The 144179-nt window shown below is 39.2% G+C and overlaps 1 protein-coding gene across 2 annotated transcripts; it reads right to left on the bottom strand.

The window, feature by feature from the left end:
* Positions 1-24779: 24779 nt before the first annotated feature.
* On the bottom strand, positions 24780-114073 carry PTCHD4 (patched domain containing 4). 2 transcript variants are annotated; one of them, XM_035560130.1, is made up of 3 exons: positions 113648-114073; positions 87530-88010; positions 24780-26413 (listed from the first exon to the last, which is right to left on the bottom strand). In XM_035560130.1, the coding sequence occupies exons 1-3, from the start codon at positions 114071-114073 to the stop codon at positions 24780-24782; spliced, it is 2541 nt and encodes an 846-aa protein (XP_035416023.1). The 2 variants fall into 2 exon arrangements, with proteins under 2 accessions (XP_035416023.1, XP_035416022.1); XM_035560129.1 differs by having other exon boundaries at positions 113474-114022.
* Between the last annotated feature and the right edge of the window lie 30106 nt (positions 114074-144179).

The raw sequence follows: 144179 nt of genomic DNA on the forward strand, positions 1-144179 counted from the left end.
AGGGGAGATGTACTCCACAGAAATCCCTTCAGAATCACAGAGGATTTACCTCACCTCACCTCACCTCTGCAATGTTGACATCATATGCAGAACTAGACCTCCCAACCTCCCTTCCTCATCAACAGAAAGGAATAGGTGCTTTAAGGACACAATTCATTTTTCCTGCTTTTTTTTTTTTTTTTCCACCTTCATTATGATACAGCAGATTGTGTCCAGAAAATGCCTACTTCTCCCACTTGTCCAAGAGTAGAGTCTAGAAAGGTAGGTGTGCATGCAGATGACCTAATTTGGTCAGAAGTATCCCAGGCTCTCATGGAGCCTTGATTTAAATCTATATTCTTGGGTTGGAAGTCTTAAGAGCTGTTATCTCTTACTTGTCAATTCTGATCAAGGTCAGGCAAAGTTTAGCTGCAGAAGCCAGTGGGATTGTTTAGCTCAAACACACAGAAAAGCCTGATTTTAACTCTTTCCCCTCAGGAAACTGCCACCTTGAAGTTGCATATGGGCTCCTAACAACGTAAATTGCTGAAGGAGGAATTTGTCTTAACTAAGAAAATAGAGCTGGATGTGGGATTCTATCATGAAAATAGAATGAAATTGGAATCTTTTTTTTTTTTTTTTTTTTTTTCTGATTTCTTATCATCAGAAGAATCAACATTGTATGTGCAGGTGGTTTGGCTAAATATATGGATGCATTTCAAGCTCTTCCATATGTTTCAAAATGCTGATTCATAACTAAGAGGACAGAGAGCTCCAAAAGAAAAAGGAAAAGAAAAAGGAAAAGAAAAAGGAAAAGAAAAAAAAGAGACAAGTCTTTCATATTGGAATATATGATGTTAATGAGATTGAGGTTTCAGCTTCAAACATTAACTTGAAGACTTTTGAGTTGGGAATGTAACAACCTGTAATAAATGCAACATAGCCTCCCTTCCTATTTTGATATTCCAAAACAAAAGGGAAATTCAAAATAACATAGATCAGAAAGCATTATCTCCTGTTTGTCCTGAAAATATCAATAACTACTGAATAGATACTAGGAAAGCATAGAGAACATATAAACAAATATAAGAATGATGAAAGTAATGTTATCCTGGAGATTATGTTTGCATATATCCTTGATGTGTTGCTGTTCCATCTATCTACCTCCATATAACAGACTGTGGTAATTTATATTTCAGTCAAGTAATAACAATAACTTTGGAAGCAGTACCAGCTCATTCTTGTCCTCACCTGTAGCAGGTGATAGAAACATGATGAAGTCAAAGGTAACAATTTCCAACAGCTGAAGAAGGCTGTGGAGCAGTCCTCAGGGTAAGTGAATTACAATTTGTGACAAAACGAGTAAAAGGGGCAGCCTACATCAGAAAGGACTGAAGTCTAAAAAACTATCATGTAACTACTCCTCTTTTTGTGGGATTCAGTATGATTTTTGTATACTGTAGTGATGGTCAAGGCATTCAAACATGCATAAATTCTTACTTGCATGCATAAATTCCTACTGTTCAGCAAGCACTAGGCACACTACCCTTATAAGAGTGTAATCTAGATGATTTTACTAAAGCATTGCACATTTTAATGCTCAGTGGTAACTATTGTTGGAAAATGATGGAGCACAGAAACAGAAAACTGAGTTCCTTCTTTACTCTAAGTATTATATTCACTTTGGTTGATGCATGAAATGTCACGCTTTGCAATGTATGTGCAGAGAAAGCAGAGCCTTTTGCTGATTCATACTGTAAATTTTCATCCTTATGGAGGATGAACTCAACTCTGGGTCATGAGCTAGTAGAACCTATCATTTGACTGCAAACAGCTGTTTAAATATATATAGATATACATATAAAATAAATGAATCATTTATTTACACTTTGCAATAAAACATGAGGCTGCTCATCTATTATTTATCCCTGCGGTGGAAAATCAAGAATAGGGATGCAAAATTTCGTTGAAACTTTTCTTGCTAGTGTTGTACATCACTATGTTCTGAAATAAAATCCCTGGTGTCCTTCCTCCCTTAAATTTTGATCCAGAGCAATCAGCAGAACTGCTGCACAGATGGGAAAACACATGGTGCTCCTTGCCCAGGCTTTCAGGCAGAGCAGAAATGGGATCTTGCTCCTTTAACTCTGCAATCATTTTTTTTTTTCATTTTCTGTCTGTTGAGAATAGTCTAATTCCACTTGTCAAAAGAGAAAACCTAGAACAATTATGAAAGTAAGAGGGAGATACAAGGGTTGAATCTGTGTCGTTGTTTTTTGTTTGTTTGTTTTGTTTGCTTGTTTGTTTTCCCAAAATAAATCCATTGTAAATCTGTTAACTTAAATTCATGGCAGATTTCAAAGGCAGCTATTACCAGAACCGTCTCATTATTTCTTCTACCTTACTCTGTGTGTCTTTATCCATCTGCCCTACCTGGGGTTGTAGCTGCCTTCCTCCATTCTTTTTTTTTTTTGTGTGTGTGTTTCAAGAGAACCTAGGCAGGGGAGCCCTACAGGCTCTGCTGCACAGCTAATGGTAACACGGGTTGTAGTTTAACACCAACCAATTCCTGTTTTTTTTTTTTTTTAAATACTGTTTTATCTATGTTTGCTTTTCCTACAAATCAGAATAAAAAGTTGATTTTTACTATTACAGTTGTTATTTACCATTCAGTAATTATTATTATTAATTTTATTCTTAAATCCTGGAAGAGTTGGATTTAGAAATATTTCTTTTTGCTGTTTTTCAAAAGGGATGGAGCATTTTAGTATTTCAATGTCAAAATATTTTGTTTCAATTTGTTGACCTTAAGTTGTTTCAGTTCATGTCCTTGGGAGATTAAACTGTTCCCTTGTCATTGCACAATGCCTTTAGACATTATAATTTGAGCCTCCTGACTGGCTTGATGCTGGGCTACTTCTCCCACGATGTCAATGCAATTCCTCTGGGATCTGGTGCTTTGTGACCCTTTTTTGGGGGGGACTTATAAATACACCATACTGACACCACTTGAGATATGCCATTTGGCTATAGAGCTTGACAAATACACGGTGGAGAAACAAACTTTTGTACAGTAACTCATAAGGTATTGAAAATCATCAGCAAATGGGTTTTCATGCTGAGCTAACGTAGAGGAGACAGATTGCTGAGTTTGATCGGGAAATCCTACCAGTTCTACTTCTTTTTAAGAGCCTCCACCACTGCCTTGAGAAATTCCCAACAGCTCAACCAAGGAGTCTTCCGATGTGTGATGTGACTGGTGCTCACTGTATTTAGTATTTGATTATTCAAACTTTACACAGGGAAGACATCATAGGTTAAGTTGCTAGTGCAAAGCAATGTAAAACATACCTATACCCACCTCACTTATTAAATGAGAAACTTACTGAGCTCTCAGCACCCCTTTACACAAAGCTAGAAATGGCCTTGACTTTGTGCACATCCCCATACAGATACTTACACAGTCCTTTCAGGTCAAGAGACATTTGCACTGGCACTACATAAATAAGCACATCCTTTTACACAGAAAAAAAAAAATTTTCAACAGCTACCATAACAAAGTTGCTAGTTAGAAGAACCTTACTGGAGGGCTAGGCAGACTATTTTTATTTACCACAATGCAAAAGCATTCGTGCAAATACAACACCATGGGCAATGCACAAACACAGAGAGATGTACACAGTGAGAAGTACATGAAAAGCTTTCAGACAGGCATAATCTCTCACAGGACAAAATAATTCACTGTACGCACTTGGCACAACTCCTTACAGCTCCAAGATGCAGCTCATGCAGATTAACAGTTTAACAATGTCCTCTTATTCGGTTGCTATCTACCCTCCTATTCTGTTGTTATCTACTGTATCTTCGTTCATCTCCTCACTACATTCTTCACTGTGTTATCTGGCATTTCATGCTTTATCTCTTTGGCTGCATCAAGGCATTACATTTCTAGGACTGTCAATCCATCAGTTTTCACAGCTACTAAGTTCACATAAAAAAATTCTAGTATGCTTGTATCCAAAGCTTCAGATCTGGCTCTTGACACACACTAGAAATTTTGAATTATTTTTTTCCTATTGCTTTTGGAGAGATTAATGGTACCTGGATATGATATCAACAGGAGCAATGCACAATTATAAGTTTTCTCTCTGCCATCACTAACTACCCTGTGGATGTATTCATTGTGTCATCAAGTTTTGCAGATCACTGTGGATTGCACGGTCCCCTCATATTTCAAAGATTTTAGTTTATGATGCTAATTATGCCAGAGATGCCTGTAGAAATATATTCTTAATGCTAGTTTTGAGTGTAGTGTTTTAGAGAAAGTTTTCTCTTAACTGTCCACTTAATCTAATTAAAAAATAGGCTCTTGTTTTTGTTTGCTTTGCTTAAACTGTTAAATTTCAAGTTGCCCTGAAAAATTTCCTCAGTTGCCTTGTCTTACTCAACTAAAAGGTACTCACTGACTTGATGTTCTTTGTTCTGCTCTTATTTATGTGGTTTTCAGTTTCTCTCATCAAACATTCAGATCCAGTTGCTCCCAAAGTTCCAAGTATAGGTCACAAGCACAAACTGTATGAGGGTCCAGATTGTCTCCACTTAGGATATAATTGTGGTTGTGGTTTGTTTCTGACAAGCAGCGCTGAAATTTTAAGGTGAAAGCTGAAGATTGCACCTGCATGTTGAATGCTGTTAAGTCACCAGAGAGATCTTGGAAACAATTTCTGCTGACCTGAGACTTGTCAGGACAGTGCAGTGCACCTGCAGAGCCAAGGGGAGGTGGGCAATGTGCTACCTGAATATTGAAAAGGCACCAGCTTTTTAACCTACAGGACTTCTCTTCTTTGGCTCAAGTAGGAGGAATTTTCATAAAGAGAACTTTATTCCTTCTCAGCTATACATGTCCCTTGCCCATGCTCCAACTACTTGCAATTTCCACAGGCTTTTCCTGAGCATTTTCCAAAATATTTTTATTCTGAGCACTTAAACGGTGGTATCATCAGGATTAAATTTTTGCCTGGATTTTACTTCAGAGTACAGACTTACTGGCTTTGAGTAGCTGATCATGGAAGTGGGTCAGCTTGGAGAGGTCTGTACGTCAGGTGACCTATTTCAGTGAGCCTCTGCCTGGATCTAAGGAACAGGACTGACCCTTTCCCTCCTGCTAAGTGAAGGTAGAGGGTTGAGACATCAAAGGAATTCTGTCAAAATTTAAAAAAATAAATAAATAAAAAGAAAAAAAAAAGACTCTTCAGGTTGCCTTTATATGCATCAACAGTGGAAACTATACCTTATGTTATTAAAAATGAGTGAATTTTTAAAAGCTTCATGCATTTTTACCTGGCTTTGCATCCCCTTTCCTTCTGCAACACACTCTTCAAAAGCAATGAAACTTGGTCTATTTCAGTTTTATTTCCAGGCAGTTCCATGATTTTTGGGTTCCTCTATTAACACAACGATGACCAGGTTATTCTAACACATCTAAGGATTTTCAAGTCCTTGATTAGATATATCTTCAGGGGTACAAAAATGGTGAAAATACAAGCTCTGAAAGGCCTCTGACTGGCCTTTTGAAGCTCCCTCAGTCTGGGGAACTCCAGTAATGAGGTGATCTCAAAGGTGCTGCACAGCCAGGCTTTTCAAAGCCTTTAGAAAGATAAAAGTACACTTCTACTAGATTTTTAAAAGCTTCTAAGCAGTGAGCCTCAATGGGAGCCAGGCACCATCTTTAGGCATCTCTTCAAAAATCTGCCTCATTTCCTGACTTCTGTAGCTGTTGGCCACCTTGTGCCCTTAGTGCTTTATGGAGGTTGCTTATATTTTTATCAGTGTTTTAGTGTGTTTTCTCTTACATTGGATCTTCCATTTTGGTTCAGCTACATCTATTTTTAGCAAGTCAACACATGAATCACATTTCCAGGAACCAGCTGTCAAAGGAATGCTTGTTAAACTTTATGAGCAGGAGATCCCTCATGCTTCTGTGGTCTTAAGAGGACTATTTCTCTGGGGATTCCTCAGAAGAATTAAAAATAGCAACCTAATTAATTAAGAACATGAGTGCAACATCATGCAGAGGAGATGAGCTATTTATAACAGGGCAGCCAAGATGACATGGAAAAACTGTGCTGCTCAGAGGTTTTTGTTGTAAAATGTTCCAGTGAAGCCCTAAAGAAAGAAGGATTTCTGTTTGAACGTCGGGATGTGAATTAAAGGTCTGAAAAATGAGAAAATAATAATATACAGAAATACCCCAAAATTATATCCTACCATGCTGTTAGCTGTTACCAATCATATTCTCTGTAAACTAAGGCTTTTCCATTATAAGGATGCAACAAAAAAATGAAGTTATCCTCATTTGTATTTCATTCTTGTACAAATTGATTTGGGGAAGAGTTTTGATGTTACAGTGCATTATACATAGGAATAGATATGTTCTAATTTAAAAAGTTGTCTGTCATCTCTGTGGCTGAATGTGGATGGGAAATGTGTGCCATTGTAACTGTTTTTAATGATCACAGTTATAAATTCTAATTTACAGTGATCACCAAAGCATTGCTGATAAAAGAGAAAATAATTTTAATGATAGACTAATTATTTTGCTTGGTGGGTGTACCATAGTACATCCCGGATGTAACTCTGATCTGAGTTGTCTGTAAATATCAATCCTTGAATTCAGCTTCATTCAGAGCTCTCAGAGGCCAAGGGCTTCTTTCTGTTGACCTCAGAGCCAAGGACAATGTTGTATGGCTGAGCCTAACCATTACAAATCATGTCATGTACTTCAGGAGATGCTCTTAGTATTTCCTCTTTCTTACCCCCAGCCTCATTACATAACTGATCACATAGGATATGCCTCAGGGGAAAAGGAAGAAAGAAGACTGAGACAGCAAAATGGACTATGTAGCTCACCTACTGAACCATGGAGTGAAACAACCTATGTATCTCCATCCATCCATCACAATCCAGAATGAGCAGTCTATATGGGAAGGGATAGTTTAACTGTTTTGGAGTATTTGAAGCTCTGTGTAGCAGGGAAAGACAGATAAGAAGGCAGAAGTAGGCACTGGGAATGCAAATATAAAACTAACTAAGAGTACAACCAGACTGGGAGAACAGTTCTGAAAAACACCTATGCAAACATTTCCTGGTTTGAACCCAAGGAGAAGCAGGGGCTTTCTGTGAGCCAGAGAAGGTGCTCCCCCCGCCTGCTTCATGATGCATTCAGGGAGCCAGTGCCTTTCACTTGCCCGGTAGATGAGAGAGGAGGACGTTGAAGAAATACCTGAATTTTTTATCGATTTCTCCTGCCATTAGAAATGACTGCAACCTCCAATATTTGGATAATTGCCAGGAAGAAGAAGAAGAAAATTAAAGCTCTAAAAATAGATCTACTCCTCTCAGTTGCTATTAATTGTTTTGTTGGCTGGTCTCAGACATTATATACGTACAAAGGGAGTGAGATTCCCCCTTCCTTATGCATTCATAGATTTAGTAATACTCCGCAGGTTGTGAACTCTTTCAGAGATATTTTAAGATGTACTCTAGAAAATGATTAGGACTGATAACTTCCAGACATATGGTGGTGCATTTGCAGGCATCTTTGAAATGTAACGGTGCATAATTTTGAATCTCTATTCTGGAAATGGTAGAGTCTGGAGAGGTTTTCTAGAATAGCAGTCCTGTATCATCACAATTGCACGTTACATAGAGTAGTCCTAAGAAAGCAGATCCTTAACAGTACTTTTCAGGTATTTGTTCAAATCTGCTTCTGCTGGTCTCTGCTGACACCACCACCTTTCACATATAAATATTTTTTCCTTAAATATCACGGCTTTGAGCTGACACAAGAAAGCACTTGCTTCCCAAAATCTCATGGCACAGAAAAACTAAACAAGCTAGGCAGAATTTGAGCTGGTCCACACACACTCACACACTTAGGGGGTTATTTTTTGTCAACTATTTAGAACAACCTGTCATCTGCACAGTACAACAGAATAGTGGCAGAGACATATGAGCAATAATTACCCAATCTGCAGATAGAAGAAATATCAGGCTAATGTATATAGTCAGTCAAAAGTGACAAGCTTCAAATTTACAGTGGTAGTTTCTCGACCATTGGCTTTGACATTATTTCCTGGGCAGGCAAACCCCTTTAATGCAAATTTTCAAGACTATCTAAAAATCAGGAAAACCAGGCTGTAGCATCATATGAGTTGAAAAGAAGGCTCTTAAAAAAATGTGATTTTCTCTGAGTGATTTCCTCAGTTTTATCGTCTGTACCCAGAAACATTTACTCTTTTAACAAGAAGCCAAGAAGAAACAGAAGCATGTTTATGATATGCTTTGCTAAATTTCATTTTTAGCTTTGTAGTTTTTCCTCAACCAAGAACAAAGCAAATCCCATTTGCAACTGGTCTTTATTGCTGCCTTAGCAGGAATTAAATATCCAGCTACTTACAGTTCAATAAACTCCCCAAATCCTGTGTGAACAAAATGAACAAAGCCCATAAGCACATGCTTCTCTCCCACAGACGCCAGTGAGATGTGAGCCTGTGCTTGAACGATATAAGTAAAAGTCAGAATATTTATTCTTGTGAAACTATGCATGGTTAGAGATACCAGTGTTAGTTGCAGAGGATCTGTGTAAAGGTACTAAATCAGCTCTGAAAATCGTGGAATCCTTATACAGTGGGATGTTACTCGTGTGGTAACTTGGTCTGATTCCTGCGCAGGAGTAACTAGCTCCAGCACAGTGCCATGCTGACACAGCTCGGCATCTGTGCTCACAAAGCTGCCTTGTCTTCTTGTCATTGCAGCACTGCTCAGTGGGGAAATACTCCCCACAAGACTATGGGTTTGTGCAGATTTTGAATTCAGTAGATATATTTCCTTGCACAGTGTAGAATGAGGCTAAGTAAAGTATGTTTATATGATTAGTTTGTGATGTTTCTTCTAATTTATGCCTTGATTTGGCTCTCTCCAGCTTTTTGGAACCAGCTAAATTGATAAACAGCAAAGCTATTGGCCAAGAAGCAAAGATGAATTTTCAAGGCCTTAACATCAAGTTGTCCTGGTTTGCAGCTTTGGGAGCTCTTAGGGGTTGCTTCAGAGAAGCATCAATGCTGGGAAGCCCCTGAGAGCCACTGCAGGAGTTTTTACAGAGCCAGGGAGAACGATGCTCTAAGCTGTTACACAACACTGACTGTAAGAAGCAACCACTGCATTGTGGTGCGACTGAGCTCCTGTAATTGCTCCTTCAGCCGAAGGGGACTGAGTGTTCCACACAGCATCAGTGATTAAGCTCTTAAAATGCCATGGATTTGGAAATGGAGGAGCAATGCCATGAAGAATATATGGCCTTGTTTCATTCCTCCCAGCCCCTCAGTACCCTGGTATCCCGTTCTCCCAAATCACACAAAACAACAGCATCTGTGGGATGAAAGTAAATGGGTTGTACCATGGATGTTGAACTCAGTATTTTTGAGTTCTTTTGTCAGGAATCTGCTGGATTTCTGATCTCTTCAGCCAAAGAGCAGAAAAGATTGTGGTTCTGAATGCACTTACTTGCATGGTAGAAGCCTAATATCAGCCCAAACTTGCATGATGGATAATACCCTGCATAGAGATGACCTTCTTGTCTACCACTCATAGCTTAAGAAGTGTAATGGGATTCCAATTTAATGTGATAAAATGTCATCACAAACATGAAATTCTAAAGCCATCACTCAATGATTATAATCAGCCCACGGCAGACTGCTTTGAATACTAAAGTGACTATAAAAGGTGAAAATTCTCTTAATTAGCAAAGACGCAGAAAACGTGCAAGGCTGACTCATGGTTAGGAAGGTTCCAATTAAGATGGCCCATCTGAAATGATTAGGAGGGCAGCTCTGATTGTGCAAAGGACATAAAAAATGTTAGTGTGGTATTAAGTTTTGTATTTTTCCATCCCTGGTCCTGCTGTTCTGTGCACATCATCTTCAGGCACATCATCTGTGAACATAATTGTTTCCTGACCTGGCTGCAGAAAAACAAACCTAAATCCAGCATACTCTGATGATACTCCCCAAATATTTTCAGATATTGAGTATGATCTGAACAACAAACTTCTACCTGGATGTCATGCAACCCTGTTCAAGTTGTTCAATTCTATGGCAAGGAAGTCTAGACAAAAAGGATTGGTAAAATTTCTCCCCCTGACTAATAAAAGCAAGAAACCATTTCTCTCCGTATGGTGGCATCTTGTTGACACAACATCTCACACTGGTCCTCTGATCCTTACATCATCATAGCTGAAAAGCTGCTTAGCCTGGACTGATCATTCATCTAACAAATTCAGCTGGCATGTCTCATTGACTTGAGCAAGGGAAGATCACCACAACTCCTTCACATACAGATTGCAGGAGCATTGACCTGTCCTGTCCTGCCAAGCACTGGACAAAGCCAGAGTGCTGTAATGTGTGTGGGAGCCACAGATAAATTCAGTCTTAACAGCACTAATATAGGTACTGCTGATAACTGGGGCAGCAGAGATTTCAGTGCAAGCCAATTGCTCAGGCACTTCCCCCTCTTCTCAGAAGTGTTTGGTTTGCATCCCCTACTCTAAAACTAACTCAGATATGTCTGCATGACCTACAGCTGTATCTCTGTGATGCATCATAGAACAGAGCTCTAAGTAGTTGTATTAATTTAAAGGATAGATGGAGAAACAGATGTAAGCAAAACCACGTAATTCCCAAGCAAAATATAATTTACAGCTAAAAATCTAAAAGTGGTCCTGAATAAGATGGGCAGAGTAAAATATATATATATTTTTTCTTTTTCTCTCCATTCTCTAATGCCCATGCAAACACTCACAATCGGGTGGGATATATAGGACAGTTCATTGCAGATGATAGTTTCTTAAAGAAGCACCACTGATAATGTTTTTGAAACATTTAATTTGCTGTAAGAGACTCTGCTAAGCCCTTAAGATATGACACCTTAAACATATATATGTATATATATACATATATATATGTATTTGCAAGATGCTATGAGAAATTTCATGTGTTTCAAACCACAGCATCATTTCTCATCATGCACTGCCATGAAGATACTACTGATCTTTAACACCATACTCTGGTTTCACCTTAAGGATCTATTCAAATTCAAGGTAAGGATCAATAAAATTCTTGATATTCAATATTTATACACCTCATGGCAGCAGTGTAGAGTCTTTCTATGGAGAAGACAGATCCTTCCTGGGGACCAGCTGCAAATATATCTGTATCTGAGGACAAAATATATGCATGCAACCTAATTTTGCCTAACACAGAGAGGTTACATTGACCAATGCAGACCTGCTGTTGAGGTGGGTGGAAAAGAGCCAACAACTCAGGAAAGATCTAAGGTCTGTCAATCAACATGCCACCAAAATCCACACAGATCTAGTGAAGAGGGGACAAGGGAGTTATTTTCAGTAATAACAATGATGACAATGAACATTTTTTTTTTTTGGCAGAACTAGAACTAAAAATACAACCTGCATAAAAAAGGAGGAATTAATTGAAGATCTCAGTAGCTGGCAACAGTTTAACTTTATTGGCTCCATAATTATGTATTGATTTTTTTCATATTCAAATCCATATATTACCTTTTATTTCTCCCAATCAATTGATCAGCATTTACTGTTCAGTTTTGAAAATTTAAAAATAATAACTACTGTGGGACTATATTATCCCTGAGTATCCTCAGTTAAGTGATTTTATCTACTAGAACTGTAATTGCTACTCTAGAATGACAAGCTACAAACACGAAACCCTGCAGACAGCATGTCAGATCTGCCACTGAAAGGCAGAAGGACAGTTTTGTGTTCATCTGTTTTGTTTTATTCTTAAAACTTCACAGACCAGATCTGGGTTGGAAGAGAGAGAAACCTTCCACAGATAGAGATCTAGAATTGAAATTTGTTTGTGAAAATTACGTTAATCTTTTCACTAATTTCAATAGCAAAAGTAGTTGCAGAAGCCCTCACCACATTATAGCCTTTGGGGTATCTCTCTCCTAGCCAGACATACATTGTCCTTGTTTCTTTGAGGTCAGCAGAGTCCAAGGGCTTGCTGGTTGAAAAGAGTCTCTAAAAGTCTTATTTGCATTATGCTCAGAAAACTTTGCCAAGCTTTTCTGTGTCCTTAGCAATGAAGAGAAGTGGAAAATTTTTGGCCTACCTTTTCTTAGTCATAGCAATCTGAATTTTCTGGACTAGGCATTCCTTAGAAAACAGGGAGAAAAAGAGAAAGTTAATTTTGTGAGGTAACTTATTCTCTTCAGGTCAAATTTGCTCTTTCCTCATGAAAGTGAAACTGGCACAGTATTAACACAAGCAGAAATGGCAGCATATAGTTGAGGCCAACAGAAGTAGTATTGACTTCTCCTGGTCTCATGGAAAGCCAAAGCCTCTGAGGTTACAACAGTAGCCTCTGCTGCATTTATTTATTTATTTGTGAATTTGCAGTCCCAAGTAAGATTGTGTAAATAGATGTAATGAAGAAAAAATCATTTTTGTTTCAACTCCAAATAAATCCAATGAAAAAAGAAGAATGGAGAAAATTGTGTATTTTACATCAAAACAGTTAAATACAAACAGAAAATGGGGGAAAAAAAAAGACAGCAATGCTACTAAATGAGTTGGTTAAACATCTACGATACGACTGTCTTAAGTCAGACACTGAAACGTGAAGACAAAGTCCTCCGTAGGTGAGCAGATTAGCTTCATTTGCAGTTATATCGTGCAGGCTGACTTATATCAGCTGGGATTCTTGGCTGTGAGTGCAGGAATCTTTCTGATACAATAATTAGCTTGATTTCCAGAAGAGGGGAGCTCCTGTGCAGTTGATTTACAAGAGGACATTTGACATGGGGCCAGCACAGATATATTGCTGCTGCTGGGCATTTATTGTGTGGATTGACTGTGTTGATAATTTGCAGTACTTGTAGTCCTGAATTTTTAGGCAGAAACATGACAAATTTCTGAAGTTTGACCAGTGATTTGCAATATGCACTGTAAAATTTTGATGACAAATTATATTTCAATTGAAGTAATTTCATGACTTCTTGCAATTGAACAGCCACAGTGTTACACTATTAGCATGTGTTTCTTGCACTCAGTATTACCCAGGTTTCACAGTGGGGATATTTAGTGGCACCCAGACCAGACAGAGTTACCTTTTTACCTCATGAAATGAAAACTAGCTGCTTTTCTTTCACTGAGGAGAATTTTGCCAGCATCCACTAGCAGAAGCACTTTTCCAGCAGTGCCCTTTTAGTGCATTTTGAGACCACTATCTAGAAAACTCACCTAGGGAAATGGTGATTGATTTAGGAATGGAAGATAAGTGTGTCTGCAGAAAATAGGCTGACAAGAGGGACAGGCCTGCATGCTGGGTCAGGTGCCCTCTCCAATGTGATTGACAAGGTTGTGTCATCTGATCCTGTGCCAACCTGTCCTTCTCATTTGACAGGAGACCAGCTCAGTGGGTAAGGACAGAGCCTTAGTCCAGCAGGTTTCCCATACAGCAGGGTACTGAAAACAAGGACTTCAGTATATGGCCAGAGACTTCAACGGAAAACAAAAAGGTTAACATTTGCACTGGATGGGAAAGGGATTTTTGCATGCGAAATACACATTTTAATGTGTCCTAAGCTCACCATTTGTCATAGAATCACAAAGGCTGGAAAAGACCTCCGAGATCATCTGGCCCAACTGTCCCCCTACCACCAATGTCACCCATAAAACCATGTCCCTAAGCACCACGTCCAACGTTTCCTTGAACACCCCCAGGGACAGTGACTCCACCACCTCCCTGGGCAACCCGTCCCAATGCCTGACTGCTCTTTCTGAAAAGAAATTTCTCCTAACATAAACCTCCCCTGGTGCAACTTGAGGCCATTCCCTCTAGTCCTATCACTAGTTACCTGTGAGAAGAGGCCAACCCCCAGCTCCCCACACCTTCCTTTCAGGCAGCTGCAGAGAGCAATAAGGTCTCCCCTGAGCCTTCTCTTCTCCAGACCAAACAACCCCAGTTCCCTCAGCTGCTCCTCACAGGACTTGTGCTCCAGGCCCTTCACCAGCTTCGTAGCCCTTCTCTGGACACGCTCCAGGGCCTCGATGTCCTTCTTGTACTTGTACTGAGGGGCCCAAAGCTGAACACAGTAAATTTACTCAGGGGCCTGAGATCTGCTGGTGTACCTTCATTATCAAAAGCAAGAGAAGTGACAGCACAGAGGCAGGGGCAAAGGGACAGCACTGAGCACCATGAGCACAGGCTCCCTCAGGCTTCCCAGAGCTGGTCAGAGGAAAACTGAGGAAACAATGTGCCAACACTACTGCTGAGGACAGAGAAGCTGAATACTACCAGGGTTGTGGAAGCAGAGGGGGAAGCTGAGACATAACTTGGTGAGAAAGAAGGTGTTGACATGAGAGGGTGGTGGAGAAGGAAATGGGTCATGTCCTATAGAGGCAATTATCTAGTCAGCCCTTTCTGTGAAACTTAAACATTTGGTTGCATTTAGCATAGCTTCAGGGCAGCTGTAAATTGTTTATCTGCTGATAGCCTGCGAGGGTCCATATGTCAGCTCAGGGCTGCCAACTCCCTCACCCCCTCTCCCCAGTCTCTAAGATGCCCTGCACACCTTGTGAGGTGCCAGTTCCTGGTGCTGCCCAAGGTCTTATCTTCACGTTTGCTCTTAAAATACATAAATAAATAAATAAAATAAAATAAAATATGACAACAACAAAACAAAAAGCCTGTACATTTCCTCTAAAACTAAATGTGAGGGAACAGGTACCTGACAAAATCATCCTGTAGTGTGCATTAATACTGAATATCTTTCCATTAAAGAAAGGGAAAATTCTAACATTAAAGACGAATATATTTTATTGAAGAATCCAATCTTTCAAAGACATAAGTATTTGGTATAGAATTTCAAGCTCAGTAAAAGGCTTTTATACAAATATGGTCATGGTATAATCTTGAAAAATATTAACAGTTTTCAGCAACAAGGGAGCTTTATGAGGGAGGAAAAACAATATTGACTCATGGTGTTTATTTGTAGCATAGTAAAATTGCCCACACCTGAGAAATTTCAGTAATTAAACACCTAATGCTAAATTCATACAACGAAAGGTTAAGCAAATTCTACAACTTAAAAGGGAGATAGAAAAGCTAATCACCACGGGCTTAAAAAAAAAGAACAAACATTATGTTTAATTAGAGTGCAAATGGACATAAATAACATTTAGAAAAAATGCCCTTCATCTGACCCTGCAGTACTTGCTTAATTCAGTCCTTTTTGTATTCTTCTCCCTGCAGTGATTCTCGGCTGCTCACAACTGCATGGTTCGCAATGTTCCAGTCACCCAGCTCCCATCCTGGAGCCATAATGACCCATTTTAGAACCCCTTCCCCAAACAATGCAAAAAATCAAACCTATTGATACCCATCATTGGAAAATTATTTATTGGCATTTTCATTGCAGTTACTATGAGCAGAGATACCTTGGAGTGGCTAATCTGACACCTCTTTAGACATGTGCTCACAGGTATATTTTCTACTCATCCTGGGCTATTCACCAGCTCTGTTAGCTGCCATTGGATGCGTGCAAGGGCCCCCATCCTAGAATAGCTATCTGAGCTAGATGAATTGCAGTACCTATTTCTCTCCTTTGACTACAAGCAGAAGGAGAGCTATTTGATATCTGATTTTTTGTGTGCCTGAGCTAGGACAGATGAATTCTGCTACTTCCTTTTTTGTGTGATTGTGCATTTCCATGATACATTGGCTACAGACATCACAAGGGGAAGAACTAATTTCCTGAAAAAATACTGTTATCTTTCTCATTAGACTCTTAAATACTTATATTGCCTGTATTGCTATTGAGCTCAATATTTTATTTTTAAAAAGCATTTTTTTCTTTTAAGGAACAATTTAGTTACACTGAACCTTTTTACAAATGCTGAAGAAATGCCTGATTTAAGACCCTCTGTCTCCTTTTAATATTAGAATATCTCCTTATCTCAATCCTCACTCAGGCAAAGGCTTATGGGCATATCTTTAAATACATCCTGATGGCTTCACTGAAGCCAGTGGGATTATTCACAATGTTTCTGGCTTGGCAGTTGCATCTGTTTTTGCAGGAATGGGGACTCAGTCTCTCTTCCTGGTGTGCATAGGTGTTCCTCACCAGATGCAGCCCAAGGACATGTATAGCATGCTTCTCTACTTCTGTCCCATGCATGTCATCATTCACATTTAATTTAATTAAAAAATAGCAGATGATGCTATAGTAAGTTTTATACTGGGCACAAAGCCAGTTTTTATTTTTATTGGTAAAGCTGGATTTAATTTCATCAAGCAATTCCTCTCTCATCCATAACAGAAGCACATATAGCACTTCTCCAGAGTATCACTTGAAAGAAATAATGAATGACATTAAAAGTTTAATTTTTTTCTTTTAAAAATGAGCTTTAACATCATAAAATACTGTATTCTCATTCTGAGTCAAATATCTTCTTGTTACTCTTTTTCCAGGAGAAGTGCTCAGCAAGGTTTTGTTCTTGCCTGAGTGTTGTATGACTGTAACAAATCACTAAAATGTCCCTGAGATGTCTCACATCAGGGAAATTGAAACCCTGAAAAATATATGTCCTTGGCACGGTCTTCCTATATGTTGTGAAATTGCTACTGTAATTGCAGGATTTAGTATGTTATGGGAAATAGGCCTTTTCTTTTAAGGCCTCTTTTTCTGTACAACTCATATTTAACTTGAAGCAGAGATAAGTGCATCCTTATTTAGCTCAGTACTTAAACACATGCTTAAATCTAAAGATGTCCCAGTCCATGAGACTTAAGAATTTGATTAAATGAAGTCATTTACTTGAGTGCTTTGCCAGATTAAGATCTTCAGAAGTAAAATACCGATATGAATATAGGCTGCATCAGGGTCTAAAGCTATAACTTTCCAGTAAAGCAAGCATTGACAGGGGATGGATGCTCTCTGGCCCTGAAGGAGGCTGGCATGGTCTGTCAATGTCAATACTATTGAACTGTCCTATATTTTGAAAAATGGATAACTGCAAATAAACAGTCTGGTGGGAGTGGTCCCTGGAACATGCCAGCATCCAGACTGTGCCTGGAAATTGCTGGGGAGGGAAAGTAGTTTTCCAGGCCAAAGCTGTGCCAGGATCTTCCCTAGAGACTTCATAGTTTTGAAGATTAATTCCAGTCCCTGTGTCATACAATTACCTGGAATCACCTCCAAAGGCAATTGCCTTGGTCTTAAGAGGTTGGCCCCTAACTTCTGTACTTCAGTTGGTTGTATCATGGCCAGTATGAGCAAGTTTCATGGTACTGTTCAGTAGCAATTTGTTTTTATACATGTGGATCTTTGAGGTAGTCAGAAGAGAACAAATTCTTCAGGCCTAGCTGCTGTCACTGTTTCTAGCTGTTTTTGTAGCCAGACGATACTTTTCTGAAGCTCTCACAGGAACAGGTGACTTTGTCACACTTTGTTTTTCTACCTAATGATGGAAAGTTGATTTGGCAGCAGAACTAAATCTTGTGACCACCTCTTTTTTATTTTTTTTTAATTATTTTTTTTTTAATGTAGAGACAAAACAAGATCACACATCCCACAAATCCTACATATTTGATATTCAGGTGTACACACTGAGAGTAAGAGCCTATCTCTGAAGAGGTACAAACTAACATTGCTGCTGCCAGATGCTGCAACTCCATTGACATGGAGCTGAAACCAATGGGGCTTCCTCCAAAAGAAAGTCTGCTTCTGACAAACAGGATATTTTTGTAGATCAAGATTCATCTTCACTGCAATGTGTGAAAAAACTCCAGTCCATATCAATGAGATGAAATAAGATCAAAGACATCTAATGCCAGAATTACAGTAGAAACAAAAGAAAAAAATGTTTTGGACCAAGATTTCTCTATTTGTGGAGACTTTTACAATTCACACAACTGACATTCCTATTCCAACTCCCATGTAAAAAAATTCTATCCATGACTGAACCTAAATTCTTTCATGATACATTCTCAAGTGGCTTATTGAAACAAAAATAATGCTCTTTGTCCTTTACAAAGGAACTCAGTGCAACATCCAACATACAGCTGGGAGGTGCCAAAGCCCAGAATGAGAAGCACGCTTACAGTAGAGAGCTGTCACAATACTTTGTCCTGGAATATATCCCTGCTCTGGCAGAAGCCGTGCTAATCTCATCAGGAATTTAGTACATAAACGGGATAGGCTCTGACGTGTGTTTACGAGAACTACCCATCTGATATTGCCAAAGTAGTGGTGTTGCAAGTAATGGTGACACCATTATTAATCTGTATTAGAAATACTGCCCAGAATATCCAGCAGGCTGATGCAGAGAAGATGAAGTTAAGCAGTACAATGTTGAAGTACCATTAATTTTTCTCTAGTTAAGGCTATATCAGCATTTCCACCAGAAATACTTGCTTCCAGTGGCATGTATAATTCAGCCTGGAAAATGTGCTCTGAGCAGAAACTTGGCACAAAATGTTCCTAGCAGGGACAGTATTTTCTTTTCTAGGGCATGAAGAAATATCCATTTATTTTTCTTTCTGAGACAAAAATGCAGAGGAAAACTATGCACTTCTAAGATAAAGGAGTGCTAAAAAAAAAAGTAATGCCTACCGTAAAAAGAACACAAATAATAGAATTTTATGAGATAAAAAGTGCAGAAAAAATTAAGCTTAATTATTTTCTGAGTTTTCTTACAGACAATTTCCTGTCTGATGAAAGTTTTGAGCTATTTGAGTGCTGTTATAAATTAGCTGCTTCTGTACCAGACTCTGCACTTTGATGCATCCAAGCATCTCCCATTTATTTCAACAGGGTTATGGTCTCAGAGTTTAAAAAAGAAAAAAAAAAAGAAAGAAAAAAGAAAATTTTGAAGAGGTTGAGAGCTCACATGGAAGATTAAAGTACAAAATAAGTTGAGCTGCAAAGGAAAGACAGCCTCAGGGAGTGGGAAGGAGAAACTTTACTTTTTCTAATGAGGAAGCAGGAAGAAAACATGAGTAGTGGTGCAGGCACATTGGTATGACAGAGAGGAGACAAAGAATCCAAGGAAAGATGAAGTTTGAAACTGTTTCATCCTTCTTTGTTTTCAGCAAGATTTTGTCTGGGGGTCTGGGCAAGGAGGTCAGATCCCTATGTTTGTGCCGAAAAATAACTACCCACATCAACTTTGTTGATAAGCAACATTGCACACTACTATAGGTAGGATGAACATCTAAATTTCACATTGGATCGTTTGCTTTTAAGCCATGAAGGAGGTTGAAACACATGGGTAAAAGAAAGCCTTGTGGATTAAGATGAAAATCTTCCCCAAAACTTCCTGACTGTTGTGTCAGAAGAAGAAGTGCACCTCTCCAGTGTCGGGCAGGTGGGATTTTTTTAGGGGCTCTGCAGTGAGAAATGGGGATCTCTCAAAGAATACCTCTAAAAAAGCCCTGAAAATGTCGTGGTGGGAGGTGTTTGCCTGTGTGCTGCTGTGAAGACGAATTCCAGATTACTCCCGGGGAAATGCAGGAACTCTGCCAGGCAGGTACCTCCAGGAGACTGGTGCTGCTGAAGAAAGAAGAGAACGAACAATGAGGGCATGGAACGTGCTCTTGCAACATGGTGTGAATCTTCCAGTTCTCATTCACAACTGTATCACGTAAAGAAGCAGCTTTGAATTTTCTTCCCAAGGGGTTGTGAAACCCAAGATGTGATCCCTTCTTTGGTGCAAGTGGAAAACAGGTTATAGAGAGGCCCACTCACTTGGTTTATGATTTTCCTTTATGCAAGTCTATGGTGAAAAGAAACATTTTGGGTGATGGATGAGCTTCTTTCCATATTCAGTCTCCTTCCCAGTTCAAATGTCTTCTTGTTTGAGTAAGATTGTATAGGCCAAGAATCAAAGTTTTGACTGTCTATAATCTGATTACATTATTCTCCACACAACATGCTTCACTTGGTTTCCACTTCACTTTAACCTGGGGATTTCCATCACAGTAACATACTTCTGAGACAGTCTTAACATCATTTTTTATTTAGAGCTTTGTTGCAGGATACACTGCCTCTCTGTGAAGTACCCTTTTCCCTAACATGTCTCTTGTTCACTGACTGCCTAGCTTTGCTTCTTTTTAGTATTTCCTAGGTCTTCAAATGAGAGCTTGAGGTACTCAAAAACCTAGCGTTGCAACGAAAAACAAGTTATTAAAGTCTATAATTACAAAAAAAAATTAATCTAAGAGACTTAGCATTGTGCTTCCTTAAGGACAATAAGCCAAGTTCTTGTCATAGTGAAATATGGAATAACTCCATTGAAATAAATCTTAATTATGCTTGAGTCACTACTCAGTGTGACTTAATTAAGAGCAGAGCAGTGAGAGCCTTTTAGGTAAAAAAATAACGCTGATTATGCAACTACTTTACTTCATATTTCTTCCTTCCCCCCTAGTTCCTTTCTTTCCCACTGAAGAAAATTTTGAAACTAGAGTTGCTCAGCTGAACTCAGATAGATGTTAGCATGTAGCAGGTTACATCCTACACAGGAAGTTTTTGAGTTAAAAGGCTGAGAATGATAGTCCTGAAGGTAATCTCTACATTATACATGCAAGGTGCCATGCATTCATACCTATCTTGACCATAAAAAGTACGTTGATTTATTAGGCAATAAATTCATGAAACTTCAAGTACTGGACTACAGAGGTAAAACCCTAATTCTAACAAAAAAGACAGGAATAGGTTAGTTACAGTTAAAACAGCCAGTATGGCAAAGTGTAATGGAAAAAACTACAGGACACCTCCACTCCAGCCTCCTGAATGCAGCATGCAACAATGGCTATATAGTATAGACAGATACATTATTCAACAAGCATATCAACAATGAAGAGGTTCATTTGTCATGGTTTCACTTCTTGCTGGATAGAAAACATGCAAAGCCATATATATCATGGAAATAAACCTGTTGACTTCAACAGAGTTATCTCAACAGTGAACTTAAACTAACAGTGAGGGAATGAAACCAAACAAAGTAGGAAAATCACACAGAACTCTTGCCAGCTTATGTAGAATATATATATATATATATATATAAACAGACCTTAAAGGAAGATGTACACCATCCCAGGGAACTTATGGAAACTGGTTTAAAAAAAAAGTATAATGAAGATCCAATATGCAGCATAGATGAGAGTGTCAAATTGTTTAGGTGTGTGGGCTATGTCCTATGTTCACACATACATATGTAGCTCCAGCTGAGCTGAACATGTGCCATGAGGCTGCAGAAACGGGTCAAAATTATTGAAAAATACTGAAAGCAAAACAAGCAAAAAATAGGAGAAGACATTAAAAAATATGGACTCCCCATCCCCAAATTGTTCTGGTGTGGCTGAATTATAGAAAAAAAGAATCACTTTTTTAGCTTGAGAAGAAGTTTTCCTTGGTCCACGGAGACTGACATATCTGCAGAAGTAACAGCTGCAATGGTCTTTCCTGGTAGGTCTGGAAAATGGTTGGTAAGTAAAGTAACAAAATGACATCCATGGAAGATCTGATTGTTTTTTTGCTCCATTCCTGCGTTGACATCGAAATAAAAAACTCCTAGTCCCAGAGTACATTCTGTGCATTTTGTGTCTCCTACTGCACATGTATGGTACTGAGAGAGAAACTGGTTTGACATCTCATTATACTCTAGCTCATTTGTGTGAGCCCACCCTCAATATTAACATCTCCTGATTTCTTAGCTTACTATTCTCCCTGGCAATTGTATAAGCTCTGTTTTGCGTAAAGGCCTCATAAGCCAAACATAAATTTTGAGCTGAGTTACACCAGGGAATTATCCCTAAAATAGACTCTTGGAAGGCAATTTTCTAAGGCTTTTTCTTTTTTCTTTCACTTGATGTTTGGATATTTTAGGTGGGGTTAATCTCACCAAACTTAGATGCGTTGGCATTGCTGATATCTGTGTCTGAATTGCTTTGAGCTTCCTTTACCACCAGTAGTCAGAAACAGGCATTTTAAAAGTGTGATTCATTTACTCCTAATGAACAGATGTAAAAAAGATGAGAGGTATCTGTCCCCCTCTTATGTCCATAAAGGAAGCTTAGATATTAATATCTACATTGTCAACATCCACAGTTAGATGAGATGAATCCCTGCTTTGATGGCTTTGGAAAATGTTATTTTCTTCAAAACAATGCATGACAGAGATCCCTGGGATACATCTCTGCAGTACAAGAGAAGACCAATAACTTCCATTGTGACACACAGAGCAGGTGGGAAAAAGGACACCTTCAGAAGTGATACACAGGGGTCATAGGTGTGCTACGATAGTCCAACTTTGTATGGACAGTGGAGGAACATAAGAAAAGGTATAGAAGCCTTGACATTCAGAACCAACTGTTCTGAAAAGGTGGATATTGCACAATGTCTTTGAGATGCAGATCAAAGTCAGTAATACTTCCCAACTAGAGACACATATAAGCCATAACCCAACATTAAAACATCCCCACTCTTAAATCTTACCAAACTATTTAGACCTCAGTTTTGCAGCTGACCCTTGAATATCTTGGGTCAAAACAATAACCTTGATCTAGATACACCTGAAGTTTAGGTCTGGATTCAAACTTTGGAAGCTTTGCCTATCTAGAAAGTTTACCTTTCTCTAAAACTTGTTGCACATAAAATGTCCCTTGAACAATCAAGAGCTTTGACCACTCCTATAACACAGAGGTCATTTTTTGGCAAATGGTAATGGCAAAGTACAGAAAAGAGAGAGAAGAGAAAGACTGCATATCTTGAAAACAGAAGCAGTTAATGAACATTAGAACTGACATTCACATGGCTTTTTGTGCTGCAGGTGAATTTTGTCTGACTCTCCCTAACCATGAAGCAGTAGAAAGAGGTGGGAGATGTCACAGAACAAAGAATCAACTTCTTGCAGAGATTTTTTTAGTGAAACTTATGTACATACTCTCGTCAGCAAACTCTGCATGTCAGAGACTCAGTTAACCAGCCACAAATAAACACGTATACACATTTTGGAAAGCAAACCGCTTCCAGATGTCTTTTAAAGGTACCCACAAGTAATACAAAGTAGATATAAACACTCCATATAGTGATATCTTTACATAGTGTCCTCATGGATACTATATATTCAGGAAGACATTGCTCATGTAGGTGATGCTATACCATATTCCAGAGAGTAGAAAGCAAGCCCTTTTAAAATACTGAAAGGGGAGATGGACATGGCGAGCTCCAGTGCTGAACTGGGCCAAGAGCAAACTGAAATGGCTAAATTGGTTTTCATCCCTTCTCTTGGGCTACTCTGCTGTATAGCAGAGAAAGTCATTCATAGTTCTTTACAGTACAATTTCTAGTGTCACATAGTAACTGTGGATTTTCTGCACTCTTCTGTGAAATTTCAACTGCCAGAGCAAAGCTTTATGTTGCAGACAATCAACACTCAGATATTTAGGAGTAATAATAATAAAGACATTCTGCCCTCCCCTCCCCGTCCCACAGGGGACTGATCTTTTTACAGCTAGGGGTTTCTTCAGCCCCATGCAAACCTGTTTTTTTTTTTTCTTTTTAATGTTGCAAGTATTTGACTGATGTTTTGCTTAAGGAAGGGGAAAATCCCACTTCCTGCAGCATATTGCAGGGACCAGCAAACATATCCCTTCATCTGTTGGACCAAATACATAATAATAATACCATGCGAGTGCTCCAGAGCTGACTCAGCTGTAACACGATCACATTATGTCTGTGATATGCAATCCATCATTACATTTAAAGCGCCTGCTTGATTAATATTCAGTATTTAATGTCAACACTGATAAATTAGGATTCAAAAGTGTTACACTGCAGGAACTGCAAATACTGCTGCAGTGGTAATGGCCTGGGTTAGTTTCATGGGATCTGCGAGTTCAAGGGGAATTTCACAATTCAGAAATGCCAAAATGTAGGTATGGTGATAGCTACCAGCTGTGACCTCTTGGGATAAATGGCATGTGTCAGTTTTAAAGACACTAAATGTTAAATTTCCAAATGGTCAATGGTAATTTCTTCTCTTATATAAACAATACTTCTCTCCCTTGGCAGTACAGCTTTGCCATCTAAATTCACACTAGCTTGAACTGTGGTGTTGTAGATATACATGATATATTGAAATTGGGAAGTACTTTGGCTTAGATTGATTTAAACATCGACTTCCCAAGTGCATAGGTTTTATCTTAAACAACTTGCTCAAGAAAATAAGAAAAAAAATACATGGCATTTTTAAATCTCTTGGTTTTGTTCCCTTTTCTCAATTGCAATGTTTTGTTTGTTTTTTTTTGTGGACAATTTTATCAAAGTATTCTGTCTTTTTTCACTACTGTTTGCTTAGTGGTAACTTTTCTTTTCAACTTTGCTTCAGTCTTAATTATGACAGATCAGGTAATTCCCATTAGAGCTACAGTTTGAGATTCAGGAACGTTTAATGGCCAATAAACTCTTCCCTGGTGGAGAATGAGGATTCAAAGGAAATATTTGTGGTTATTTGTACTTTCATTATTTTTGTTAAAAAAAGTTTGCACCTTGATGTGTCATGAATACCCCTTCTTGATCTTCCTTTGCCTTGTCAGACCTGGCCAGCACAAGCAGCTGAGATCTTTGCTCTATTTTCCCTGCATCTCTGTGCAACGCTTTTTTAAAAAGAGGAAATATTATGATTTCTGAGCCTTTCAGACTGCTGTCACATGATCAGGATTCTCCTGAATTTCTATGCATTCGATCTCTTCTCGTTCCTTTCTTTTGGCTCGTTTCTTTTTCTTGTGGTGCTTTTTGGAAGGTGGGAAAAAGGTTAGGAAGACAGGCAAAATAACAAAACAGTGCAGAAGTGTGCAACTGCCGGCAAGCAGCAAGCATTTGAACAGTGTGAAGGTCAAGTTTGAAGGCACAAAGAGAAGGGGGACCAACCCAATAAGAAAAGAAGAAATGTTCTGCAAAATGGCTGTCCCATGCTCTTGGAGGGAGTTCTTTATACACTGAGTTCGGGTGTGCTCAGTTGCTAGTACAAATGTATAAAGCAGGGGTGCACAGTGATCTATGGCAAAATTCAAAGTGTAGATAAGGCACAGTATAGAAATGCAATCCATGTCTACATTCCATAAGGTCATCAAGCCAAGGACACCCAGCTCTATTGAGGTGACACTGAGAATTAACCAGAAATTTCCCAGAGGGTGGATAACCAGGAAAAAGGTCAGTATTAACACCAGCAGGATGCCAAAACCAGAAATCAGGACAGGCATAGTTACTGATAAACCATAGTGGTCCATGAAAACAAAGGTAGGATTGAACACAATGAACTTGATGCTCTGTATAAGAGAGAGAGGTCTCAGCTTCTCCAACAATTCCACTGCCTCCCTCTGTGTGTTTTCACTAGTCCTGGCCACCAGGTACAAACGAGAAGCAATAATGTTGTTCTCGTCTCCAGCTTTGGAGAAAATGATGTCATTTTTGAAGTGCTGGAATTCTGGCTTTTTTAAAAAGGAGCTCTGGAGGATACTGATAAAGTCACTTTTGTTGGTTGCACTAATGTTACCCACTCGAAGGTACTGGTAATACTGTTCAATCCAGGACACTGTGTTGAACCCCTGGCTCAGTGTTTTTAGGTCTTCTTGCACAGTGCCATTCCAGTACTCCAGAGGTTCATAAATATAGAAGCCTATCACTGGGCTGTAGTTGCTGAAATACTTTTGCTGTATGAGGGCATAGGATACACTTGGAGACTCACTGGCAAGAAGGTTGATAATGTTGGCTCCATCGTTAATCTGTAAGCACCCCATGAAGGAGAAAGAGGCATAGATGAGATACAGTATCACCACAAATGGTTTGACATAGATGTTGGTAATCCACTCATTGTAATGCTCTCGGAGGAAATGCTGGATAAAGTGATGCTGGTACGGGTTGGTCTCATGATGAGAAGTATGCTGATGACCATCGTTCATCATGGTCTGGAACCACACAGGTTTCCGGTCCAGGTATTCTGCTGAAGGGATTTTACAGCAGAAGATGCTGTGATAACGATTCTGCTCCAACTGGCCAGCAAAGACCAAACAGGAGCCGAAGAAGGAGAAGATATAGAAATAGTTTAACAGGATCGAGACACACATGTTCTGGCAAAAGACTTTTACAGCTTCAATGTTGGTGAAAGGGCTTGCACCCATGCCAAAGGCTATGAAATACAAGGAGCTTGTCATTGTATAGGAGACCATGACATCTGAGTAGGCATCTGCTACTCTGTCCTTGAATGGCAGATTCTCTCTGGTTCGACGCCATCCTGAAAGAAGTTCAAATACTCCTTTGGTTCCATGACCTGAAATGAGAAAACAAAGCATATACATGTGCACAGATAAAGGAGGTCGACTTTTTCATCCTCCAGCAGTCAAAAAAAAAAAAAAAAAAGTCAGCTGTTTTTTTTTATGATTTTGTCAGCATTTAAAGAAATGAAAAATTGTGATGTGTCTGTGTAAAGCTAGATACCAGAAATAATATGCAGATATTTAGATGAACAGCCTGATATTGAGACTTTCAATGCTTATCATCCTTGCAATGAAATGGTGAAATATCATTTGAAAGACACCCATTGATTTTAATGAACAATTCCCAAATGAACTGCCTATATAAGAAAAAGGAAAACATTAAATTTAGCTTAAGTTCAGGGTTCTTTCTCAAAATTCCTTGTGGCAACTTACTACATCTCTCAAGGTTTAAGGGATTCATTTTGAAATGCTTACTAATACAAATAACAACATTTTCTTCCAGAAAATAGAAATTAATGGTGTTATTGGAGAAATAAATTGGTTTGACCAAGAGACACCTTGGTTCTTAATGCCTGACGAAGGAAAAAATATACTGCCATCAAGTAACCAGACGAATTTGTATGAGGGTTCTCTACCTTCTAACTAAAACTTGCACTTCTCAGTGATTGTGTGCAAATTTCCACACTATACTAAAGCTGACATGTTGGTGATAATGATGGAGAGTATAGAATTGGCTAGATCCTTGGTTCACACTAATTGTCTGGAAAACTTATGTTGTCTTCATGATTGTCTCCCTCTCTCTCTCCTTCTCTCTCAGCTCCTCCTGGTGAGAAGGAATTCCTTCAGTTCACATAAGTAGACATTCAAGAAAGAGACAGAGGCAAACAGTGCTCCAGAGGTTCTTATTTTGTATTAAATTCTGAGAACTATTTTAGACATATATTTTTTTCTACTAGAAATGGAATCTTAAGGCAGATTTCCTGTCATTTTACTCATCACAGCCGCAGTCCAGAAAATCTACAGCAATTAAACTTTGAGACAGAATGAAAAAGTTGAAGCTAAGCTTACTGGAAAAGGTTTGACTTGTAAAACATATTCATTATATACATATATATATTCACAAAATTTATATGTGGATTAGATATATTTGTTATATATCTAATATATATATCTATATATATAGACATTATATATATATATATTATATTATAAATTATTATATAATATCTATATATTATATATCTATATATAGATATTATATATATTATATATCTATAGGTATACATATCTAATATATATATATTATATCTCATATATATCTAATACATTATATTATAATATATTATATATATTGCATACATATTATAATATATTATATTATAATATAATATATCTATTATATTATATTATATCATATTATATTATATTATACTATTATATTATTACATATATTATATATAATATTATTATATATATTATTATATTATATATTAGATATATTAGATATATATTATTTTCTTATACATTTATATAATGTATATTATATATATATCTCATATGCATAATATATGTATATTATAATTTATATATATATATTATCCTATTTACCAGTAAAGAATTTCACTTTGGGAGGAAAAAATAGGATTAAAAAAACACTGCTAAAAGGGTTTGACTATCAAACAAGTTTTTTGTTCAAAATTAAAAACACATTTTAGTGACAAAGAGGAACGTTCTCTGCACTTTGGATCAAACCCTGGTAAAATTCTGAACGAGATACTTAAACACCTTACTGAGCAGAGAAAGAAGTAGAAGGAGATTGCAGGTATTCCTGTCTCTGTGTGCCTCTGCTCTCTGCAGTAGAACTGCATGCAACAAACCAGGAGCTAATTTTCTTGTAACTAAACCAAAAACGTGACCTGGAGATTTCCAAATAATGAAGTGTGTAATAGTAAACAAAAAGTCTGTTGAGTTTGTTTTTTGATTTAAATTGTTTGGATTCATACAGCTGCTTATGTTGCCCAAAACAGAATCCTGACAGCCATTCTAGACAGGGTAGATTACAATATGAACTGACAAGTTCTTTGAATGTTACCTGTTTTACTGCAAATCAGTATCCCCAGTGAAAGATAAATATACAGTAGTACAGAAATCTTGCAGTTAGCAAAAAGCCTGTGTGGCAATACTGCTGTCTTATGAATCAGTATCTTGGTTCAGAAGGGACCTTGGAGTCCCTGGTAAGTTTAGGGTGAGTCAGTTCAAATTCCCAAAGCACAGCTGTCTTGTACACTGTCACATTTGGACTGTCAAGCAGAAAGAATCATGTCTTTGGGCTGAGAAAAGCTGCAGAATTAAATGACTTGGCTGTGATTTTATATTGTGCTTAAAGCAGAAGTGTAGGTACCCTGTGGTGGGTGGACCAGGCTGGCTGGTCTTCACTTCCAGTGCCCATGGCCTGGCATGGCTTAATATAATGCTATGGGAGCTGTGTGTTATTCTGTTTTGGGGACAGTAGAGCACAGTGATTTTCCTCAAGTCTGTGCTCACCCCATCTAATGACTGATTTTGAAATCCAGACATTTCTGATGAAGGGCCCTGTAATGTACAACATTATGTCTTAAAACTTGTTCATATCCAATATGTCTATAGTATCTCTCTTTCCAGCTTCTTGCCCCTTCTCTTCTAGTTTTAGGAACCCCTCTTTTCTCTCTCTTTCTTTGTTTTCTTCTGTTATGAGGAATGCAGAGGGGTTGAAAAGCAGTACAGGATTTCTACTCCTATTCCTGCTATCCTTCCTCCCACCTCCCTAACCCATTCATCCTCTTCCACTGGGGGCAGAAGGATCACACTGAGCAGAGATGCTTTTTTCTACCTCTGAGTTTGACCTCATACTCCTACTCTCCCCCAAGTGCCCATCTGTGATCTAAGACTAAGGGAAACCATGGTTTATAGAGCTCATATTGTGAACCCTCATTTAGGGCCTAGCTGAGACTCTGACAACATCTTTCTTCTGTTCTCCCTGTAACATGACAGTAGCCACACTGGGTCAAGCCAAAAGTTGCTCTACCTCTATATAGTTGATGTTACAAAGTACAGGGACAGATTTATTTATTTTATTTTTTTAAAGACATTGGAAGCAGCGCAAATATAGAGCAATTTTTCCATTTCAGCTGTGAGAGTCTGGCATTCAACCAAAAGGTCTGCCAAAACCAGAGGCTGTATTTGCAACGTCATGTTTGGAGACATTGAGGGACATTTATTCATCTGTCAAATCAATTTTTAAATTCTCTCAGACTTTTGGCCATCAAAACTTCCTGCTACAAGAAGCTCCATAACTTTATTACTTTCTGAATGAAAAAATACATACATTAGTTTGGTTCAAACTCTGAGCCAGTATAATTTTATGGCTGAACTAAGCAAAATGTAAACTTGTTGTTCCATGAGTAATGGCTTTAATCAAACCTCCTGTCCAAAGGATGTGTCCTTTTTTCCCAGAATCGCCCATGTTAACATTCACAGCATCCTTCCTCCTTCTGACACCTCTCCTTGATCACATGTCCACAGCTATGCATGTGCTCCCTGGCTGGCTGTCCAAGATGCATTTGCTAATTTGCCATATGGATGAAACAAATACAATACAAAATAGTTGAGTTCTGCCTTCTACTCCTTGAGGAGGTACTAATCTGGGACTTTTTCCTCTTTCTAAAATTCAGTTTTTATAAAGCTTCTGTGATTGCAATAGTCTATGAGCTCTCTATCCTTCTTCTGTAGGCCTCAATAAGGGCCTTCCGAAATGGATTTATAATTTGCAGTGTATTGTTATATGTACGGAGGCAATAACTGTGGGTGCCTTCTGTTAGAAATCAGAGCTAAAAATAATTGGTAAAGCCAAATTAAAAAAAAAAAAATTTTGAAAATGTTAAAACAGGTACTATGGATCATTGTAATGTCTTTAAGTTGGAAATTTATTAGAAGTCCTTTCACTGAAACAGTCAGAGCTATGATGAACTGGCACTTTTCAAAGAAGCTTTAGGTAAAGGAATGCTCTACCAGCTCTATCAAAAATTTACAGTAATATTGATTTTTCTCTGCTTGATCCAAGACCTCACTTCTCTACCCACCTGCAAGATTATGTTCACAGTTGCATCTTTACCATGTTTTTGTAAGGATACATACCTCTTTTTTTTTTTTCCTCCCAGTGATAGTGATACATACCTACTTTTATGGTCTTATGTTTTTTGTTTGTGAAACATATGTGTATGAAAAGACTACCCAAGTGTACACACTAGTATGTATGCACTAACTTGTGTTATACTCAAAATTTAAATACTCTAATTAAACTCAAGAGTTTTTTGTTTGTTTGGTTGGTTGGTTGGTTTGGTTTGTTTGTTTATTTTTCTAGTAGAGAAAATAATGTCTTAAGGAAATAAAATATTGATATTTGAACATATTTTAACCTCACCTATTGAGTGTGAAAACTGACACTAATTTTTGTGTGATTATTATTGCACAAATTTAAAACTTACAGATAACTTAAACTTCATCTGTCTCACACAAATACAGGGATTGGAGAATACAGTGCAGTAATTCCCTTGCTGCCAATAGAAGAAATCTTGCCTTGACTGGTTTTCCCACATCATTACTCTGATACCAAGTTTTCCAGTCAGCCTCTGTTCTTCTCCCTAGATAAGCAGGTCTATTGCCCTTTTTCACAATGGATACAAACCCATTTTTTTTCTGAACTGGACAGAAACCAACATTTTCCTGACATTTCTGATGATTCAGACACCACAGTCTGTGAAATTCTATTCCTTCAGCTCCATCACTAATGTCACTGATAAAATTGACAATGGAGTTAAGTTCACTGAGCAGTTCTGGGAAGGTTTGCAAGGTCTTTGGCTTTGGGTCAAAACAGTCAAGTTTCTCTGGTGTTAACATGACATGAACGAAGTACAGCAATTTTTTATTTTCTAGACAAGCAACAGTCTATGACTACTTAAGAAGAGAGAAGACAACAGATAGCATAAATCCGTTATTTGTGAGGTTAAGTGAGCAAATAAGGGAGGCTGTAGAGAAGATAGAAGTGTATAAAGCTTTTGCTGCCTCACTCTTCAAAACAAAATGTTAATTTTGACAAGATATTTACCCTCAGTTTGAAGAGGATAGGGATGGAAACCGAAAGAGTGAAATAACATTGAAGATCACTTGATTCTATTAAATTTATTTAAACTGGAAGAATATGGAGAAATTAATCAATTAGAAGCTGAGCCAAAGCAATCTCTGAGCTATTACCAGTCACCTTAGAGAATGAATGTTAATGGGAGGGTCCAAGAAGAATGGAAAGGGCACACACAGTACCTATATCTTCAAAAAGGAGAAAGAAGAAGACCTGCAGATCCCTAATGTTCAACAGATTAATTCATATCTCAAAGATTAAAAAAATAAATAAAAAAAAATTACAAACCAATTTACCATCAGTGAGATGGTAGGAAAGTGATCAGAAAAATTTAATATAGGTTTATAAAAACCAAATCATTTCGAATGAACCTCATTTCTTGCTTTGAAAAGTAACCATCCTAATGGAAAGGAAACCTGATATCTATCTTAGTAAGTCTTTTAAAATCATTTTCTTGGATTTAGGAAGTTTTAAAATACTATAGTGTTTAGTATCCTAACAAGAAAATTAAGGGGATACTGTCCAGAGGAAGACATAGGAAATATATATTCATCTGGTTGAAAGTATGCACATAAGGAATTGTTTCCAATGATCTATCAATTTTCAGAAGGACATTTCAGAAGGACATTTTGCCCTAGTTTTTTTTTGATATGGACACTTGCAAAATTTTCATGTGAGGCTAAAGTGGGGAGGAATTCAAATCCTCTGCAGAACAAGATTAAAATTTAAACTTGGAGAAGTGGTCAGAAATTTCAGAATGTTAGTGGATGAAATTTAATGTAGATAAACACAAAGCAATAAATTTTGTGAGGAAAACAAATGAAAGAATTACTTAATAAGCTATAAGAAGTAAAGAAGATGTGAAAGGGAAGATTGTTCGAAGGCTATGGAGAACTTCAAAGCGAATAGGGAGTAAGTCAATACTATCCCTTTACAACATGTAATAAGCTTATCCTGGACTGTATTAACAGAAATAGCATACAAGATTTTGAAGACAATAATTTTGTTTACTTTAGTGTGATGGAGGCATAAGCTGGAGCACTTTTTTGAAATGGGGTATCATATTTAAAAAAAAAAAAAAAAAAAAAGAAAAATTGAGGTGAATACCTTGGGGAATAAAACCAATAGACGATAACCTGTTTGTGAAATACAGAAAGCACAAAGAAATACTGAATTAATTGTCCTTTTTTTCCCCTACAGACTAGAACATGGATGGACACTCAATAACATTCATCATGAAAAAGTTATTATAAAGAAGAGAGCAATCAATTATTTGTCATTTCCACTAGGAGCAGGACAAGGAAACATCAGCTTCATTTGCAGGAAAAAATAAATAAATAAAAGGAAGGGAAAAAAAAAAAAACATTTAGGTTAAATATCAGAAAAACAAATCTTTCTTTCTCTAAGGTTTATTAAACACTGGAACACACTATCTAAGAAGGTCATAAAGTGTTCTAAAAAAAAAAAAAATATTAAGAAATGTCAATGCAGGTGCTACGTATATCCCTTCTTAGTACTGTGAGGTGAATCCTGAGGTCTCTTACATCTCTGCTTTGACTTAAGATAATGAAGTGCCTAACTTTGGTTAAGATACTTCAGAGTACCTTAGCATGAAAACCAACCTTCCTTCAGTGTTGTCTTCACATGACTTTTCAGCATTCATGTTGCTTCTGCCACAACCTGTCAACTTCTTGGGGTAGGAATTTCATCTGAATTTATCATTCATCATAATATTCATCAAGACCCCAGTATGAAGCCACTAGAACTGCTGAAAGGAGGTGCTGGATACTGCCAGTTTTTGTAAACTTTCTAGGAAGGAGGGTGAGCATGACTCTGTGTGCTCTTTTGCATCAAGGCATAAGGAAAAGAGCTTGCTTCTATAGGTGATATCCACGTTGCCTATGCTGTATTTCAAACAGAAACTGCAATAGGCACTGTAATGTGACTTTTAATCTGTCATGGTTTTGTCTAGGATATAGTTAATTTTCTTCATGGAGGCTTGTATGATGCTCTGCTTTGGATTTTTGATGAACATAGTGGTGATAAGACACTTATGATTTAGTTGTTGCAGAGCAGTGCTTGCACACAGCCAAGGACCTTTCAGCTCCTCGTGCTGCCCTGCCAGCGGGGAGGCTGGGGGTGCACCAGGAGCTGGAAGGGGACACAGCCAGGACAGCTGGCCCAGGCTGGCCAAAGGGAAGTCCCATACCATGTAGCATCATGCTCAGCAATAAAAGATGGAATAAAGAAGGGGGGGGTGGGGGTGGGGGGGGGGGGTGGATCAGAGTGATGGCATTTGTCTTCCCAAGAAACTGTTATACGTGGCGAGCCCTGCTCTCCTGGAAGTGGCTGAGCACCTGCCTGCCGATGAGAAGTACTGAGTCAATTCCTTATTTTGCTTTGCTTGCACATAGCTTTTGCTTTACCTAGGGAATTGCCTTTATCTCAGCCCATCAGTTCTTGCACTGATTCTCTCTCCCATTCCACCTGGGGAGAGTGAGCGAGCAGCTGTGTGGGGTTTAGCTGCCTGCTGGGACTAAACCATAATATAATCACAAAAAATATCATATGGCATTAAACTACAGGAAAAAATAATAATAAAAAAAAAGCTTTAGAAGCAAGTACCATAGCACAGTTTTACTCAGCATTGTTGCAATAAGATGCTCAATCATTACATTCAATTTTCATTAACAGCCACACCTGTAATCTTGTCATGTGTATAGAGACAGCAAGGACTGATTTCTTTGAAATCATTAAAGTGGACAGGAAATACATTTTAATCTAAAATTATTTGCTGATTGTTGAAAATGAGCTTTCCATTATTTTGTCTAGAAAAAGCAACCTATAACTGCTTAAGGGTGGAATCACTTTTTTTTTTTTTAATTTTATTTCCCCTGGGAGTAGACAACCAGGGCATACAGAGACTTTTTCCTCCCTTAACATTAGAGAGCCCAATTCATCTTCTGTAACAACTGGGCTTGTTTTATCTAATCAATGCCTCATGATAGCAGGGGCCATGGCCATTAGTAGTATATTGGCATGACCTAATCTTTGTCTAATTAAATGTTTTGAGACCACATCATCTATTTGGGTGAAACAGACTGTTAAGCCTGCAGTGTTCAGAAGGTGAGGCCGTGAACTAATGCTCTGTTCTAGCCTTAAACTTTATAAAGCTATGAATTTATCTAGGACTATTTATTTAAAAATATGTCCCTTTTTTAGATAGCTTAGGCTCACATAATCACTTTTTTTTTTCTCATTTCAGCACAGTACAATATATGTAGGATTCATTTATTCTTCTGCCTAATTACTAATATTAGTACCCCTACTTTCATTTTGAAATCTGAGGCATAAAGAAGTTAAGCAAACTGATCACAGAGTGATAATTGTTAATTAGGGTACTCAGTTGAGCAAGGAATGGATATAATTTTATTTGCATCCACATAAAAGGCTACATATAATTTTAACAAAAATCAGACTTTTAACAAAGAACTCAGCTGGTGCCTGGTGAGAAAACACTCATTGCTAATATGGTGAAATATCAGCTTTCTTAAAGCCAAAGTCAAAAGCTGTGATCATATCACCGTCCCAACAAGGCTTATTTCTGCTATGTTATCTATCTGTCAGACATCTTCCACTGTACTAATTTTCAGGTGTAAAGTTTGGCATTTCAAATTTACCTGCAATTTAAGTTTAACTACATGAAATGCTCTTCACAATAGCTGACCCTCACTCTGACATGCAGCTAGATTATTTTTATGTAGTTTAGCCAGATACTGGGACGCTAATTTGCAGATTTTCTTGACCATCCAGACAGGAGCTGATTGTACTTTCCATGGCCAAGGGCCATTCACGTATCAGAAGGGAAGAAAGAATAGAAAGGGTGACTAATCTACTGCTTTAAGGAGAGTCAATAAATCTGTGGCGTCCCTGTGCAGAAGGCAAGAAGAATTTGAAATTTGGTGAGACCTCATGCACCAAGAGGATAGATGAGGAAATGTGTACCTTAATTTAGATCCTCTTACATGAAAGTAAATCCCAGGGCAATGCATCTGGGCAAGAACTTAAAACTTGGCCATGAGGCTGAATAAAGAATTTCGCAGCTTGATTAAGGATAAGAAAAAAGTAGTGTACTTTGTGGAAGTAATCTAAAATATATGTGGATAAAAGCATGGTTTTCTTTTTATTTTTCTACTTATACTCTAAAATAATTGAATTGTAATCGAACACAATTGGATTGCTGGCCATACCTTCTTTATTTAATTTTTGCTTGTGTGCTTCGTTAGTGGCAACTTGGGTAACTAAGGGGGTCTGATCCACTAACTAAGGCAGGTGAGGTACTAAACCTCTCTCACAATGGTTAATGCTTCAGTGGTTAATGTTTCTGTCTCAGTCCAGTACCTCAATGAGAGAAGTGAAGTAGGTTCTCATCCTACCTTTAAGACACTTTGGATGGTTTAGATTTTGTGGATAAAGGATATAACTGTGGAAGCAATGTCCTCCACACACTAACGTTTTCCAAAGATTCCTTGAGCCAAATTGATTATCAGTGCTATTATAGTACCTTCTGGATGTCATTGAGCTTACAACAACAAATAAATAAAGTCCAGCCAAGATCTGCTGATGAGTCTCCTGCAGAAATTTTATTTTCTCTAAACATAAGATTTTCGTCTGGACATGGCTCTTTGTGATATAAAAAAACATCTAAACAGAAAAATTAAATCATTTCTAGGTACATTCTCCTTGTGATGCCACGGCATATGCATTTTTTCTCCCATTTGAGCTAACCAGATTTATGCAGACGTGCTGACAGAGGACTTTATACCCTGCTGTGTCTTTTCATCTTGAAAAGTACACAGAGAAGAATTGTTCTTTTAAATGACACATCCCTATCATAATAAATTGGCTAATTTACAGAGCTGGGTTCAATAACAGGAGTGTTTAAGCAAGTACAGTGAAACCTCAGCTAGCTGAGCCATGCATCTTCAAAAACAAGGACCTCAGGGAAATCTCCAGTGCTACACAAGAGTGTTGGTATTGCTAGATTTTAGCACTTTCAACAGAAACAGAAAATGCATTTGAAGCTAGTAGTAATATAAATGAAGTCAGTTATGCCTAATGAATATTCTGAATTCCTTAAAACATTTCTGCTAGTGAATGGCCACTTTGCAGGCCTGCACACATTAGTAGCTCCCACCTCCCAGTGGTGGTGTATCCCCATTGCATTGTGAACCCCTTCAAAAAAACAGCTGCAATCCATTCATGCATCTTGGGGCATTTCTATTAAACATTAAGACTATGACTCAAGCCATGATGTGTGCTCCATGTGACTGCATTTATTTCATTTCACATGAGCACTTCTAAAAGCCTTTAAAAAAATTCTGGGAATTGCTGATGAGACCAGAACATAAAAAAGTTTGTCTCCTCATGGGTATTTCAGTGGAGCCTGACAAACATCAACCCTGTAAATGTTTGAGGCTAAAAAACAATAAGGAAAGAGGAAATACTTGATTCTGGCTGGTATATATTGGCCTTTCAGAACAACCCAGTATCAGACGATCACTGCTCCCACAAAATATTGTAAACTTCTTCATCACTACCAGAGCTGTAGTAGATGGTATCTGTGAAGTGACCATAGCAGGAGATGGTGACTGCTTTAGCCTAAGATTACATATATGCAGCAACTCTCCAAATGAAAATGCCTCTCTCTTGTGATTGGTTAAAAGATTTAGATTATGAGCCTGATTTTAGACTGCTAAAATTACGTGATATTAATCATATTTTCTGTCTTCATCCTGGTTTCTTAAATCCTTCCATTGGAGAAGGAAGTCTATGCAGAAGCATATGCTGTAGAAGAAAATAACCCAATGATGTACCAGTCATAGCAAGTCTTTTTGTTATTTTGCTTTCTAAGATCTTGAGGAACGCCAATCTGTAAATTACATCAGCACCAATCTTTTGGAAACACAGATGAAAAGTTATGGTTCATTTGTTCTTTTAGTCTTCTTCTATATGCTACTTTCAGCTAATCAGCTCCAAAGTCTTTGCCAGCCCCATCAGTCTACCCTTTCCCATCCACCTCAAAATAAAGAATCCCAGACATAAGCAACCAGCTTATGTCTATCTGAGTGAAAGCACACAGTGATCATTTACTTAGACATCATATCCCTTCTCCACATCCTCTTTTATCAGTTTCTATTTCTCATACTTTAGACTCTCCAAAGCAAACTCTGTTATGGCTGCTTATATAGAGACCAGCATAACAGGACCTTGATCTTGATTTGAATAAGAGTAATTAATTCTTACATGAATTTGGCATCTTAGATTTTAAATCTTATCCAATTTGGGATCTTTCATATTGAAAAGGCCTTTCTAGAGCTTCACCTCAAACAGCACTGTGTAGAAGCTCAGGGCTGAGCACTGGAGAAGAGCCAAAGACCTGCTAGTTCAGACCTAAACACTTTTCTAAATGAACCATGTTGACACCAATTTGCATTCAAGATTTTGCTTTCTACAATTTGTTATAAGGTCACATTTTACATTTTTTCTTGCTTAGAAGCTCCTCTTCTTCTTGAAAGTAAGTGAAATATTTAATAGCAACTCCCCCATCTCATGCATTGAAACAGAGCTGAACATTCAGCTGAGATTTCAACGGATGTGATTAGTCAGCAGACTACAAACCTCATTTACTGAGATTTACGTTTGAGCTTATATATGCTGCTTACAAATTGTATATAAACTTGGAATCCCACTTAGTTCTCTGCTGTGCTTAGCAATGAATTAAAATACTTCTATCTTTTTCTCATCTAAGCCTGTTAATGAACATTGTAAACAAAGATTGCACATATGGAAACTGTCATTTATTGATATGGGTTTAAGTGACATATAGAAGACAACAGAATGTATTTAGATCAAGTAATTAATGAGTTTATTATACATTAATTTATGCTAAAAGAATAGGATGGATTTGTGACACTGAGCAGTTTTGTTTATCAACAGGATTTTTGACTAGCAACAACCAAAAGAAAATCAGATGAATAAGGTACCAGTGATTCTTCAGAAATGAAAGTGCTCTGATCTAGTGTGGCTTCTTGCATACAAAAGAAGCACTAAACTTGAATTATTATAGACACAATGAGTTTAATTACTTGTTAATTACTCACATGGGAGAGTAGTTGTAGATTCTTCAAAGAATCAGGATAGGACCATCCATTTGCTTGAACAGCTGGAAGCTGTCCTGGACAAAGTTTTGCGTGGATTTATCTCCCTTTGAAAAGGATAAGGAGTGTCTGATAGAGAGTGTTTCTCGTACATCCCCACAGCCTAATGTGGCACCATGATTTTAGGCTGGCTGAAGCTCTGTTCCTGTGGCTAGCTTGGTTCATAGTTGTGCTAAAGAGCACAAGTACTGCATCTTGGCTGGAATAGCTCATTTTCAATTGCTATCCCAGGGTCAGGTTCTAGCTGAGAAAAGCAGGGCTAACTTTTATCTCAGTAAGTAGTGCAGGTCAAATACATTCCTTCTCTGATAATTTCTGCCTGGAAATTGCTCCAGCTGGTGACACTGTGGTGCAGCACATAGCATGCCTGCTCTTCACTCAGCCACTTAAGCTTTCCATCTAAACTCCTTATCCTGATGTGAGAACACACCTCTTCTACAATGAAGAGAGAGCTCCAGACTGAAGTGAATGAACCCATCTGCTGCTAGGGTGATATTTTTAACAGTGCTCTGAGGGCAGAATTTGCTGACATTTGTGTACTTCAGAAAAGAGATGGGAGGAAGGCAGAGCAGGAGGCAGTGCTAGTCTTTCCCTTCTGTTTGCTGGGTGTGAAAGAAATACAGTGGACTGACTCAGCAATTCAAAAGAGAGGAATTAAATCTCCCTTTCCCTTCCCCACCAGCCAAGCCCAGGTTCTGCTTTGCACAAGAGTATGGAGGAAGGCTGCTCTGCTGAGCCAGCATTTGGGAAGAAGCCCTCTGCCATATTTCCAGTTTGCCTTTATGAATTTACCTTGGGCGTCATAGGATGCAGATCCAGGATCCGTAGGTTACTTAAATACCAGGTTACATAGGTTACTTAAATACCAGGAATCAAACATCAGTGCCATGGGATGCTGTGATATAGGGATTCTTTCAAATGGGATGCAGGATGGTTATAATGGTCCTCAGCATACCTTTGCATGGGCAAGAGCCCATTCCTGGACCTAAGAGTTCACTCTCTACATTGCTAGACAAAGAATGAAAAGGAAAATGAAGCAGAGCAAAGAAATGACTCATCCAAATGACTGGGTTCCTGCTCCTTGTATGTAGCTCTATTGAAAAAATACAACTGCAACATATAGATGCTATTCTGGCTGCTCCATGACTCTCAGCTAGACACATATCAAAAACGTTTTAAAACCTGTAAAAATTGTGTAACATGGGCCGGTCAGGAGGTTAAGAGGACTTGCATACTTTCGTAGAGGAAAACTGCATTAAAAGGGTCATTAAAGTCATAGACAACAGATCTGGCTCTGGAAGCCAGTGAACCAAGAAGCAAGCGGAGCCTGAGGGAGTGTTTATGCTTGACCTGTTGATACCCTCATTTTTAAGCACTTACTATTGGCTTCTGTCAGATATAGGATGCTGAGCTAGACAGACCTCTCTGCCTGAACCAATCCAAATGCTTTTCTGTCCCTATGTGTATTCTCGGGCTGACCACATTAAAATCTGTATGCATGTGAAGAATAAATTAAAGCTGTGCAACTCTTCCTGCCCTTAATTCTGGTGTCTTATGTCCCCTAAGTTTTCACTTTACTAATTTTAGTCTTAATTTAATGCCATTTAGAAACCTGTCTTTGAACTGATATAAGTAGTTATCACATTCACTGCATAGTCTCGAGCTTTATTTCCCCTCACCATTTGAACGTAGCACTGATTACAAATTGATTCATTTGCCATGGATTGATATAGTGGTGGGTGCATCAATTCCCAAATGCACTACATACATTAATGCATATCATGACCATATGAGGTTGTTAGAGGTATCGCCCCAATTTTATAGCAGGACAATTGATACTAAAAGAAATCTAGTTTTAAAATAACACCAGGATCCATCCATGTGCATAGAGTTGACCAGGCCTTGCTGTTGTCATGTATCACAGAACTTGTATTACAATTTATATGTTTAAATCCTGGTATCAATCAATAAAATGCATATGCTATATTTGGGGGATTAATATCTTGGTAGAAGAAAATACAGAAAAAAAAAAAAACAACACTCAATCTAGCAGGCATCTGTTAAAATATGTTGTTTTCCCAATTTTGAAGATAGAAAATGATTATGCTTTTTGCACAAGCTCTCAATGCCTTCTTCTGGTGCTCTTCAGCCTTTTCAAGAGACAAGACTGCCACTAACAACAATCTCTTTTCTAGCTAGGGTCTGATTCACCCCCAAGTTGCTGCCCAGAGGTCCTGCACAGAGCTGGAATTAAACCCACCAGCTCTATCCCAGTTTTGTGGTGCATGGCCTCATCTCCAAGCTGCTTCTCATAAAACCTGGTGAAATGGTTGTAAATAAAGCACAAGATGAGCTTTCATTTCATGGCAAAGCTCCCACAGACATCTGATATACCCAGTGTTGGCATTAAAAATATGAGAGCACTGGCTTGTGCAGGACTTAAAAAAACCTTTCCCAGTCAGCAGCATTTAGCTGCTCGTTAACGTAGCTGAAACCTGACCTTTAGCAGTCTGTCCCAATGGGGTATAATTAAGCTTTTCACTTAAGTATCATGCTGGCAACACTCAATGTAGTCTTAAAGTGATATATGAAAAGTATTTCTGTTTTTTGGGGGGTCCTTTTTTCTGGGGATACCAACAGTAATGAGCCTGCTGTTTAAGCTGTCCATTTTTTTCTACATTATTATTTTGATATCTATAATTTCAGATGCAAATAATTTTGAATATGAAATCAGTTTGACCATGTACTTTCCTGTTATATCAAGGGGGAACAGAGTGGAAGAAGGATTGGAGAGGGAATACCTTCTCTGACGATTTTTTTTTTTTTTTGGTACATATGTCCTTACAGCAGTCGTTGAAGATTCTACATCCATTCTAATTAATTAAACATTTCTAGGGTTAAATCTCTGTCACCGAAGCCAACTCATTTGGTCTAAGCATCTCCATGGCATTATTCATCTTCAGCTTCCAAAATAAGATAGTCACATTTAAATCCTGCTTTGCACCTGGGAATTATTTGGGAAAGTGCCATGGAGAGAAAAAAATCATGCCAGGGATCTAACTATTTAATACAGAATAGAGAATTACTGTTCTGGTCCTCTTCAATAAAGGCTTTAGTGAAAGAGTGATGCTGGTCTGTCAACTGTGCATGCACAATAAGATAAGGAATTTCCTGGTCTGGTTAAGATATGTAACTTTCGTATTTATACTTATAAACATGGGTGAGGAGTCTTAATCTCTTTGTGGACATGGGAGAAAGCACAGTATGCTAATATAGTTTATTGTTCTTTTGTAGGGATGGCTGAAAGCACTAACTTGAAAAATGGAAAGCACTGGTGGGAAGGAGAGGGACTGCCTCACCTTATAGGATAACTGACACAATAGTACCTCACTAATGTTGGCTTTAGGACCAGACACCAAAATATTCTGTCATTCCTACCTCACTGATTACTGTGTGTATTTGTTAATTTCTTCTGCCATTAAGAAACAGACAAGTTTTGCATGCTAATAGGGATTGAGGGCATGATCTCTGCCTCTTTTCCTTCTCTAAAAAGTCTGACAAAGAGGATATTGCTCCCTGTAAAAGTCCCAATGCTGTGAAAGGAAAATGAAGAAACTGCTAGATCCAGCTCCTTCAATCCTTCTGCTTTTAGTGCTTTTGATTCTTTTTAAACCATTGCAGTGCTAGTCATTACAAGGAGCTTAAGACAGAGATAACCTGAGCCCAGACTGCAGACCACATTAATTGCTTGATGGTTGTAATTGGGAGTTTAATAAAAAAATCTGGAAAGTAGCAGCCTGTCAGAGTACTATAAAAAAAAAAAAAAAAAAAAAAAAAAAGGATTTTGCTTACTAAGCTCAGAAGAAATAAAATTATAATCTATACAAGAAGCAGGGTGCTGACTTCTCAGTGAATCACTGATCTCACGGCATACTTCTCGTTATATTACTTTTATGTCAGCAAAGCTTTGTGAGTAGCACTTCACAACATGTTCTCAGTGCATTGAATTTACTTAGGCAAATAACAATAAATATAAAATGAATGAACTATTTATATAAATCACTGCAATTTAAATGTGGAACAGAATCCAAAATTATGTTTCGTTTTAAAAAGACATTTCAAGAGTGTTTGCCTCCTACAGAAACCTATATATCAGTTGATTTTAGATGATTGCTTCTGAGAATGTTGCCCATTCATCCAAACTATGACACTGCAAATTACTGTTTCCCTCCAGTTTTAAAGAACTAAAAGTGATTTCACATATTGTCATAAGTTATCATTATAAGACTGAGTCAGAAATTTGTACAGTTTTAGTCTATATGTCTTGAGCTGATAAATGATTGCTGTTCTCATTCATAAGGCTCTGACTGCACTGCACAAGCTTAAAAGGTTGCTGAATAGAAACCAGAGCACCAGGGCAAAAGTAAAAAACATTACAGCAAGGAGTATTAAAGTTCATTTTCTTGTAACAACAGCGGAGGTCTGTAAGATGTACCCTGAATCTTCCAAAGTGTATTTTTCAAGAAAAGCAGTAAATTATTAAAACAAACATTTATCCCTAGAAAAAATCCTATGTAATCTGTATCTTTGAACCTCTTTTTAGATATAATGTTATTCTAGGAGATGTAATTTCAGTATTAAATATGCATTTTATATATATATATTAAATGGGAAGGTAAGAACATCATGTAACCATGCTCTCACTATATACAGAGCTCTGCAGGACTAACATCAGAGTCCTGCTACCCCTTGCCATTTTCTCAGGGTTAGCAGTGAATCTTCTAACAGTTCCAGTTTCTGGTGTCCTGTGCAAGAATCCTGGCGCTCAGTTGAGCAAAATGAAGATTTTTACACTCTGCTTTCTTCTTCCGTCTTCTGTTCCCCTTTGCTTGTCTCAGAAGTTTAAAGACAATTTCAATTCTGGTACAAAACGTCCACTGTGTTGAACCCCCCCCCCCCCCCCCCCTTTTTTTTTTTTCCTAGGCAGTTCAACTGATTTGGAAGCACTTCTCATGCCTCTGGAAAAGTTCCAGTGAACCAGAATTATCACCTTTCTAATTAAAGACTCTACTGTCTTAAAAGTTGTCTATGAAATATAAGAGGTCTCTGTCTTTTAATATATCTATTTTCTTTGCTGAACATTGGTTAAGCAGTAAACCAAACCACTTCACCTCAACTGCTATGATTTCAGCCAGTAATGGCTCACAGAACCCATATAAAGAGCTAATTTATAGGATATTGTTCTCAGTAACAGAGACTTACGTTACTGTTCTTTTTTTCCACGCTCTCAATTCTTGCTTTCAAATTTAGCTCCATGAGAGATGTCAAATTGCTATGAATTTCTTAAGAACCAGGAGCTGAGAAGAAACTAAAGATTTATTTCCTCAGCATCTCCTTGCAGGGCAGAGCAGCAAAGGAGCTTTTCTGCTATTTCCTCTAACCCATAATGCCTGCCAACTGGCCAGCAAGCCCAAGCTGCCGTGACAGTTACACATGTATTTCTCTAAATCAACCACGTCTATCCTGGGTGATGCCCCACATCACAGAAAGAGAGAGAGAGGCCTGTGGACCAAAGACAAGTTTTGGACTAGCAAATTTGGAGGCATTCTGAGGATAAACAATTTATAAAGTTCTATTCAACCTGCTGGAGTCAGTACATTGCTAATTTTGATGTTGCAGCCTGTCCTGCCATTCCCAGTGACATGGGAAAACAGATACTGCTGGAAATGACCATGACCTGGAAGAGCTGTGATAAGCATGCAACAGGCACAGGCTGCAGTGGGGTAGGTCACCTTCTGAGCAAGAGGTACTGGGGCTGGCTTGCTCTCCTTCCCCAGAATCCTCATTTCTGCTTCCCTCTTTTCTCTGGGTGTGAGAAAGAGTTGCCTACCCTTGCAGGAAGCATGGGGAGGGGATGAAATTGTCATATATCTGGAAGAATTTATTTATGAAAATTAAGAACGCGGCTGAAGCTGATGGTATGGAGAAAAAGGTGACGGATAAGAGAAAGCTGGGGTTGTTTTAATATGAGGGCATAAGAGACCCAGTAAGACTTTGTGAGTACTGTGGGAAAAGGTAGAGAATATAAAGTACTTGGGGAAGGTGGGGCACAAGGATGCTTAGCAGCATGGCGAGAAGGTGTGGAGCTCACCTGGAAGTATGGGGGTAGGGATAAACATGTTGGGGACATGAAGAGGGATGCAGTTACATGCTAGCTAGTCACAGGGACCACAGACACAAATCTATTGAGAAATAGACCCTACAATCATGGAGGAGTGGGATACATCAGGGCAGATTTCTGGTCCCTCTCCGTTGCTGACTGCTCTGGACTGAGCCACGGTGCAGGAGGGTTAGCCCCTGCTGTCACTTCATGCAGACAGCTGTTGCAGAGGTATGCAATCTGCACTGCTCTCTGTGCTGCTCGCCAGCTGCCTGGCATTGCAGATTGTCTGTTCCTTGCCTCCACATGCAGGGGGCCATGGTCACAACTATTTCTGTCTGTAGTGATACGAAGCTGTTCTGATGTGCCTCATGCTGGGATGTACCAATGCAGCGGTTATCAACTCTCTCTCACCTGAAAACTCCTCCATAGCAGAGCTCATCTTTCCAAGCTAGTGTGTATTTCACCTAACTTTCCTCACGATAGACTTCTGAGTATTTGCAGTCTTACCTTCTTTACTCCTCCAGTCTGTCTCTATAGTTCAATCCACTCAACATGACTACATATATATTGGTAAATAAATGAAGGTAGGGACCATTCCCTAGTCTGGAGGTCAGCAGCAGGCTCTGGTCATAGCTTTAATATATACTTCTCAAACAGAACAGCTAGCTTTAAAGAGTTCCTGACTTCTGATTTGTTGGAGAACTGCTTGGGAAACTGTGAGCACGTCAGAGACTCTGCAACTGTACAGAGAAAGGGGATCCAATGTCCTGCTTGCCTTGTGGCACTGTGATGTTACTGGTATAGATGCATCCTGAAAGTCATCTCAAGGACATTCATTCCACTTAGATACCTTGAGCGGCTCACTTTGACTTGATTTTTCTCTCTTTCCTACGTAACTTTAGGTATTTATATAAGGTGTCCAATCACCCTATGCTCCCTCTGTAGCCAGAGAGAGAACAATCCAGCTTGACGCCCTGGAGATCTACAGATGTCTGCCTCCTTCTACTAACTTATGGGGAGCTCAGAGAGACAGAGCTCCAAATGTAGACAACTCAGTTATGTCGGGTGGGATGAGTCTAGGTCTGTGCAAATAAAGATCGAGATTGTCTCTTAGGAATCTCTTAGGTTTGTTTGGTGAGGTATGAATTTGTATGGAGGCCAAGGAGGAGGCTCGCAAAGCTTGATTTCTACACCATGAGGTGGTCAGGCAGATTGACATATTTTGGCTGTTGTGCTGAGTTTTTTTCTGGGGAGTATTCTGAGACCTTATAAAATATGTGCTGATATGAAATGAAAGCTGTTGTGGTCTTGAGTTATTACTGTATGGAGGTCTGTCATCTCCATACCAACAATAGCTAGAAGAGATGCCCTTGCACAGTAAAGAGAGCAATATCTAATTAGCAGGGAATAAAACCATGGCATCAGCACATCATAGAAATGTTATTGTTGCAAACTGCCAAGAAGCCTGTCATCAAATAATTTTTCTGTAACCCCCTTCTGCAGAAAACTCCTCTTTGCCTTTGGCACTAGCTGTATGATGCTGGCAGATTTTATTACTTCTGGAACAGCAGAATGGGCAGTTTGTGTCCAAGCAAACTTGTCAGCAGCCCAGATGAAGGCAGGATGTGCCCATATAACTCCTCTCTGCTTCCTAGGCTTTCATGAACTGAGTAGAACAGAAAATGAAATGTTTCACCATTCTCACTATTGGCCCCTCTCTCTCTCTCTTTTTTTTCTTTTCTTTTAGCACAGGTGATTGAGAGATCTTTTTCAATTGCTTTTGACAAACAGGTTTGTTTGTTGGGGAATAACTTGCTTTTTCTCCAGTGTCTATTCACAGGGAGAAGGGCTTTCAGTGATGCCTGCCCATTTCCCCTTCAGTGATTCTTGTTACATGGCAGGAAACCCGATTGCAGCTTTGCTGTGGATCACAGCACGTCCTCCATTACCACCCTATTTTGGCCTGAAAAAGTAAAAAAACACACACACACAAAAAAAAAAAAAACGAACAAAACAACAAACAAACAAACGAGAAAAAAAATAAAAAAAAACAAGAAGGAAACAAAACAAAACAAATCACAAAAACCTTAATGTTGGTCAGTTGGCCCTGAGCTTGCCTTAACAAGAAGACAAACTTCTCATGGGATTCACAAGTTTTTGCACAGAGGAAGCAAAAGTTTTAAGTTCTTGGGCTAAAAGGGCGAAGCACATAAACTATAAAATACAGGCATAGAAGTTACTTAAGGCAAGGGTTCTGTTTTGGCTATTGTTCAGGCTTGTTAGCTGGGGAACTTGTAATTTACCCCCATGTACACCATCCCTCAAAGAAGAACCTTGGGGGCATGTTGCAACCTTCACAGGCACAGTTAGACTTGAATTCCTACTTGAAGAGGCAACTATTCCAAGTGAGCTAGCTGCAAACCTTGTTACTGTAGTTATACTTAAAAGTTTTATCACTGCTCTTGGAGTATCCTAACACATCTCAAAAATCCTTCCCATCTGCCTCTTATTTTCTACTAATGAAGAGGAACTACTTTGTACTATAGCCTTGTTTGTAAGTATTCAGCTTCCATAAGAGTGCTAACCAAATTGCTTTAGGCTTATTTGAGAACAGATTTGGAACAAATGAGGAATCCTTATAGGAAAACTTTTCGATCCTCTTTCTTTGAGGTAACCAACCAAACTGTAGTAATTATATTTATTTGTTTTCTATCTTGTACCATAAAAATTGTTTTTAGATTGCTAGAAATATACAGAGTTCAAATGTAAAGTACTAATGTGTTATGTAAAAATCTGTAGTTCTTTCCTCCCCTGTTCTTAGGAGTTGGGTTTACAAGTGAAAGTAGTAAATGGAGTGCACTCTCCTGAAAGATTTTTTTGAACTTTAAATATTATTCTTTCTCTGCAAACATTCATTTTGGTTTACATGACTTTTCTGCCACCCCCAAAATTTCAAAGGCTGGACAAAACTTTGTTACTCCTACACTCCAGGAGGAATTCTCTAGACATACATCTCGGAGTCTTACAAAGAGAGGTTTTCACTGATGCTGACAAGGCTTGTTGTCAATGTAAAAGAGTACCCTGAAAATTTCTTCCTCAGTTTCTGCATTCTGCCTGTTCAGAGTTAAGGGCTTCATGGTGCCTCCTACCCAGGAGGTCATGGTTCCCACTGGGAGATGGAAGATGTTGGGTGATTTCCCTTCTCAAAATCAGTGGCAGAAGGATTTGCATTCTCCTTTCTTCTAGTGTGTTTTTCTTACCAAGGCACACTGTGTAACCACATAGCCTTATAATTATAGAATCATTAGGGTTGGAAAAGACCTCCGAGATCATCTGATCCAACCACTACCCTACTACCAATATCACCCACTAAAACAGGTCCCTAAGCACCAAGTCCAATGTGATGTTGCCGTTACTAGTAACCATCCACAGGCTTTGTACTGTTTGCCAGACCTCAGAATTGGTCAGTATTAATGTCTGAACATTTCTTAACCTGCCTCCAGCTGTTTTTTTGCCTGATTTAGCTGTAACATCAGTTTCTCTGATTGACCAGCAAACTAGGGCTAATTTGATTTAATTTTGTTCATCTTTGCATGGCACGACCACGATTTTATATATAAAACAATACACAGATAACAATAAAAAGCAGTTATTTGTTCCTAAAATAGGTATCTATGACTTCAACATAGTGATGCAGGATAGAGAAACTGATGCTTGGTAAGAGAGAAGAGACTTTGAGAAGATGAAGACATGGAATGTGGAGTGGAGGTGTCCAAGTGGACCTGAGAGGGAGGAAGAAGAAATGAATATGAACATCACATTCCTCTTAGTGAAGGCCTCCAGATATTCACATCTCACTGTAACATCCTGACCGCCAGCATGAGACTGAAATCACTGACTTCAGGACCCAGAGGAGGAGGGGAAGGGTCAGCACAACACCAGAAAAGGTGTAGAAACAAACAAGTGTGTGTACAAATACTTAAGCAGCATCATTGTTATTATTGAACCTCTTCTGCATGGCTTTGTTTCTTTCATTTCCGTAATAATTACACCTGGACTAGTAATGATTCTTTAATGAGACTTAAGATTTAATTAGTGTGATTGTTCTTAGTTTTATATAAAAGATGTGTTTTCTTTTCGGCCATTAACAAGACTTTGCATGTAATGGGCATGTCTTTTCATCCCTTCACTTTCTTTGTATACTATCAGAGCAGCTAAGGAAAGGATTCATTCATTCAACAAATGTTATCAAGAAGTTAAAATCTCTCAGTCACCTTCCCTTAAAGAAAATACTCGGAAGTTACATGAATTGTCCCTTGGCAGTGTCTGTACTCTGTCCTCCCTTTACCTTCGGGGACGGCTCTGGGTCTAGTTTAGGGTAGGTGCCTGTAAATGATAAACCAAGTGAGATAAGACAAAATGGGAACAAAGAGAATGATTGCCTTGTTTTGGGATTATGTTACTCAGCTGGGACTGAATCCAGTGACATCTCAGTTGAGTTCAACAGACATCGTCAGGGCAGACTAAGTGTGTCTACATAGGCACTTTCTCACGCCCAGTTCTCCTGTTGCCTGGTGATTTTAATATTGTGATGGAAGTGGACACTGGTGCTGTTGGGAAACAAACTCTGGATCTGGTAGAGCAAACGCCGGTGCTCTTTCCATTGATCTCTTGGCAGGAAGAGGATCATTTACCAACCATTTGCTTCATCATTAGCTAGTAGGTTTTTTTGTTTGTTTATTTACTTGCTTAGTTTTGTTTTGCTTTCAAGGGTCTAAAAATGTGCTTTTATTCTAGCTGAATTAAATATTTTATGAAAAAGTATATATATTTTTTTTCAGCGGGATTTTGTCAAGAAATGGATGGAGAACTAGATGTAAGTCGTTCAGATTGATACTCCCCATCTTAAACCAGAATTTTACAAATCTATCAAGAAATTCTCATATAGAAAATCCTTCAGATGATTTAGAGGACTCTAAAAAGAACCTTGCCATTTCTGTAATGCCTTAGTAAACACTGACTTTCACATGAATTTTAGAGATCTTAATATATGTGGTCCTAGACTGACATCTTGAAAGCTTAGCTTGTTCACATTCATTTTTCAGCCCATAATTAATTTAAATGGGAAACAACCAGCCTGATGTTCCTTCAGCTCCAACTCCCAGATGTTTTCTCTGCAAGATTGTGCATGGTAAACCCTAGTATTTCTCATTTGCTTTTCAAAGACACCAAGTCTAAGTTAGGCACCTGGGCTTCCTCTTGAGACAAAACAAATGATTAATTGAATCTTAAAATAGGTGGATGGATAGTCCTGTGGGGACACCCACCCCACATCACAAACTATTGAAAATTAGATTTCTAGACTCCCTCAAACTGATAACTTTTGGTGCAATAATATGGAGATTTTAGGCACTCACTACATTAAAAAAGCAATTGAAAATGAATGTAGATTTCCTAACTGACTGACATCTAAGTCATTTTTCCATCTATGTCAAGGGCATTTTTGAAAATCCCTCTATAAGCCTGTCTGCATGTGTAAACATCTAACCATTTTTCACTTTTCCCTTTGAAAATTTTGTAATTTGATTTATACTCAACCTCACAAATATCACCCTTCCAGTTTTCCTGAGAACTATTTAAAACCGAAGGCTGTAAAAGTACTGACAATCTATATACTGAGAAAGATGAGTGCACCAGGCTATAGTCCATCTTTTAATATTTATACATCTTTCCAATTGCTGAGTTCTTTCCTGAAAACTTATAATTCAGTGCAGGTTTCATGCAATGAAATATTATGATTAGGGGTCCATACTGAAAAGTTCACCATGATAGAGGCAAAAGAAAAAGTTGAACACTGTAGACATTTACATTATTACATCTTAAGCAGAAAATGATTAAGAATGAAGCCTTGGGTTTTCACAAATACTAGCCAATAATTTTTTATTAAATCTTAATTGGACTTTTGGACCTTTATAAACAATTTTACTGAGTGCTCTGCTTTTCACTTTAAAAGGACCTTTGAGTTTAATGTTGTTTCTCTAACTCAGAAAACCTGCTGTATCTCTCTTTTACATCAGTGTAGCTTAACTGTGTTTAAGCCAACGGCATTCTGAATTCCAGTGTAAGTATTGGGGAAAGAAGGCTGACAGCATCAATGTGGAATGTGATTAACTGAGAAATATTGACCATGATAGACACCGCTGTGGTACTGATTCAGAGGAACCCATCAAGAATGTGAGTAATTTCTCATGGTGGCAATACTTCTGTCACAAATTCTGGCATATATGCTTTCTATCATGTTTGCCAAGGTAGGACAATTACTGCAGAATGCCAATTAATTATGACATTTTCCTAGAAAATGTACCACACATCAAACAGAGGCATTTGCCACATACAAGACGTAAAAAGCACATGAAGAGAGACTAAGGATCTGTTATTTATCGCAAAATGAAAATAAATACAAAAATCACTAAAATCACTTTATGTTCCCTTTTCACATTAAACTTCATGTTTCTACAACTAAAGGAAAATCATCCATGTGTAATTGCTTGAAACAAGTATTATTTCCAATTTTTTTTTTTTTACGTAAACTCTATGTTGCCGTAATATCTTCAAGAGGTAAGGAAGACAAACTGCTCGCTATTCCACCTAGCTTGCCATCTACAAATTGTATATCGGCACTGTCTAGTCTGTGTTGTAAATCATGAATTAGAATACTGCCCACAGAGCAATTCTTCTGGGGCCCTTCCGCAAATGTCCTCTCTCCTTTATTTTCGAACCAGCTGTTTGCCCAACCCACCAAATACAACATTCTAACCCACACCCTATCCTCTTAGTTTACTTATGTGTATGTTGTTTGGGAAGGTGTGGAGAACCTTACAAAGTCAATGCATATTGCCTGTACTGCTTTCTCTTTTTAGTTACTGCATCAAGAAAGGATATCAGACTGGTTGGATGTGACCTGTTCTTGACAAATACATTAGCTGTTTCTTATCACCTCATTATCCTGCTAGTGTTTGCAAAGTGATTGCTCAGCTATCTTTTCCTCTATCTTTGTGACTTTCACTGTTAGGTTGCCTGGTCTTAACTTTTTGGATCCTCTTTTTTTTTCCCCTCTTTTTTTCTTTTTTTTTTTTTTTCTGCTATTCAAAGGTAAGTATCATGTGTGCCTTCTTCCATCCTCTGGTGCCTGTCCTAGCCTGCACAAGTTTTGAGGGAGTAATTGCTAAATATTACAAGATCATTTCAGATAGTTCCTTGAACTTTTGCAGAATAAACCTTAGTCTCTGCTGGCTTGGAGATATTTATCTTACTTGACAGTATATGGTTACCCAAAATCACTATGGGCTTAATTCAGTTGTCTAAATGTTGGTGTCCACTGCTACAGTATCCAAGATATACAAAAATAACTGACAGGATTTATACCCCCAGAAAATTGAATAGGGTCTTGAGAGAGGTATTTGTTGATTCTGACACCCACAGGAAGAGAAGGGATTCAGATCCAAATTCAGGTATCTAAATATAGCTATAATTGTAGGTATGAACCTGTGAAGAAAGTATTAATAAACTCCTCATGGTCAGTGGAAACCTTAACCTCCTCATAGTCAGTGAACTTTAGAAAAACATTCAGCACATCCTGAAGCAGACAACTGTGCCTGATCAGCTGAAAAGCTCTAGTAACTATGCTTTTTTTACTAGTGATGAAATCTGGTTGCTGAACATAAAAGTCCATTGATGTTTCAGATACATTTGTGTATCTTTTTTTATTGTAATATAATTCCTCTTTAGGTGAAGCTTATTTTTTTCAATACCAGTTGAACTTATGATGATGTTAGGGAAAGCCTGTTGATAATCATCCAGGTTTCGTTTGCAGTTCTCCAGGAAAACAAGTTGGCTTTTACTCACTCTGGCGCACTTTTTGAAAGCCTGTGTTTTTGTAACGGTCTAGATATTTTGTTAGCGTTATGGTTGGTGAAATTCTTATTCCACCTATTCCCACTGAGATCAGTGTGATTTGCCAGGATATACCCAAAGTCATACTGGGCTACTTACTACTCATCTACAAATACACGATTTTATGGAACTCCAGATTTATCCTTTTATCGAGTTAAAAGATAAGCTGTAATTTTAGCTATACATTGTTGTGATTGCTTTGTATCATTATATACAGTGATCAGAAAGAAACTGTGCAGTCATTTTCTCTTCTTTTGATCTGCTCTGACTTGCCAGTGATCAGTTTAATGTCCATTTCCCATAGATTGTATCTTTTATAGTCATATATTCTTAAGTTACCCAGCAGATATTCCCCTTTATCAAAACCAGCTGTCATTCATTTTCACTATATTATCACTTTCTGTCCTAGCTTCTAAATCTTTTATATTTTATTGAAAATAGAGAGAAGATAACTAGTAATGGGATCCATCACGCATTGAGTTATGTTTTGTGCCACTGTCTCTGCTAAAGTGTGGTCCAGATACTGAAGCTTAAATTCTTAAAGCTGTGTTATAAGTTACAGTGGGTACCTCTATATTAGTAGATTAAACAATGCTCTGGAATGAACGCGGCAAATTTATTTGTAGTATTTCTGATTATCAGAGATGTCCCTGGCACAGGTTTGGCTGGGGCCAAGTAACGTTCTCACAGATAGCTCCCAGGGACAGTTTAGGATGTATCATGGGCCAGGAACCATCCCCAGTCAGCAATTTGGATATGGCTGCCCTATGTTGAAGGCTAAGAGAATTAAAACATATGGATATTGTCAGTTACTACGAGCAGGCTTCCATGCCGAAGAACAAACAGTGGCACAGTTTTGGTAACTAGCATGGGTACAGATATTGCTTCCAGTGCATATTTTAGGTGCATAAATGTGTACAAGAATGGGAACCTAAGCTACAAATTATCTTTCTTCTTTGCTACATATAGTTTCTACATAGAATAAAACAGACCCTATTTTCTTCCTTGGTCTTTCACACATTTACAAAACATCTGGAGTGCAGTTCATCTTGACAAACTTAACTCTGAGTTAGCTGTTTAGATACTCTTTTTATTCCATCAGAGAATAGTTGTTTTAAGGGCACAGTTCATTTCAGCCTAGGAGAGCTTCTAAAACAAGACACATGAATGAAATGCACCTAACAGTGCATATTTCATCCCACACATTGCAAAGGGAATCTATGATGAGTAGCTCAGGGAACCAGTTCAGACTTCTATACTGTGCGTGGCTAACATTATGAGAGATGAAGCACACCCTTTATTTCTTTCATCTCACTAAAGGTGTGAGTTTCAGGGTTTCAATTTTGCCTTCTAATTTTATTTATATATTTATATTACCAAACTTTTACTGCTCTGCAAGGCTTAGTGGACATCAGAGTACAGAAACCAAGGGACATAAACCTATTTAAACAAGTTCCAGATCAGTCTGTTGTCTTTCTGTTTTTTGTGATAATAAATGTTTTATTCTCTGTAATTCCTTCTTAGTCTGTTTCTTTCTTTTTCCTTTTCTCTCTCTCTCTCTCTTTTTTTAAGTTCTTTATTTAGTTACTTTATTTCTTCCCTGTTTGTCTAGTTTACACTTTGCATAAGAATGATGATCACTGTACATCTTATCTGTTCTCCTTCAGGGTTTTCACTCTAACTTTTTACTGTCTGAATAATTTTATGTTTCAGAATGTGCCTAAAATATCTAAACTCTTTCCAAATTATCTTTTTCTGTACAAGATGACCTAAGAGCAAAAACATGCTAATAAACTTCTCCTTGGTTTGGTGAATTCAATCATATGTCAATAAACACTCACTCTCAATTCACTCCTTGCCTTTAAGCTCCTGAATATTTCTTGCTTATTAGTCAACAGAAACTCCCAAACTGTCTCAATTCAATTGCTTGTTCAGACTTTCAGAATGAATAATTAGCACAGTTCAGTAATTCCATGTTATTTTTCTTTCCGTAACGGATTGGTAAATGTGTCTTATGAATGACAAAGCCTCCAATCTTTCTTAAATCCTCAATGGTGCTCAGGAAGTTAATTCTGACTGATATCAATGGGATAAGATATCCAAATACCTTTGAAGTTCTGGGTTCTTTTCACATTGAATTATCTTTCCTGCACTGAGTGTCATTTCTTCTCTTACTTGAGGTCCTAGAAATGTTTTTCTTTTATTCTTGTGTTTTGCTTGCAAGTTGCTGGGTGGGTAAGTAATAAACAGCTTTGCAAGCTTAGACAAGGTCCCTTGGAATTTAAAACATGAGTAAAATTTTCTGTAAAGAGACTGCTGTTTTCTGCAACAGATGAAATTGTCAGGGATCTTTTAAAATATCAGGCTTCATTCAAATCTCATCTACTACCTGATTTCACTTCCTTCGTTTCACTTCCCCACTTCTTCCTCTTTTTCTCCTCCCTTCTTGGCTGTGAATCACATCCAGTGTCAGGAAATAGTCTCTATGGTTCTTCCCACATAGATATCATGGCCTAACAATGAAATCCTGTGCAACTCCTGCACAGGGTATCAGAACCAATCTCTACTCTGACATTATAGCAGAAATTATGTGTGGAGTCCACTCCACGTCAGGTGGAACTTTCCAACTTCCACATCATATATTTCAATATTTACTGGATTGGCATCAAGAAACTTGGATTGTTTTCAGTCCCAAATTCAGAACACGACTGAATTGCATCTACTGTCTGGCCCTGAAGAAAGGTCAAGGGGGTGGATTTTGTGGCCATCAAAAAATCACTCATTGAAATAAGGGTCTTCTTCCTGGAATATCCCACTTGGAGGGTTAGCTTCCTTATCAGGTCTGCCAGGACTGATCCAACTATTGAGAGGGATTTACATAATCTCCATGAATAAATTTAATACTTAGAAAGAGAGAGATGAATATATGACAATGACTCTAGGAAATTGCAAGTGCAGAAATAGATCAAGCAAGTATATAGTAAGTTACTAAGGACAACAGTGACAATTAAGTAGGTAATGCAGGTAAGTGTAGTTTTGTCATGCTCTGTTTTGTGCCATATTAAAAAACTGGGAAGGCAAGAGTTATTTCTTCTGTTTCCAGAAGTCTGGAATTATCCAAAGGCTCATTGGTTTATGGGGACTAGCTGAACATATTTGGATGTCACTCTCAAGAGCACTAGCAGATACCAAGTTTCATGAATAATATTTCTTTGTCCTTTCCATTCATAGCTAGTGTTCCCACCACTACTTGCTTTTTTCTACTGTTGCAGCTTTTCAAAACCAATGGGATTGCAGGGAACATGAATACATTTGGCCTACTATTTCCTCAATCGCCAATAAAAAAGTTCTTCTTTGCATAATTAATGTTCTTACTGCAATATGTTGTTAGGGAAAAAAAAAAGGATAAGAATAAGCTCTTAGTGCAAGAAGTTCTTAGTACAATATAACAATCTCCCAAGGTGACAGTTTATTTTTAAGTATTGTATAACATATAATAAAAGCAGCCTCTATGTTAACTGAAATGTCTGGAAGTCAAGTTTTCCAATCAATGTTCAGCAAGCATTTTCTGTGAGGTCAGCTATAATTGACAGAGACTTGTACACAACAGGAAGAACAAAAAGAATAAAAATAAATGGAAAAGTTTAATTTAGAAAAGTCAGGCTTTGTTTGATTTGTAACCGTTGAAAGGAAGAGATGAAAGGATGTTATTTTTTTCTTCTTCCTATCTTTCCAAAGATGAGATAAGAGATATCAAAGATTTTTTTTTTTTTTTACTTCTTTTGTAAGCATTTGTTTTGCTGTAATCCTGTAGCTCAGCTTGAGCTTAGAGAAAAAAATTACAGCTTTTCCTACCGTCAGTGTGCTTTAAAATGAGTTAAAATAATAAAAGGTCACAAATTTACTAGAGGGGTTGGAACTTGAGAGAGGGAGAGGTGACAAAGGATGTCCTACCAATATCAAGGTACAACCTGCTGTATGTATTGTGTCACATAAGGCAGGCAAAGCTTCGCTTTTGCCTTTTCCCAGTCTTTGGATCAGATTGCCAACATTTTTGTAAAAAAAGGGAAATATAAGCCCTAAATAATTTATTTTTCAGACAAAGTCAGCAAAATATATTGCAAGATTTCATAAAAATGGGTCTGGAAAACACTTTTTGTGTTTAAGCATCTTTGTATTTTACTGTGTGTTTCTCTAGCAAAACAGATCTAACTGTACCGGATGACAAGGTGTAATATAAAAACTAGATCAGGATATCACTCATAACAATTCATTTTTTCTGTCTGATGAGGTTACATTGCTGCATAGAGAAGTGTTCTACATTCAGAAAAAGCTCAATTTACCATGACATATCATTTTTAACAATGGACCATTAACTTTGAAAAGCCATTTGGCAATAAATATATTTTACTAAAATATTGTCCAGAGACATCCATCAGGATTAGAAATGCAATAACGTATATCCCTTATAACCTGAAGAATATGATGTGTGTTATCTGAAGAGTTTCAAATGCAGGGGAAGGAAGAAGCTGACTTCTATGACATTAATCTAAACAAAAATCTAATTGCAAAAATAGCCAAGAGTATTCAGCTCCAGTGTTATGGTAGTGGAATCAGTAGTGATATCAGAAATGTGAAGGTGTAGAGAACAAAAAAAGCCTGAAGCATGAAGAAATAGCAGCCCACTTTCTTTTCTTATGCAAGATATCTAAAGAGATTTAGGTGAACACAGTAGATATATTTCCACAAAATACACCCACAGCTAATCTCATTCAGAATGAGACTGCACAGTATTTTTAAGTAACTGTGTCTATAAAGAAGAAAAGAACAGTTCAGAGTATCACAGTCAGTGAGAAAATAAAGTTATTTTCTATCAGTAAGCTCATTTTTGGTTAAAATTTTCCATTGATATCTTAATTTTTGTACTGTTTCCAGTTTCAGGTAACTGGAACTTGTAACCCGTTTCAGTTACCTGGAAACTACTAGGTGACTAGCAGTCGAAATGTGTTGCTTTTTTACCTAAAAACAAGTGTTTGCTGAAAAGCATAGTCAGTGGTTTTCTTTTATTTTTGTCAAGCAAGCATTTCCCTAGGGGCAGGGTGTAGAGATAGGGGGGCAGGGGGTGGAGGAGGAGCCTGTGCTTTTTATTTAGAAATTCTTTAGCTGAGAATGATCTTAACAAGTCTTTGTGTGATTAGCTGAGCTTTAGAAAGAAAAAGCACGGAAATATAAATGCAAATCCCCACAACATGCTTGCATAAATCCCATAATAATGCATGACTTTATGTCACGCGTTTTTCATCTATAGCCTTGTGGTCTAAGAGCAATCTAGAAGCATCTGCAAATGGAGATGCCTCTGCTTCAGTAATGGATCATAGTCCGTAGCCAAGGTGACACCACGGACACCAAGGGTGGTTGGAAGTCATTGTCTCTATCTTCAGCCACAGAGAAAGGAGTCCAAAATAGTCACCCCTGCTCCCTCTTGCTCACTGGAGAGAGAAAGTAGACCCTCTAGGTACCTAAAATAGATGTCTCTCTCTCTACTGAGAAATACTAAGAAGTGATTTGATGATCATAGAATCATTAGGGTTGGAAAAGACCTCCAGGATATCTGGTTCAACCATCACCCTACCACCAATGTCACCCACTAAACCATGACCATGTCCAACCTTTATTTGAACACCCCCAGGGACGGTGACTCCACCACCTCCCTGGACAACTCGTTCCAGGGCCTGACTACTCTTTCTGAGAAGAAATGTCTCCTAATTTCCAATCATAATCACGTCCTACTTATTTTAAAAATAATATCCAAATACTACATTATGCTATACTATATGCAGGATACAAAGAGAATATTTCTCTGAAATTACCCATGCTCTTCCCTGTAATGACTGGTCTTCTTAAAGAGATTAATCTGTAAGAAGGGTCCAAAAACATAATGGTACTGTAAACGAAGCTATCCAGGAAAAAAAAAAAAAAGTTGTTTTTTTTTTTTTTCCTGAGTAGAAAAAGAGGTCAAAACAATTCTAAATCCAGGGCCACAAAACAAGTCTGCATAATAAACACTAAGGGTATTTTAAAACATCACTACCATTTTAAGTTTCACATTCTTATTGCACGTGAAGTGTAACATTACCTAAATATGCTGTGCATCATTAAATGTGAACATCATTCTAGATTGTAAGCTGTCATTCAGGAAAACACTTAAGCATGTGCTTAAGTGATTGAATTAAACACATGTTTAAAGCTGAGCACGAACAGAGATCGAGTTACGTTTGTACTTAAATACTTCTCTGAATTCTCATCTTAATTATACTGTCATAAAGGCAAATGCATCTGCTAAAATTTCTTAAATTACTTTGGAATCATTCCTGTATGAATAAGCTCCATAGGTACAGCTTCATTTTTTTTTCTTTTTTACAGCTTCAATTTTTTTTCTCCGTCTAGTCATCTGAGAAGTTACACTAAAAATTAGGTTGCCTTGATGGAAGTTAGGATAGAGGTTTATTTATTTATATATTTATTTATGATTTATGATTATTTATTTATTTTATTTTATTTATGATTATTTATTTATTTTGGCCACAGCCCTTAGAAAATATAAATATACTCTCAGTAATTCTCTACAGAATTCTTCAAACATGTTAATGGTGGAAACCAAATGTAAAACATTTATGAGAAACATCCTAGAGGACAGCAAATGATTTTCAATCACATTTAAGTTGGTTGGGGTTTGATTTGTTTTAAAGACTGAGAATAAAAAGATCAGTATATAGGTTGGTTATTGAGAAATACATATATATATATATTTTTTTTTTTAAACAGATTCGATTTAGTTTGCTTATGAAATGCTTATTACATTCCCTGTTCTTCTTCTGAGCCCATAGGGATTTTTCAACCTCGTTAAAGTGTGCCATCTGCTAGAGACATCCATTATAAAATTACAACAACTTAAATTTATGCACTTTTTTTTTTTTATAGAAACATCAATACCTTGACGTTTAAAGAAAGTATTATACAATTTATATATATACAAGATAATTTCCCTTGTGAGGAGGACTAGGATCATATGATTACTCCCAACACATTTTCCAGTCCCAAAAAGTGATCTTTTTGCTTGCCCCTCAAAGCATCCAGTACTGGCATTTTCAGAAACATGGCTTTTACAGGATTACAGATGTGCCATGGTATATTTTATTCTGTTTCATTTATATGGTCTTCCAGGAGAGGAAAATAGTACCATATTCACTACAGGGGGTTAGAGAACTTAAACCTGCAATTAACTGGAAGTATTCGTGTTCATATCATTCAAATAGCTAATCCATAGATATATTCCTTTTGGCAAAGACTGGCAACAAAGAAATAGATTGAAGTGCTAAATCATGGAACATTCCCTAGTGCTGGTGAATGATGCTGGATGCAATTATCACAGAAGTCTACTGGAAAGTTTAGATGAGATTTTGCTCTCATATTTTAGCCTCCCAGGCTCCAGCTTCATTGCTCACAGTTGTACATATGATTCAGTAATTCAAAAATAGAGCAAATAAAGTTTTGGAGACACTGAAGAATGAGAGATGATTCTCAGTTTACCACATGTGATGGTAGCTCTGTCTCATTGTGAAGGAGATATCCCTTCTCAACCTGTTTTCTCTTCACTTGCCTCTCAAAAATGAGATCAGTGAAACTCCACAGAATTATTCTCATGGACAGCAGAAATCAAGAGAACAATTTTGAATGAAAATGACAATCTAGTAACAAAAAAGAAGAAAAGATCTAAGTACACATCTTCATGTATCACTGTGTAAACAGTGATGAAGAAACAAAAGATGTAATGCTGAAAAATAGCAGGTCAAGCAGGCATTACATGGTTTCAAAGAACGGCTCATCCAGTTTAGGACATCAATATCCTAATACAAAGGGAGTGTACAATCTTTATTCATATAGCTTCTTTGGAATATGGCATTCAAGTTTAGATGTTGTCACCTGGCTTCATCCCGCCTAATTTTAGGAAACTAAGAGATACCTACACTAGCAGTCAGTTATGCCAGGATTCCTTAGGATTACTGGAAAGAGGAAAGTTATAGAGATGAGAAACAACTGCTGGAGATCCCTTTTTCCCTTTGGCTATAGAGAGTGCCTTGGGCAAGCAAGCTTCTCAGCCAAGTGCCTGGAATTAGGAGAGAACAGGGTAAGCCTCAGGGTGCATCAGAGGAAGATGTCCAAAAAAATGATATGATGGCTTGCAGGAAAATAATCATGTGGGTTGAAGAAAGGGATCTAATTCAGAAGCAGTTCCTGACAATATTCTGTCTTCAAAACCCAGTCAAGGAGGAAGTTTCTATATCATCATTTGAGAATAACAAAGCATGAGGCAAAGGGAATGCAATAGTAAACATCAGAAGAGTATGTACACCATGGAAAGAGCACTATCTGGTCACACCAACTTAACCCTGGTGAATTAACCTCATTTTTGACCCCTGTGCTCCTATGGAGTATTTCCTTTAAGAAATGCATTTTCTTCATTGTTGCTGTTTTGCTTATGTGTTTTGTTTTGTTATCCCCTTGAAGGGCCAAGTTTCCTCTGGTCTGTCATTAATTACATTACAGTTCACAGGAATGTATCTACTGCCAAGGGATCCCCTCTACTCCTACACCCTCTTCATGAGTGTTTTTATTCCCCATGGTCATACTCATTCCCAATATTCTCTATTGTCTGTTTAAATTCTGTCTGACCCAATACAGTGGACTTGGGGAATAAGACTGCAGCCTACATTTTTCAGAAGTTTCACTCACTTTGGGGGTACCGCCTTCAAACAGCCCCATCTGTGATTTTCACAAGGGTCATTAATCTAGGGCAGACATCAAATTCAGTGGAGTTAAGTTAACAGCACAAGGAAAATGAGGGCATATTGCCTGGCATTCTCTCTCTTGCTTTATTCAATTGGCTCAAGAAACACAAGGATTTCTATTGTTGGTCCTAGGAGTCGAGTTCCACCAGACAATCACAATGGTTTCTTTTATCATTCTGCCCTACAAAGAATTTTGATTGGAAAGTTCCAGTGTCAGCTGCTTTTCCTCAGATGCAGAAAGTATCTCTTAGCACAGACACCAAAGCAATGTGGCATAAAACATTCACAAAACCCCCAATCCTCAGCAAATCTGAAACAGTTCTCTGCCACCTCTTGGGAATGGAATGTACACCATCATTGTATCAGGTAATGAGGTAATTCAACCTAATCTGCGCAGGCTGTGAAATTCACTTGGTTTTATCAACCCAGAGCGCATGGTACTACTTTGTTACACCTCAGATTCAGCTAAAAATATATATATATATATTTAAAAATTGTTCTCACTAATTGGAAAAGACACTTTAATTCTGTCCTCAGAAATACAAACACATATTTATATACTTACTTCTATTTTAAGATAATTTTTCCCAACTCATTGGATAGAGCAACTAAATGCCAGCCTGATTAGGGAGTTTGAATTTTATATCTAGCTGCACTAGATAATATCAACAAAAGGTGCTCCATCCCCCTGATCATTCCTGTGGCCCTCCTCTGGACCTGCTCCAGGAAAGGAGAAGATCTAAGGGATGAACTACTGTTTGTGTTTGTTCCCACGCACCTGCTTATTGAAAGAAAGTCTCTTAAATCACCAGATGATTCACAGGAATCACAAGATTCCTTATTAAATTCTGGAACTGACATTTTTTCTTCTACCCATGTTTTATGCATAACTTTCCAGCACTATGGTAGAAAACAGTACCCACCAAAACTTGGTAGCAAGGTCACCCCAATTCCAACATGGAAATAGTGCTGGTATATGCGCTTGTGCCCATGAGCCTGTGCTGTGTGAAACAATAGACTCCATCAGCACATCACCCAGGACTAAAAATAATGCTTAGGAAAAAATCTTGGGTAAAACAACAGAACTGAATTCATTGTAAGTTTCATCAGGGTGCAACTGATTTATGCTAGCTCTGCCACACATTTGTGTGGTTTTGAGATGGAAGTTTTAGCCTAATCAAACAGGAGATTATTGTATCATTCCTCAAGACAGTCAGAAATTAAAATAGGAAGAAGAGTACAGAAGCGTTGCTTCTTGCTTTTAGGTCCCAGTTTAGTATTATGTTTTCTATGTTATGATAACACTAGTAAGGGGTAACAAGTTGTTTTGTTTTGTTTTGTTTTTTTAATGATGTAACACTACTTCATTATGTTTCAGGCATCAAAGCAAACAAAGCAATTTATATTAAAATACCAAAAGTACACACAATTATTAGCCTAAGCTAAGGGAGATGTTTAGAAAAGAATACATAGTGAAAAAGTTTCAATTACTTGGTCATATTGTTCTTTCAATATTCAAAGATGAAGTAAAAGCACAGGAATTGTTACTTCTAGAAACAGCCCAGCTCTCTGTGCTGTGCTTTACACACTGTTGAGCTAAACCAGATAAACAAAAACAACACAGCTGCTGCTCATTCTGCTTGATTTCTACTTTTATTTGCTTTGCCCCACCCCTTTCCCAGGTGATTGGTTGGGTGGCAGGTGGGCCTAATGGTATATAAGCCACAGGTGTCCCATCAGAGAGTTCTTTCTGCCTGAGCTGCCCTTTGGGGTTAAGTGCTTTGTTTTTCCTTCAGCTAGTTGTAGGGTTCTTTAGGTGGGCTGATGTGTTTCTAAGTTGAGAGAGGTAAGCATGTCTTTTTGAGATAACAACTAGTAGGATCTTTTAGAGTAAAGCAAGTTACGTAGTAACTGGTGCCTTTACTGTATGCAGCTCTTTTTCAGGTGAGTAATTTTTAGAGCATCCTTATGGATAGGAAGATGATGGTACTTTGCATGTTTGCTTTGTGGTTCTAGGTCTCTTATGATTTTTGCAGAATTATGGGGCTTACTGTGAATGTGACCTTCTGCCTTCACCTGTATGTCACATATTATCAGAGTTACAACCTTGATGTTAAAGCGATGGAGCAGGGTTTAGGGGAAATGTATCATCCAAGTTTCCTGTGTCAGCGAGTATCTGAAAACAGCAGAAGTAAGCATGTAAGATGTAGCCTTTCTCAGGGCTAGGGACAATTTCTTATATTTCTGGAGCTTTTTTCTGCTGTTTTGCTGGCTGTAGAGTCTTTAGACCTTGTAGCCTTCTAGATTTTAAGTGCTTGGAGTTCCCTTAATAGAGGGATATTTAGCAGAGGTTGCTAGCTAACTTGTTTTTGGGATGTGATGGTGGGGTACACTTCTGTTTTTAGGTTATATTTTAATCTCTAGGTATATCAAGCCATTTGTGTAACTCTCCTGAGGATTCACAAAGAGCTTCAGTATGCACCGCAAGGGGCTTGACCACATAGGTGCAGTATTACTAAGTGACTGAGCAGGGTCACCTTTTTCATCTGAGAAGGATAAGTCTGTGGTTACCCCTGCCAGGGTTGCTGTGCATTCATGTCCTGTTGGCATTTGTGGACCTGAGGGTTTTTTTCTGGCTCTCGTCTCTGTGCTTGAGTCCTCTGCAAGGAGCTGTACTGTTTGTGTGTCCATCACAGATATGACCTTCTCTTTTTCTTCCTTGTAGAAAGAAAAGAAAGAAATTATTTTACCCTAAGCACTGCTACAGGCTGGGAGACAAGTGGTTAGAAAACTGCCAGGCAAAGAAGGACCTGGGACTATTGGTTGATAGTCAGCTGAATATGAGCCTGCAGTCAGTGTGCTTAGGTGGCCAAGAAGGCCAACAACATCCTGGCTTGTACCAGAAACAGTGTGGCCAGCAGGGCTAGGGAAGTGATTGTCCCCCTGTACTCGGCCCTGGTGGGGCCACAACTTGAGTACTGTGTTCAGTTTCGGGCCCCTCGCTACAAGAAGGACATGGGGGTGCTCGAGAGAGTCCAGAGAAGGGCAAAAAAGCTGGTGAGGGGTCTGGAGAACAAGTCTTACGAGGAGCGGCTGAGGGAGCTGGGATTGTTCAGCCTGGAGAAGAGGAGGCTCAGGGGTGACCTCATCGCTCTCTACAGTTACCTTAAAGGAGGCTGTAGAGAGGTGGGGGTTGGTCTGTTCTCCCACGTGCCTGGTGACAGGACGAGGGGGAATGGGCTAAAGTTGTGCCAGGGGAGGTTTAGGTTGGATGTTTGGAAGGACTTCTTTACTGAAAGGGTTGTTAGGCATTGGAATGGGCTGCCCAGGGAAGTGGTTGAGTCATCATCCCTGGAGGTCTTTAAAAGACATTTAGATGTTGAGCTTAGTGATATGGTTTAGCGAAGGACTTGTTAGTGTTAGGTCAGAGGTTGGACTAGGTGATCTTGGAGGTCTCTTCCAACCTAGATGATTCTGTGCCTCAAACTGAGGTGTCTGGCACACTTTTCAGTGAAGCCAAGTACTTTTTAAAGCTTGTATTTAGAAGTGTTTTTGTCACTTATGGATTATGGACAATCAGGTGTTAGTGTAGTATTAGTATGCCACACATAAGTATAATAAGTATTAGTGTGGCATGAGAGGGTTATCCTATGGACATGAGCTACACAGATCTCAGATTAGACTCCAAGAAGACACAAATAGCAATGGTCTGGTAGGTACCTGGTTATTTATCTCATACTCTGCCAGTTGCTACCAGCATTAAGAGTCAGAAAAAGAAATTAGGTAAAAATATTCAGGGAGGAACTCTTCATTCAAATAGGATGTTATCACAAGCACTAGATGCTGGAGTTGGTGCTCCTCTGCCCTCACTGTTACCTCAGGGTGAGATGTCCAAGCTAAGGACAGTCTTCTCCTTTGCAACAAAGGGAGAGCAAGAGGCCCATGTCCTCCTCCTAGGGCTATATGAGGGACAATTGTCCTTTGGAGCTGCCTCCTTCTCCCCACTGAAGCAAGACTGGCTGAGTAGTTCAGGCATATCCTTAGTATGTTATAACTTTTAATGAGATTGATCATTTCATGGTTTTCCTATTTTCTAGTGTCATCTTAAATGCCTTTCAGTACCATAATTAAATATGTGCTGAACACATTCTTCAAGAGTGCTTTACTTTTGTCTTATTTAACGTTAGTTTTAAACACTTTCTCAAACAGAAATGTTTCCTTGAATTATGGCTATGCTGACACATACTCACTGATGTTAATAGGCTTTCTACTGTCTTCCATTGGTATTGAACTATGGTTTTTGCAAACTTTCATGTTGATACTATCTTTTACTGACACTTATGTTTAATGTCCAACAAGCTAGAAATTTCAGTGTCTTGGAAACTTGTGTTTCCATAATCCCCCTTCAGCTTTTTCTCAAGTAAATCACCCCTCTGGCTTTGAATGGAGTGCTGTAGAACATCAGGGGTAAAAATATCTCCTTTGCCTGCCCTTGCCACAATGTACTTTTAAATTTAGGAGTGCACAGAGATCTGGTGCACAGGTGAGATCCTTCTCACTAATTTTAGCAATCTGAAAGTTATGCACCTAGTCTACACTAGTTGTTGCAGTCCATCTAAAACCAGTACAGAGAGACAGGAACTTGACCACACCACAGAGTAGGTAAAATAGAATTATTTTCTGGGGTAGCTGCTTGTCACCAGCAACTAAAATAGTCTAGAAAATGAATTTAGGCTATATGCCTGATTTCTGAATAGCTATGGTACACAAGATGAACTCTTGTGTAGGCATCTACCTCTCTCTACTGGGTCTAGAGAGAGCTGTGATCTTTCTGCCCTGGATAATAAAGAGCTTGAGTTGCTTTTTGAGCTTCAATGTCATATTAGTGGTTTAAATTCATCTTAGGCACAAAGGTGAATCACCTGAATAAAACTCCAAATGTATAAACAAAAAGGGGGATTAAAATCAAGCATAATTGTGTTGATTAGATCAAAAGCCAGTGTGGTTTTATGTATCTTATTCCCAGTGATGGCTTTAAGAACAGAAACAACAGACTTCACAATTTTGTTTTATAGCAGAAAGTTTTTCCTCAGTTTCCTCAGCACTGTTGGTGACTCCGCACTCAAATTACCATATTTCAATATATGACCCAATGTAATTAGGGCAATAGTTTTCTTAGCTGGTTGTTACTTCTGTGTTGTAGCTGAGTCTCTAGGACAAGTAATTTATTTTGAGTGAGGAGAGTCTGCCCTCTTTTTGGTACTAAATGGCTCATGTTGTAGCTGTTACTTGGAGCAACAGATATTGGGAGACTATGGACTGATCTTCAGAGAGCTCTTTCCTGCCAAATTCCTGCTTTTCTGCAATGGCAGATGCTTGCATTTTAAGACCTAGGTTATTTCATGAGTTTTTGTATTTAATGGCACTTTCTGTGCTTGCATAGTGCATGTGGGAGTTTTCCAGAAGATCTTAATGATGAAATTAATCTCTCCTAACTTTAATCATGTACAGCTCTGTGTATAATCTCAATTTGTTGTCCTTGGCTCCCTCTCTCATCAACACAGAAGCAGGAGAACATGAAGGAGAGATTTCAAAACCTATTTCCAACTCCTACCTCAGGGTGGGAGGAAGCACCCCCTGGACTCTGAGGTTCAGCCTGGACAAGTGTCATAGCTTGGATGCCTTGTTTTTAAATAGCTAATGTTAGGAAAAGTGCATTCTTGCACACATCTTTACACAGCAAATCAGACTGGCTACTGAATAGGACTTCGGAAATACAGAAAATTGTATAGGTATTTTCTTTCCTATAGGGAGTTATGTCTTCTATCTCTCCTGATAGATACATGGGGTGCAGAAACATCAAGCACACATGGATGGAAGGATAAGTGGTTGAGAAAAGACACCCCTACATGAGGGGTGGCAGAGGAGGAGTGGGAAGAAATACCATGGAGCATAGAAAGTGCAATGTAAAAAAGGAAGGAAAAGCAGCTGCAGACCTACCACTTTCTGCCTGGTTATTACAGACTCAGTTTTGGCTGGCAGTTTTGGGAGCTATATCCTGTCTCAGAGTAATGGTGCACTGGAGCAGTGTAGGAAAGCTACAAGCTATGATGTCCTCCTCACTGCCTCCACTGAAGGCCATGGGACAATAATATGGGACCTCAAGCAGGTTAGGGTCCCAATGTTGATGCACAGCTCTGATACAGCTCAGTATGGGTCCACTGCAGGACCTTGGCAGTGGGAGGCTTGAGTACTGCCTTTTCCAGGTCAAAGACTGTTTGATCTATACCTTGATTTTCAAATTTTCATTCCAACAGGAAAAACACCTGATATTCTCATCTGCAGAGTCAGCCCAGGCAATTCCATTACCTTATTAAAAATGGTTTGATGTAAAATCGCTCCTCAATGCTCATACCGGTTTCTAAGTGGATGCAAAATATCATGCAAATTAGGTAATTAACTAGGTTTTGCTTCATTAATAGATAAATCAGTGCAATAAGAGTCTTCCTAAATACTAGCTATGCATTTTTCCAGAAACAGGACATCTAATGCAATTATTTTTATTAGATCTTTTGTATGTGATCACAGAGCATGAAAAGGAATTAGAGATCCATGTTTACAATTATTAAAGAATCCTTCTAGCCTATTTATTTCATTTTTCTCAAAATAGAAAGCAATGCTGCTATTGTAATTCATTAATTATCAGACATTTTAATTCATATACCATTTTGTTCCTACCTTCAGTTTGTTCCTATTTGTACTGGAGTTAAGGGTATGCTGGAAGGACAAAGTCAAAGATGAAAATTATGTTAAAATACACAGGTGAGCAAAGAATCCATATACTGTATATTAATCTGTATTTTTTGAATATTCTATTTAAAACAAGGATGAGCGAATTGCAGATTTGAGTGTAGACCCTTTCATGGAACTGACATTCCTTCTGAAAGAAAACCCACTAATATTTTTAACTCATCTGTGTTCCATCCACTGCCAGGCCTGCCCCAAAATATCTGATCACTTCAAAAGTTACCAGTTATACATATTTTTGTACTTTTTGTACATTACATTGTACAAAAACTGCTTGTAGAGGGTAATAGTATTTCAATTATGCCATAATTGTGAAGTGGTTTCTGTAAAATTATATTTTAGGCTCAAATGCTTTTTTATAAGATCTATGCCACAAACTGTGCTTATTAAGCACAAAGGAAGTAGAATTCCATCACATAGATGACTGTCAGTTATGTGAAAAATGGGCAAGGAAAGTATCTCAAACAGCCATATAGCTATGTTATTCTCTCATCATAACTATGGTGTAATTACAGTAGCTGTTTCTGAGAATATATCACTTACACTTCTTATTCCTTCAGAGTAGAAATTGATTGTGTAGGAAGATATTAAAAATTTTAACTAACACAAGGAAATAACTTAAGTCATTAAAACTTCACCAGAACAGAGAGAAGATTCAGAGTGTGTGGTTGTTTCTTTTTGGGTGTTTTTTCTTTTTTCTTCTATCCTGAAACTCATGAGCTCACTTCAATAGCGGAGCTTTTCTATTGAAGGATTCCTTTTCACCTAGCTTATTTCTTTCCACATTTTCTCCACACTATGCAAGTCTTCCATTCTTGTGCAAGAAGGTGCTATTGGTGGAAGGTGCTCACATTTTCTTGTTTTATTCCAGGCTCACCTCTCAGATCAAAAACCTCATGTTCAGTAATTTTCTAAGGTTAACCTTATCAGCTACTCAATCAAACATGTTTAAAGAAGAAAATCTCGTTTTAAGTAATCCATATTTAAGTGATAATTTCAGAGCTTTTGCTTACCTAAATACATTGCAGTCCTGAAGGGCCAAACAGGGTAAAGCTTTACCAACAGTCCTGCAAACAGAGCTGCTCTTTGCCAGACCCAGATATAAAATGTGGGGCTCTTCACAAAATAACTACACAACCCAGGAGCAGCCTGTAAAACAGCCTGCTGGGCTTTTCTGGCAGTTAGTGTCTTTTCTGTAAAGTGCATGACAGCTAAACTGTCTATTAAGAATATGCCAAATCAATAGCACTTTGGTAACCATGCAAGTGTGTAGCTGAGCCTCATCTTGCTTGTGGCTTTGGATGCACTTACTTCTGAGATGCAAAAAAAGTTCTCTTACAGACTGATGCTCAGGCCTTATATCTTTAAATTAATTTTATTCCTATAACACAACATTTCTGGTAAGAATTTAAAATGATTTTTCTACTCACAGGTGTGACAGTATATATTCTTTCAGTGTGAGTCTCCTCAGGACTTTGCTGATCTTACATCCCAGTCAAGATTAATTATGCTGTGACTTCAGCTAGATTTTTCAAGAGAAGGATGCTGATTTCAGCTAGGGTTTATTTGCTACTGCTGCTGATACTTCTCTGGTAAAGTTGTCAGCAATTCTGCTGGCACCATGGCTGACACATAGCCTGTTCACTTATCTTTTCACTGAGCAATAGAAAATTACCTCTTTTTTTCCTTTAAGAGGTATTTCTAGTAAGTCTCTGATCTTCCAAAAAGTACCTTCTTTAGGATGTCAAATACATATTTTCTCACTACAAACCAACAATATATGTATAATATGTATTTATATATTAAGTATATATATAAATATATATTTCTAGCAGTAAAATACAAGCATGTTCTAGTCAAGCATTCAGAAGTGTCTGCTACAAGGAGCTGTCTTCTTTCATGGTGTACTTCTCTGTTCTCTCTAGGACCATACCTGTAAGCCCCTCCTGGCCCAAACATCACAGAGCAGGAAGGGCAGAGAGGTTCTGAAACTCCACCCAATGTGGAGTTCTTCAGAGCTCCCTCCTGTCAATGGAGGTTCCTACAGCAAACACTGACTGCCTGTGACAGGAGAAGAGAGGGTCTGAGGGACAAAAACTAAGAGCTGAATACTGCCTGAAGGAAAATATGGGCAGACCCAGTTAGGCTGTTAGTAACACAGCTTCTGGTGTGCCTGACAGAACTTCACCCATCAAAAGCCAAGAAGTGAAGTGCAGATGAATATTGTAGCCTGGATTATTTTACCACTGCATTCTCTGAAGAACAATGAGAGAAGGCTGAGAGATCTGGGGTGGTCCAGCCTGGAGAAGAGAAGGCTCCAGGGAGACCTCAGAGCGGCCTTCCAGTACCTAAAGGGGGCCTCCAGGAAAGCTGGGCAAGGACTCTTTGTTGGGGATGCAGTGATAAGGGATAAAAGAGGGTAGGTATGTTAGATATCAGGAAGAAATTCTTTACTCAGAGGGTGGTGAGGCACTGGCACAGGTTGCCCAGAGAAGCTGTGGTTGCCCCATCCCTGTCAGTGCTCAAAGCCAGGTTGCCTGGGTCTTTGAGCAACCTGGTCTGGTGGGAGGTGTCCCTGCCTATGGCAGAGAGGTTGGAAATGGATGCTCTTTGGGTCCTTCCAAAACACAAACACTGATTCTATAATTTCCAACAATATAGAAAAAGGTTCCAGGATGCTCAGAGCTGAGGCCTTTCTAGTCAGTGTGGTCCTTCGGTGCTCCTTACCCAGCTACACTGCAGAGCTGTGCTTTCACAGATTCCAGGGGCTGGAGTGAGAAGCTGCTACAAACCAGTACCTGGGCAATCTGGCAGCACGTATTGCAGGGTTCATGGGATGGCACTGGAAGCAAATTCCCCTCGTAGCTTTACTTGCTGCTTGGATCCTCTGATGCTCTGTGCAGAGAAGTCGAGGACTTAGTTACCATTGAGAAGATTGTGTTCTTCTGTTTAAAGAACAGTTATTAGATATGAGGAGGCAGCAAGAAAACTATGGATTACGGTTGCACAAAGTCACCTCGTCTGGGGATTATCAATACAGGCAGCATTTCCATACAAGGATGCTGCCTCTAAGAACAAGAGGTGGTGGGGAAACATTGTTATCCTGAATTTTTTAGGAACACAGAGAGGAGACCTACAAAGTGGTTAGAGGAAGCTTGTGTTCATTTGTCATATGCCTGATTCAAATAAGAATCAAACTCTACAGCTAGAAACGAAGATCACAGTTTGAGTCTAAAAAGAAAAGGGCATGTAGTATTGTAGGAATAAAGGATGAAAGAACATTTTATGAACTACTTGGACCACAGGAAGCATGGAATGTTGGAGGCAAAAACAGGATGGCAGAAAAATGTATGATTAGGTGAATGTGAGGAAGTAGTCAAATGATATGGCAATATCTCAGCAGCAAAATAAAAATGCACATATTGGGGGAAAAAATGGAAAAAGCAATAGAATTGTTTTATTTCCATTTTCCTTAAAAATCACTGTCTTCTGTTAACATTTCTAAACACAGATTGCATAAAGCAGCACTTTCTGATTTCCAGGAAGTGCTAGGTTCACAAATGATTTGGTATTGCTTTAGTCTGTAAAGCTGGAAATCAAGTAACCAGAAATGATTTAAAGAATGCAAGCTACCAAGGAAAGCCAAAAATGTGTAGCTGTTATGAGAGAAAACTTTAAGAGATCTATTTCTTCCTTATGTTACCATCTGAGACACTGGATGTGGCTTTTATGCTGTTATGAAATTCAGATCATGATTATCAGAAAACAGTGAGTGTGTTAAGAAGCAAGAGCTACAACCCAGATCAAGAATTTGAATTTTAGCTCTTACCATGACTTCTTACTTCACTGTATTCCATAAAGCCAAAATTCTCATCCTTGTCATCTACCATAGCAGTGTGAAAGGAATTACGGTCATGACCAGCTTCACTGAATTGCTGCCAGTTTGTATTGGAAAGACACAAAAAGGGGTGTCAAAGAACCGAGGAAGTGAAAAACTAATCATGATGTTCATCTGAAGAGACAGAGTACAGCAATTACTAACCACTGAAACTAGCTTTCATGCCTAGACAAAGGGAAAGATAAGTATTAAAGAGGAATACTGTTATCAAGGTACCAGACAAGGGAACTAGATGAAATTAATCTCTTTGCTGAGAGGCAACATGTGATTCAAGAGATGTATGAGCATTTCACTGGTTCTCTGCTGGGACTCCACCCTAGCCACAAGGTAGTTAACACTGGATGGATTTATAGAAGAGAAATGTTAAGAACAATGTGTGGATGGAAGTAACTGGAGAACAGAAGCTAGTGGAAGAGAAGCATTGTCTTGATTTGAGAAAATCCCTTTGATCTCCTACCTAGACAGTACTACCATTATATCAGTTCAAGGAAAATGTGATCAAAGGTCAGTGAGCCATATGAATAATGACAGATTTCCAGAATTTTTGAGGGCATTGGACTTGTTTGAATAAAAAGACATGTAGGCCTACAAGAGTTTTCCAGACGAGTCACAGCTGCACCGAAAAGACTAAAAACTAGAATTGTTCTAGGAAAAATAAACCAAAAAAAAGTTTAGAAACCTCTATGTATATCAAATAAGTGGAGCTCGAACACTTATTAAAATATATTAAGAAGAAAGGTTTTAGAAGTGATTTTGGATTTCTGATATATTCCTTGTAAGGTGATGGTTCTCCAAAGAGAACAAAGAAATAGTGTCTAGCACACAAAAGGACACAATATACAGTAAATTTGAGTGTAATGTAAAGCTGCAGACCACTGAAGAAAGCACAAAGGTGTAAAAGCATGTTATCCAAGACAAAAACAAGTCCAAAAGGATCATAGAATTAAGAAGAAACCATCAGCACAAACATTGTATTTCTTCCAGTGAACAACTCCAGTTTTCTGGTCTATTTTTAGTACTTAAGAAAGGGCTAAAAGTGTCATCCAAACTTCTTCTCACCATTGACTAAAGGAGTCTGTGGAGACCAGCTCAGCTATGGGTACTGCTTACACTACAGAAATCTACATCTGATCAGGTGAATCAATTCAAAATGCTAATTAGCATCTTACTAATGTTGTTCACCAAATTGTCACCTTCCTGTTCCTTCTCTAACACATTTTCATTCTTCCATGTTAACAACAGCAGTACTCTGGGAATTTATGTTCAGTGCATGATCTTCTATGATATCATTGTTCTTGTTTTCAGGACACAATTCCTCATCTTTCAAATGTGAATAGTTTCTTTGTTTCTAGATGCGTAATCTAGCACTTATCTGTGATGAAGCACGTGTTGACAAAAGGAAGCCTGCCTGATGTTGTGGGATGCATTATTGTTATTATCTGCCAAATTATGCATTATCTGAGAGTTTTGCTACTATTGATTTTTTTCACACCAGAACACAGAGAAAGAAATTCCTTTTGGCCTGATTAATAATGTCTTCCCAGGAGGAAGAGTGTACAATTGCAAATTAATATTTCATGATTACATTTAATAGAAGCTACAGTGATTTAATATAGTACAAACACACGCATGTATCAAAATGTGCAGAAGTAAATCAAATTGCCATTATCTCAATATGCTACAGCAGCATAGTTTCTTTTCATGTGCAAATTTGTAGATTCATTTTTAAAAATCAGGTGTGTCTGATAAGGCTTATTTTCTGTGATATCAAGGGAATTATTACTGCACCATTTAAAAGCCCATTTTATGGCATATTTACTGATTTTTCCAGATAAATCTTTGATCTAAGGTGTTAAAATGTTTGTTGTCATCTTATTCAATATTAAGATTTTTAGGAGACAATTTATTTTTTTTACTTAAATCTTTTATATATTCCTGTAATTTTACAATTTAAAAAGAAAAAGGAATCCCTGGAAGTTTTTGATTCTTCATTTCCTCATATACTGATTTTTTTTCCAATTTGTTTTATTTCACTCTTCTCAATGGGTGGGAAAAAATGAAAGAAAAAAAATGTTTTAGAATGGAAAGTAAAGAATTTAAACATTATGATAAGTGGAAACAGATATCTTTTAGATATCTTTTTATTTCTTTCTCAAGGAAAAAATGTTTCTTAAACTTGGAACAGCTACATTTTTTACTATCTTTTTTCAAAGGAGTTTTTGAGAAATAACAGTCTAAATTTGCTGACTTTTGGTGAACCTGAATCCTCAGTTCTCTGAGGACTCTTTGAAACATAAATCCAAATGCTTGTGAGAGTCACAAAATGATAAAGAAATATTTTTAAATTGTTTGTTGGCCTTCAAGCAATTCTTATGTGTAGATAAAGCTCATATAACCCTCAGTAACTTTGTACTAATCCAGATAACAGATAACAAGGGTCAGTTTGGATTTACTGACTACAGAGGTTAATCAGGGGCTTTAGAATTCTGCTAAGGTCTTGGAGAGGCTTGAGCAATTACCTTGTGATGTTGCTCCATGATGCCTTTGGCTACTTATCTATTGTCAACTAAATTTTAAGTTAGCTATAAATGTTTAAGTTCCACATATGTTTCTAGATTACAGTGATGGTTTGTCTATTGTTCTGTGTTTTTTGGGGGGAGTTTTTTTTTTAAGTAACTCAAATAAGGAAATTGGTAATTCTGTATCATTGGTAGAAAAACCTGTGCATAATATGGGTGATATGGCTTTTGAGTAGCAAAATCCTTGAATGAAAATCTGTTGAGAGCTGCTAGCTGCAGTTATTATCTGTGGATCCTTGAACCAAGGGAACAGTCCAGGAACTGTGAGCTTTCCCTGTCCTCTCTGTTTTCCAAGAAATCTGTTACCAGCCATTGCCAGAGATAGATTCATCTAATTGAATGCCCTATAGCCTGGCCTGGCAGAGTCATTCTTAGATTCGTTGTCCTTATGACAGGAGAAATGATCCTTGAGTTTAGATCAGATGCACAAATTTTAGAAACATCATCTGGGATGATACTCATCTACTGTGTTTCAGATCTAAGACATTGTAACATCGAGACTTTGCAGTCCCAAGAAGCTGGATTCAATGATCTAAAGCTTCCTTTGAATTTTACCCATTATGCTATATGCCAAACTCAATAGAGGGGTATTAGGCTAAAATTTATCATCCTGAGATATGTCATTGTTATTTTTTCATATGAAGTTAAATCAAGTCATCTCCATGGGAAAAGAAAGATCATCCCTAACAAAATCAGACTAACTTTGTTGATAAGGGACCTCCGGTATCACCATATAATCCACTTCCCATTCAAGTGATCACTGGATCAGTGACCCTGTCATGGACACCATTTACACAAAAGTCATAGAAGAACCTCATCTGTAAGTATTGCTCTGTTTTTCAACAGTTTTGCAGTACACTGTCAGGTCCCAGTGAAGTGATATACAAATGTGACAGGGTTGGGTAAAAGAGGCCACAAAAGACAAGCAAAAGTCTCCTGAAGGACTGAAAATATTCTAAAAGCTAATAAAATGTCTTTTCCAGCTTGTGAATGAATGTCTCAAGTGGATGAGGTTTAATGATTTCATTGCTGTGAAAGCTGAATCATGACTGCTTACTGCATATATGTATATATAACTTTCGTTTATACTATATATATAAGAAAGAGGATCGATATTTTTGCCTTTTTCTTTCTTGCCTCTTTTTTGGTATGCATTTGTGTTTTTTGTTTGTTTGTCCTTGACTACCTATTATTTTTGTACTTCCTGACCAATTTCAAAAATTACAGCAGGGCAGAAGACATTTTAATCATAAAAACTTTCTATATTTTTGGGGGGAAATAGTCTGTAAAGAAATCTTATTACTTCCCCCCAGGGAAAGAATAAGTATATTAGAGGTCACAATCCACATAAGAGAGATCTTTTGAGACTTCCTTCGTTAGCTGCATTGTTCAGAATTTGGTATCAAATAACCTGAGAAAGAGGTAGAACATCTGTATCTATGATTATAAAGCCTTCTCTCCTTCATACCAAGGTTATTCATTTAAAAGCTGGCTAACAGTTCTCACTGTTTCTTAGCTCTGATGGAAGAGATGTTGAAAGCCAACATAAAGGATTACAAAAGGTACTGAGCTGTACTCTTGCATAGAGATAAGGACTAGGTTAGTCCAGAACCTCTCTTGCTTTTAAAAGTGGTGCCTTGAAGTTGATTGGCAGTGTGAAGTGGGTGGTATTTGCACTGTTTTTGACTAGCATAATCAGTTCTTGTTAGCCCCAACATCCCAATTTCTGGTAATGCTTTCAGCAGTGTGGCTAGCAGCTCTCCTTTGGGGTCTTCCCTTACAGCTGCTCCCATGAGAAGATTGTGCATTAGAAAAGTTTTGGTTTTGTTCTTCACGCACCTTCTTCTTGCTGTGCTATCTGCTCCAAGCACAAACAGCTTTTTGTTCCCAGGGTTCTGTCTAGTTTCAAAAGGTTTAAAATGCCTTAATCAAAAGCTTCATGCTAGGCTGTTCTAAAAGTCACTGCAAAAGGACAAAAGCTTCAGTGCTCTGCACCAGGTATACAGAACATCTCTCTGCATTCTTCTCCTGCAACTCTGTATCCTTCCTTGAGGATAATAATTTCTCCAAAATAATAGTAGAAATATCAACTAGAAATGTAAAGAAGCAGAAAATTTCATCATCTAGGGTCTCACAGGGTGTGCAGCAATCTGCTGTTTGGTCCTCTTCATAAAGCAATGCAAGTGCTCCCTCTAGTAGGTTATACCTGCTGTTTCTGAATTTATGTAAAGTTTGCCAATTGACGTACTACTGATTGGTCTTATGGTTGTGCTAGCAAACAAAGGAGTTTAGAATGCAAGGGGGTCTGTTCTGATCCTCCTGACTCAATGGGAGGGTCTCCTGGGCAAGTGTATTTAACCCTATCTTCTGTGCAGTAGATAACTGGGTTTACCTTGCCATTGAGCCTTAAGTCACTATTTTATTTACAATCAAACTTTGTTAAATCATTATATTATGTCAATAAAATATACCACTGCTTCTTTCTAATGAATGAAGTTCATTACTCCTCCTACAACAGGTTCATCATGGCTGTGCTAGCAAAATGGTTTTCTCCATAAGCAAGGTATCAACAGCGATTGAGTTCAAACACCAGGAAAAGCTCCAACATTTAAAATCTCCATTGCAGATTTGTGTTTGAATATGGGTAGGGATGTATAGGATAGACAGGTCTAAGTGGCATATCAGGCTGTAAAGAAATGCTTCGCTTCGCTTCGCTTCCTTGGACTTTAGGTGTAAGGTATGAGCATAAAATTCCAGACTGCTGAAATACTGCAGCTGCCTGCAGGGAAATGCGATGAGAACATGTCAGGATGCAGTTATGGATTCTCAGCGAAGACAATGATTTAGAGACTTCCAAGCCATGTAATGTGGTCATTGCATTCAGCAGTCAAATGCAGCCACATCTGAGTAAAAACCAGCAGCTGCTTAACACTGCTGCACAGAGCTACACCTGCACAGTGCTCCTAGTCTCCATGGGTGTGGAATTTGAAGATGATAGAAATGAAATTATCCACACTGAAATTCAGCCAAGGCACTGAGTATGGATGGTATCCTCACTCTGGCAGAACAAAAATGAAAGTGCATCTCTAGTGATCCAAAGCTGCAAAGGCCTGAGTTTTTTGTCTTACTCACTTGGTACCATATGCAGCCCTGTGCTGACACCCATCACTGGTACAACCCTCAGCACCACTGTGAGCATCCAAAATAGCATGTCCTTCCTCATCTTGCAGTTAGCCAAGCGTGGATGAAACATTGCCTGCTTCACCACATCCAGCAACATTAACACATGGAAAGTCACAGCTGCAGGAGCTGCGTATACCTTTGTCTGAAGGCCAGTAACACAGAGTTATGCCAATGATACAGCAGATATCTGTTGAACAAGCAGGCGGCTGCTGCTATTATTTGTTAACACTCATGGAAGAATGAGCCTGGAGGCAGTGTGGCTTCAGCATGCAGTATGTAACTGCAGGCAGTTGTCCCACTGGAGACAAGAAGTCGTTTCATGGGAAAAAAATGGACTACAAAAAGGATCAGAAATGGAAGAAAAAAATGAATTATTAAAACCTTGACTAGCTAGTGGTTGCACAATGGAGAACATATAAATGATAAAATATCAAATAAAGTCGTCTTCGTTGGTTTCGCATTTGCAACAGATTTTTCAAGCTTTTCGTTCTGTACAAAGTTTTTATATTGCAATGAAAGTAGCAGATAAATAATGGTTTAAAATGTTTAGCAAATGGTCCATTCGGTTCTGTATCCTGTTCCTGACTCTTCAGGGGAAAATTATCAGACAGAAAGAGGGCAGCTATGGGAAAATTTCCTCACAAGTGAAATTTCCTTGTGACCATTTTTGAACTGGGCTTTTGAACTCGGTCATTAATTTTTATACTTCTTCCTTACTATTACTTTTTACTGTTGCAATATTATTCAAAATAACAAATTTTAACTAGCTGTGTAACAATCCAACCTTTTCCAAAGCAGGCTGAATTTTTGGTCATAACTATTTTGCAGTGGTGAGTTCCAGGGGCTGATTGCACATAAGATGTATTCCAGGAAAAGGTAAATGCATTTGCTGCCTTTCATTTTCACTTAAAAAATGGAAGCTCAACCTTGTGTTTTCCTACAAACGAACAAGGTACCTGTGGAGAACAGACAGTGTGCTTGACAGAGCACAGAATCACTCACTCTATGCTGCCTCAGGCAGCAGAGCCCACCTTTCCTGCCCAGCTTGAAATAAAGGACAATGCAAAATTACATTTTTCCTCCACGCACCAACAACGCAGGGCATATCCTTCTGAAGCTCAGCCTATCCCACTTTTTTTTTTCCCATGGATCCACAATGTTCCAACAAAAACCAGAAGTCACCATGGATGGATGGAGTTCACAAGAAAGTATGAGCCATGGCAAAATATCCAGGAAAAAATATCTGGTAGGAAATGATAACCATGCTAAAGTATGCATAGCCCTACATATAAAATATCCTGAAAGTATTTGCAAATGCATATATGCTGTGAAAAATTACTCTCCATGGTCAGGCCAGACAGACTGAAGTTATAGGCATAAACTACAGCAAGGAAAATATTAAGAAATAGCTTTATAACTATATGGCTATTTAAGCACTGAAACAAGCTGCCAAGGCAGATTATGGAGCTGCTAGTAATGCTGCTATTCAAGGCTGGATTTGACATTGCCCTATTAGGGATGATATATGTAGAGCTAAAATATTTCTGCCATGATGCAGCTCCTTTCCATCCTGAATGAACCAAATGTAAATGTGATGTGCATCGATACACATTAAGTACAAGGAATGAAACTCCTGTTAAATGAGATCAATGGGCAGAAAAGGTGTATCCAATAAAGAACCTTAAATAACCCAGTGGTAGGAGTAAGGATTGCTATGAAAGGGTAGAAAAATGAAAACAAGAGGTGTTCAGACAAATGCATGAGGCACCTGAAAAGGAAACATCCTTTACTATTTGAACAGAATTTGTGTATTAAGAGTACTAAACATACATTTTCAAGTGCAAAAGAAAACCATTCCTTTCAGCCTTTGACTTTTTCACTCGGAACATGTTCTCTTTTATCAAACTATTTTTTCAAAGGACTTGCAGAAATGCTTGCGGCTAATTGGAAGCAGCTCAAATGACAGCTACTAGTCTGTTAGCTGCAGATGGAGAGCTGAGAAAGTTGTTTTAACAAAAGAAAGAGGAAAAGGGAAAAGGGGAGGGGGGAGGGAAGACTGGAGAATTCACCTTGGACACATGCGTTCACACTGGAGTCAGTAGAAGGAAGAGTTTAGCTGTCCGCTCTCAAGAAAAAAAAACAACAACAACAACAACAACAACAACAAAACCAATGTCTTTTGTATTTTCTCTGTCATTATGGAGGACCTGGTAGTGATGCTCTGTGCTTGGGCAATGATCCAAGGACAAATGCTTCAACCTAAGCTGAGCCTCAGTTGCTGACCAGAAGACCTGCAGACCCAGCTCCTGGGGTGGGGCAACTGCCCCAAGGGATGATGACATTTGAGTTGATAGGAGGATGAGATTTACCCCTACGTCTCTACAGAAAAAGAGGTAGTCTGCAATCTATAAAGGATTCAAGTCAGATTTTGCATATTTGTGTTATATATATACATGTGTATATATGCATAGCTTATAACTTGTGTGTGTAACATCAGTGGTTAAAGTCTAAGCAGTCAACTTAGCTTTTGTAGAGATGCATAGGACCCTCTAGAGATTAACTCAGCTCATTCACATGACTTTGGAGTCACCTACTTCTCTGCACTGACTATGGAAGAAACTGAGATTTTGTCACTTTAGTTAAGGAAAGAACATTTGGGACAGCTGGAATTAGGTGCTACAAGTCCTGTTGTTAGGACTGAGGCCAGCTGTGCTGTTTCTGCATCTCTTTCATCCCCGGGTATGAGAAGGTCCAAAGGACATGTGACGAGATATCCTCATTTGGCCTGTGTTTGAGGGTATGAGGGACAGCCCTAGTCCTGTCATCTCTCCCTAAGCATGCCAGCTCCAAGACATTCCTGCAGGGCCAAACCGCATGGTATGAGTGTAGCAGAGGATCCCAGACAGACCTTGGTCTTCTACTCATAATCCAGGAAAGGATAATGTTCCAGGGGGAAGAGGGGGGGAGGGGGAAATATTCATTTCCTATAGATATGTAAAAACAAAAAAACAAAACAAAACCAACAACAACAACAAAAACAACCTCTAGAACTGTGACCTGCTAGGGAGTATAACAGGTTATTGGAAAATCATCTTTGCAAATAAGGAAAATATCTAAAGCCATTCATTTGAATTGTCTATGTTATATGGCCATTCAAACAGGTTATTTTAAATATATATATTTTTATCTTTCCATTGTTTTCCTCCCACTTCCCTGTGTTTTTGTTGTTATTCTCATTTCTTACCGTAAGAGTTAAGGTCAGAAATTTTTTAATAAAGGACAAGGTATTTCAAAATCCTTAATGATTTGCTAAGTGGATGGGGACATGAGCTACTGTAACATATAAAATTACAGATTAATTGTATTTCTAAGGTTAGAAATACTATGATATGTCAAGTACAGGTAAACTAGAGATAGCATGCACTTCAGCCCTCACATTTGTCTTCTGAGATTTAAAAACAAAATACTTTTCACATTTGTACTATGACATTTTTCTGTAATTTCCTATGATTTTACCACTAATGGTAATGCTGTGACATCTCAAATTTGCTTAAAGGTGCTCACCAGTCATAACTTTAACAACTGCTATATTTGTCCTCTGAAAAAGGTTAGATGGCTTCTGCCTGAAATAACTGCCTGGAGTCTTGTCTGATTTTGCTTTGCCTCCTCTTTCCATTTGAATAACTCAGCCAAGGGAAGGAATACCTGGGAATTTAAACAGAAAAGTCTGCACTGTAGGCACAATCTCTACCTTGCTATTTAGCGTTTTCACATTAGGCATAGGCTTACTGATGGAAACAGGTAGTCTCTAGCTTCCTATAGATTTTGTACCTCTTTACTGCACTACTACTACCAATATCATTGTTAGTAGTAGTAATAATACAATGTGTTATAGGGCATCCTTTGAGCTTAGTGTTGCCTTAAGACTCAGAGAGAAGTGGCATTTCCCATAAAGATCTTAGAATCTTTCCCATAAAGATCTTAGAATTTTCAGGATTACAAAGGAGAGGAAATATCCTGTCACTGTGAATCCATCTGTCTAAGAAACACATATATTTTATAATACAAAAAGCATAATTACACTCTAGTACATTGTAGTTACTTTTTTTACATAAGATTTCCATTATATAATGAAGTACTTCACTGACTGGCCAAAAATAATTATGGTGTAAAATTACGTAATTAATATACCTGTACTTAAAAATATAGTCATATTCTCATCTGAGTTAAATTACTGTTTCTCTGATGATATCAGTCTGGTTCCTGTGCATTAAAACACAAATCATGGGAGCAATAATATCTCAATTATGCAGTTAACCTTCTGGTTATATTAATTAGTGATGATTAGACATGGGGAACCATAATTATATCACGTACGTAACATCTATTTGAAATTGTGTTGTGAATCCAAACAAAAAAAGGCAGATGTAATATCTAACTAGGTACATTTCTCAGGCCTAGAACTAATCCAGAACCCAGAGACTCTTTGTCTCCTAAAAGTCTCCAGTGATGATAGATCTGCTAGTGTCAAGCTTGCAGAAGAAATATCAGTTTGTATTTGTCCTAGAAGATAAATCATTGTTAGATGCAAGGCCAAACTGTCCCATATTCTGATTTCACATAGCAATTAATGAAAAAAGACTTAAAAACAAACAAAAAAGATAGAAAACAAATAAAAAAAAAAGCACCTAAGTCCAGTTAGTTCCTAAAGGAGCAAGCCCTGAAGCCAGAGAAATACCTCTTCACTACCTTATTATATTTAGACATTTGACTGGAGTATAAGGAGCTAAAAGTGAGCACCTGTTTGAAGGATATTCTAGCACTCAGAGCAGTAGCTGCATAGGGTCTTTCTTAAGAGTTTCTCCTCATGACTCGAACAAAGCAGAGTAGATACTGTATTGGGGAAAGCAGATTTCCTGAGGCAGTTGAGAAGACCAGGGTTTTAGGAAAAGGGACTCAGAGCAAGTAGGGTTCTCTGCCACTGTCCTCTTGCCTTATTAAGGCTGAAGATTCTCTGTCTGAAGAATAAAGAAAAGCCAGCCTGAGCTAATGCTCTTCCGCTAATATTCAGAGACATGCTTTATCCTAGCAGACCATTCTCTTAGAGGTAGGATTGCTGTAAATAATTAATGTGTCGGTAATTCAGTTTAAATTTATAAAAAAATATTAAATATTTCACTTTTATACAGTCTTCTATCACTTGCTGAAACACACAAAAGTTCTGCACTAGGATAGAAATTATGGACCTAAATATTTGTAGAAGGCCAGGCATTATTCTCACGTGACAAATGATAGGTCATGAGGAAATGGTCTCAGGTTGTGCCATGGGAGGTTTAGACTGGATGTAAGGAAGAATTTCTTCATGGAGAGGGTGGTCAAACATTGGAATGGGCTGTTCAGGGAATTGGTGGAGTCCCCATCCATGGAGGTATTAGTGACGTGTAGACATGGCACTAAGGGATGTAGTTTACTGATGGGACTAAGTAGGTCAGGGTGATGGTTGGGCTTCATGATCTTGAAGATCCTTTCCAACCTAGATGATTCTATGATTCTATTCCTGTCATTTGTATGACAGCATCTTGCTCTGCAAGAAAAGAACAAGTGCAGATGAACAACACAGAATTTCATTAAAATTAGTCCTTTAGGATGTCAGAAGAAACAGTGTATTTCTGAATAAAGTGAATAAAAAATAAATATCTGAATATTCTTTAAATTAAGATTTTGCAAATGTCAGGTTGAATCATTCCAAAGCTGCCAGAATTCATGTTGCTCATGTATTTTGGGTAGCAATGCACTGCCAGGCACTTAGTGGTTTTACCCATGTAAATGCCTGATTTTATTTTGTTCCTCCTCTTCTTCTTCTCCTTCTCCTTCTCCTTCTTCTTCTTCTTCTTCTTCTTCTTCTTCTTCTTCTTCTTCTTCTTCTTCTTCGGGAAAGGAATTCGCAGGTAGCTTCGCGCTGTTTCACACGTCTCTGAATTAGAGATAATGAGGAAACAAGCGGTAGAAACAAAAACTTGAGCAAGGTTGAGATAAAGTAAATTGGCTACAGTGTTAAAGATGAGCTTTGGGCAGTGGCCTATTGCTGGCTGGCTCGAGGCGCGTGACTGAGGGTCTCTAACCAATTATATGGCAGATTCGGGCGCGTGGACAGCGCGTGGGACTATGGGGAAAGTATATGTAGTAGTGAAAAAGGGCAATAAATGTCTCCTGTTCAAGAGCCATCAGGAGTCCCTGTCTTTCATCCCTTCATTCTTCTTCTTCTTCCTCTTCTGCTTCTGCTTCTGCTTCTGCTTCTGCTTCTGCTTCTGCTGCTTCTGCTTCTTCTGCTTCTTTTCCTTCTGTTTCTGCTTCTGCTTCTTCTGCTTCTGCTGCTGCTTCTGCTGCTTCTGCTTCTGCTTCTTCAATTTAAGTAGCTTGACTTTGAAAGTCTGACTTGTAAATCTGTATTTTTAATTCTGGGAAACTTTGTTTTGCAAACTTTTTATTTACGTTCACAGAATTATTATTTGATGCATTATTCGTTTCTTCTATCAGCAAGAGACACTGGTACAACATGGGCCATTGTTACGCATTGCCCTACAGAATTAATAGCCTTGGGGTCTTCAATGGATCTATTCTAATGATTGGATCACTTCACAGTAAACAAGGTTCAATAGAAATCTCTGCCCTGTGAAGATCCCAGTTCTGTGAAGCCCTGGGCATATCATGGGCAGTGCAAGATGTCATTAGCTGGCACACCATTCAAGGCACTAAAGGCATTGGGCTCTTCACAGGAGCAACCCTGTAGGACTTTGGAAAGTCATGCTTCACATCTTTTACTTGATCAAACCGAAAAACTGTTCCCTAATATTTTCCAAAAACTGTTTTTAACATCTCTTCTCTAATATATTTCCAATTCACTTTGGGATTCCTGAATGAAATTTTTGTAAAAGGTTACTTAAGTGTATTCTTTCTCAACATGAAATTTATTCAATATAATGTTACAGAAGCAATCCTTGGAAATGTTTCATTTCAAGAGAGTTTAGTTTTTTTTGGTGGTTGTTCTTTTGCTCTTGGCAGTGGCTGTGACAAAAGTGACAGCGCAAAGCACAACAGAAAGTTATAAATATTACTTTTCCTTAGACAGTGAACTCTTAAATTTCCACCATTCTAAATGGGAAACTGAGCCACTCTGCTTTCAGAAACTCCTACCCTTGTCTAATCCTGAGGCTGCAGCATATGTATGAATTAAGCACAATGTACTGTTATTACAATTGATGCTCTTGGGATGTATGGATGCTGATGTTTTTCAGGTCAGCCTGAAGATGAGTTTCTACAGATAGTGTTTGCTGTTCCTTGGGAGTGGCAACTCGGGGATCTGTCAAGCAAAGAGCATGTTCCCTGATCTCCACAGCTGTCTGAAAAAGGATGCCAGCAGAGAAATAAACAATTAATGGAAGTTGCTTTTTACCACTTCAAGTTGTTTATATATATATATATATATATATATATATATATATATATATATATATATATTTTGGCCTCCACTTCGGCTTGCTGCACAAAGCAAGGCAGTGCCATTTAGTTGATACACATCTCCTGACACCCAACAAAAAGGTTGCCATAAACCGATAACAAGCATGAGTCTTCCCTTTGATACTGTTCATCTTTTCTCCATCCTGTTACATAGATCCCTCAAACAAAGCAGTTTCAGGTCCTCTTCTCTCATCCTGGAGCTAATAGGAATGGTCCAATCCTGGACCATACAGCTAAATTCTATTTTTCCCCAATACAAATTCTGCATCCATATTCACACCATTTCAGCAAGCCACCAAAACATGCATAGGATATGCATAGAAGAGTGAAAATTGGCACAGATCAAACTTTCTGGGGTCATTGTCAGGATTTAACAGTGCTGGTGATTGAATTAGAGACTTTGGGATGGCTTTGTTTATCTGCATTAATGAAGCTGAACCAATTTTGCAAATCCTTTTTTTTTTTTTTTAACCTCACTTTTCCCTTTTGCAGCTGGATTCCTGACCATCCACTCCAATCCACTCCTTCCTACCCTGGCCAGCTGCTGATGGTGGGTGCAAGACCAAGAAGGAAGCAGCCTGCCTCCTTGATTAGGGACATGAACGCGTGGGCAGGGGACAGATGAAATAGAATGCAGAGGGCTGGAAGATGCATATGCCTGTGGGACTTTTCTTGAGAGGAAGAGCAAGTAAAACTTGTTTTTTGATGGGGTGAGTTTTTAAAGAAAAATATAAGACCTGCTCCAAATCTTAACTCTACCTTGTGCCTTTGCATACTTAGTTATCTCTTAGTGCAGCAGAGGGCTAAGCTTGAGTACTGCAAGCATGAAGTTTAAGAAATTAACTGTAAAGATGCAGAGAGATTTCCACAGATAAGGTTTTCTGACCTCAGAAAGTGAGCATGAAGGTTTGGGGGTCTGGGCTGCCTCTGTTGAGACTTTGCATAGAGTCATAAGTGGGGTTCACACTAACGATATGACAAACCTCTGGCAGATGTAAATGTGGTGGCACCAAACACCACTGCCTCAGCAAGCCATTTTGGACATGTTTCCCTCTTCCTTTCCAGCATACCTTCCTAACAAACTAATTAAATACACAGATGAGATAGATGTGCTGGAACAGAATGAGTGTGGAAATAATGAAAACAATTCAGCTAAAAGAACTGTTTTTATGTCCATTTGTTGGCTGCACCTTCCCCTGCCAGGGTGCAACACAAAGGAAATCTCTGCAGCTGATCTTGGACTTCACAAACCGAGGGATTATGTACTACAGATACTGACAGCCCCTTTGCTTACAGCCTGGCAAACGCCACAGCTGTAATCTCCTCTCTGCGATAAAGTCCATCAATCTTATTCTTACACCAACCCATTCCCCTCTGCCCCTCAGACAGAGCTGGAAGAGAAGCCCTCCTTAGGAAGGCCACTAAAATCTTTCCTTCCACGTTCTCCTCCTATTTTAACTCACTCTTTTGGCTGGCTTCCCATCCAAGTCAGGTCAACACGTATCCATTTTCTGTGCTGAGCTGACTAGTTTTCAATAGCAATTTCTCCTTTGTTTTGTAACAGAGATCAATAAAACTGCCCCCCTCTCATATTGGCCGAGATTCCAGCAACATCATTTGCTCTTTATTGTTGCTACTGCTTTGTTTTGTTTTCCTTTTTTTTTTTCTTTTTTTTTTTTTTTTGGCAAGGCACAGATCAATTTAACAAGATGAAAACAACTTAGACTTTCACTCAAGGTAAAATCTGCATTTTATAAACTAGGATGTAATTTACAATCCTGTCATTAAGCTCTGTTAATCCTATTATTATGAAGATAAATAATTACCCATAGCGAAGAAAGGGATTCCCAACAGAGTAGAATTATATTTTCCATCAGTAATGAAAAATATCCCTGCCGCAGTGACACTGGAAATACAGATAGTGAGTACTCCCAAGAGTCCCAGGAAAGGTTTGCTACGCAGGCAGTCCTTCATGGAGCTCGAGAGGGTAGCAGTCAGGAGGATCAGCATCAGGCTCACCAAAATCTTGCCCCTGGCCAAGAGACTGGTCTGGTGGAAGTCCTTCCAGAGGCTGAAGGACGCTAGTGAGTAGAGCTGCAGATCTTGGTGATCCAGCTGCATCTTGTGCATCAGTTTACAGAATTCACTCTCCCACTTCTCCCCAATGAGGTCCTGGGTGACAGAGCCATACGTTTGGAGGTAGTAAGTGATTTGGATGGCTCTGGCTGATTTGACTCTCTGGTCCTTGCTGTTGGGCACTTCCATGACCCCTCCGAGCTGGTGGCCAATAAAACTGCTCCTTCCATCCTGGGAGGGAAAGTAAAAAGATGAGCATGTGGTTATCCTCCGTAAGATGTGTCACAGCGATACCAATTGAATCTGCCCTTCTTTCACAGACGGGCTGAGAGCTTGACTCAAAGGCCACTGCAGTCAAGAGGAGTCGTGCTGTTCACTTCAGTGGGCTTTGGGTCACATCCCTGGTCCCTGCCACACCTCTCTGTTCCTTATTCGTTATAGATTCATTTGCATTTCTGTGCTGCAGCTCAGGGACTGCCCAGATACTCACTGCAGTCCCAGATGTTCAGGGACAGAAATGTTGCATGCAAGCTCCTCATGCAAGGGGAGAAGAGCACTTTTCCACATTTTAACTTGACAGACAACAATAAATCTCCAATTACTGAAGTATGAAAAGTTGGAAGCTGGAAGATTTGCAATTTTCTGACACTTGGGAAATGGATTTAAAGAGTTGGAAATGTACAGAATAATGGGGTTCTGGATCCTCAGTACAAAGAGTACTTTAATGTAGGTAGATCTGCAAAGTTTAATAGCTACTCTTGCTCTAGAACAATATAAATCAATTCAGACTCTTTCAATTGCTTATTTGAGATTTCATGGATTTGATGGCACAGAAATAAGAATATACCTTAGCCCTTGATTTAGCTACGATTATATATGTATATTTCAAGAACATAAACCTTACCCGGTCTCTCTTATTTCAGTATATGCTAGGACATAAAGATTCCACAAAAACAAGTAAAGGAGACACCAGGTACACTCAGAATCAGCTGCTTCCCCTGTCCCCCCTCCATTTTTTTTATTTTTTTTTATTTTAGTAGAGTTATCTGCTCACATTTAGATGGTTGTTGTTGGTTGTTTGCTTGCTTAGTGTTTTTTTTTTTGTCTCTTTGATTTTTTTGTTATTTATTTATTTATTTATTTAGGAACAATTAATAAAACTTTTAAGCCACGGGTTATTCTAGTTCTCTAGAATAACCGTGATCTGCCCCTTTCACATCAGGGTGAGCTTGTGTGGATTTAGAAGTTCAAAACCCTGTTGCAAACTAAGGAAGAAGACTCAGTAGATTGGATAAAAATGTCCTAGCACAAGTAATCTCTTTGAACAAAATAACTCTAAAATGAGGGATTAAATGTCTGCAGAACACCAAACAACAACATTTCACTTTTTTTTTTTTCTGTAAATGGGATTAAAAGTTCTCAGATTTCTTTCCTTTTGTATTTAATGAAAACATAAAATTCTCAAGCCATTTAATATATAAAACATCTTGCAGCAGTGAGGTCACATGAGATAATACTCTTTGCCTAGATGTGCTATAGGAATGAGCTGACCGACAGCTTAAATCTGGGAGATGCTCTGCCCTACACACACATGGAGCCGTCATCTGAAAAAAGCCAGAAGCATTTGGGAAGGTGCTTTTATCATCTATAATGCCAAACATTAACCATTTCTAGAAACACCTGTGCTGCACTAAGGTTGCTACCTGAATTTGCCAGACTTGTGCAGGAGGTTACTCCTGCTGTTCCTCATGATTCCCATCCTGTGGAAAAATGAACGAAGCAAGATACCAGGCTTTATGAAACATAAATGTCTTCTGGGACATCTGCTCATACAGCAAATAAATATCAGAAATTGAGAGACAGTGCTGAAAATGTTTTATATACTCACCTTGTCTTGTTTCTTGGTATGCAAAGGAGGCAATCCTCCCACTGAGAAATTTCTCACTACACTTGCTTTCATGGCAACAGCTCATACTGTTTCCAGCATTTGCCCAGGGAATGTGACAAAGTGCTTTTCAGAAGTTCATTTTTTCCCTATTCCCAGTTGTTATTTCCCATTGAAATAATGGCTTCTGGCGAGGTATCCTGGCACTAGCTGACACAAAAGGTGATTTGCAGTCTAATGCCAGCTTCTCAAATCACCTGAAGACTCATTACAAATGTCATATAAGCAGAAACAGCTAGCACAGAGGGGCAGCGGGTGCTGTTTGGACTCCAAAAATCCTTCTCCCTGGCATTTCATGTTAGAAGCCCATTTTGATTCAGTATTTCCACTTTTTTTTTTTTTTTTCCTAAGGAGGTTCATATCTAATACTCATACACTCACAAAAGGTATGTTTCTAAGCTGGTAATTAAATCTTCAGCAATGCAGTGCCTGCTCAAATCGTATGCAACTCTGCAGTTAAAAATCCCCCTTGGCACCACTTTGAAATTTTAGGAAGAAATGTCATATTTCCTCAGCATATATGCAGTATTGACATTCAAACATTTTCAGTCACTGCAGGATACCTTAGCAGCACAGCTCCCATCTCAGACAATGGACTGTAATTCAGATTTCATTGATTCACTGTGCAGCATGCACCATAAGGTTACGGGAAACTTTGCGATGACCATCTGCTTTCCCCTCTGTGAAAAGTGCACCGAACAACGGCAACATTTCAAAAGAGGCAGCAGAGCAGGCACAAATAAATCATGTTCTGCCGTATCTCCCATGAAACGGAAGATAACGGCAATTTGTTACACTGATGTACAATAGGACACCCAGCTTGTATGTCAGCGAAATAGAGAGAGACCTTTCAGAGGAAATCAAGGAAATCACAGATGGTGAATTTCTTTGAGGTTGTTTTGTTCGTCCCCTTCCTTCCAAAGGCTTTCTAGCTGTGAAAGTGTTTTGCCTTTGATGCTTTTATAGCATGTAAATATAAATCTGCCACCGTGGCATTTGGGAAAATGGGGAACTTTTCTAATATAGCTCACATGTTGGCTTTGCCAAATGCTCCAAGAGAGAGAAAGGTCCTAGGCAGGGCTAACACATCAGTGGTTACAACCTCAGAAAGAACAAAAGATGTGAAAAATTATTGCCATTCATCCCATTTTACGGATGTGGACTGAAGTGTAGAAAAATGAAGACCCAGGATAGCCACCTTAACCTTCACCATTTCCTAGCGGCCTCCAATCCGGGAACCTAACTAGCCCTTTATGACTTGTAGGCACTTAGGGGAGTTATTCAGCAGCCCAAATTCTCAGTTGTCCTCCAGGACAACCTTGAAGGAGACATGAATTGCTAAGCTTGTGGACTGGGCCTAAGGCTTGGGAAACAAAATGAGGCCACAGTGACCTCTATAGATGAGGCCTGAAGACCAAAGAGCAATTGAACAGGATTCTTCATTCTGCCTAGTTCCTCAGTGAAAAACAAATAGACAAACAAACAAAAACAACAACAATAAAAACACTTTTTGCCATTAATTGGCATCTTCTTCATGGTATATGTCTACGTGATGCTGGTTTTAATTTCATAACAATAGCTTTGTGTTTCAGACTACTGATTCCTTATGTGATTTACCTGCAGATGTTGCTACTCTCTGATCTTATACAAAGAAAAGCAGACCACCAAAATAGAGTGTTAACAATACTTATTGGCTGTGCACCCTTTAACACCCATGTTTTTCCAAGGCATCCACAACAGAAGATGATAACTCTTTTGCAAGGTTACAAGCATGGCTGGAGACTGAATTTCAGATTCCTAGACTGTAACTCTGTGTTTTTCTTTTTCTTTCTTTCTTTCTTTCTTTCTTTCTTTCTGTCTGTCTGTCTGTCTAATCAAATCTTCTTAGTCTCTGTTCTACTAGGGTACAAAAAGGCCCATTGTCCATTCTGATGGCAGCCAATTCTTTCCAGAGAATGTTTAAAAATAGTATGAAATAAAAATTACTTGCTGGGGCATGTAATATTTGATTTTAAACAGGGACCAAGTAAAAAATCTTTGCTTCAGTGGAGACTGTTGCATTATTTTTTGCTCACTCCTCTCTCTTTTCCTAGATACCACAAAGCCATCTGACTGGACATCGCAGGCTGAAACCAGCTGCTACTACTGAGCTAAATATCTTTTACTGGTGCTAATGTAGTCACAGATCCTCTGTGCATTTAGCCCTAAGGGGTACCAGCAATGCTCCCTTACTACTAAATTACACTGGGACCTTTTTCGCCGACTCCTAGTTTTTGCATCCTACTGCTATACCACTCCCATTCTAAGCACCTTTGCAGGGTCTTTGTCGTCCAATTTGTCTTTATTTTTATTTAACTGGTACCTCTTATCAGCTGGAGTGATAGATAATTATCAATCTATATCATAGTGGGCATGGTACTAAGGGACATGGTTTATTGGTAGACTTGGTTGTGTTGGGTTGATGGTTGGACTTGATGATCTTAAAGGTCTTTTTCAACCAAAATGGTTCTACAATTCTATAGCAATGTGCAGACAAAGCATGAAATCCTAGTTAAACTCTATTTTATCTTAAAAGCTAAAAAATGTTCAGCAGAGGGCAATCAGGGATGTCTTTTGAAATATACTGTGTGATAAACATCTCAATGAAATCAATGCAACCGTTTCTTGCCTTGATAAGGACATTCCTATTCTACCAAATACAGGTCATAGAAAGTATTACACTAAAATCCACACAGATTAGGATGAATTTTGTTGCTTTAGTTCACCTGAGGTTTTCAAGGTAAAAACAAAACAAACAAAAAAAACCATACTTCTTTCTTTGTAACATTGGTTAAGGTTTAACATATTGGGTTGCTCTTGCCTCCTTCTAGACTTAAAGTAAAACTTTGGAGGGAGTTCTTCTCCTTCATCAAATAGATTTCTCTGTCCCTGCCCCTAACATAGTTATCCATGAGGACTTTACACCAGTTGATCCCAACTGCAAAGCCACCAATTACCAACAAATCCTGAAGCATCCCTTTGAAACAGTCACATGTAATGCTGATCTATGCCTGCAGAACAGTTTGCCTGCCCTCATTGCTGTGGTGGTGCTCTTACACACCCACCAGTCTGCTTGCTGTGCTTGTCCCTGCACGCTTCAGGAAAATCTACAGCTCTTCTGAACTGCTCAACTATGGGTAAACAGTTCAGAACAAGTGATCCCCAAGGGCAACACATTCAAGGTAAATTTGCACCTCAGCTGACTGGGAACAGGAATGCAGCAATGGCCATGTTCACTCAACAAAAAATAAAATGTATGAAAATGGTCATGAGAAGCTGTCTAGGAAATAGTACTCTAGGTCTCTGCTGCAATAAAGAGCAATTAAGTTATTTCCAGCTATTTGGCAATGGTGATATTCAGCTCACCAGCTACTCAACTAGATGAATTTTATAAGCATTGGGAAGAGGCAGGCATGTCCAGAGGATGATCTGCCCCAACCTAAGGTATGAGCTGAAAACAGACTTGCCCTATGCAGGTCTCTCTCTATTTACAGCACAGCCACAAGACTACTTAGACTTGATCCTAAAGTTTATCAGCCTAAGAAGTCAGGAGAGATTAACCCACCTCCAGTGAAGGATGGAAGAACAAAGCTAGCTGCCAGAGTTGCCATCCCTGGATTTTTGGCCCCTTCACTGGCATGTCCCACAGGTTAACAAATATACAGAGCTTGAACACCCTACTAGACATATTAAGGACCACTAGAGTGATTTTTAAGTGCAGGACGTGTGTATCCAGAACTCCCAAAAGACAACCAGAAATGTCTGCATTTCTTTCTGATGAGTCTGGGCTCGTGTTCCTTTCTCTTGCTGTTTTGGGTTTTCTAGTTTTCATTCAGATAATTTGAAAAGAGACAAGAACAGGAGAAAAATATTTCAAGAGATTTATATATCCTAGGATTAATAATAGAGAATGCAAATCGTTCCTAGCCCAGATCCATTCCTTCCAAGTAAACCAAATTATGGAGGAATTCATAAGAGTGCAATAGCAAAGTGTGATTGCTATTAGAGAGCTCTTCTCTGCAGAAGAGATTCAATACTCCAGGTGCTGGACATGCAGCATTTCTGAGTGGTCTTCCCCACTTTGTTCGTCTGGTATCACCACTGGGTTTTTAAACTAGGCAGCTCTGTCAAGTGAAACCTTTTGAAAGGGGCAGGCTGGAGGGAAACCTTAAAAGGGTGTCCTTTCTCCTTCTGCTTCCCATGCACATCCTTCAGGAAAGAAAATACAAGATAAGTGCTCTCAGTGACCAACTCACTCTGCACCCAACCTTCCCTCCTAGGCTGTATCTCACCTTCACGTGCTTTTCAAGTCCCTGTATTCTTTGTCCTATCTTCAAGCTGTTCCTTGCTCAACTGACTCCTTCACTATCACGGTCAAACTCTTGCTTTGTCCATCTCAGAGCCCAGACCAGTTCCTCTGGGAAAAGAGGGATGGATTTATTGCTCAGCTCAATCCCAGAACAGCTTTGCCCCTGGTTGGCCTAACCTGCACCAAAGACACAGTGGTGTCCTTGAAGGTGCTGGGTAGTGCCCATGTTGGCTGTGACTACACACCTCCCCGGTGTGGGGAAGGGAATTGCTGGAGGATAGGGGTTACAGGCAGCACAGAAAGGACTGCAAGCACTTGGAAGTAATTCTGGGGCACAGCTGATCTATCTGCCCTTTAATACTCCCTCCACCAGCAGCAGGACTTCAGGCACAGCAGGGAAATAGCTTTGACACTGACAGTGCAGGCAGCGGGAGGTGGGTGCACCCCAGCCCTGTGGGATGGATGTAAGATGGATAAAGGGCACAGATGGCTTTGGGTGCCCAGCCTGGGGACTGGTGACGTGGTTTACTTGACAGGAGAGGAAGAGCCATGCAGTGGCTGGCTCAGCACAACTGGCTGTCGGTGACACTGGTTTGCCCTCCCCAGGGAATTCGTGTTGGCAGGACCTCTCAAATTGTGCCTAAGCCTGGGTGTGTAAATCTAGCAAGTCAGTCTTAAAATACTGCTGTCCTCTTGTTTCCAGCAGGCACAGAGCCACAGCTCCCTCCCCACTGCTCTGTTGTCCTCTGAGCTTGTGCTCTGTCCTGTCCAGGATGGAAAGCCTTGAACGCAGTCACCTTGAGCTCAGCACTCTGCTTTTCACAGCTTTTTCCTGTGAGTGGAGATTTTCTGTTTGCACAGAGCAAAGAGTCGGGTTGCATCCCAGTACCCTGGCTCCTAAATACCCCAAGATGAAGGATGACAGCAAAAATAATCAACACAGAATAGCAGTTTCCCCAGCCCACCCATGAATGGATTCATGTCCAAGGGATGGTTATGGACAACCTGACTGGGGAGTGTGCTTTGTAGGGTACATAGGAAGAAAGTGGCTAAATGATACAAAAAAAAAAAAAAAAAAAAAAAAAGTAGGCTTTGTAGCGAATGCAAAATAAAAGTGGGACTGTAGAGCAGGACTCCTTAAAGAGCCTGGAAGGAGAAAATACAGCGTGAGAGGTAATGAAGGCAGCAGTTGCATCCTGTGAGCAGCCGAGCAGCCTAACCATGCTGTGCCACTGGCAGCTGCTCAGCGCAGCCCTGCCTGGGAGCAGCAATGCGGGCTGCCACCACCTCCCCGCATCGCCTCGATCCTTCCCACCTCCCCCGGGGTTCTGAGCAGAGAGGAGAGTGCTCCCGGCCAGCTTCAGCTACCCTAAGCTCAACCCCACAGAATAAAAAGTTTCAAGTGTTTCCACCCCCAAAATTATAGAATCATAAAATATCCTTGGTTGGAAGGGACCCACAAGGATCACGGAGTCCAACTCCTGGCTGTGCACAGGACCACCCAAAACCAGACCCTGTGTCTGAGAGCGTTGTCCAAATGCTTCTTGGCAGCTTGGTGCCATGACCACTGCCCTGGGGAGCCTGTCCCAGTGCCTGACCACTTTCTGGGTGCAGAACCTTTCCCTAACACCCAGACTGACCCTCCCCTGTCCCAGCCCCATGCTGTTCCCCCAGGTCATGCTTCACACCATGCCTGCTCCCAAGCAATGGGAGTTTGCAAGCCCTGTGCAGCTGCACCATGTCACCCTAGACATATGTGTGGACCTCTGAGGGGTGTTTCAAGCCCCATCCCCATTTCTGAGGGTCTCACCACTGTTCTGGAACAGGTTGACATGCAAAGGGTGTGCAGTGTGGGAGAGGGATGGGGTGGCACGAATAACTCCGGCACTGCCTCTGGTCTGGAAAGCAGCTGGGACTGTGACTGCAGATGAGTGTTCTACCTTTGCTGTGCACAGGAGCCATGGCCTGATTACTGGAAATTTTTGAGCAGGGACATATTCTCCCATCTGCCCTATTTTCAGCCCAGCTCGATAGCAGTGTGATGGAGGGCAACAAACCAGGAACTTCATATTAAGGTGCAGCGATTTGCCCCCAAACTGTTTTTCTACCCCAGAATCCCCATGCTTCCTCACATCAACAAGCTGGACAGAGTTCATATTTTTCATATTTTCAAATCCTGCTTTATGACTGACTTACAAAATGAGATGCCACATGGCTTTAGGAGTTCTGCATTGGATGGTACAGTTGTGGCCCTCCGGCTGTGCAAACTGGGACCATTTCTATGCCTCTGGCAGGTGCTAAGCCATGAATTCAGCTATTCAGGTCCAATTTGAAGAGTTGAGCTTTTCTCCCTTGTCTTGTGCACAGCTATTGTTCATCCCCAAGGATTTTCTTTGTGCCAAGGAGAAAAGTTGGAATGAATTTCTAAGGAGGGAACACTGGCTCAAGGGAGACGTGCAAAACAGCAGTGTTTGGGTATAGACCATTAACCCATCACACTTACATGTGCAGGCATGTCAAGGAAGAACACATTTGCCAACTTTCATATTTGGCAAGGTCTCGGAATCTAGAGCATGGATATTTTATATTAAAGAACAGTTCATATTAATTCCAATTTCATATACAGCTCAAACTCAATGCTAAAAAATGTTCAAAGGAAGGCAAGAAAATTATAGTTAGTATAAAACAAATATATGTTTTTTTTGATGCAGACCAATGGTCCATGTAGTCCAGTTTTCATGTCTAAGGCATGACACACCAAGATAGTTTGTTCCACAATACAGCTGGAAAATGCTTTGGGGGGTTCTGTAGGTATTGTGGGCCTTCCTGCTCTTTAACAAAAGAAAGACTGAAATGAGCTGCTGGAAAGAGGGAGAAAGAACACACCTGTCCAATTTTTAACAAATAAATCTTTCTCCCAGATGCAGGGATTTGAATGAAATTGGCAGAAAAGTATAAGCAAGGTTAATGAATCAAAGCTGTCTTGCCCCCAGTGACATCCAAAAGCATTTTATTATTTCAAGACTGCCATGGCTTTCTCCACGTGGGTGTAAATAGGACAATATTACAACAGATTTTTTTTTCTATATCTGGTATTGGCTTAATCTTAAAGCTTCCCTGAAGTCCATGCAGTTACAAGCTAAACAAGAATCTAATTCCTAAAGTAAAAAAAAAAAAAAGACAATAGAAAACACCAAAAATCAATAAAACCCCCTTTCCTGCCTTCTTTCTGTCTTTCTATATCAACAAAAGAAAAAAGGAACAAAACAGTAAAACTTCATGCACTCACATAGCCAAGCTGAAGGGTTTCTGAGGGGACAAAAACTGTCCCTAAAATGGGTCACAGGTTTTTGCTGACAGGTTTGTAAACCTTCTGGCTTTGTGTGCATCCCACTGTGTACCTCTTTTAATTGTTTTTTCTACATTGTTTTGTCCAAAGCACACAAGAATTGGGAAGAGAACCTGACAAGAAGCAAAAGGAATTGGACTTGCCTTTGTTATTACTTCATATGATGGAAATGTTAAATAATAAACAGCAGAGAATAAGAAATGAGGAGTATAGCAGATCCACAGGAATCACTTAAGCTCTTACAATCTGAAGTTTCAATAATGACACAGAAAAGAGTGCCTTTTTTTAAAAAAAATATGTTTTATGTTGGCAAACATCTCTTTATTTTTCTCTTGTCTCTGCTCTTCTCAGTTTCTCAGGGGACCAGCAGCCAAAGTACTGAAAGGCTGCAATAATGTTTTATCAAAGACGAGGAAAAAAGAAATGCTGGAAATCACAGAGCCAAGCGTGATGTGGCAAGATTTTGGGGCTAGGGTGGTTTTGAGGTTAACTTCCAGCTAAGCAGTTTGCAGGCTTAGCTAAGCCCAGGCTTTGAATGCAGGGTGCTGCTTGTTCTCACCCCAGGTCTTGCTCAGGAGAGCTCCATTCATGCAGCACTCCATAAGGTATAACAAGATACTGTAGAAAGCAGCTACACTTAAGAACACTTTATGCTTCTTGCTGAAAATTTCTTATTTCTTATGAGAGAATTAATCTTTTTTTTTCCTCGCTCTCTTTCTCTCTTAAAAAAAAAAAAAATAAATCTCAAACTTGGCATTGTGAAGCCTTTTCTCTACTCTAAAGCACCCCCTCCTCCCCTCCAGCACACACTGTTTGTTAATGAGCTTGGCCATTTGATAGATGGAGAGAGCCAAAAAAAGTCAAGTTTCAGATGTTTTTGAGTTTTTTTATTTCCTAAGGTTGGTCCTGAATCTGGAAGGGGATGGTGGGAAGGAGGCATTTAAGTACACCGGTATTCATGCACTAAAATATAACTTTTGCTGTGATTCTGGATCTGCATAAGAGATAGCTGACTCCCACCTAAGGTATTTTGGATTCAAAATATTCAAGGAGAGTTTTCACTCCCACATATGAATATAAGCAGGTAGTTTTCTATTTGCAAAATACTTCTTGAGATCTCCTTGTAAAGCATGGCCTTCTTGATATTTTTTTCATAGTAGCCCATAAACTTGAAGGTAGTATTCAGTGATTCTCTAAAATGTTTTCTTTAATTATTATTACAATCTAATAAATAAATAAATAAACAAAAAGATTTTAAAAGTTCCTGTTATCTTCTTCACTTTGGGCTTCTCATTGCCTCCCATCACTGCAAAGGTCTACCATGGGAAGACTGGTGACATTACAGGCCCAGCATTTATTTATTTTTTCAACCATTCACTGTGGGAGAGGGTGCTTCTTATGCTGTCTCAGACAGCACAGAGCACATTTGCAACTATAAGCAAGTGTTAAACAACAGTGTGCAACAACCTGAACGTTTTGCATCAGCCCCAAACCTTCATCTAGAGATTGCAGGAGCTGGTAACAATTGCCGTTATCAAGCTCCACATGCTGGGAGCAATTCATCTTGATGTAGCATTAGCACTGCTGAGGCCAGAGAGGAACCACAACAGGTACAGAGGATGCTGAGATCTCAGTTCAGACCATAGTCACTGGTTACCATGAGGTTCTGGCATGGCCCAAGACCCCGCTGTGCAAGGTGCTGTACAAATACACAACTAGAGAAGCTGCCCATGCTCCAAAGTTCTTCCCTTCTCTTGCTGGAGTTTCTCTAGTTGCTGTATTTCATGGTATAACCTGGTGATGCTGCCAAAAGAGGGGACCCTTCCCTCTCCTTCCTGAGTCTGCACCTCATCCCCGTCAAGCTCACGGAGCAGCAATTTTTGTGGAATGAGGTAAACTGAACTGGAAAACTAATCCAGGTTTATGCAAAATTCAATGAGAAAAAAATAATAAAAAATAATTCCCTCCTTGCTGCCAGCTGGCTCAGGGTTTCTTTAATTCTTGAGCTCAAAGCTTGTAGTTCAGTGGCAGTGTCAGCTCTGCAACACCTGAATAATTTCATCCTCAAGGTGGCTGTATTTCATGGCTGAGTATTTGTCCTTTCGTGTGAGTACACAGCTGCTATTAACTTCAAGCAGAGTTTCTGATTTGGATGTGTCTCTTCAACCAGGACAAGACTCAAAGCATGAAAAGTCAAAAGTTATTCTCTGAAGTCCTGACTCACACTGCCTAACAGAGCCTGCCTGGTTAAAAATGCTGGGACCACCTGGCTGCCTGCTGAGGTGGATGAGAAAAATGGGGTTCCTCCAGAGGCTGATTTCGGTCTTAGATGTCTCTTCAGTCTTAGGGTCTAATTCTTGGGAGTATTAATCCTCTTAAAGCCAATAATTTCTCAAATCCCGATTTAAATACCTGCATAAAATGCTTAAAGTTGAGTTATACATGTTCCTAGATTTATATGTTAATGCAGTTCCATTGTTAATAATGACTTTAAGATACCAAGTAGGAAGAATATTCAGCTACAGTGTATAAGTATACACTTATAATAATGTGTATTCGTTGTATATAATAATAGTAATAATAACTTTATAGCCTTTATATCTGGGATGTTTCCCTGCAAGACATCGAAACTTGTTCCTCACATAGACATTTTAAAGTTACTTTAATTTATGTTAAAAAAAAAAAAAAAAGTATTTTCAAAATCTCCTGGAGTGCAAAGTGATTTTATAATTCATATTAGCATAATCTATTTGGAAATGTTTTGGTTGTGGAAGAAAAGGTAATGACTGGCCTTTTAATTTAAAAGAAAAATGCTGCAGATTGTGGGGTTTTATGGTAATTTAGACACCTTTGAATTTTAAAGAAATAAATATTTAGGGAAAAATCTGATAAAATAAGCCAAAGAGTAAACACATGGCAAAGCCTTGCCAGAGGATAGAATCTCAATATTCGTCTTCTGAGCACACTACAAAATCTCTGTCTCACTTATGCAATAAACTGCTAGTATCTGGAAATGTATTTTACAGGAGGATGGTATTTAATTCTGGATCGTCCAGTGAATTCCTTATTCAGATTAATATGTTTTAGATCCTTTGCAACTGTCCAATAATAATTTCCATAAAAGTTTTCCAAAATCTTGACAGAGATTTGCTGTGAAACAAAGCTGCAATGAGCTTGGGAAGAAACCTCAAATTTCCCCATGAAAAGATGCTGGGAAATTTCCTCTCAAGTCAATGCAAATATAGATTATTCCCTTGGTCATTCAGAAACACTTCACCTGACATGAGTCTTTGCTGTAATGATCTCCAGATTTAGTATATTCCCATGCTTATGGAAATTTGATGTGATTTTTCTTTTCTTTTTCTAAATGAATGTGTAGTGGAATTCAGCTGCCTAATTTTAAACAACTGAAAGGTAAATGCATAATCAAAGCATTTTTTCTCATCTGTGATGTCTCCAATGAGCAAGTTTATTTCCTCATGATGTAAATGTTTAGAAAAAGAGAAATGCATTGCTTCTGAAGGTTCGCCATTCCCTTCTCTGGCTACTCATTGGGCCCCGTTTAGACAGTGAACATAAAAGGGCTCATATAGAAGAAATGTACCCCTTCTTTGGCATTTAGGGTAAGTTTTCCTACAGTGACTCCCTGTATGGGTGGTAGGGCAGGGTCTGACTCTCCAGACCTGACCAAGTACCACTCACTGTAGCAAATGTCCTGCTATTGTGGGCACTTGTGAAGAGAAAGAGAAGTGGCCCGACTCCACAATCTATTTCACAAACATCACCAATGTATTCCTGGAGACTTGTGCAGCTTTTGGTCTGCAATTGTACTCAGTTGGGACCAAAATACAGCAGAACAGGTCCAGCTGAATATTTTTAAGTATCCTGTTCAATTGAGCTTTTACATTGTCTGCTTCAAGAATTTTTCTCTGGCATAACCAGAACCTCATTAGCGAATGACAAAAATCAACAGGGACAACATGGAGCCAATTTGTGACATCATGCTTATGAGGGTTTTTCAATTTAAAGTGCTGGGGAATTTAGCACAAAATGGCAAAACCTCTACAAGTCCAGCCCATTAAAAATTCACAGTCAGCACAAAAATCCAGAATAAAACTGATTTCATTCTAGAAAGTTAAAAAAAGGACCAAGACAAAAGGAAAATCTATCAAGGCTTCCATGATTATTTAACACATCAGTTACAACATCCGAAGCACTGTTCAAATTCAATGTATGGAGTGATATTTGTCCTGCAGAACTTGGTCGCTAATAAGATGAAGGATGAAGGACAGCACTGAGCAGTGAAATATCCATACTTGCCAAGCAGTGTCAGAGTCAGAATTAAAACCAAATGCTCTTTCCATGGGGGCTATAAAATCCTGACTTTCACATCAACTTTGTCTTTGACCTTGGTCATACCATTTAAGCACTGTATCTTCAATACAGCATTTGCAATACTCAGCTAATAGGAATCTGTTTCAAGGGACAAACCCAGATTGGCCTGTGGGGACCAGAATGCAACCAAAACTCTGCAGAAACTTGTTTTATTTTCTGCTCAAGTTCCTAACTGCTCCAGTTGTGTCTGTGTAAATTCTCTGACTCAGCTGGTGCTGACAACTCCTCCTTGTTTAATACTATCTGTGAATTCCATTTCTGCACAGTTCAATTCCACTTTCCGATAATTAATAGAGATGTTAGATGAGACCAGACCTAATGCAAATTCTCAAGATACCATGAAAGATACCTTCCATAAACTTGTTACATTATCATTTATCATGATTCTTTATTTACAATCTTTCAGCCACTTCCCAACCCACATAACTGATTTCCCATCCAAGCCAATCTGAATTAGTTTTTCTATTAGTATTTCCCCATACTAGCCAGGAAATGGGCTAGACTCACCTTATAAACCTTTTATATCTTTGACCTCTTAATGTTACACAGAAGCATGAGATTGCCCATAAAACTCCAACACCTCTGACTGAATTTCTCCAGCTGCACCATAGCACTCCTCTGTGATGGAAAAATCAATGTGATGAGGAAGATCTGAGTTGCAAGAGAATATGAATTCTTGAAGATATGGTCCTGCACCAAAATCACCATTCCACTGTGCAAAGTGTTCCTTTACATAACAGCTGTCCTTCCTGCCCTGTTTTCTGCTTGAAGAGGCTATAAGAAAGACCCAGTTCAAACTGTTCCAATGGTTTAAGGATGTACTTGATTCTTTGAGTTTCATCCTGGGTTATTCTCTGTCTTGGTTACCTTTTACTTAGCTGCTTTAAAGGAAGTGGAAATAAAAAAAATAAAAAATAAAAAAAATACTTTTCTGCCTTTATTTTTTCCCTGTCATTTTTGCTACTTCAAAGATTAGTTGGGTTTTCCAACAAAAAAAGTGTCAGAATCATTCCGAAGGAAGCTTTGTACAGATCTGTTAAGTAGTGACAAATTACCTGTTTTAACTCTCTTTTTGAGATGAATATTCTGATGAAAAGATCATTGAACATATGCTAGTACAGTATTTGGCATTTATATAACACATTTTCCCTTCAACGATGCACTCGTTTTCCTCCCACCTCTGAAATCTTACACTAGAACCAAGAAAATGGCAAAAGCTGCAGTAATAAAAGCTTGATTCTGTTAGGAGGTAAATAAATAAATAAATAAATAAATATTTTCTTTAAAATTAAATTCTTCTAAAAACAGTAAAAATAAAACTCATGCAAAACTTCAGAAGGGCTGGGAGCTCTTAAGCTTGTCAAGCTTGTGAATTTATTTTTGGGTATATACCTAAAGCCTAATAATACTTTTGCTAATCTTGAAGCCTGGGGAAAGAATGCTTTGGAGAGACATCTGTAAGTATTCAGCAATGCTCATGTTTCTTTGCCTGTGCCCCGACTTCCTATGCAATTTACAATGATAACTGTGTGTACGTCAACAGGGTGACCAGCAGGTTTTACTTGCAGATAGAAAATAAGTTATCACAGAATCACAGAATCATCCAGGTTGGAAGAGACCTCCAAGATCACCTAGTCCAACCTCTGACCTAACACTAACAAGTCCTTCACTAAACCATATCACTAAGCTCAACATCTAAATGTCTTTTAAAGACCTCCAGGGATGGTGACTCAACCACTTCTCTGGGCAGCCCATTCCAATGCCTAACAACCCTTTCAGTAAAGAAGTTCTTCCAAACATCCAACCTAAACCTCCCCTGGCGCAACTTTAGCCCATTCCCCCTTGTCCTGTCACCAGGCACATGGGAGAACAGACCAACCCCCACCTCGCTACAGCCTCCTTTAAGGTAACTGTAGAGAGCGATGAGGTCACCCCTGAGCCTCCTCTTCTCCAGGCTGAACAATCCCAGCTCCCTCAGCCGCTCCTCGTAAGACTTGATCTCCAGACCCCTCACCAGCTTTTTTGCCCTTCTCTGGACTCTCTTGAGCACCCCCATGTCCTTCTTGTAGTGAGGGGCCCGAAACTGAACACAGTACTCGAGGTGCAGCCTCACCAGAGCCAAGTACAGGGGGACAATCACTTCCCTAGACCTGCTGGCCACACTGCTTCTTATGCAAGCGAGGATGTTGTTGGCCTTCTTGGCCACCTAAGCACACTGCTGGCTCATATTCAGCTGACTATCAACCAATGGAGAGGATAATTAATGTTTTTTAATGAAGAAACATCGTTGGTAGAGCATCTAATACCACACTTTCCAACTGCTCCTGAAGAGAAGGAGCGTGTTTGCCATTTGGATCCAGAACAGCTTGTGGTGAGGTCTCTATTGAGGGTAGTTTTTCACTTCTCTCAGCAGAACAAGAGTCAAGAAAGTGAGCAAAGCGAGTGTGGATTTTAAGGAGAAAGAGAATATTTTCATGTTGCATCTGCTCATCTTTGAAATTGTTAATGCATTTAGTTAATGAATCAAGATCTATTCTAAGAAGCCATCCTGGAAAATGTCTAGGAAAAAGGCGATTTGTATTTAAGTCTCAGGCCATGTCAAACAGATTACATTGCATAATGAAGTACTGCTAACAGCATCTTTCTTCTTAACGAACTGCGTATTGCTTTATGAACTAAACCCTTTTGGAAATCTTGTACTGAGGATCACTTGGCCCATCAATACAGTGCCTTGGTCTCCAATGAAATATGGTGTTAACAAGAGCCAGAGCGTTCTGATAGGGGCACACTCATGTCCATCAAGACTGGGTTGTGTCCTCAGCCATGCAGCAAACCTGCTGGGCAGAGTTTGAAGACCTCATTTCTCTACACTATTTAAAATGGAGCATTCTCCACTTCCCCAGAGTTTGAAATTTGACATGAAAAAGTTCTGAGAGTTATTTCAGTTCAAAATGTGGGAAAACATTTCATTTTAAAGTATTATTTTTATCCTCTATTTTCTAATCTATGGAATAGTATGAGAGCAAATTATCTTGGAACAATTCTGAAATAACACTTTGAAAGAACTATTGCATCATGAAAAATATAGGTATTTAATTGGGGGCATGTCCAAGTGAAACTATCAGACCCTGCCCTTCACTTTTCTCCCCCCAAGACAAAAACTAATGGCAAGGTAGGCATTATTTCACAGAGACTTTTATTTTCAGGAGTACTGTAACTTCTCAGAGAAAAAGATTCAGGTGAAATTTTATGGGCCTTCCCTACAAGCAGCACAGATAATGTGTGATTTAGCACAGAAGTAGCAAAACAGTCCATGGTCACTTCAGAATCACTGTACCCTTTATTTAGCTGTTCACACACATGCAAAATCATACCATGTATATGGAGAGAATGACACTTCCCCACCAGAATGACAGCACTTGCGTAACACTCTTGGTAACAGCTACATGAGGTGCAAGAAAAGCGAGACCCTCTCTTACACACGGGCAACTTTTTAGGTGCCCTCTGAACTGGTCCTATAGGTGATTTTTACGTTTCCTGTATATTGTGGAAGGATATAGATTAGCCATTCAGGCTTTCCTATGGTGGTATTCAATGGCATCTCCTAGGTCTCCCACCAGCTGCACAAGGAAATTAATTGAGGTGGACTGACTTATTAGGTGCTTAATCTTTAATCCCAAATTGCTTACTTTAGGTAGGTGGGCTTCATTACACTTTAATCCTCTGGGAGGTGGCACTGCCTTCAAAGGCATGGGACAGGCAGGCAGGACAGCCCTTTGCCTTCTCAGATGCCCTCAGAGCAGACAAGCAATCTGGTTTGGGGGCTGGTGCAATAGGTATTTTTAAAGAAAAAAATATCCTGGGAGATGCCAGAATGTCTGCCTTCATATGAATGGAAGAGATTTTACACACCTATGAATTTTTCCATCTTAATTGTAGCCCATTACCGGAGTAAAACCTTTCTGCACTAAAAAACAATTAGTGACGTGCCAGTCTCACAATCTGCCATCCCATGTCATCTCCCTGGCTGCAGAGTGCACTGGGAGAGGGGACATTTGGGGCCAGAAATGCAAAACCAGGGAGAAAGGCTGACCTCGTGGCTGTGAGAGGGCTGACCAATGTCTCACAGAGCCACTGCTGGACCTGCAGAACTGGCCTTGTGCAGGAACTACACACCAATGCCTGAGCAGGGTCAAGGAGAATAAAATCTCCCGCAAAATTTCTGCGCCATACCAGAGTTGCCTACTGACAAATTATTCTGTTTGTCCTTGAGCTGGTTCCACAGTAATTTCTAATAGCTGGAAATCTTCCTGCTGCCACCACATCATACTTGCGAGTGTCGTCAAAGACCATCTCCAAGCATTTCACCCAAAGCTGCTGCTCACCAGTGGACCGACCAGTGTAAAAGTGAGACTAATACACGTGCCACTGCATGTGAGCATCCCTGCAGTACAGCAGAGCACTTTCACTGCTCTCTCCCTTTGCAGGATGCCTCACAGCTCCTCTACCAAGCAGTTCCTTTACTATCTATTCTCCACATGAGCCTCTTGCACCTTGGTAGGTAGGAAATCAGATATCAGGCCTAACACAGTGAGCAACAGAGGTATAAAGACTTTATAGCTTGTACTTTCTGTCTTCCTTTCTCTTTACCATTACACACAGTACTTGCTTTCCTAAGTTGTAGAAGACTTTGTTTCATAGGTATTTAAAGCTGCTTTTCAGCTTGCACCAGGAGTGTGCAATGGATGTGGGGTTTGCATAAATTAAAAGCTTTCATAGAAATGTATGATCATGATTTTAAACACTTCATTCCTCTCAGAAAACCTGTCAGCATTTTTTTTCACCATTACTTCTGTAATGATAACTGTGCAGACCTCTGCATAGGGCTCTTTTACCTCTAAATATCTGATAAGGTTTAATATAGTTTTTGTTTTAGATTAGTATTTTCAAAATATTCAGCACAACCTTACCTACATAATTTTTATTTACTAAGAATGACATGTATGCAACATGTATACACATGTATACATATAGGATGTTAAATATAAGAACTTCTTTGGACATCTTGTCCTTACAGTGTTCCTCCAACTTTTAAGGGTCTCCTGTCCTGTCCTGTCCTGTCCTGTCTTGTCCTGTCCTGTCCTCCCCTCTCCTTTCCTTTCCTCTCCTCTCCTTTCCAAACATATTTTGGAAAGAAAGACATTGGGAATGGCTGAGTTTAGAAGATGTTATGTCAGCATAGAAACGCTGTTTGAGGATGTCTAGAGAAAATGAGGCATTTTTAGCGTTCTGCACATTACAGGATGAAGCTATGAGTTTAACTCTGAATATTTAACAAATAAATAATTTTTTATATGTATGCTTATATATATATATATTTTATATATATATATATATTTTTTTCTCTCCACTGAGGAACAGCTATCACAGGAAGACAACAAAGTGTTACTGGACTTTCCACCTTTGGCTACTGGTTGACATTCAGCCCAGATCCAAAGTGGTGAGAAGTTATTACTCACCACAGGGACTTGGAATTGCATCTTCCTTTTCTCTCAACCCAAACAACCTTCCAATTGCTCCTTTATTATTATTCACATCACGGCAAGGTCTCCAAATGGCCTGGCATTGCATAAAAGGCTGTCCCTCCCCGCAAGTGCTGACAAAACTAAAGAGCAGAATAGCTGGGAAGGAAAGGCATGAAGCAGCTGACCAGGGTCGTCTGTGAGGTCAAGGGCAAAGCCAAAATTAAAAGCAGCATCTGCCATGTTAGAGGAGACCACGTCCTCTCTCTGATACCAGACAGCTCTGACTCTATGGTGCTATACCCTGCCTGCATTACAGTATGTCTCACAGCTGCCTGATTCTTAGACTTCGCCTCTTTACACAACTGCATCGTATGTCACATGCTTGAAAAGTAATAATAAGGTTGAGACATCATTAAATTTGCTCCTGTTATTAATCCCTAGTTAGCAGGACTGAGTTTAAAGGCTCTTGTCCCTGTCAGTGGTCAGACCTCTGAGTATGAGTTATCCACCCAGGCTTTGCACTACTGAATCCCTGAGCAATTGGAGGATATTTTCTTTGCATTTATCATCGTGGCCATTAAACTCAACTGTTAGAGGGGAAGGAATGAGACCCCAACACAAGGAACCTGCTGTCCATTGCCCTGCTAGAGTGAAGGTGGAATTTATCCCAGAGGAAATTTATGGCTGTGATGTGTTGCCCTGAAGAATGCCAGTGCAAAAAGAACACCCTAAAACTTAACATTGCTTTGAGAGGTTTCTGCTCTATTCCTGCTTTTTTTTTTTTTTTATTTTTATTTTTATTTTTATTTTTATTTTATTTTTAACTTTAGAACAGCTTGTCCTGGTACAGACCAGTTCTGTTACATGTCCCTAGCCCAGTCAGGGCTGATGGTCTGACCTTCCTTTTAGACAAGAGCCCAGTCTAGCAGAGCTATGGAAGAGACCTGTCTTAATGTATTGAGTGCATGAAGGAGTGGATGATTTTCCTAAATATGCAAGAAATGCTTAATTTCTTGCCCACACTGAGGAAGCAGGCTGTCTGACCATAAGAGCTGCAGGGACATCTTGTGTCAAGGACACAGCTAAACCCACTGCAGACAGCAGCTCCACCAGCCCCTCCAGCAAGGTGGGTCCAAAGCCCTGCCTAGTCCTGCTGGAGAGTACAAAAATGCAGCTGGAAGAGCAACAGGGTTGTTTTGGTGTTATTTTGTTTCGAAATATGTTTTCCCAGCCTGTGAGCCAGAAGAAGTCACTTGCCTTCAAAAATATTCTGCCTTGCTTTCATGCTTCCGAGTAGCCGCTCCAAGCGCAGCCTGCCCAATCATGTCTTGATCCGAGAGGCTGAGATGAAAACTATCTGCTGCCTCCAGCCTTCCTCTTCTGATCCTCTCCCTGCTCACATTTTATTGTTTTGATTTGACTTAGCAGCTTTTGCCAGCCAAAAAGCACTTCACAGGATCCTGAGCCACAGGCTTGGCTTGGGGCGGGTTGGACCATGAATGGGTACAGAGCTGCACTGCCACCAAGGGAGCATCTGGAGAACACTTGTCCTTGCTGTCAGAGCGATCTCATACCTGAAACAACTTTGCAGAAGCAATAATAAGTTTGTGGCTACCGCTGATATGCAGATGCCCGCTCTGGGTGGGGTGTGGTCTTATATCCCCTCTGTCCAAAGATGCTCTGCCAGGGCTATCTAAGGAGGGATTAATCTTAGAGCAGCAAAAACTCCACAAATGCAAATGGAGCAAGACTCATTAAGAAGTACAGCTGCTAGAGTGAGAAAAAAAAGAGAGAATCTGGCCAGTAACAAATCCACAATTACAGGTTTCAAGATGTTAAGTGAATGCAAGTAACTTTTCTACTTGAGCAATAAATGATTCAATATCCTGTTGATGTGCTTATCACAATTCTGGAAATAGAGATGTCTGTTTTATTGGCTGCTGTTTAGTGTAGTGTTCGTAAATGACTGATACTTAAATAATTGAAGGCAGTATTACGAAAACCAATCTGCTCTCAAAGGCTCCTTCTAACCAGCAGTTGTTGTATTTGTTCTGATCTCAGAGAAAGAAGTTCCAAGTTACTATCTTTTCTCAGACGATAAACATGAAAAAGAGTAAAAGTGAAATACTTGGAAAAAATGCTTTCATATTTGTATTTTTTTCCAGGTTAGGACTGTGTTTTGAAATAATTTTCATTCTTTGCAATGGTCTCTTTAAATTATTGTTCCCTGATAAAGACAGCAAATTTGCTGGGGTTGCTGACAAATCAGGGTTAAACACAATTTCCTTCCTCATATCTGACAGTACACAAGAAGCAATCGTCATGTAATCAATAAGCCTGTCCATACTAATAAATAAAATATGCCTCAGACCTCTGGCCATGTGTCAGGGGCAACACATACCCAAGCAGATACACACTATTATCCCCAGAACAGAGTAGATATGAATACTGAGAATGGACCCTGACTCATACTATCTCCCAAGCCATTCCCTGGTACTGTCTGGGATGACTACCAGACAAACATCATACCTGGGACCACACTTGTGAGTTCACAGTTTACAAGGGTCAGGGCTCAGTGTAGATTTGCCCGGTCTATGTGATAAGGGCACAATACACACCCCAAGTACAGGAACACTGCTGTGCCACCTGGGCTGGGGAAAAAATGAGCATTCTTGCCCCACGACATATCTCAGAAGTCTCCATCCAGGCTTCATACATCCAGCTATGGTTTCCTGCTTGCCACGTTCTATCTGCATGACCTTGGGCAAGGCACTTTTCTGGCTGGGCTGCAGACTGCAGCATCACGTAGCAATGGCTGTAACAGTGCTGGACTGCCCCAAAGCAACGGGAGCTGGGATTTCCATACATCTTGGTTCACCTGGCCTCTCGGAGGAGTAAACCTGTCTACATTGACCCCTGCTTTGCCAGAGTGGATTTCAAACCCACCTTAGGCATTTGAAACCATGCTGCAATCTGCACTGTGGATGTTAAGTGCCATCTTTCTGCTCCTCTGTCGAATAGAGAGACCAGGACTTCCCTCCTTATGGAGGGGAAGTGAAGATAGATGTATTCAAGGCCATAAGCCCTTCCAATACTTCAGCAAGTAAAGATTAAATGATCATTACTCTACAAAGACAGATTTTCTCAGGAAAAGCCAAGCAGTTTCATTACACTTTGCCCCAAACCAGCTGTTTCAAAACCAGAGCAGTTTGATGAAATCTGGCGTATAGAGAAGGAAAAAAGTACAAGAGGTTTTGCAGGTCCCAGACAGAGCAGGAGAGGGGCTGGAACAGCTCAAGATTTTCACTGTGGTTCCTAAACAAGCCCAGGTTGACACTTGCCCCATGTCAGATGCAGACTAACCACACAGATGGTATAGCTTCGTGGTTTGTAAACCCACAGGATCATTCTTAGAAGAATTTTATTCAATCTGAGGTTGTTCTTAAAAGAACAAGACAAAAAAATCTAATAGTATTAACCAAAAAGTGAGGAAACCCTAGAAGACCCTGTTGGGTCCTTATGGCTTACAGGGAAGTTTAGCTGAGATAGCTCCCAAGGATATGGACTGGTCAGTGTGATGAACCAGGTAAGGGCAGGCAGACTTGGCTCTCTGGTTTGCATTCCCATTAGGTCTGGCCACAACTCATGTCATGACTCAAGTAAAAAGAAATTAGAAACCTCATGGCTACAGCCACCAGGGTTGTTGCCTTTGCTGGACATCCAGACACTGATCTACCTTAGTGGGTGTAGCATCCAAGGTGTTCATGGTTAGACAACCCTGGAGCAAGTGGCACAGGCCTAGGTTTCCGCAGTCTTCTCTCAGAGGTGCAGAGACGGGGGGGCAGTAAATAAATCCAGGAGCCTGGATTAAACCGGGATTTTGGCCATGGCTTGAAGGAGACCAAGAAATGTTTCCCCTCAACTTCCTAACCCTGTATCTTCATAGATGGGGCACTGAGATGACAGAATGGGGGCTCACCTGGTTAATTAATCTATGCAAAACAGTAATTTATCCCCAGCAGCTGGAGTCAAAGAGACCAGCAAAGATGAATCTCTGAGGACATGGGGTAGCTGAAGGCCAGCCCAGGTTCAGGGCTGACCACGATGCCACAAACGAGTCCTTGCTGTACCAGAGAAAGAAAACCCCTTGCAAAGTGTGTGTCTCTTTCCCAGCAGCATCAGGGACTCTGCCTTTCCACAGACACAGGTTGTATTTTTTAGTTTTTCTCTAAAGTGTACCCACAGATTTTGGTGGTTTACCTTCCTTTACTGAGAGGTGGGTAGGAAGCTCCCAGCTTTGTCCCACTTTAAAGCTAGATACTTAAGGACATCTACTCCTTACACAACAACTAGTTGCAGGATTGGAGGTGCCATGCTTTGGGAAAACATTTGTCCATGTGAATTATCTGCCAATCACTCTTATATTCCATTAAATCTCTAATTCATGCCACTTTTTTTTTTTTTGAACTTTGTTTTTATCTTTAAAAAAGGATGAGCTGTAGGCACACTCTTGGTAAAAAACACATCGCAAGTGACCCAACCTAGTTGTGACAGGCTCAATTAGGGTTACTCTACATGAGGAAATTAATCTGGATTAAGAGTAGAATAACTATTTCTGTACGAGGCTGGGTGATAGCAATATTAATCCAGATTATTCATGTCTCCACCAAATTAGCTTTATCTCAACTTTAAAAATAAATAAAAAAATGGAAAGAAGGCACATTTATTTCATAATAGCAGAATTTTCTTCATAATGAACTAAACGACAAAATTATTCAGGGGTATTTAATCCAGAGTAACTCGGTGTTTCTAGCACACCTTGCACTCAGGACTTTCTGACAGCAGCAAGGACACCTTTCCATTTCCACATGCTCAAACAGCCACAACTCTGCACAAAGCAATTACTGTAACATGTCCAGCAGTGGGACCAAATCCCATGTGTCCCAACCAGCCCTTTTACTGAAGGAAAAAGACCAATAAAATCAATCTGTATTTCTGGTTTAGTTTTTGGGGCAGGGACTGACTTAACTTTTTTTGGTTTTCCTTTCCCTTTTTTTTCCTTTTCTTTTTTTTTTCCTAGTAAACAAACAGTAAGAAACAAATGATAACTTCAGGATGTGGATGGTACTTGCAAGAGCACTATCTCCTCCATCCTTGAGGGGCTACGGTAAGGACCATGTCTTCTTCCCTACGTCCTGAGCATGAGTATCTAGCAACTTAAGGATTTTGTTAAACTCTGTTAAGCAAATCCTGCGATGGTTGGGGGAGCATGCAGATATGCTGTAATTTGCAGAAATTTCCTCCACCATCCACCTGCAAACTTTACACCTTACTTGCTCATAGCAGGTTAGTGAGCCCGATTGCTCCCCGTCAGAAGGAAAGAGGTGCTCGTGTGCAAGGGGAATATTCCTGAGATAGTTGTGCTGAATTATTTATTATTTTAGGACTGAAGGACTGAAACTTCTTTCACCTTTTACCTCATTTCGCCTCTGCTGGAAGCCTCTAGCTGATGGGATCTGTCCCAAAACTCCAGCGCATCCATCAGCACCAGATCTGATTATTTTCACACAGAGAGAAAAAATTCCACCTCCCTTCCCCTTCTTTGCATGCAGGTAAAGAAACAGAAAAAGAAGGCAGGACACCTGGAACCTCTCCTGGCTCAAACCTCCTGCTGCTCCTACGGCACTCGCAGAGGCAGGGAGACACAGGAGCTTGCTGTGCCATTGAGGAAAACCTTTTTTTCTGGCCATATTAAAGATAAATTACCCTGCCACGACAGTGAGGCTGGAATAGGTGACAGTGATCCCCCCCTAAGCCCCCCATCCCCAAGTTCACGACCTCCTGTACCTTTTCCTGATACATTAATCCCTCAAGGCATTGCAAGGTCTCTCCCGGTCCCGAGGCTGTTCTCCACTCCCTGCTGCTCCTGGTTCCTTAGCGTACTGTGTCCCCCACCCTCCCTCCTCGTACAGAACAATAGCAAGGTACCAGTTTCCGCTGCTTCCCGAGGAAAGCCCAGATCACACATATTTAGAGAGAAAGAGATAGATACGATTATATTTCTCCTGCTGTTTAGGACAAGAAATGAAGTGCTGCCTCTTTAATTGGCAAAAGCATGCAGTAAGAGCATACCTTTAATTTAGTGTTGGGATAGCTCACTTGCACCCTGGCTGTTGTCTTATTGGAGAGGGCAGCCTGCCTCAGATCCTCTAGCACTGAAATAATATCATCCAGCACGCATTTCTTATCCTGATTTCTCAATACACACAGATGGGAAAAAGTATAATTATAGCCTTTGTAGTTCACCTTCATTTCCAGCACGGCTCGGTGGATCTGCAGGATCACATCAGCCTGATGCAAAATATTGCCTCCGGGTTTGGAGAGGAGAATCACCCTGCCATACCTCCCCGGGGTGTGCAAGTCCGAATACAGCTGGCTTTTGGATTGATCGAGGGAGAAAAGGCTGCTGGCTAAGCTCCTCTCGATCTTGGCCAGGCTGTGGCTGGGGGCTACCAGGCTCTCCAGGTCAGTGTCAGGCTGGAAGCGGTTGAGCAGGCTGAAGCCGAAGATGATGGTCAGGACTGCGGGCACAGTGAGGAAAAACACCGGATGCCTGCTCACGAATAAGCCCAGCTTGTAGAAAAACGACTGGAGCCCTCTGTGTATCACCTGCCGCAGCATCCTCCACCAGATCCAGCCTGCAGATGCTCCTGGCCGTCTTAGAAAGCACATGTGACATGTGTAGCTCCTTACCCCTTCCTGTCAGTTTCCCTTTCTCTCTCCCTCTCTCGCTCTACTACTCCTTTAAAAGACTGCAGCAAGTTGCAGCAAGACAGCCAAATATTGATCAATGGTGTGTGTGTGTGTGTGTGTGGTGTGTGTGTGTCGGGGTGGAAGGGACCGGGCAGAGAAGGGGGGGTGGGGGGGGGGGGTGGGGGGGAGTCTTTGCCTTTTTATTTTCCTCGCTTTTCTTTTCCTTGCTTTTTTTTTTTTTTCTTTTCCTTCGCTCTCTTTTTCTCTTCCTCCCTCCCCCCGATCGAGTAGCATCCCCCTCCACCACCACCCTTTCCCGGGTGCCCCCCTTTCCCCTCCGAGGCTCGGGCATTGCACCGGGAGCGCTGCCGGCTCTGCAGTGCCCGCTCCGCGCAGCCCCGCTTCTCCGGGCGGTGAAGCCAGAGCCGGCTGCGGACCCCCCCTCCCCGAAACCCCCCCGGCTCCAAAACACCGCTTTGCACCCCTCTTTCCTCCCCCCCCACACACACATGCGTGGGGAATTTGCCGGGGCGAGAGGATGATGCTGCATTTTAACATCCCCCTACCCCACCGTGCCCCCCCACGTCCCTATACCCCCCCCCCCCCCCCCCATCCCCGGGTCCCCCTGCTCCCCTCCGGCTGCCGGAGGAGGGCTTTGCCCGGACACTTTCCGAAGCTCTTTCCACGGCAGCAGCCACGCTGCGCTCCCTGTGTCCCGGTCCCAAGGCTGCTGCATCCCCCCCCGGCCACCAGCACCCCCCCCCCCCCCCCGAGGTATCCAGCCCTACCCCAGCCTCCCCCTGGGCTCTGGGAGGGGACACACGAACTGCTCCAGGCAAAGCCCCCCAGCCCAAATTTGCCCCCATTCCTTTTTCCCTAGTTTGCAGCCCGAGGTCACCCAGGAGAAGCTGCCCCACGCTGCTACGAGGGAAAAAGTGGCTCCGGGAGATGCTTGGGGCAAAGGGGAGAAGCTGCCCCGGTGCTCCCTTCTGCAGCCCTTCTGCCTGGCATCTCTGCCCCCACAGCAAGCAGCTTCATGAGCAGTGACCCAGCAGAGGTAGGACAGAGTCCTGACCCCCTCCAGCTGGGAAAAAAAAGGAGGTTTTCCAAGCAAAGCCACCGGCAGTCCATTACATAAGAGCAGAGTAATTCTGCAGCTCCCAGGGCTGAGGGAGAGCAGCAGAGAAATGCATGCATTTGCAGCAGGAGGGCTGCCCACCAACTCTCCAGGCAGGAAGCTCTGCTCCTCCAGGAGCTTCGTTCAGGACTGCTTGGGACAGCAGATCCATCCCTGGCAGTCCTGACAGCCCCTTGCAGGCAAGGCAGGATTTGCCTTGCAGGAGGCTTATATTTAAATCATAAGTCTAAGTCATAGGAATATAATTAAAACCAACCCCCCAGAATTGGATCTCTGCTTGGTGTATCCCCACCATCAAATTCCTGCTATACTTTAGCTAGTTTTGTCAAACAGTAATTGGATTGTTTTTGGGATGGGACCAAGAACACTGTGCAAAGCCTGAGAGAGCAAGGTTCTGCTGTAATAAACCCTTCCTGAAACAAGGAGAGGGAGAGTGGAAACTGGGGAGCTTGAGACTCTCAGCACACTCTGCCCAAGATGAGCAGCAGGCTGTGCTCAGCTTGAGGTAATTGTCAGTGTTTTGGAGAAAACCCATTTATTTCATCAATCCCTTCCACGCTGACCCCCTTACACCCCACACTTCTGTGTGGATGGACATGACATATGCAGGAGCACCCCATCTTTGAGGGCTTTGTAGGGCTTGTATTCAGTCACAGAGCCAGTGATTCATTCAAACTGGAAGCCTGAGGTCCTGTAGAGGTGTGGAAAGATGAACATCTCCTAAGTGATGCAATAGGTAGTCCGGAAGTATTGGTTTAGTAACCTACCTCACTAAAATCTGTGGTTAGATTCACAGCTGCTTTGGTAAAACTGGCTTATTTAAAAAAAATATTTTAATGGTTGCTGCAAGCACATCACGCCTTTCAAATTCAGGCTGTTTTTATTTAGTGGCCTAGATACTGATGATCTGGAGGTGCTTGCAAATGTGGGCTGGTGTTCTTACAGAGAGCAAGAAGGACCAGTTGAAGGTGGGAAATACCATACAAAAGACCCTATCAGCCTCCCATTTGCTCAGCTTAAAGCATTCCCCAGGATGGAAATCTGCCTCAACAACCCTAGGAAATGCTAAGCTCCATTGGTACAAATTACAGCTCTTTGTCTATTTTATGATGCACTTATGCCAATGGTTGAGTGCTCCCAGTGAATAAAGTCTAAATGTAAAGGCTTTATTGAGCCTTTGTACTTACACACATGAGCGAGACCTTGAGTGGGAAGTCAGAACCTGATTCCTCATTGCTAGACAGGCGGGCTTATAACAGCCTTTGACAAAGTATGTCATAATATCTAACTGTGGAGTGCTACTGGCAGGGAAACCTACACGTTGAGGGCTTCAGCACAGGCTGCAGGATCTCTGCCTGGAGCTTTTGGGTTCTTGGTACTCTTTGACTCTATGGCTTATGTGGTGCTTCTCCTGGTCCAGCAGGGAGAAAGCTGCAGTCACATCTCTTGGATGCCACAGCCTTGTCCAGGAAGCTCTCCACAGAGTTCATCATTGTTCAGGAAGTTGGCCAGATCTTCCTGGTGACCAGAGGAAGAGTTCAGGAACCCAGCACAAGTAATCCAGATCACCCTAGGAGGAGCAGATCCTTCTACTGTCTAAATAAGGTAACATAAAGGCTGTTTTTTCTCTGTAGCTTCTCTGGGCCTTCTCCAGCTTCTGTCTTCTCAGATGCTGTCAGCCAGGAGCACTCAGACATGGCGCTGCTGAAGCACCAATCATGCAAGGAGAGAATAAAGAAACGTGGTGAAAGGTGTTGCTGAGCACATGCTGCTTCCTTGCTGGGCAGGAAGATAAAGTATTTCCAAACACCACTGATGGTGGGTCTTGCCTGTCCTTTGGAGTACACAACAGCCAAGTGTGATCTGGCATTAGTACCCACAGCTAACATAGATGATGAAGTGAACGGTGCATTTTGCTGGTCATCTCAAATGGCAAAATCAAAGTCAGTTTGAAGTGTGCCTCAGAAACAAGCAGTGCATCAACACCTATTCTGAAAACAGCTTTGGGATATGTTGATATTTATACACCCCTGGTGTCCTCATATGAATCCTCTTCAAAGAGGATAAATAAACACATCAGGAATGTTAGCTGGGGGAGCTGAATGATGGTTCACAGGGTCTAGAGCCCAGAGAAACAACAAACCACAAAGAGATTCAAAATACTCTCAGAAATATTTGAAACAAGACTTAGCTTGGAAAAATTATGCCCAGCAATTATAACTGGGGAAAATAAATTTGAGATACCTACTCCCAGAAGGGACAAAAATTATTTGGGAATAAATCATTTGGCACAAAAAAAAAAATAAAATTAATAATAATAAAAAAAGCACAGGGAAAGGTAGACACAAGTTTAGAAAAACATGATGTATCAGATAGACAAAGCAATACAAATTTACATGCAGAGATATCCTAAGTCACAGGCGCACTGGTTAGGTACAGAAGAAGGAAGAGCTGGCTGCCCAAGAGCCAGCTTGCCATACATTTATTCACAAGCAAGGAAATTTATTTACAAAGAAGTAAATACACATAGAGTCCTATTGACATAGTGATTTTAAGTCGTTGTGGTTTAATAGTGGGGTGGGTATAGTAACAGTTAAAGGTACTGAAAGACAATAAATAGTGTCATTAATTAGAGTAGCCACAGAGGCTATGTATATAAGCATAGATAAAAGGCTTGACACAGACAGGCAGTCTGTGTCTATACACTTAAATGATTTTCTGACCTCAGAGTGGGAAAATCTCTAGTGTGACTGTGAATTTAGTTTTAGGGGTGTGGATTTTAAGAGAAAATCCTTTGTTCACAATTCTCAATTAAGTTCTGACCTTCCTCGCTTTGCAGGACCTGCTCTAGGCAGGAGCTGGGCAAGGAGGCAGGGGTAAGAAAGGGGAGAGGATAGTGCAGGGGAATGAGGGCATGGGAGGAAGGATGTAATAGCTAGGGCAAGCTCCAGAGGAAAATAAATGAATAAACAAATGAAAACAGACAGACACACACATACACACACAAACAAAAAAACACACCTGTGTTTGAGTTTGCTGTTTTGTCCTTTGACAACAATTGAGAAAAACCTGCTGACTGCTGGAACAGAGGGTACAAAACACTGAGGTGACTGATGTCTTTTGGGGAGGTTGTTAGACACTTTAGGACCCATAAACCTTCACTCATAAATTGTGGAGGTGTTATGCAGAAACAACCAAGATTAACAAAAGCCATGGTCAGTCAGTTTGTGAGTAAGGAGACAAGGCTGTAATAGTAGAAGCAAAAGTAGGAGCATAAAGAGTCTTTGAAATTCTTGTATGGGAGGAAGCAGGTATCAGATCCTTTATGTTTTGATATTTTTTCAAGTGTTCAGCTTTAGTATAAAAGTTTTAAATCCCCAATTAGGTGTTATTTCCTTGGGTAAGTACAAGGCAGTTGGCGACATTGCTCAAATGAGTAACAGAGTACTCATGTAAGTAAAGATTGCCAAGCCAGGGATATCTAAAGGTTAATATTTGTTGAATAAAATTTGTCACATATGAAATGTTTTCACATATGAAAAAAGAGGTTTTGAAAAATATTGTGCATAAAACTACTGCTTCACTCTGCATTTGCTCAATTGTTTTGCCTCTCCTACAACAAACACTATCTTTTAGTTTTGAAAAGTAAAATCTGCTAGTTCAAAAATCAAGCTTTTGGGAATAGGCTTTAAATAATTTTTTTTTTTCTGAATAACTTTCTAAATACTTTCTGTTTTCTTTTTTTTTTTTTTTCCAGAAATTGGAAGAATTATTGGAAATGTGCTAGAAAGAAATAAACATGCTTTGCTCCTGCTTAGGTTTGTTAGTTGTTTTTTTTTTTTTTGGTTGTAAAAATATGCTTGCCATTTTCCAAGCAGCTATAGTTAATTCACACTGTTACCTGATAAAAGCCTCTACTGTTAGCAAAGACCTGAGAGATCTGTGACAAATAAGAGCTTCACAAAATGCATAACGTCAATGTATTATATTTCTTGAGAGGACTGAAAAATTAAAATGCTGACAGAAGACAGCTTGCAAAGATAGCTGGGAGCAGCAGACAGTTAAGTAATATGTTTTGTGTGGGTGGGGAGGTTAAGTTGTGGTTTTGTTTTCTTTTGTGAGAGAGAAAATATTGATTCAGCTAGAGAAAATGGAAATGACTGAGAAAGCTACCTCAGATGAGTGAAAAAATCAAAAAAAGACATTCCCACATGTCTCTCCTTATCACTTCTGCAAAAATTAAAACTCGTATTTTCAGCTCTTGTTACTGTGCTTCCTACGATCATAAAATACTAACAATGAATATTCATTTCTTCAGGCGCCATATGTCTTTATTTTCATGTCCCTGACTATTTGGAAAAGTACTTTGAAAACAAAGATGTCTGTTAAAATCCATCTCTAGATGGAGATCTGTGGAAGTGTAAATTATACCTGCTATCAGTGTCCTCCTTAAGGGCTTTATAAAGAGACTCTATCTATCCTGTGGGTTTTCAAGCTGACCTGGTGACGCTATTGCAATGTATTTTTAATGCTACAGATCCCAAGGAAGCTGGAAAAGACACTCCTAAGTACAGGAATCCCAGTAAGAATGGACGGTATTAATCCTCAGTCTGACAACATCTTGGATACTTGTCTCGCATTATTTCAGTTCCTTCTTGTAAATTGAGGATAGTGTTGTTATTTAACCCAAATCAGAAGTTGGTGCCAGGTGTCAGTGTCATCTTCTGCTTACAAAGCTGTGTTCAAAATGAAAAGGCGATGATATTGGTCTTATAGATGAGACCATGATCATAAAACCTCCTCCTAAGAGACTTCCTGATGCTCCTCTATCACAGGCTAGCTCTGCTAATTTTGCCAGCCTGACTCTGCCTTTTCTAAGACGGCCTGAGATGGCCTTTGCTGTGAGTCCTCTGAGGACAGGGCTGAATGCAGTTAGAGAAGCTGATATCAAAACTGATGGGAAGGAGCAAAGGTATCATTTAAGTGCAGCCAGTGTCAGGATTTTACTTCTTTGAACCAACATGAAATCAGAACATATGCAATAAATCTGACCTAGTGCTGTTGTTGGCTGTTTGGAGGTATGTTTGGAGGTAAAGGGCATGGCACTTTCACCGAAAGGTAAAAAGAATCATGAGGATTAATGAATGCATTACATAAGAAAAGAATCTCAAGATGAAGCAGTTAATTATTACTAAAAGCTGCATTGCCTTAATTTATTTATAATAGGGAACCAGTAGAACAGGGTTCATGAAGAGCAAACCTGCCAAATGTCCAAGCACAGCTTCTTTCTTTCTGCCTGTTTGTATTAAGAGCAATGTGGAATTCAAAAAAACAACACAAAATGGTACTGAAGTAGACTGAGGGAACGTGTAGCAATTGAATGTGGTTTGGAGGGGATCTGGTCCTGTTCCTGCCACATAGTTTCTATAGGATGTTACTCAAATGGTTTAGATCCATTGGGGCTGTAAGTGTCTTACCAGCTTGGGATCACTGGGTCTATTTTGTCAAACTGCTAAATGTTTCCAGCCACAGTTATGATGGGTGTTGAGCTGTGGATATGACTATCCTAGTAGGTTAAGCAGTGCCAGGGCCCATTTTCTAGCCCTGGGGCCAGCTGGCACAGTCTGGCTGTGTCTAGGGCATTAAAGTTTCTCAGCCTCTGCAATAGGGTAGCTGCATCCAAACTGACAGCTCAGAATGGTCCCTGGTTGGTGCTGGATCTTGAACCACACTCAAGACTGGGTTGGGAAAGCTCTGGTTGTCCTGGGCCAAAATCATTCCAGGGACCGTTCTACAAATTGAAGAAATTAGATGATTGCATTCCACTGCTTGGGAATGTTCCCTGGCACTGTTTAATTTACTGACAGAGGGAATTGTAAGGTGGGATTTGCTTAAACAAATATAGATGCCCACATGTGAGACAGTTGCCTGGGCCTACCTTGTTGTCAATGGAGAGAAACACTTGGGCATAATTTCTGTCATCACACAAAATCTACTTATTGTTAAGTGGATGCTAATTATGACCACGTGGATTGCACCTTAAAAAACCTGCATTAAATAACAAAGATGATAAGAGCAGTCCAGAAACACTAGGTCACTGCCTTAAGATCAATGTAGATCACTCTTGTAGGTACTCCAAATCTAGGTATCGTAGTATATCACAGGAGCAAAACTGGGCAAAAATCTGTGGAAGAGCAAAGGATTCAGTCTTAAACTAGTAAACAATCCTAGAATCATCCTTTCTTACACTTCATTAAACTTCTGTTTTCCTACCTCTACCTCAGCTTTTATCTTCTGACTGCTTTCACAAGATGTGACTAAGTCTGTGTATCTCTGAATACAGGAGGGCCTGATTCTGTTTGCAGGTCTCTTGGCAGCAGTGTAACAGCAATCGTAAAAATTTGCATTTATACACTTCCTTCCATCTGATAGCCTCAGAGTGCTTTACAAACACTGATTTATTATATTTCACATTACTCCTGCGGGATAACTATAAAATAGAAAAATAGAAGAGTGGATTATGAATGGCTGGAACTGAGAGATAGACAAGAAAAGAAAAGCATGCCGTTAGGAAAAGGAAGGACCGTTACTTCTCCATAAAACCAGGAACTCAGTGATCTTCTCCACATTTACACCAGCTGGAAATTCAGTTTTTAGGACCCAAATTCCTGGCAAAGTAAGAATTTAACTTAGATTGCATCTTGACTTTAAAGAAAACTCTGGATGCTCATAATTTTTGACACTATATGCACTGGTGAAGGCAATTCTGAGTTGGAGTATGATATTTTTGTTGCACTGGACCAATTTAATTGATTTAATAGTGAGAAAAACTGCTTAGCAGTTTAATACCTGTGAGTGAACAATGAAGAATCCTCTATCAATAGAGACAATATATTTTTATAAAGGTGAATAGGAATGAAGAGGAGCCAGAGGAGCCAAAACAACAGGTGTTTCTTCAAGAGTCAATCCAAGAAAATTGGATTTGTTCCAAGGAAAAGCTATCCTGGAAAAACCACATGTGAACAATGGGGTGGCAGACAGAGGGAAAAAGTGTGTCCTTGAGCAAGGACTCACCTCCCTGCCTTATTTGCTAGTCTGCTCTCTACAGAAGTTGCAAACCCTTTCCTGACACATCACAGCTCATATGGAGTGGTTCACATGTTAAGCCCTGAGAATCCTCCTCGCCATTCCTCCTCACTGCTAGCTATATAACCTTGTCTGGGATCAACTCGCTGAGTGATGGGTATTGCTGTGCACTGTTGCTCCGTTCTCTGCATTATTTAGCATGCTGACAGTCTTTTTGTTATCTGCAAATATTACCAATGGTGACTGCAAACTGCCTTTCAGAAATATGGGATAGCAACAGACCTAGCAACAGTCTATGCAGAACCCTACTAAAAGCATCCTCTCCCTGTCACAATTTCCCATTGACAAACCCTTTTTCAGGTTTGTGAATTAGCCTGTTCTTAATTTCTTTAAAACGTGCTTTATTTATAATATATGGAGCTAATTTTTTGATCAAAATGTTATGCAGCAAAAAGTCAAACACTGTATGGAAGTCTAAATATATTACATCTTTGTTGTTACCTTAATTAGCCAGCCTTGGAAAATCATCAAACATTTAAATTGAATTTGTTTTATGAGACATGTTTTCTGTAAAAATTTGGAGACTAGTATTAATTAGTAATACTCCATATTAATTATTTACACTTTATTAATTCTGTATTAATTGTGCTTTTTTTCTTCTTCTTCTTTTGGTTTGTTATTGATGTTACACTGGCTTTCCCAGGAGATCTTGTTCATCATTTGTTATTATTGAAGTGCATCGGCAGGTTTCCCACCCTTTGGAACATCCCCTGGATTTTGTTATTTTGGAAAAGTTTTTTTCTAGAAACTCTTGGACATGAAAGTTGTCTCAGCCAGAAAATTTTCCTGTTCTTCTGTACATAGCCTATCTAGTTTTCCATGACTGTGTTGAGTAGCTCTGTCAAAACCAGAGGTGTCATTTCAGACAACTTCTATAGGAGACGAGGAATACAGAAGAATAAAGAGAAGTAGCAACTGCAGGAAAAGCACTCCAGTCCCAAATGAGCCTCGAATTTTTTGAAATATGGGAGTTAGTACAAATAGCTAGAACAGTGAGAATATTTATAGGCAATTAAGACCTGACGTACTACACCTATCCCCCAAAATTTTAAGATTATCACATCATTCACAGCCCACCCAGGTACACAAACACTGTGTCCCCCCATTTCTTCCTCTCCCTTCTGCATGTATTGCTTTCCTAAAATCACCTCCTTAAGCCAGTTTCTTCTGTCTTTGCTGGATTCTAGACATCACCATAAACCTCAGGTTTCTACAAACTATTGTACACAAGGACAGAGTACTTCATCCCAGCATTCATTCTGTGTTGCAAGAGTCCAGTATTATTCTGGGCTAAGAGAAGAAAAACCTCTGCTGATTGATGGGAGGGAATGGGCTCTGCTATACACCAACTCATTAACATTTTCTTAGCTTGGATATTCTTGATCTTTCAGCAAGACGGGTATTTTAAGAAACTTCTTTTCAATCTTACTTGTTAGAAGCCTTAAGAAGGTTTAAATAATTGATAGCTTTTTGCTTCCATTTTCAGCAAGAGGGTCAACTGTAATCGTATCATATCAGATGGCTAAAAAAGTGAATGTCAGAAACTAAAAACTAAAAAGCAGAGTAGACAAAAAAAATAGAAAAGGTTGCAGAGAACACTTAGGTGTATTCAAATTCAATTCTTAGATAATTTACAGAAAAATATCTTGGTGCTATTGTTCAGTGTTCATGAACTCCTGGAAGTCAAATGAACACAGGAAAAAGTAAATGCAATGAGCATTCTTAAAAGGGAAGAGTAGGAAGAAAAACCCAAAGAATATTGACCAGCCAGCCGTACTTCAGTTCCGTTCAATTCAATTCAAAAACAAAACAAAACAACAACAGGTAAAATTGAACAATAACAATTTGAAAGGACATAGGGAAAAATGAGTAGTCATGTTTTTTCTAAGAAAAAAATGACAAATGGATTTATTTCTTTTTATAGGAGGCTTCAGAATAGGGAAGATGAGGTAGTAATATACTTCATTTTAGGATGTCTACTGACATTATTTCATATTATTTTCTCCCAAAAGGACTGCAGAGACATTCTTCTGGTAAAACCAAAATAAGGTGGGTGAAAAACTGGTCATAGAATGACTGCATGGAAGTAATTATGATTTTTTCATTTTCCAAATGGCTGGACTGTGAAAGATTTTTCAGAACTCTTTCTTTGGTTAGGTGTTACTGAATATTTTGAGTTATGCCTTGGATGATCAAACAGGAAATAGAATCATTACATTTGCAAGTGGAACCAAATGGAGTGGGGGATGAAAAGATGAGAGAATGGGATAGAAATCTAAACAGGGTGGAAGAAATGCATGTAATTTGACTGAACACATGTTTTTACACTCAAAGTAATAATAATGGATACAAAATATCTGGATTAATATATATATATTTTTTACTGTGTCATATAGGATATGTTTCTATGGTGAGTCACATAATCCTTCAGCTTACATTTTAAGGCCTGAAATGGCTGATCTTAGCCCCAGTGTTTTGTAAATCACACAGAGGTGAAGCAGAAGCACATTTCAGTCCACAAGCGTACAGGGCAGCCCAGGCTTGGACTTTTATTCTGAGGGCATAACTTGAGGACCAATTACTATTTGAAAAATCTTATCTCAGTGTTGTTTCATGATAGCCAATCTGCTCTGAACTTTGATTCCTACTTATTGATTTAAAAAGACCATCATCGTCCTTTTGTTCATTTCATTTGTTGCAGGATCTTTTCCATTACTTATAGGTAAATATAAGAAAAGAAACTAAGTTGGGCATTTACCTTTAGACAATGTGACTGTCTCCCTTCTCCCACCCTGAAGAGGACATAAAACATCACCGTCTCCTTACTGACCTCATGTTACAGAAATCTCTATCACTGCAATAGTGACCTCCTCCTCGATCCTTTGCAAATTCATATCTTTATGACAGGAATCTTCAGAAATTGGTGCCCACTTCTGTCACACTTTTTACCCCAAAACAAGCCATGATATGCATCAGATTGACTTCACTACAAACTGGTTCCACTGCAGTGCATGAGATATTGTACCTCCTGAAAAAAACATGAATTGATGCTTCAGTCAATATTTTTCCTCTGATGCTCTTTGCTGAATTTAATTATTGGGTTTGACTTCAAGATTCTGTCATCATCAGCATGAAAATGATCGCCTGAGTAACTACTACAGTAGAAACCTCATCATTTGATCTCAATGGCATTTAATTAAATTGCAATAAAAGATAAACAAAACTTTTCAAAAGCAAATTCATCTCTGTTTAAATATTTCTAGTTCTATCTCCTGTGTAGTCAGGTTGTCCAGCTCAAATATCAGTACCTATGAAACTCATTAGATGCTTCTCTTAACTTAGAATCATAGAATCATAAAATATCATGAGTTGAAAAGGACCCACAGAGATCATTGGGTTCAAATCCTGGCTCTACACAGTACCACCCCAAAACCAGACCCTATGTCTGAGAGTATTGTCCAAACGCTTCTTGAACTCTGGCAGGCTTAGTGCTGTGACCAGTGCCTTGGGGAGCCTGTCCCAGTGCCCGACCACTCTCTGGGTGCAGAATTTTTCTCTTCGTGAACCCGTGTTGGCTGTGATCAATGACATTATTGTCTTTCAGGTGTTTTTCAATAACTCCCAGAATAATTGTTTTCTATAATTTTACCAAGCACTGAAGTAAGACTGATAGGCCTGTAATTACTAGGATGTTCTTTCTTGCCCTTCTTGAAAATTGGGACAACATTTGCCAGCTTCCAATTGACTGTGACCTCTCCAGATTCCCAATATCACTGAAAAATAATTGAGAAAGATCTTGCAATGACATCAGGCATCTCTCTGAGTATCCTGGGATGAATCCCATTGGGCACCATACACTTATATACATCCAGGTGGAGCAGCAAATCCCACACAGGTTCAGGGTTAGCTGGGAGTTTATCATTGCCATGGTCATGGTTCTCCAACTCAGGGCTCCAGGGGTCTCAGAGCCCACCATCAGATGGCTGAATACAGAGATGTAGAAGGCATTAAAAAACTCTGCTTTGTCTATGTCCCTATTTGTGAGGTGACCATCTTCATCAAGTAATAGACTAATGTTATCTCTGGCCATCCTTTTGCTATTAACATATTTTAAAAAGCCCTTTTTTATTCTTCACAGTAGTACTGGACTGCTTCAACTCTAACTGAGCTTTGACTACATGAATTTTCTCCCTACAATAGTGAACAGCATCTCTGTAGACCTCCCACATTTCCAGACCTTGCTTCTAGTGGCCATACACTTTCTTTCTGTCTAAGCTCCAGCAGAAGATCTCTGCTCAGCAAAGCTGACCTTCTGCCCCACAAGCTTGACTTCTGGCATTTTGGAACTGCCTGTTCCTGTGCTCTTAAGAGGTGGTACTTAAAAATTGACCAGCACTGGTGGAGCCCAATGCCTTCAAAAGCACTTTCCCAGGGGATCTCACTAACTGGTTTCCTGAGCAGCCTGAAGTCTGCTCTCCCCATATGCCACTTCACCTATGAGACCCTCTCTGTTTACCAGCAACAAATCTAGGAGGGCACCTTTCCTAGATGGCTCCCTTAGTACCTGTACCAAGAAGCTACCATCAAGGTGTTTTAGGAATCTCCTGGACCTGTTTCTATCAGATGTGTGTATTTCCAGTTAATGTCTAGAAAAAGGTGGCTTCCTGAGTATTTATGAGATGTCTCCCTAACCCTAAACCTTATTCCCTCTGCAGACTTCTCAGCTCTTCATGCTCTACTTCAGTACTTTCAGCTTGAGACAGTACTGCTCCCTCTAATAAAATATTCCTTGCAGTCTGCATATGCTATAGTAAAGACCAAAGCAGACATTATTTTTTTTTTCCAAAATACGTGGAATTTAGTCAAAAAGAAGGAAGATTTAATGTTTTATGTGTCCTTGGTAAATAGAATAACATGAAATAAACTTCTGCAAGGAAGTCGTTCTCACACCAAAAACTTTTAACACAAAGAACAGATAAGACTGTCCAGAGAAGGGGTGTGATTTCCAGCACTGAAAGGTTTTATGAGTCTGCTATGACTTTCTCAGTGGTCTCTGCTTTGAAGTTCCTCCCAATAGATGGGTTCCCCCTGATGGAGTTGCTCCTAATGAAGCAGAACATATTTCTTCAACCTTACCCTTCCCAGGAATTCACAAAATGCAATAATAAATATGAAAACCGGCATGGTATATTCTTATGTTAATTTTCAGTGGTCAGCAGAATCAGGGACACCCTTTTGCAAATATTGGATATTGTCTATTTATATGAATTTAGTTAAGCAAATACACAGAATAACTGAGAACTACCTACATTTATGTTATTTATTTTTAAATTTCTGTTTTGTTGAAAAAGTGTGAATGATAAATTGCTTATTTACTAAAGAGTTAATTAACTTTCCCTTCCCCCCCTAACAGTAAGTGCCAAATAGCTTTTGCATGGATCCTGGAATTTAATTAAAGTACAGAAACCAAGCATTATAAGAATCATTTTTATTAGTTAAATAAAATTATCTTGAATGTCGTAGATGCGTAAGCAAAGCAGGAGAGATTTTAAAGACATGTTTTGCATCTAGGATGAACTTACACTATAATCTGTGTAAACAAATTGCACTGATTGCTTCAGAGCTCCATATTCTCTACACCTAATGATAGCTAAATTGTATCCTATCCCATATAATCCTTCCAGACTGGAATAAAGAATGTTCCCACTTTGATTCCCAGTTGGTTTCCTTACTTTGAATGAACTAGCACCTAAAAAAAGTTGACTGTATCATTGGAATAAGTAGAAAATATTCTGCATTGACCCTGACAGAGTCTAGTGGCATTGGCATCAATTTAGGTTGTAAATTCCACTTCTGTTACTTGCTCCATGCCCTTCATGGGTTAACTGGCTTCACTCTTTTATAACTTTAGTAAGAACTCTGAGCTGTTTGAAATTGTTTTAGTTTAAATGATTTATATATATAACAGTAACTATATATCTAATTCCTAGGCTATTCTAAGTAGATTAACAGAGGTGTCGATTTCAAATTAAATATTAAGGATATTTATTGTTGAAGCAAAAACCTAATTGAAAATGTCATCATTTTGTCTCATATAATTGATTTTTAGCATTTTATTAGCTATCGATTTTACCTATAACTTCAAAGTTTACAGTGTATTTTGTATTGTAATATTGAATTATTATGCAATAAGAAGTCACGAACTTAATTTATGGGATGTGATACAACTTACCTATCATTAGCTGTTTAAAGCTTATGTGCCTAGTAACATCTAGTTAGGTAAGTCCTTTAATAATCAACAAGAAGAAATCTTCAGCAGGAGGTTTGTCTCAGACTTATACTGGATCTTTTTGTTAGCATGGGATGAAATAGCCTATGGATATGATTGTTTGTGTTGGGACTATCGATGATTCCTGAATGATAAGTTCAAACCATATACCTAACCTCCAGGTGGCTGGTCAGGTACAACGAACATACCCTTGGAGGTTATAGTGGTCACTGGTGTTGTCAGCTACCATCATTAACCCAGGTGGTTTACCTAATAAATCTCACTGCAATGGGGATTAAAAACCCAGTCAGGAAGGACATGAAAGTTTCCCTTTGGGCAAGAAACATTTTTTTTTTGGACATGAAACATTCCCTTTGGAGAGTGTTTCAGTAAGTCTGTTCCCCTTCTGTACTGATGTCAACATGGCTCTGTGAACAGATACAATTACAATTCTCAGCAAACACAAAGAACTGAACCTATCTATCATGAGGTAATCCCAAAATGGCCTCATCATGACAGGCTGGCACTTTCTCTTCATGCCCACATCAATCTCCCCCATGGAAGTGCATTTTTCACACATCAACCATCAGATGTTCAGGCATTCCTACATAAATTAAAGCCCAGGCTGCTGTCCAAAGGAGATTAGGGCTCATCTCCATATAAGCACTCCCCTGTGGAAGTTTGTTTTTTTTTTTTTTTTTTTTTTTTTTTTTTTTTTTTTTTTTTTACCTTGGGTGTTTTTCTTTCAGTCATACAGAAAGAAGGATTGCTTTTTAAAAAATAAAAAAAAATAATAAAAAATTTTTTTTTTTTGCAATGCCATTCCCCCAAAAGCAGCCTTGGGAAAACCAGCACAGGCAGAGAAGCTGACCAGCAGGAAGTCTGAAGGTTAATTCCATGCCCTTGGCATTCTCTGCATAGGAAAGCTGCCAGGAGTTTCCTTTGTCACACTGCTTATTCTGGAGGCCATTTGACTTCACTTAATTGGTAAATGGAAAGCTGCACATGAAATAAATAATATTAGTGAGTCCAAATATCACCACAGCTTTCTTCTTGTAAACTGGTCTCTTTTTCTCAGTGTATTTTACTTTGGAAACTTTTTTTTTTTTTTTTTGGCCTCATTTCAGATACTCTTACTTGCTTCCCTTTAGATCCGTTCTCAAGACCATGCTGGCACGTCCTCCTCATGGTATCTTGCCCACTGCAGGAACTCCAGATTTTATTTGTTATATGCAACAGCAAATAAAGACAACAGCTCCTTCTTCCCCTATTTTTTGTTTTTGTTGTTGTTGTTGTTCAGCAGTATATGAGATTTCTTTCTCTTCCAGACTGTGCCATCTTTTTGGACAGAGATTATTCTTAACAAACTCTATTCCATAAAACATGTACTTATTGTCAAATAACATCAACAACAACAACAATAATAATGACAAAAGATGTATAAATGTTGCAAAATGTTCATCTGAGGAAGCATATGTCAAGATAAAAGATGACAACTGGACTTGCTCAAACTACATCTCCTACCAATCTGCATATAAAGGAAGATACCAGTTATCCCCTTCTAGAAATTCACAGCTATTGTAACTACATGAACATATATGTTTGACTGGCCATGGATCTCATCTACCACCTCCAAACATCCACCTAATGCCTGTCTCTGCAAAGTTGATACAGATGCCAATAGTGTAGTGCAGGGAGAAATGTGCCCTCCTGATTTCCTCCATATGTTCTCTTCTTTACTGAAATGCTGAAGTTTTAACTGCACTGAGAAATATTTGGTTGTCAGGTAAACACTTCCTGGAAGAGATGAAGGGATGTCTGTTCATCTGAAGCTTGTGTGTCAGCAATTCAAAGCAATGCAACTTCTCAATAAAGACGTGTTGACATGAACTAATGCCTTGCTGGAGCTGTCGAGCTGAACTGGCTTGTGATTGGCCTGCAGGATATCTCATTCCTTACTGTTCCTTATTCATTTAGTATAATGGAAATAAAGAAATCAAAACTGGAGGGTCTGACAGGATAATAGGCTTGTGATGCTCTGAAAATAAACATCTACCTCTGCTTTGACATTTATTATCTATAAACTGTTTGGCTTCTTTTTGGCAGCTTTATTGTGTCAAGAGACCATTATCCTGTCACAGCATTTCTTTGCAATGACATTATCTCTTAAGCAAATTTTGGTATTGAATTTACAGTTCTGTAGGTATTTCCAGCCTTAATAGCTGAAAGCAAGGCAGGTCATTGAACACACAGGTAATGGGATTGCACCAAGGTTCCTGGGAGGGACCAGCTCATGTACCTGGTAATGAAGAATGGGTGCTGGTGGGGAAGCTCCTGGCAACTGGTGAGAGAGGAGACCTATTTCCTTCCTTGCACCACATCACGGCTTGCTGCGGGTCATCTCTGTGTGTGAACAGCTTGGAGCAAGCTTTCATTGCAGAATCAAACATCTCAGTGGATGTTAATAATTCTTTTATTGTGCTTGGAACCAAAGGAAGAGAATGCACTGGCAATATCATTCATCTTATGGGACAGTATCACCCTAAGCATATGCCCAGTAATGAAATTTTAAAACAGGATGAAATCAAACCCCAGAGTTAATTTGCATCAATTTATTTCTGCATGAAGATAGAATATTCTGAGATTGGCCGGATAGAGTTACTGGCAAAACTAGCCCAATGCAACATGAAAATGATTTTCATCCTGCCATAGGCTTCTGTAGTATTTCTAATGCCAAGCAAACAAAATCCTTTGAATGCATATATTAAGTTGTGAATTCAGTGAAAAGCCAGAGTTTACAGTCTGCTAACGCCTCAAGAAATATCTGCTTCCTGGAAGAAACTATAGAGACAGATTCTCAATATCCCAAAGAGGTATTGTTTTAGGGGAAATGATACTGCTTTATGCAGAAGGCCATAAGAACCATCCCTTTTATGTTGCCTAACTAATGATTTCTCATGTCTTAATAAAACAAAATCCATGAAAACCACTCTCCACAGACTTTTATGGCCAATTAGTAAAATTCACAGACTTAGCTCACTGGCCAGAGTACTAAGCAAAATCTTCCAGTGCCAAGGTTTTGTAGCATGTTGATGATCTTGTTCAATTTCATTTATGAAATGCACTGTAGCTCCTATAGAGTGACTCCTACCTCCTTTGCAATTTGACATCTAGCTTTGCAAAGCTACTCCAACTCAAGTTCAGCCACTTTGTTTATGCTTTTACATCATGATTTTGGCTGGGACAGAGTTAATTTTCTTTGTAGAGGCTTACACAATGCTGTGCTTTGGATTTTTGATGAAAATAGTGGTGATAATACACCAATGTTTGAGTTGTTGCAGAGCAGTGCTTGCACACAGCCAAGGACTTCTCAGCTCCTCGTGCTGCCCTGCCAGAGAGAAGGCTGGGGGTGCACCAGGAACTGGGAGGAGACACAGCCAGGACAGCTGACACAGCCAGGACAACTGTCTGACAGCTGACTTTTATGTATAACCACGATAGCAGACCTAAAAATCTGTCCTGTTTTTCAGTAACAAGGTAAGAATTTTCTAATTTCCATTCTTTACCTTGCCTTCAGTTCTTAGAATATACCCTTTCTACACAGCATCTGTGTCATTGCCTAAATTTGGGAATGGAAGAGTTTGTGAATGTTAGATTCAACAACTGCCTTTTCACGAATAGCCATTAATTACAAAGCAATTCCATTTTCAAAGCTGTAGTGTCCTATTTTTAATGGATTTCCTATTTTTAAGACCATATTCCTTCTATTTTCAACCATCTTCACTTCTCAAGCACAGCAAGAAGTCATTCTTGGGTGTCAGATGTTCAAAAAAAGTCCTATGCCAAGGGAGGAAAGTGCTCCAAATCATAATGCTAGTAAATATGAGCAAGACCATGCTTCCATGGAAAAAGTATAATGCTTGACTAGATCATAATACACGACCACAGTGCTTGAGGCTGGCACACACATTTGCATATATTTCATCCAAACATCTTTATTGATCTCAAAGTTTCAATGCCAGTGATTTTTGTCCTTTGCCAGTGACTTTTTTCTCCCTTTGTTTGTTTTACAGCTAGAAATTTTACTCTGGGCAATTACCCCAGCACCATCCTCTATCTGCCAAGAATCTACTGGAGAGAAGTAGCACGTATGTGATGATTAGGGTTAGATTTGATTGACAAGCTAGCCTGTTACAAACTATTGCAAAAGTCTTCCTGTCTCAAGATATTTTTATTTTTCACAGTAAGGCAGGAGTCTATCTGGCTTGGTTTTCTGGACTCCCTCTGTGATCAGTGGAGACAAAATTGTTCCATGAGGGTGCATGGTCCATCTTGTCTCAATATCAGCGGGATAAATTTCTCTACAGAGATAACATTTTCCTCCCTTGTGACTGGAAACAGTATTCTGGCATCTCGTATAGCATAAGTTGAATCGCTTTGTAGGTTGTTTGACAGTACTGACTAGGTTTCCCCTGAGAATAATGTTAATTTAAATGCTTTAATGGATCCACTTGCACGTGGGTGCCACCACTGAAATGTGTGAAGCTGGAGCTGAGTCCCAGGCTATAAGATAAGCTCAGAGGCTAATCCTGCTCTGCACAGCATCCCCTGCCTGACTTGACATTTAGTCTTTTTTAGGCAAAGATTTCTTTTTTTTCCCAATGAGCTGCAGAACATTATGCAATCCCTCATAATTTATTTTATTGTTCTTTGTCCAAATTAACATCTACTAACTGCTCTAAAATCAGAGAGTTTGCAACAAATACCTTTGACTCATTGAAACAAGCTGAGATTTTCAATGGGTTTTTAATGGAGTCAGGATTTCACTTCTGAAAGTTTTGGTGCTTTTCAATATGCTGAGGCAGTCCAATTTTTATTTTTTAGAAAGCATCCATCTTCAAAAGAGGATTCTGAAATCTTCACTCTTGCTTTCTTAATTCAGACCTGCCAAAAAAATCTGGCTGCCATCCAACACTGAAATACATTCCCTTTTCTTCCTTTTAAACTTTCCAATGACATTAAATATTATATGCATTAAAAAAAAAAAAAGTCCTAATACATAATGCAAAGCACAGCTGGTGGAGGAGGGTGTGGAAGAAAGCAATTTAGCTTTAGGCCACCCATCTCTGTTTTCTTCTAAATCTTTTTGGCATGACAGTGGCATTAACACCAAGTCTCACAGATCAATACATGCCAAAAATCATCAGATGCAAAAATATGCAGGTATTTTAACCAAAAAAAAAAGTAAACCGTAGTATGTTTCTGTACCTTAGTGGTTAGAATAACTGTACAAATTACATGAATTTGTTTTGTAATGCTCATAAACTAGAACAGGCAGATGCATGAAAGAAAGAAAATTGAGAGAAGATAACATTCCTTTGAAAGAAGTTGCAGAAAGGCATAGAGTATGAAATCTGTGTTCTTTATTTTGCATCTTCTGAAAAATAACTTAATAATCTACTATTAAAATATAATAGAATTAGTGTAAGAGGTTATTTTTTATGTTACTTATATATATATAATGAAGAAGTGATATGTTGGTATTTTTGGAGGACACAACTACTCTTCCCAGATTTAGCATGTTAAAGTTGTAGGAGGAATGAACAGTATAACCTGAAAGGCATCCAGAAATCTTTTAATATACAACTTCTTTAGCTAGTACCAAAGTTGGTCTCTTTTTTTTTTTTTTTTTCCCCACTGGGAATATATTTTCCTCTTGAATATATGGTTTTGTTAAAATCAACATATAATCAAATGTAATCACTGTTAATACAGACTGTCACAGGAATCCATTTCAGTGAGGAAACTAATTCTTTACTGAAAATTGTATTCTCTTGAAGAACTTACCTGGCTTCAAGATTCCTGAGGGAAATAGGGGTTTCCTCTGTGGGACAAATCCTTGACGCAGAGATAGTCATCTCCACATGTTCCTTCCTAAAAAAGGACCTTCCTAAAAAGTAAGACACCCATACAAACTCTTTAGCAGTGAAAGCAGAACTTAATAGTTCTGCTGACAAAGATGGCTAAGCATATAAACTCTGCAAATCTTAAAATAAAGCTGAAGTATCTATGAGCTTCTCACTTGCACTAATTCTGTACTTTCAATCTTCATTGGAAGGTCTCTCTTGAAACAGCAGGAGAGCATGGTTTGCACATCTTTAACCTTCACAATTAGGATGCAACCATGCCAAAAATACATGTCAAGGTAAGACTTTAATGATCAAACACAACCTCATTACTGGCTCACAGAATAAAGTAGGTTCACAGGAGATACCTTCATCAGGGATATGAGCTGAGACTGTGAAACGTGGACAACAGGCCCCTGCTGGAACAAGAAGCAAGAAGTACTAGGGAACTGACAATCTGTTCAGGTATTCAATGAGCCTGGGGTAAGACCTTTAGACAAGTCAGAACATTTTTCCTCCAAGGGAAATTACATAGGATGGATGACATTGTCTTTACAAACATTTGAGCATAGCATTTGTGGAGACTGTGACTGAATTGCAAACATGAGGATCCAGCTTGAGGGAAATACTGAGATTACCACATTTGGAAAATGTCGAAATTTGGAATTGTTACTTCATTGAGGAACGTTGAACCTAAGTTACTTTCTCTTTCTCTCTATTTTTTTTTTTTAAACAAGCAAACAAAAACTTTCCTGAACTGTAAGCTTCCTTTCTGTTTCCATGACACTATGTGTCACTACACCTCTGTCTTTGCTTTTGTTACTGTTCTTTTATGTTATTAACAATACCTTATGCTTGCAGGGATGATGGAAAGCTTGAGTCTTGTACAAGTGTATTATACAGGTAAATGTCATCTAATAGAGACTCACTATTTGTAGCCATCCTAATGGGTTGTTACGATAAAAATATTAAGCAATAATGGTAATATATGTTTGCTAATTAATTCAAACAATGTTCATATTAAATCTTGTTTTAATGAGGGATATGTAAGGGAAAACTGAGTCCACCTAATATGCTGATCCTTTACGTGCCATGCCTGAATAAAGAACTTCAGAGGTTTTTTGCCTTCAACAGGACCAGAGATCAGGTCTGTCGTGGCTGGCACAAGGCTGTCCTTCCAGAACCTTTCAAAGGATGACACTTGAATGACTGAGGTTGCAATGTTTGTGCTCCCTGTGTTGCTAAGGGTCAATGCTGATGGAGGACAATATGCTGCAGCATCTTCTGCAGGAAGAGACACCACTTCTGATTCTCTACTGAGAAATGTGATATTGTAATTCACAGTATCATATTGACAAGCTTCTAGCTTTTTAACACTGTGGGTTGAATGAATTCATACCAGCCTGCAAAAGGCCATGAAATCTGCTACAAAACAAATTAAAAGCAGATTAACTGTGTGTATCTCTGATCCAGTGTATTTAAAGTAAAGCTCCTAGCAACTCCAGTGATATTTGGATTAATTCCTAAAGAATGTATTACTTTGATGATGATGGTTACTAAGAATATTTCAGCTGAGCAACTTAGAACCTAATATTTGGAATATCATGGACTATTTAAGGTAGATGAGCCCTGACATATTAAGATGTGAGTTCTACTCTAATATAAAAAGTCTCAATAAGCTTGGCAAATCCAGACATCATCTTTTAATTGTGCTCCAACTGCTTTCCCCTGGAGCACAGATCTTTTTTGGGCTGTTGATTCAAACACGGTGTCTTCTGCTTATGAAGTGTGCCTGAAAAACAAGCTTTGCAGTCAGAATTTAATCCAAAGACAAATAAAGTCATCAGGAGTGTTTGGATGTGACCTTTGCATGGAACAAAGGAGCCAACTAATAATGTTGCTGTAAGTTTTTGAATTTTATTTTTTATCCAACTCCTTCAGATAAATGTTGGAGCAAACAAGTTTTGTGGCAGAAATTTTCTTGGAAAAATGAGCTTGAGGGGAAAACAGAAAATATTTGCAAAAGCAAAATCCCCAAACATATAAGCATGCAAATTCATGAGAAACTCATCTAAGAGACCATATGGAAAATCCATCTCACCTAACTGTATTCACCTAAGGAGTACAAAAATCCCACTCTGTATAACGCTAGCATAACTCCTGTCACATGATAAAAAGCACAGGGTCTCATTTAGTTTTGCAAAGCCAGAATTCTACCAAAAACCCATCTGTTTATTAACAGATATCAGTAAAATCTATCTCAAATTAATAAATAAAGTTACCATACCAATAATTTGGCCGAGCATTAGAAATGAAGTAAAACCAAGTAATAAACAAAGTAACAATGAAGATAGTCACCTTCTGTGAAACTAGGAAACACATATTTTCTGTGATAGCAGATAAATCAACCCATAAAGAAAATGTGAGTTTTGTGAACATGAAAATTCAAAGCAAAGCCACAATGAGGCACAAAACTCAATTGTTTTCATACAAAACAAAAGCAAAGGATATTTACTGAAGCTCCCAAAAGAAGTGGGCTTGCTGAACTTGCTGTATTTATTGTGAGACCGTTCAGAAAAAGGAGAAATAAAGGACCTTCTGCTACCAATGGCCCCCAAGCCCACATTAAATGGTCTCATCCCATGTTTCTCCTCTCTCCCCTAGCACCTTGAAATCTCCTCACAGGTCTCTTCACTCACTATTGGTCTGTTGGAGTCCCATAAATCCCTCCCTGGCTCTAACCATCAGACCTTGCAAACCCTTACTGGTCACTTCCAGCCCTCTCTGCCATCCCCAGGTCCAGACAGCTGCTTCTAAGAAGCCCCAAACCAGCCAGACATTGGCTTGAACTGTGTTCCAAAAGGTCTAGAAACTGCCTCATCTATCCAATTTTTTGTGTCTCGAAACTGTCTTTTTTGTCAGTGGTGCAAGTAAAGAGAATTGCCTTTGCTCTGTCAAGAGTGAGGACCGGAGTGTGCTGGAGTGGTGAGGACTGGAAGACAGAAAAAGAGATACAAGAGAAGGACAAATAAAAGGGATGGAAAGAGGATGCTTGCAGTCACCTTAAAGAAGGGAAGACAATTCAGGAATAATACGGGGAATATACAAAAAACATGAGTCTGCTTACAGGGAATTAATTATTGAATAATGCAAAGTAATAACTGTGCGAATGAATTCTGCAGTAAAATTAATTACACAATGAAGTACTTATTACAGCAAGAAAGCACAGCAATCAACAAATGTCAAGAGTCTAGGAAAACAATGGTAGCTTGCAGAAAAGAGGATTTCAGTTCAGTTACTGTCCTGTAAGCTAGATATTCTGTTTAGGTAGACTTGACATTAAACTTTTACAGTATGTTTTCTCTTCATTTCCTTCAGATTATTTCATAACAATAGGTGATGTGGGAACATCATTTGATTTTTCTTTTCATACTTTAGTTTGAAAACAAACACTTGGTCTCAAATAAATGTAAATGGTTTTTAATCAAAAGCTGTTTTCCAAATAGTATACAAACTTTCAAACAGTTCAGGAGCCTTTCTTCAAGGAGTCTGTAATTCACTGGAAAACATCACCTAGCTCTATGGTACAAATGAATGATTATGGGAGCTAGCAGTGAGTTAAAGGTAATGGGCAAAAGAAAAGGAAAACAGTAAACAGCAAGTCTACAACTGCATGGGATGGGTGACTACCACAGCCCAGAAATATATGTTATACATCCTGAAAATCTCTTCGGGTCAACCAAATATTTTGCCACATCAATCTTTGTAAGCAGTAGAGGAGAAAAGCCCTGTTCAGTGTGGAAGCCAGGAAAAGAAACCCAGTGCATCACTGGAATAGAGACCCCCCAATCCCAGTGTGATCCATGCACCAAACACTTCTCAGAGTGCTTGGATTCAGTCCAGTTTTAGTGCATCAAGGCTGCCTTCAAATTCTGTTCATACCTCCCATCTAGAATACTCTTCTGCTAAACAACCTACCTACCACATGGAAGTACTTACCACCTTGAAGAGTCGTGAGCTTAATTCTGTTCTGCCTCATCTATGCAATCCCTAATGATATCAGTGGAGTAAAAATAGGGATAATTGGAAACAGAATGCAGCCAATTATCTTTGCAATTTCAGTTCATAATGTCAATAATGGAAGAAAAAAAAAAAGAAAAAAAAAAGAAAAAAGAAACACATCACCCCTGAGTTTGTCTCCACTGAATAGTAATTTTTCAAAATTTCTTTGAGATTTATTTTACTGGCTAAAGAAAAGAAAAAAAATGAAGAGTGGAAGAATGGATATTTTACACAGAAACCTGCATGGGAACTGTAACTGCATCCCTGAAATAAAAGATTACTAGCCAAAGAAGGAAATCATCAATATTTAGTCTCTTCCATCTGATACATTGCTCTAATTGGGAAGTAACATTGAAGCTTTTGAGTGTGACCTTGTGTGTTGATTAGGCAACTCCCCCAGCAGTTGAATCCTATAATTTGTCCCTGCCATTTTTGGAGAATGCTCTGCATAATGTGGAACATCCAGGTGTTTACAGGAATGCTGCTGCCTGAAGGATCACTAGGAAAAATACAGGGATTGAGATACTGCTTCACGTACAAGCAGTAGTCAGAGAATCACAAAGAGGTTGTTTTCTTTGCTATCCAGAGGGAAAATCATAACTAAACTTCAATCCCTGTGGAAGAGAATGGTTTGCACACAGCAGTGTGTGTTATATACCCTATGCAAATTACACCCAAATTACACCAAAGGGCTGCCCCTCCAGCAACAGAGCATATGGGAAGTATGTTGGTAAATCAGTAGAAAATCTGGTGAAGATGCTCTTTGCACTTAACTAGACATATAGCAAGACCTGACTTTGTACTTAACTAGGCAAGAAAGGGTATAAACTATGAAATACCAAAAAGCTGTAGCACTGCTGGGCCTGCCACCTTGATTGCTGATGTTTATATGGATTTTCTTCACATTGCAGAGGAGGAGCTTCAGTAGGTTTTATATGCAGCACAGTGGCCATGATAAGCACCGGGGAGTGTTACTCCTGATTTAAACTCAGGGGTGTGATAAACTGTGTAATCAAACATTGGCTCTGCATGTTGAATGTGATCTCTCAGCTATACAAAGTAAAGCAGAACAGAACATTTTGCACGCAAAGAAAATTAGAGAGAGCATGCTAATGGATCGGTCCTATTTAGCATCCTCTCTTCTCTCTGAAAATGGTGACAAATATAATTCCTTCCCTAGGCACATTTTGTGTGTGAACTGAAACTGGAGACTTAATTGCTCAAAATGTAATAATTTTGACCATTTTGTTCATTGCCAAGAAACAATGCTGTGAACTCCATTGATTCAAGGGAATCATTGACTAAATCCTTACCAAGTCCAAGTCATTGCAGTTCTAGAGAAGAAGAGGTTGTGGTCATTTTTAATGGGACAAGGTCTGAATGGGTGCAAATATCCTGCCAGAGTCCAGAGGAGAGCAATTGAGCACCTGGTGTGCTACTAACTTTCATCCAGAGTGTTTCCAGTTTATGCAGGTATAAGAAATTGCTCTGATGTATCACAACAAACTGATCAGATAAAGCTGTTTTAAAACAGCTTGTTTTATTAACTATCTGAGTGAGATAATGTTAGAAATAACTTGAGATAGGGTAGAACCTGGGAAAAGCTCCAACACAATATTCACTCCACTTTGTCTAAGAATCCACAACTACCCTCCCAGTGTTTGGCAACTCAGAGTCTAATTAGCAAAAAGTCTTGAAAATTTATTAAGTACACTCCCCTTGCCTCCATGATTCTCACTTCAAATCAATGCCACTAATTAAGCCAGTTTAAGCTTGAGCAATAAGGCTGAATGCAGATGCAGTGTTGTTGTACAGGTGCTTGGGTAAAAGGTGATATGAAAGGTACCTGAACAGAGGAGCTTCTTTCTATCCTGAGATCCTGCACCATACTCCAACCAGGCTGTGCAGTTTGGAAATATGCTGAGGGAGATCTTATTGCTATGAATGTGTCATTATTTGTCACTTTCTAACTCAAACTCTGTACTTTACAGTGGAGCTGCAGGCTTTTGTTTAGCTCTACCTCAATTTCTTTGTAGAGGCTATGTTTCATGCAGTCTGATGTTGGCCATCACATGATGGATGTCTGGTCTGAAACACTCATGGTCAGCAGGGAGAGATGGGAACCTCCTGAAGTTGGTTCATCACATCCAAAGGCGAGTGCAAAAGTAGGTTTGATAAATTCTTCCCTGTAGATAATCTGAGTGCAGTAGAAATTGGGACAACCACCTTAGACTATATAGCTACATATTGGACAGCATGAGTTCAGTAAAATTAATCACGTCCTAAAAACATATATTCTGGGATCTGGCTGAGGTGTCACTTCCCTTATTCTAGCTATGAATCACTAAACAAGGAACTCAAAATTAAAAACAAAACAAAACAAACAAAAAAAAAAACACAAAAAAACAAGCAAACAAAAAACAGCAAAAACAAACAAACAAACAGAAAACATAGTTGGCTGTACTTAGTAAGACCATTTTCCTCTGAAGAGAGTTTTACTATGTTGCTGAAGGGTGGGTTTGATTCAGGTATCAATTCCAGTCATCTCTTGCTGGGTTCACCCCCTGGTGGGTTGGTATCTCATTCTCCCTCAAGTTGTGCACATGCAGATTTGGCACCAATCTCTTTAAAGTTTCACTCTGTCAGGATAGACTTGTCAAGTGATGTAAAGATTGATTTTCAAGTTTAATCCCAGTTCATGAACATATACAAATACATTGGAAATTCAACAAGATGAACTGAATACAGACATATTATGATAGGCTTCAATACTTGCATGCCTATTCCTAAAACACAACCTCCAGGCTAATCAGACTGGCCTGTACTGACACTTAAGAACAATTTCCGCAAATCATCTGATAGAGTCTTGTGCTTTTGCAATTGATGACCCCTACTTCTATCCATTTTTTATGTCAGTAATCAGATTTTATTAGGTAAAAGTCATGAGCACCTATTCCTTGTTATTTTTTTATTTATTTATTTTTTTTTCAGCCAGGAATAATTTCCCCAAATTTTAAATGTCTGTTATGTGGTTTCTTTAGTCTGGTGTATTGGGTCTGGCTGGGATGGAGTTAACTTTCCCTACAGCAGCCCACATAGTGCTGTGCTTTACATGTTTAGCTAGAACAGAGTTCTAGCAAAACAATATATTGGCTGTTCATAGAACCACAGAATCATACAGGTTGGAAAAGATCATTGAGATCATGAAGCCCAACCATCAACCTGATCTACTGAGTCCCATCACTAAACTATGCCCCTTTATGCCATATCCACACATCTCTTAAATACCTCCAGGGAGGTATATATTTATTATTGAGCAGTGCTGGCACAGCATTAAGGCTTTCTTTCCAGCCCACCCTCACAAAAGCCAGAAGGTGGGCAGAAGATGAGGAGGGGACACTGCAAAGACAGCTGACCTAAACCAGCCAAAGGGGTATTCCATACTGTATGCACTCATGCCCAGCAATAAAAGCTAGGGGAGAAGGAGGAGAAGGGGAACTCTTGCTACAAAAGCATTTGTCTTCCTGAGTAACTGCTACATGTGTCGATGCCCTTCTTCCCAAGGAGTGGCTGAACACTGCTTGGTGATGGGAAGTAGGGCATATTTTTTTCCTCCTTTTGCTTCCACGAGGCCTTTGCTTTATTTTTCTCTCATTAAACTGCTTCTATCTCAAACCTATGAGTTTTGCTTTTTTTTTTTTCTTTTTTTCTTCTTTTACTTACATCTCATTTTCTTCCCCCTGCCCCCACACTGTCCTGAGGAGGAGGAGGAGTGAGAGAGCAGCTGTGTGGTACTTAGTTTCTTATCAGGTGTTAAACCACTACATCTGGTCAACTAGATGCAAAAATCTTCAAGGCACGTCCCAAGAACTTTTAATTCCCTGTGTCATAAGAGGAACTGATTCACCTTCAGGGAATATGTATCTGCTGTCTGTCAGTTGGTGCATGTTAACTTCTCACATGGTATTCCAGTCTAGATTTGCACCTAAATACAGATGTCTTCAGGCAGGCTTACATATGAACCAGGGACTCAACTCAACTGCTCACACATCAGGCTTTAATACTGTTAGAGATGTGTCACTGTATCTGAAACATACACCTGGCACTGGCAGATGTGATAGGGATCCCATGGGACACCAATACCTTCTTACATCTCCTGTCTGGGAGGTCTCCAGAGGGACGCCGTCCTCACTGGGTGCCTGCTTGAGTGGTTCTGCTGCAGGACCACAATTACACAGCCTTGAAGAGCAGTGAGGCTGCGGATGTTTTCTACCAACACAACTCTGTTTTACTGACAACTGAATTATAGCTAGTATAGCTTGCCACTAGGTCACAGCTGAAGCTAAAGCCAAAAAAAACCAACACCCTGACATTTGCTAGAGTAGCCTGTGCAAACTCTCATTGCTAGTAAGTTATGTCCTCTTAAACCATGAATTCACAATTCAGCAAGTAATGATAAATATTGCACTGACAGTCACCATTACTTTACTTATTCATTTATGTAAAATTCATGTAAACATGTACAAGTAGCAGAGCATTCTGTGCCAACCATTATTAGAAGACATTAGCTTCATTTTGTAGAGTAACCAAGCTGGAATAAAGTAAATGATGAGTTCAGTAAAGATGAGAGGTAAACACTGATTCCATTTAAAATGTGTGCCTTGGAGTCTTGCAGAGAAGGACGACTCCAAGTGTTTTCAGATTTGCCTTTATTTGAAGGTCATTATCTTCAATAAAGGTGGGGATTGCTCTCACAAGATTAACCTGATATTTGGCTAGAATTCAACTAGTTGTTTAAAAGCATTTTTTAAAAAAGATAATCACTTTTAGAAAGGGCTTGAGAGATTTTGTTTAAATATAGTAGCTATATATATATATATATTAATCTTATAGTAGTTCCTACAGGTACTGTACAAATGTAAAAGAAAAAGCAATTCCTTTTTCAAAAACCCTGAAAGAGGTGATTTCCATTAGGGAGAGAGCAAGACAGTCATAAAAACCTAATCTGATAGGTAGTGGTTTGCAGTGCCCAGCTAATCTGAATGTTACCAAGTTTTTATAGACATCACAGAAAAAAAAGAGGGTCAAGAAATAATATGAAGAAGAAAGAAAATAAAGAACTTACAAAACATTAACAGATGTTGTTAGACACTTACTAGTGAATAGTCTTTATAGTGTTATGTTGTAAGCACAATTATATTAATATATATCTAAACTGTTATAAAGTTTTTGAATTCCATATATTTAAACAGCTAATTTTTTTTATAGCTTTTTACCATAATCGACTGGATAAAAAATTACTGAATAATGTCTTTTGTTGCATAACAGACCTATAGCCTGCATGCCTGTTACACTCATACATTTTAATTTTGCTTTTGACAAAATCTTGAAATCTGATCTTGAAATGAGATCATTCTACTAAATTCAATGCAACAAAATGAAAAAAATATTTCTGTCCAGTATCATGTGTTAAACAGGTATTAATTTTCAGTCTCTTCAGCACATACCAGCCCAGAATTTGGTAATATCATCTACGTTACCTGTTGGTCACAGTCTTCCCAGTAC

Source organism: Cygnus atratus, chromosome 3 (genome assembly GCF_013377495.2).
Source record: "Cygnus atratus isolate AKBS03 ecotype Queensland, Australia chromosome 3, CAtr_DNAZoo_HiC_assembly, whole genome shotgun sequence".
NCBI classification, from domain to species: domain Eukaryota; kingdom Metazoa; phylum Chordata; class Aves; order Anseriformes; family Anatidae; genus Cygnus; species Cygnus atratus.

Bases quoted from the DNA above. Each gene is read 5' to 3' on its own strand.
- PTCHD4 (XM_035560129.1), bottom strand. From the start codon at position 114,022: ATGCTGCGGCAGGTGATACACAGAGGGCTCCAGTCGTTTTTCTACAAG. The intron at 88,011-113,473 runs GTATGCTCTTAC...TTTCCCTCCCAG, and splicing joins ATCCCAACACTAAATTAAAG to GATGGAAGGAGCAGTTTTAT. The intron at 26,414-87,529 runs GTAATTATTTAT...TTCTCATTTCAG, and splicing joins AATCCCTTTCTTCGCTATGG to GTCATGGAACCAAAGGAGTA.